This window comes from Pipistrellus hanaki, assembly GCF_964339955.1.
Source record: "Pipistrellus hanaki genome assembly, chromosome: 9".
Classification (NCBI taxonomy): Eukaryota; Metazoa; Chordata; class Mammalia; order Chiroptera; family Vespertilionidae; genus Pipistrellus; species Pipistrellus hanaki.
Genome location: NC_140511.1, coordinates 21,974,791 through 22,118,969, shown reverse-complemented (window position 1 = coordinate 22,118,969; position 144,179 = coordinate 21,974,791). Strand labels below are relative to the sequence as shown.

The window sequence follows — 144,179 nt, the reverse complement described above, 5'->3', positions numbered from 1 at the left end:
AAATCCCAAGGTCACCCTGGGCTAGAGAAAGGAAAATGATAACATCTCCCAATTCACATCAGAGATCTTAATATTCCCTGAGTCACCTATCCACAGACAAGCAGATTTTTCACAACATGAGCCTTCAGTTGCCTTGGCAACTTGCAAGCATTTTTGGAAAAACTGGCACAATCATTTCTGCAAACGAATTTTATCTGGAACCCAATATGTTAAATAAACGCAAGCCAAGCTCTATGTGTGTGTTTGGGAATTCCTTCTTTTCCTCCATCCAACCCCCAGCTTTTGTGGCAATTTTGTGGAAGTCTTAGGCTTTTAAGAGTAAGGATTGGAAATGACTGGTTGGTGACCTCTGGCTAAACCACTCATTCTGCTAACCAGGAAACTAAAGGTCATAGCAACATGTTTTCAGCAGAATAATGTACTTATCTCTGCTGTGATCTGACCACTAACTTTTTTAATGTATGGGGAGGGCAGACAACTTCTCATACACTTGGATCCTTGAAGAGTCTAACTGAATTTGGAAAGGATCTCCCCTGGTGGGTATACATGGAACAAGAAGGCAAAAGGCAAGAGTTAGTCATTCTTGACAATATATGTAAGTTTTGAAAATAGGTATAAAATATCTAGCCCAGTACCCAGTAGGAATTGCTGAGTAGCAGCTAGCAACTATTATTAAGACTTCAGGGGTTTTATAATCGACTTTGTAACATTCTGATACAAATGGCAGGAGAATTAGTGAAACCTTGAATCACAGCAATAGAAGTTAAATAATGGCCCCCAAATTTTTGGTACGTAGGCACAAATCTCATGTTCTCCTCTACCCTGTCACACAGTCAATCCTTTGATCCAACTATTAGATCAATAGTTGATCTAATAGTTTCACTGGATGTGAAAAGAAAACAGACTGAAAGTTTAATTTCTCTGACTTAATCCAAGGTCACCTAGTTGGTGGTGGCAGAGCGTGGGCTAATGCCCCGGTGTGCTACTTTGAAAGCCAGGACTCTTGACCATGAACCACCTTTTCCCCACACTAAGAGGAGGATGGTAAGGCTTTATGTACCACCACACTGGAAAGAGGCCTTGGGCAAACTCACCCTTTTACGGAAGGAAGAGGAAGGTGGTGAGGAGACTGGAAGTTTTATCCTGGGAAAAGGGTTTTGGATCAGAGTGTTGCTACTCCAGGTGTGACCTTTGCACCATCTTAGAGCTGACTGAAAATGTAGAATCTCTGCTTTTTAACAAGATTTCTGCTTTTTAACAAGATTTCAAGATGATTTGTATGAACAATGTAGGCTGAAGAGCACAGAGGCCTTTGGGGCTATCTAACAGGAAGAAAAGACAAGACTTACATCTTATTTCAAAGGCCAAAGATAAGACCTCCTTGGAGGAAATCTTACAAAAATTGAGATTTAGGTTTTTAAAAAGATAATTTATCACCAAGTCTGAAAATGTAACTCAGGAAACAGCTCTTCATCACAGGAAGTGTTGAGGTGTGTCTGCATGATCAATCATTTGTCAGGATTTCATAGCAGAAATAGAAAAATTCAATTGGTATTTAGACAAGTCTCAAGAGACAATTACTGAGCACCAGGACCTGTGCAAGTCATTGGAGAGCCTGAGTACATGAGATATCCTTTCTTTCAAGAGAAGCATGTTTATTGGAGTAACAGAAAATTAAAAGTCAAAGAAATGTAATATGATCATATGCTAAAAAGGATGAGTATTGGTGCTGCAGGAGTGCAGAGCAAGGGCACTGTTCTGAATTCAGGAAATGGCAGAGTGATGAAGAAGCTAGATTGGATGCAGAGAAAAATGTAGGAATGACTGTCTCTGGGTGAATGATGTCATCACCCAAGATTTGGCTGAAGTGAGAAGCTGACGGGAATCTACAATACATTGAAACTCCACCTTACACAGAGGAAGGGGCTTAAAGAGGGTTTGGGGAAAGGGGAGGAATAAAGTGGTGGTGAGGGAGGGCTTGATAAGCTGCATTTACTCTTTTTTTCTTTTTTTCTCATATTTTCATCCTCTCAACTAACTTATTGCCAAGCACTCTTCTAGCTGCTCATCTGTTAAAAAAAGAACTAGATTATGGTCTTTGCTCATAATGAATTCACAACTCTATGATGAAGGCAGACTTAAGGATTAAAAACCACAGGATAAATGAGGTGAGTGTGATAGAGGCAGATAGTGTGAAAGGACTAATGATAACCCCAGAGTTTAGAGAGAAGGGGAGGGTAGGAGGGGATCAGAGAAGGTTTTACATCTAAGAGGAAACATCTTAAGCAGACCTTAGAGGATAGAACATCAAGAGGAAATGAAGTTAGCAAAGACCCAGAGCCTAAACATTGAATGGTGTTTCCCATGGATTAAATCTATTTCTACGTAGCTGGAAAGTTGAGTGCTTGCACCGATGTATTGGCTGAGATTGAGGAAGGATAGAATAAGGTAAAAATGAGCAGGAATAATTGTGTGAGGGCCAGTCTGAGGAAGTAGAGAGGGTATAGGGAGAAGAATGATGTGATCAGCTTTACCTTTAGGAAGTCTGGAGTGGAGGAGTACATACATGTTCAAGGTTGAGTGTGTGTCAGGCAATGCAGGAATGGGCCAAGAGGCAATGTTGCATCAATTCTAGGAAAGACGAACAAAGGCCAGCAAGGTAATGACTCATTTCAGAGGTCAAAGTGACATGGCACGGCCACTGTTTTGAATGAGTCACATAGGGGAATCCAAAGTTTCTCAGATGTCGATAGGATTCCAAGGAAAGGATCAATAATAAAGAATGAGCATGCCCATGTCTTAACACATAAAATTATGAAAAGCAATAAATATTTTTACACCACCAAATGTAGGCGTAGTTTGTTATATAACAATAAATAATTGAAACAATAATCATGGGACCATGGCATGGGAAATCACTGAACTATTCTGGTTTATAGCTGAGAATAGTAAAGATTGCTGGTTATTTTCCCAATTTGCTCAATGTTCTCCTTTTTCTCATGGTAACAGGAACCCCAATTTTTAGCTAGTGACATAGCAGATTAGGATAATAGTGTTATATTTTCTAGCCTTCTTTGGTGTTATATGTGGCCATGTGGCTAAATTCCAAGCAATGGGAAAAGAAAATAAATACATAGATGCATTCTTGTTGGTTATTTTTTTTTTCTCAAGTTTTTAAAGATTCTTTTTTTAAAATTGATTTTTAAGAAGAAAGGAAGGAACAGGGAGTGAGAAACATCAATGTGAGAGTGAAACATCTATTGGCTACCTCCTGAACTCCCCTACCAGGGATTGAGCTCATAACCCAGACTTGTGCCCTGAGTCTAACTGTTTTGCATGGGACGACACCCAACCAGCTGAGCCACATTGGCCAGGGTCTTGTTGATTTTTAAAAATAGAAGGCCCCAGCTGGTGTAGCTCAATGGTTGAGCGTCGACCTATGATCCAGGAGGTCACAGTTTGATTCCCAGTTGGGACACATGCAGGCTCGATCACTGGTGGAGGTTGTGCTGGAGGCAGCCAATTGATGTTTCTCTCTCAAAGATGTTTCTATCTCTCTCCCTTCTTATGTCTCTCTCAAAAAAAAAAATAAATAAATAAATAAATAAAATATATATATATTTAAGATAGAAGGGAAACTCTTCTTTGCTTTACCCTTCTACTTAGAAGAGAGGTGCACACTCCAGGTTTGATAGAGTGACAAATTAGAAGCCTGGGTCCCTGCATGATTTCCTGGAGCAGAACTGTCATCCTCCTAGGACCTAGACAATCTGCTTATTACATGAAAGAGGAACTAATATTTTGTTTAAAATCTCTGTTCTCTGACACATGTGGCTGATTTTGTGTGGTTTCTGCAGATTTGCATATCTAGGAAACAGACAGTTCCAGGAGAAGGGATACAAGGGCTGAGTATATGCCTCCAGCCTTTTATCCACTACATTCCCCAACAAACTTGAGGAGACCAAAGATAGAAACGTCGGGTCTGTCCGGTGTGGCTCAGTGGTTGTCGACCAATAAACCTGGAGGTCACAGTTTGATTCCATGCCAGAACACATCCCCAGGCTGTGAACTCTTTCTAGTAGGAATGTGAAGGAGGCAGCCGATCAATGATACTCTCTTCTCATTGATTTTATCTCTCTCTACCTCTTCCTTCCTCTCTGAAGTGAATAAAAACATATAAAAGTCTATTTAAAAAAAAATAAAATAAAGCTAGAAACATTGGACAGGGGAGTATGGCCAAGACAGCATGAGTTAGCAGGGCTCTTGCATGCAAATGCCTCCTAGTCCAGGCAGTTAATATAAAGGTGTGAAGTGTGCCAAGTAAGGCAGTGATGAAAGGCAGATTGATGAACCTCCAACTGATTATTGCCATGTGAAAACCAGGCTGAGAATTCCTGATTTTTAGACAGATGCCAGAAATCTGGGTGTTTGTGTGTCATCCCTTGCTTTCAAAATGTTGGCAAATATTTCGGCATGCTAAATGATCCGTTGGCCCAAACACAGTATGTATCGAGTGGGGCTATAGGTTTGTGATCTTGGGTTCCAGTGAATTTTAGGAAACTCTCTTCTCTTCTGGCTCAAGAGTAGGTCCTCTTGGATGAGGAAACTTGGAAATGCCTGAGGCTCTTCTCACCAATACAGCTTCCTCATTTGCCTTACAAGAAACCAGACTCCATTTAAAAAGCAAACTCTGTCTTCCTGACAGAGTGTCAAAGGCAGACAGCTGCTAACAAACAGGAGCGCTCAGCACACTCTGAAGGTGTGTTGCATTATTTCATTGGAACAATGAGTGGGCTATGGAACTATTTGCTCCAAGTCTGAAGTAAGGATGATTGGATAAAGTCAGAAAGTGACTGAGAATGTGGACATTTAAAAGAGGTCATCTAAAATAGCCTCTCTGGGGCTTCAGAAAACAACAGGAATATTTTACCCAATGTCCAGCATCTTTTATCTGAAAGTTTGGGATCAGTGGTAGTCAATATCATGAGGTTGTTGTGAATATGAAGCACATTCATTGTAATTTTATTGCCTGGACACTATATTCCCGATCTCTATTTATGTTTTAATTTTAGGAACATCACCACAGGGGAGAGGTGAGTTTTCTCTCCTATTGCTTTGTTCTGACCAGGGAGACCACACGTTTATGCTGAGGTAGGATTTTGCAAATGCTTCTCAAATCATTGATTAAATGTATTAGAATCACCTCTTTGAAAATCCAGGTTCCTCATGGTGTGTGGAATTGCTTGTTTCTGAGCAGGACTGGAGCAGTGGTGGGGTGGGGAGTAGAGGGAGGAGCCATTGCAGAGGAAAGGAGGGCTAACTGTCCCAGGACCAGGGCTAGTCTAGCTCCTGTGAGAATTTCCCTCCTGGAATGTGGGTTTCTGGGATCCCTCCTGCTCAAGAGAAGAAACTCTGTAGGCTGCTTTTATCTTTCTTCATACAACCATAGGAGGGCACGATACTAAAAAAGGAAAAAAACACTCTCTTTTCTCTGGATGAGAATCCCTTAGTCTTCAGATTTTCATGGAATTCTCTTGCTTTTTTCTTTCTTCCTTCCTTCCTTCCTTCCTTCCTTCCTTCCTTCCTTCCTTCCTTCCTTCCTTTCTTTCTTTCTTTCCTTCTTTCTTTCTTTCTTTCGTCAAGAACCACCCTATATTGGCAATATTGGTGGTTTTACCCTATACCAGCATATTCTCTTATAGGGTCCACACAGAGTCAGAGTTAAACTCTGAAAATGCACTTTCTGGATTTCATTCTGCTTTTCTAAACATCTGGAAAAGGTTTCCTAGCTGTAATGTGGGGATACTAATAAGATATCTCATATGTTGTTATTACATAAAATATGAAATAGTCCTTAATGAAGAGTAAAAATTATTGTTATTATTATTTAGTTCCTTATATCAACCCTGGAAAATAGAGTCATCTAAATTTTACACATTTGGAAACAACTTAAGAAACTGCAATAACAAGAAACAGGGTTAATCTTAAACTTCATTTATTTTTTCTTCAGAACCAATGCCTCTCATGGGCATTTACTGATTTTTGTTGCTTCTTTTAGCCCCAGTTAATGAATAGAGTTTCCACTGAGACTGATGACAGTTTTCCTGTTCATGGGGATGTTAGAATTAGGTGAATGGTGTGCTGGGAGCTTGACTGTAGCAAATGATTTGCTTTAACAATGCAGTTCCACATATCATTTAATAGGTGTGTATGCTCAGGGGCAGGATCCGAAACACTACATGAGAACCTTCCGTGTGCTGGGTGAGACAGGAAAGATTAAGAAACATAATTTCAAATGCCAGAATTCCAAACTTAGATGTACCTGTTCAAAGGTTTTCTAGTCATTTGCTAAAACTTCTGGAAAACAATTTAACAGGTTAAATCTTTGTAGTTGGCAGCTTATGACTGGCAGCCAGTGTCTCTGTAACAGTTCAGAATAGAGAGTTCTTACTGTTTTTCAACTGCCCTGCTCTAAAAAGGAAGAGTCTAGTGCAGTGTTTCCCAACCTTCTCTCATGATGAGAATCACCTGGTGGAGTTGTTAAAACACAGATTCCTGAATCCCAACTAAGAAGTGCTAAACTAGAATTTTTGGGAACATATAGGTAAAATTGCATACCTAACTTAGTGCTCTGTATATAAAATCTGTCTTAGAGCACTAGTTAAGTATGCAATTTTACCTATATGTTCCCAAAAATTCTAGTTTAGCACTTCTTAGTTGGGATTCAGGAATCTGTGTTTTAACAACTCCACCAGGTGATTCTCATCATGAGAGAAGGTTGGGAAACACTGGTCTAGTGTAACCTCTGAGCAAACGTGGAGCTGACAGGAGAAGGGAAGTGGGCAAAGAGAGGGGCTGAGACCACATTTTCCCTCTCCTGCTTAGCTATTGCTTGTGATAAGGCCTGCTGCCTCTCGGAGCTTCCTTTGGGCGCTTAGAAAATGCAGCGGTAATAAATGCCTGCTTTCTCCCAAGGATGCTGCTCCAGATGAGATAATGGACCCGAGACAGTGGTTCTGGAAGCTTTACAAGTGGTAGAGGTCAATACAAATATGAGGAGGTTTTAATAGTTCAGCTGCAGCTTGAAAGAAAAAAAAAAGCAAAGAAGGCAAAGTAAGTTTATTTTTTATCCGAATGGTATGATCCCCAAAGACATTACTTAGGGGCATCATTTGTATTACTGTTACGGTTTCATTATAAGATTTAATACCTATTTTGTTTTTATTTCTGCTGCTTTACACCTCAAGGTATCTGAGCCTTGCTATGAACAAAACAGTAATCCTCTAGCGAATATAATTTTAACGGATAAATAAAAGGCATCATAGTATGAGGTAGGAAGGAACAGCTTTCAGTATTTAGATGATACATTTATTTAAATTTTTAAAATTCTTGCCCAAGCTAAGAATCATGTCTGCTAAAACATTTCCATGCTTAATAGACATTTCATGAGATATCTTAATAGAGCCGTGTTGTTTAGAAGCAAAACTGACCGAGGAGTTTGCCCTCTAGCTAGCTCTCAGCTAAGTCTCTCTAGAGTCCCTTCTTCTGTGTTAATTTTTCTGTGGCTGCCATATTTAAAGAGCTCTTCCTAGGAAGAGGAGATTATTTATTACTCTGAGGATTAAGAAAGCCATCATGGAGAAGGAAATTTTGATGTAATCCTTAAAGGATAAAGACAATTTAAAAAGCAAAGCAGAGCCGAAACCGGTTTGGTTCAGTGGATAGAGCATCGGCCTGCGGACTGAAGGGTCCCAGATTCGATTCTGGTCAAGGGCATGTACCTTGGTTGTGGGCTCATCCCCAGTGGGGGGCGGGGGAGGGGTGTGTATGCAGGAGGCAGCTGATTGTTGTTTCTAACTCTCTATTCCTATCCCTTCCTCTCTGTAAAAAATCAATTAAAAAAAAAAACAACAAAAAAAAAAACGCAATGTAGAGGAGGACACACTAAGTGCCAATGGTGAAGGGTGAGGTATGTAAGTATGGTATGCCGACATAGGAGATTTTTATCGTTGATGTCATTGTTCTTATTTCTCTTTGCCTGTTTTCAGCTTAAGAATTAATAGTATGTCTCATTGGTATAATTTGGCTGGTCACCTGGGCAACTGACGTATGTTAGAGCTTACTTTTGTGTAGCCAAATACAAGTATTACTTGAATTAAAGTACTTTTAAAAAAAGAATATTTCTAATTGAGGCACCTCTTTTTGACATTGAAGAGGAATTAGAAAACAAACCAAAGTAAAAAATAAAAGGAACACAGCTCACCAGAAGCTCCAGGGAGGCAGCAGATGATAGGTGTGGGTTGGCCACAGGGAGCTCTGAGCAGCATACTGATTCACTCTGGACTAAACCTGCTCCTTCAAAACACAATTCATTACACCCTCAAACCTCTCCAGAGTAAAAGACCAGGTTTGACGTTGGTTTCCTTTAAAACCTCCTAATGTTTTAAATTCCTTACAAAAAGGGCAAAGGAATGGTCTCAAATCTTTTTGCCCTAGGTCCTGTGATTAATAAGGTGTTTGGACACTTCAAAAAATAAACAGGAACTATGGCCTTTCAAACACATTTACTGCCTCATTTATCTCTCTGGATCTCAAACAGACCTCTCAGAAATCAATACAGATTTATGTGGAAGTGTCACCAGAGTCCTCTTGTGGATGTGAATGCACAGGTATGAGCAACAGTCTCGTTAGAAAATATTTGGGTCTTTTCTCATAGCTGCAATTGGAGAGAAATTAGACTTCAGTTATTCTCAAACAACTCCTAGCCATAGTTACTATCATCCACAAAAAACTATAATCCTTAAAAAAAAACAAAACACCTTTTTAATAACCTGAATTTCAAGACTTTACCACTCAAAAACTTCTCCAAGAGGCTCATGCCTGATAAGAGAAACACACCATTCTCTATAGATGGGTGCAGCATGTTTTCTCTTGAGAGTCAAATGCCCCCGGAAGATATACTCTTTCACTTCTTAGAGTATTAATGAGGCAGTTCACTGAGGGTGGGTTTGCAGGGATGAGTGTGGGCAGGTAAAGGTGTGCGGCAAATAGGGTGAGGGCCTGACTCAGTTCACAAGGACCCAGCACACATGGGGAAGGTGCCCCAAGGAAGAATTGGAGACAAGTAGGCAGCTATGGGTGAAAAATGAAATCTGCACTTTCACAGCTCTCTCTGATTCACTTCTGAGTCTTTGGGTGCCACTGATTCTTTAATTCTTTAGCAACAGTGTGAGATTAGCAAGTTTCCCATTGTATTTGCACCAGCAACCTGAAAAGCCCAGCTAACCCAGAGAAATCTAAAAATAAGTTATAATAGGAGCAACACATTTGAGAAAGAAATAGCTACTAAATAATTCCTAAATGAAATGCCCTTGCGGATGGTTGCAGGGACAAGTTATATTTACTGTGGCATTTTTAATGTCATATTCCCTGTTTAATTTTTTTCAAGTTCTAGGTTTTCTTTTCTCATTTGGTATTTCCTATTTTTCTTATTTAATTAACATATTTTAATGATATTATCAAACTATAGTCGTTTTCCTACTTAAGATGTCTTAAACCCCTTCTTTCTTGCTAAATTAACTTCACTGTAGTTTTTTTATAATATGAAGTTCTCAAACAGACATTTTCTATTTTTAAAAATTTTATTGATTGATTTAGAGAGAAGAATAGAGAGAGAAAGATAGCAATTTGCTCCACATATGTATGCATTCATTGGTTGATTGTTATATGTGTCCTGAACTGGGAACAAACCCGAAACCTTGGATGGCTCTCTAACCAGCTGAGCTACCCAACCCAGGCAACATGTTTTCTATTTTTATTGGCTCTTTCATTATTTTGAAGAAAGTTTGCATCTATAAGTCTTAGAACTTTATATCTTATCTACACATCCCATCACTAATTTGTACAAAACTCAGTGGGATGATGTCAAATATTGAATCCATGCTGTACCTTTGACTTGCTACTTCTAGTTTAGTCAACCTATCCAACCCAAAGAGACTCAGCCCCAGGCTAGGTTCCTTTAGTGGACACTAGCCTTTCTCCTCTCTGAACTCCAACACTAGAATTGAGCCTATGACTTAAGATGTATTTATGTTATTCTTACATTTCCTTGAATTACTCATGTGTGCAATATACTTCTTCTCCAATAAGACCATGATTTAATTCATGGGTGAGCATTGCCTTCTACTTATATAGATAACCCTGTAAATTTTCAGATGTAGGAGCCCAATGTATGTTAATTATAGCGTCTTAGAAAATGGTGAGGGACATTCCTATCATTTTTAGGACCTTATTTGGCCTGAAAAAAAATATTTTCTATTATCTCTCTCCCATCATTTTCACCTAATTTAGGTCTTCATTCATTAAAATAGGATTCGATTTTAATGATCATCAGATGAAGCATTTATATGATAACCTAGCCCGGCTGGTGTTGCTCAGTGATTGAGCATCGACTTATGAACCAGAAGGTCACAGTTCAATTCCTCATCAGGGTACATGCCTGGGTTGCAGGCTCGATCCCTGGTAGGAGGTGTGCAGGAGGCAGCCAATCAATGATTCTCTCTCATCATTGATGTTTCCCTCTCCCTTCTTTTCTTTTAAAAGACAATGCAGCTTCAGTCTGCTTCCAGGCCTACTAAACTATGCTTTGAAATATTTCAAAACAAAGTGGGTATTTTAGCAATCATTCCTCTCTTCACTGTATATTTGACATCATCCCACTGAGTTTTGTACAAATTAGTGATGAGATATGTACATAAGATGTAAAGTTCCAGAACTCATAAACTCTTCATTCTATTTTTTTAATCCCCACAGGAGGATATGTTGTTTTTTTAAATTGATTTTTAGAGAGAGAGAAAGAGAAAGAGAGAGAGAGAGAGAGAGAGAGAGAGAGAGAGAGAGAGAGAGAGAGAGAGAGAGATCTGAGAAAGAAACATTGATTAGTTACCTCCCGCACGCACGAGGGATTGAACCCACAACCAGGATATGTGCCCTGACCTGGAACCTTTCTGTGTATGGGGCCATGCTCCAACCAACTGAGTATCTGGCCAGGGCCTGACTTTTGTTTTTATTTTGTCTCTCCTGTAGCTCCAAAGAATAAGAAAGAAAAGATTACACACATTTCCTAGGTTAAAGAGCATAATCAGAGATGCAGAAATGCCTACTTCTATTATTTCTTTCGACTAAGAAAAAAGAATGATCAGAGTTTTATTGCACCCCCAAAGAGTTCCATGTATCTGCAGAAATATGACAGTTCATTTAAGTTTTTCCATAAATCCATATTTTAAGGTATAAAATATGGATAATAAATTACATTATAGTTGTAGTGTAATAGTGTGATGCTAACTGAAATGGGAGGTTAACTTCGCTACTTTAATTCTATGTGAACAAACTTAAGGGGAAACCACAATTAGTCGACCTCTATGTCAGCTGAAACACCAATTCTGTTGAGAGCTCTACCAGGTCAATAACATTCTGTGGTCAATTCAGTTTCTGGATCTAAGTCTTACATTCATATCCTTTATGATTTGGATGACTTGCATGGTCATTGAGTCTCAGATTCTTTATTAGTAAACAAGGTGGTGAGATTGACTTGTTTCTCAATGTGCTTTTTGTTACTGACCCTTCTGAGCAGTTAATGAAAGCAATGGATAACACATGTACTCACAGGCACTAAAAATATACAGAATATGTTGGGATTTAAGCTGCTTCAACGCCAGTCCTTGGACCACTGATAGAGAACCCATGGACCAGATGATTTTTTTAGGTCTGTGTAATTCTAATGTCATTATGAATGTATGCCCATATTTTATTTTAAATCAGCTTAAACAGTATACTGAGAGAGAAAAAACAACACCACCAAACAGACAAAGGAATAAACATAATATTTATAAGCAATTAGTTCTTTCAGCACAACACATAGCTGAGTAAGAGAAATCAGTTTAGACACTAGATTGTGGAGTTTGAAATTTGGTAAAAATAATGACTTCGTTACACAGAAATGAATAAAATATATCAGTATTAACTGCATTTTAATAGTAATGTTTTAAATGACAAATTGCTGCTTACTACAAGATGAATTAACACACATATCCTCTAGGAATGTGGCTTCTTCCGTGTCATTCAAAAATTTCATATAGATTCAAAGAATGAGTTAAAACATTATGACTTTCATATTAATACAGAAGACACTATTATTTGAAATGCATATTTTGAAGATGATTTTTAAATTACTAAATTTTACATTTAGCATGCACAATTGCCAAACTCTTCAGTTGAAATTATTTCCCAATTAATTTTAGTTTAATCAATAAAACAAACTTCCTTATTTTTCGTTTAAAGTTTTTTGCTTATTATTTTGAAAAGTTAAAACAATGGTATTGTCTTTTGTTTTTAATAATTAACATTATTTCACCACCGAGTTAAAACCTGTATCTGAAGTATCACCCGGAAGCATACTTTTGTGATTGAGTTGTTCTGAAAAGCCTTTGAAGCACAAAGTTGACCAAGGAAATAATAAAATATAGGAATTAAACAGCAAACAAGCAAACAATGGTATTGTCTGAATATAGCTGGGAAGAATTAAAAGTTAACATTTCAAATTGTACTGTCAAATTCAATTATATGAAAGTATAATAGAATACATGATTTGTTTTTCAGAATCAAAGGCACTACTTAAAGGAAATAGGTAGAGAGAAGATGGAAGACAAAGAAAATTTGTTTTTGAATATTAAACAAGAATTGCTTTTTAGAAGATAGTTAAAATTACTGAAAATAGAGTACAGAAAAAATAGGATTTAAAACAGGGAAAATACATTGATTTTGAAAGTACCACATGTAGAAGTATTAATATTTTCACAATAATTAATGTTATATACTAAAAGCTAATCATTTTTATAACTGAATGGGTAAAATCAGCATAAAGCATTTGGGAAATTTTATAAGTACCACAAATTACTTCAAATTATTAATAGATGTGTAAAAAATAAAAAAAGGATAAATGTTTCTTGCTTTTTCCCCCAGAAATTTAAATACTCAGGTTGAAATTGCATGAGGTTGAACAGATACAAGCATTTATGACATAAGTAAAATAAAAATCTGTTGAAGTTAGATTGAACCACTGCTCTCCAGTTCTCAGTATAAAGAAAGACGTGGTTAAGGAGTCTGAAAGGAAGTGACTAGAGTACAATTTCCCAAATTTTTGAGATATCACGTGCCCTCATTTTTCAGAGAGGGAAAGTCAATTTCGGAAAGGGTAGGTAACCCACACTCGCTCAATAGGAAGTGTCAGAGTACAGTTTAGAACCAAAGCTTTTTTCAAAAGTTTCCAAACTCCCTGTAATTTAGCCAGCTTGATGACTTCTGTTCTCTTGTAAAAGAGATGCTTACATTTCTCTAGGTTGCTGTGTGTGTAATCTTGCACTCATTCATTCACAAAGAATGAAGATTAGACATTGCCCATTCCAGGTTGATTTCAGTGTAAGCCCTATTTACATAGAGATAGCTTGGGATAGTAATGTTGAAGAACTATAGCTCCATGGGGTAAATGCAATTTAATTCTAGGCAAATATTTTTAAAAATTTGAAAATTATGTGAAGTGTGAGTAACTGTCAAATAAAAGTTCAGCATTTTCTCAGTCCTTGAAGAAATATATTTTGTAGTTGTACAGGTGAAGAAATATATTTTGTAGCTACACAGTTTAAGGACAAGAAATGGGGTGAATTCAGCCCCGTTTTGATAGCCAAATCAGATAATGTTGGAGCAAGCCACAACCTCTTCCTGCCCCCAGATCACCTCCTATGTGGGCCAGTTTCCTTCAGAAAATACTCTATTAACTGAGCTATTCCACAGGAAATTTTTGTTTTAAAGGCTATACCAACTTGAAATATAAAATGTTTTCTTTTCATAAAATTTGTTTAAAAGGAAGATCTCTTCATAGTCAAGACTATAAGTCTCTGTTTGGAAGGAGGAAAAATTAAAAATTCATGCGGATGTGCAAACCACCATCTGTGACCTCACATTTTTGAAGCCGCAGCTCCTAGGGATCTCCCATTGCAGGGCCCGGGCCTGCGGGGATAATGACCACGGAGCTGACCGAGAGTGAGCAGGCTGCAGGCCACAGGGGACCCGGGCACCCACCCCCCGATGGGCTTCCATACAGCTGCCTTCTCTCAGGTGCCATGGCTCCTCTGCCAGGTGGGCATTCTGATTTTAGGGGGGAAGGTATAGTGCTTTAGGGCTTTTAAACAGATAGCTGTAGCAGTACGGTTAGTGTTTTTGGATATTAAAAATCACATACATTGAGTGGCTACAATTAATTTATTAAATAACATTGCAGAATATATGTTTTAACTGTTAAGGATTGTTAGCACGTGCTTATGTATTAGAAAAAGTATGTTTGTGTATGGTGTCTTACTTTCAGGCACTACCTCACTTAAATGCAATGAGCTTTTTTGACATAGTCTCTGCTTGATAGGTAAAGATACAGAAGTTCAGAGAATTGAAGGTAGATTCCTAAAATTACAAAGTATTGCATTTCGTGGAAGTAACAAACCTATTTTGTAAAACTGAGTGGAGTACTGAGTGCTGTTTGCTTTACTACGTGTATTTGAGTGGTAACAACGCTTAGAATTGGTGCTTAGGCCAACTCTGGGCAATTCACAGTTGTGCATGGTCTGCTTCACTAGCCATCTCCATTCTCTTTTATTTTATTTTATTATTATTTTTTATTTCCAATTTTTTAATTAAGATATCATGTGTCCATATGTCCCCATTGCCCCCTACCCCACTCCAATCCATGACCTCACCCCCTCCCCAGTGTCTTGTACCTTAATCAGCCAGGTTATTGTTGTTTTATATGTTTTAGAAATTCTCAGTGAGAACTTATACATTTAAAGAATCAACACAACACTTCCACCAAAATTTGGAAATTTGACCAAGCTAATGTAAATTCCCATTGTCTAAACTAATATAGATATCACATAATGATTTTCCCATCAGTTTGAATTTTGTCACATAATTTATAGATTTTCACCTTAGTTGTTATATATTTTCTTGAGTTTTATAATAATTTATATGATGTTTCTTAACTATGCATAATTTCAACAAGTGAAATGTCATTTAGGAACTTAAATAACTTTATAATAATGGATTGCTTGTAAATCATAAACAATTTTATGAAAATCTAACCATTTTGTGACACTGATTCAAGTTCATAAAATTATCTTTGGTGAATTTTTCATAACTTTTGGTTTAGTAAGGGCACTACCCTTTTGAAGCATTGTGATCATTAGGATATATGTAAGGTGTGTAAAGATCAAATCTGACGAGTTAAAACATTTCCTCTGTTCTATAGCATCCATAGTGTTCAGATTTAAATCTTACTTAAGGAAAATATTTTTATCGTGCAGGTCTGCTAAAAATATTCTAATAAATTAAGGGATAATTATTTTCAAAACTTAAATATGAACTCTATGAATAATCTGATATGTACTGCATTTTTCTCCTGTGGCCCAACTTAAAGTATTTTTCAACATAAATACTTGCTGTCTACATTTGTCTTAGATGTAGTCTGAGATGATTGTTCATCAAACTACGGCCCGCGGGCCACATGCAGCCCCCAGGGGAGTCTGATCCTGCCCGCCAGGTTTTTTGGGCAGTGAGCCCAGCCAAGGTGTTACAGTAGGAATTAGTAGTTCATATAGTCTGGCCCTCCAGCTCTCTGAGGGACCGTGATCTGGCCCCCACTTAAAAAGTTTGAGGACCCCTGATTAACCTTCTGGTACATAGAATTAAAACATAAATAATGAAAGCTTTGAATGACAACAGGCATTAAAGCATCAATTTTATCAGAACTACTTAGTAAATATAATAGTGGCAATATTGACAGTATGAATTTGTCCTCAAATTTTTACCTCTTATAAAACACTTTTCTTGAGGCTTTTGTGGCTACCCGGAAGCTATAAGCAACAAATCAAATCAGAGAAACTTTGACTTCCTCATTTCTTTTTCTGATGTTTCACTCTTAGTATATGGGAAAGCAGTGGGTTGTTGTTGGTTTTTAAAAATCCTCACCGGATTTTTAAATATTTTACATATTTTTCCCATTGATTTTTTTTTTTTTTTTTTTTTTTTTTTTTTTTTTTTTTAGAGAGATTGAGAAACATTGATGTGAGAGAGACATATCAATTGGTTGCCTCTTGCGCATGCCCAACTGGAACCAGGGATTGAACCTCAACCAAGGTATATGCCCTTGACAGGAAATAGAACCTGAGACCCTTTGGTCCGCTGGCTGATGCTCAGGCTCTAACCATTGAGCATCTGGTCAGGGTGAAACTTTGACTTTCATGGATTATCTATCTATCTATCTATCTATCTATCTATCTATCTATCTCTCTATCAAAGCCTAATATGTTAAGTGTTTGATCGTTCGACCATTGGACCAGCGAATATGATGTGCACTGACCTCCAGGAGGCAGATGCTCTGACTGGTAGGTCCGGATTGGGTGAGACAGGCCAGACATGCCCTGGAGCCCTCCCGTGGTCCCTTCCTAGCCCTGATCATGCACCAGTGAGGTCCCTTTGGCTGGCCTGAGCCCTCTCACAATCTGGGACCCCTTGAAAGATGTCAGACTGCCAGTTTTGGCCCAGTCCCCGCAGGCCAGGCCAAGGGGCCCCCACCAGTGCATGAATCCGTGCACCAGGCCTCTAGTACATGTATATTCATCAAACTTTTACATAACATTCAAGCACAGTCTATGGTGTTGGGAACTACAAACTATTTATATTTGATTTCTGTGGAAAATTCACTTTTTTCCTCTAGAAAGCTTTTTATAGTTTTCTTAAGGATTCCAAAGCTGTTCATTTTAATGAGGCTTAAATAGGCAGTCTATTTATTATTATTGATTATTTTACATTTCTTAATTTTTCAAATAAAAACTATTATAAATGATTTAATAGGTATGCTAGGAAAAATAATTTAATTTGGAAAAATGTGACAGAAACTCCTTTTCTTTTTGGAAGAGCAATAGTGTAAGAAATTTTTTTTCAAGTGTAATTAATTACTCTGAACCTGTATCTCCTCTTCTTTAAAACGGAGGTTATAATATTTAGATGGAAAGATTATTGTAAGAGCTAGAGATAATATACAAAAAAACTTTTCCCTAGTATAAGACCTGGTGCTTAGCAGCTACTTAAATAACTGAAAAATCCCTAGTAATACCTCTCAGATGCATATTAATTACTGGTCTATCATAAATAGGAATTAATATTAACACAGATTAAAAGAAATAGAAGCAGTTAAATTTTGTGAATGGAAAATGAATATATTAGACACCCCATTTTTTTTTTATCCATACCTAGAGGTGTCAAGGGAAGTTTTTCACAGACTGGCTATGACTTTGGCTATGGCTGATGGCATTGCAATGTAACATGGGTTATAAGATGCATCCTAACTTTAGAGATCTTACAATGTGAAAAATCAATGGCAATACATTAAAGTTGCCTTCCACCATAGGAAGAAAATAAAATGTACTAGCCAAATCAAGAAATATGCTATACACACATTATTATACACAATGGTTAAAAATGGTTAATGTTAGATATTATTTTATTCTCCTTTAAACATATTTTATTCAGTTATCGGACTTAAATTCTGAAAAAAAAATTGAATATTTAAAAATTTTAGGCTGTTCAGCATGTGACAGAACAAAAACTACACAAAACATTCTCAAAATAAGGACATTATTTTTGGTCCCGTAGTAATTTTTGAGATATACTGTAAACAATATTAACGCCCTTTAATGCCAACAGAATAAAATTTTAAATTTATAATTTAAAATTAAAGTTAACTATTTCACAAAATAGATTTTCCAGAATTATTGTTTTATTAAGTATTGTAATAAATTCAAAAATATTTTCTTTCTTTTCCTACATACTTCTTTTTAAAGAAACATTATTTATTGGGAAGAGGGAGAAGGGTTGCTACGGATTTGGTGAGTTCAATCTACTTTAACTGGAAACTGTCTCAAACACAGAAATAGAAGAATTGTGGCTACACTAGTAGACAGTTTTATTGAATTATATGTGATTGTTTTTTATTCGTAACCACAGGCCATCCTTAATCTCATATGCTGAAAAAAATTTCCTTGATGAGTACCATGCTACTGAATTTCACAAGATGTCAAAAACTTAAAATTATCATTGTTTAAGAGCTTTATGAGGGATAACAATCTAAATGCCCTCTGAATCCTTAATCACCTATTAAAGAAAAAGTCATTGGAGTTGGACAAAATACTGAGCTAGTGTGTAGTATGTCAGGCAAGTTACTTATATGAATTTATTTAAACCTCTCAACAAACCTGTGAGAGAGGTTCTACTATTATGCCCATTTTACAAATAAGGAAACTGAGTCAGAGAGGGGAAGTTAGCAAATGGTGCAGCCTGTAAGCAGACTGAGACAGGCTCCGGAAGCTGAGGTGTTCGAAGCTGTGCTACACGGCTTCTCTACATCACAGGTGACTGTGTGCAGCTGATCCCACTCAGAGAGGAAAACAGTTTGCTTTTTCACAGAGTGCTTCAGTTCTTTCAAGCCAATGAATTCGAAAACTGCTCAAAATAACTGATCACAGACATCCGAATTTCATAAAGTCAAAATATCCCATTCACTTCATTTAGATCATTTATAGGCTGAAATTTCACCTCATCTGATTATTAGGATGTAAATATAACACTCTATTATTTAAATAAAATATTGCTTTTGAAAAGCAGGTAGAAGGATACGTATACTCATTAGCTTGTTAGAGTGACTGACACCAGGGAAGTGTCACGTGCATTTACACCCAGGGCTACTGAACACATTTTCTGTTTATTTATTATTTAACTTACATGTAAATTAGAAAACCATCAAAATCAGATGTTTAGAAGAAACATAGCATAATGTTTTACAGACCAACATACATTTCTCAACAGCATTTAAGTTTGTAAATATGAATATGAGGACATGTTTAATTTTAAAACTGAAAACAGCATTGAAGAATAAATGAAATAATTTTTAAAAAATATTATAGGAACATTCTCACGGTCAAATAATCTGATAAAACTTTCTGGTTTCTCCAGTCTACTACAAATTGAATAAGAAACATGTGGGTTTAAGTTTCAAACAGCATCTGACATCTTTATCACCTGGAACTTAAAAACAGGATTCTACTCGTTTATCTTTGTGTCACTAAATGCCAAGCATTTAAGGCCTTGTATAGGTTCCATTTACATTCTTATACATGAGTTTCCTTATACATTTTAGGCACTTATTTATTAACATTTGCATATTTTCAGTCTCATGTTGGAATATATATAAAATATATAAAAATTATATTATAGAAATGAAACCAATGCACAATAGCCTGAAATACTTTGCTACTAAATTAGATTACATTCTCTTTTACTTTTATGTTAAGTGCATTAAATTTCATAAGAAAATTTATATATTTGTATAAAAATATCAATCTTTTCACATTACCAATATGAAACCAAAACATTGCTTTATTGAAACTTACTAGATACCAGTTGAGTGTATTGTCTTCATGAACAATTAGTTGGATTTAATTTAATTGTCTGAGATTCATCTCTTGCTTCATTAAAATGTACCCACAGTCAAGGATATTGTCTACATAATGCCAAATTATACCACCTTATGCCATGTAAACTATTGTAAAAACTAAAATGTTAGTTAAAAACTTAAAGTGACTGGTAAAGAAATGTACTGATGATTCTTAAGTACCTTGTGTATAACTGTATTGAGGTTTGAGGCACTCTAGTACATTAATAAAGAGATATTTAGAAATGAGTTATTCTTTCTTATCACACAGAATAGTAATAAGAAGAATAAAAAGAATTAGTGGTAAACTATTTTAAAGAAAATATATTATTTGAAGATACTTGTCATGTGGAAAAAACTGACTCAGTTTTCTGATGTGACTCGCAAAATTATTTTTCCAAAATCCACCTTTCCTTTAAAAATAGAGATTAGTCTGAAAATAAGTACGGTATATGATGAAAATAAGTATACGTTAGGTGCTCACTATCACCTCATTTTTACAGCTTTCACTTGGCACCCAACCATTGCCTGCGAAACAGTGCCAGTTGCATATAGATGGAGGGAGAGTCTCACTTTCTTGACATTAGCCTCAGATGAATTTCCAGTGTGCTTTCAAACACTGCCCTGCCCTCTCAGAAACGAGGCAGTAGGTGTGTGAAAGTGGGCTCAGGAAGTGTATACAGGCTAAACATCTTTAAAAGTGTAAGTCTGGTGTATGTACTTACTGTCACACTATTATATATACTCAAAGTAGAGCAGTAGCAATGGGAACCAAAAGAGGTGTGGGTCATAAGAGAGGGAATGATGAATTTTCTGCATCACTTGCCAAATACTATTACATTACTTTTATTTTTTTGTTTTAATTTTTATTTTATTGATTTGAGAGAGAGATCAATTTGTTGTTTCACTTAATTATGTATTCATTGGTTGCTTCTTGAACCCTCAATCTTGGCATATTGGGACAATGCTCTAACCAACTGAGCTATCCAGCCAGGGCCATTACACTCATTTTATTTAAAAAAAACAGAGTGGATAACTTTGAATATTTCACCAAGTTCAACATAACAAAATGTAAAAATCTGCGTATGCAAAGAAGTCTGCTAAACATTTCAGGTTGGTTATAAAATATTCTATTGCAAATAAGTATGGGATAATGTTGCCATTGCGGGATCTCTTAGGCATACACATGGATTGATCGCAAGCCTCACAGTTTGACAGAAAATCTCATCTGGATTCCCAGAGCACATTCAAAAAGTGTATTTGTTGAAATATATCACTTCTTTGTGTTTTTCTCTTTGTCATCTGATCCTGTTCCTGCTCAGTTGGAAGCAGCCATGTTGCTCCAAGGAAAATGAGGACCGTTGTAGCAGAAATGCTGAAAGAAAGTCAATGTTGAGCTTCTAACTTCCACACTGGTCTTTGATATCAGAGCAAGACAAGTCTGGAGAATACTGCTTTCTTAAAAGGAAAAAATGGTCTTCTGAAATTCAAAGGTATCCTCAAGAGGTAGACTCAAAAGGAGAGTTACTAGGAGTGGGTGAATAGAACTCCTTGTAAGACCCAAGAGAAGACTCGGACAGGCAGGAAGAGGAAGTGAGAGGCTTGTTATTCAGAAGAAGGCAGGGGTAGGGTAAGGATGCCAGATAACAGTGCCCCAGTTTTGAAGGAGATGGGATGGTACACAACATCTGGACAAGTAAAGGGGAGTCCAAGAAAACTGTGGCTTTTGTGCATGGCTGTAAAATCCACAAACATCTCAGAGAAACTTGGAGTCAGCCTGGTGCCAGCTGGGAGAGGGCTAGGCAAGTAGTGAAGTGATGAGCCACGGCATGTCTCGAGGGGCAAAGTATCCCCAGCCAGAGGCCAGGTGGGGAAAGCAGCTGGGCCTAAGAAGGCCATGCTGAGCCAGCATAAAATGGAAGATATCAAGTAAGGTAAGCGACAGCTACCTGCAGTACTGAAGAAGAGAGAACAGATGAGTCCACAAGCCATAGACTTGACTCTGGGGTGACAGCCGTGGATTGCATGACCAGGCACAGCAAGGGACTGATGAGGCCCACGAGAAAGAAGCCGCTTCTCATTGCCACCATCTGCATATCATAAGTTTTTCCTCTACTTAGCTGCCAGTGGTTAGTGGAATAGGAAGAATGGTCCTTGATGGAAATTGAATGAGGTAATAAAAAATAAGGCTCTTTGAAACTAAAATGAATACTCTTAAAATGCCAGGTTTGCCCCCCATTCTACCAGCCACCAGACTCCCCACATGCTGTGAAGAATTCATGAAGTCAAGGTCCCTTACAGAGAATTAAGCATTTTGTGTGTGTACCATTTTGTAAGTATACTGGGAAATGGCATTTAACTAAGGAATCTATGTAAAGGATGTGTATATTTTTTTTATTAGCTTAACTCAGTCTTCCTTTCTTTCCCATTTGCTGAGTCTTGAGCTGTTCCAGTCTTGCCTTTGTGCACAGACTGGGCCCACGAGGTTCAGCAGACATGCAAAGGTGGGGATGTTAGGGAAGCCTACAGATTGTTTGGCTAGATAGGATTCATGCACTTAGTAAACTTTCTTAGTTTAGTCTTTCTTGATTAAAAAGATCTAAAATTTCAACACAGCAGCAGGATAGATAGCTGAACTTGTGTTTGAACATTTATATGGCACTTGTTACCATAACTTCTGTCAATACTTCTAAGTTATGTTTTTAAAACTTCTGGAAAATTAGGGAGGAGGTTTTGATCATCTCTGAATAATCATTGTTTAGGACCATAATTTTTCATCAAAATATTTCAACTTCCTAAAAAATAATTCTGCCTCCAGATTTAGCCATCACAAACTATTCTCCTGTTTGCAGTGAGAGTGAATACTCTTATACACCAATCAGAATTATTCTGCATTCCTGCTTACAACAGAATGAAGACTATACAACATGTTGTACAAAACCATTGATGATCTGGACCTTGTTTTCTTCTTCAGCTTCATCTTCTGTTAACATAAGTAGTTGAATATCTTATACTGATGTAAATTATTAACAGATATTTGAAGTTTCAGAGTTGAAAGCCTGCCTTTTTCTTTCTCTCTCCCTTCCTCCCTCCCTTCATTTTTCTTATTTCCTCCTCCCTTCTTTCTCTTTCTTAATTTCTTTCTTTCACCTCTCTCATTTCTCTTTATCTCCTTCTGTTAAGACATCCAATTGGCAACCAAACAGAATCTTAGAGATCATGTAGCCTTAAATTAGAAAATGAGGGACTTTCTTAAAAAGCAAAAAGCAAGTCTCTGAGCACATTAACATTTTAAGTTTGGATAGTGAATAATTTCCTTAACATTTAGCATTGTTATCACTGTAATCACCCATGTTTTGTGTCATCTGCTTGCTCAATAATCAAGAAGAAATATTTAAACTATTATTTAGAGGAGATCTTTTTTTCACTTTTGTAAGTACTGTAATATTTACTCCTTCCAAAATACAAAGAGATTTTCTTCTGTTTTCCCCAAAAAAACATTTAAATGAAAAGTTTTTGTGTTGTTGTTGTTTTTTTTAATCTCTTTACTCCAATTTTTCCTGTGGATATGCACATATCAGAAAAGTTTAAAGACACAAAATTCTCAGGTCGTAAGGAGATACTTTATTGGTTAAAGTGATAAATTCTAAAGACTTGAAAATCTCTTTTCACCCCTAGTTATCTCAAATATAGGGGTCACCATTTTCAGTAAATTTTGGATAGTATTTTGCCCTAATGGTGAACAAGCAGAGCTGCATATATTTATTTTGACAAGAATGCAGTATCTCACATTAACTCCCTATAACAGTTTTTGGTCTTTCTCATGAGTTTTAAAGCTTTTATAAGAACAAGACTTACTTTTAAATAATTTATTATTACCTCAGATCTCTGGCTCTAAACTTAGTTTAGGAGAGCTATATGATAGATGTCCATTGATTATTTTGCTATTATCTCCCTCTCCTCCCCCCATCTCAATTTTGTAACTACTAAGTTAAAACTGCATAAAATATATCAAATCAGTATGGAATTAATTGTTATACTGCTCAACAGCTTAAATTTATGTCGTTTAATAATAAAACAAGAAAACAAAACAACCATTTCTTAATAGCAATAGTTTTGTGGGGAGATACTATAAAATATAAGCTTTTCTGAGAGAAGGAGATAGTAAATGGTATTTGTGGTGGCAAAAAGTTTAAAAAGTTTTTTCTCCTGTTAATCCCCACACAAGGATTTTTCCTTCCATTGACTTTCCAGAGAAAGTGAGAGGGATAAAGGGAGGGAGAGAGAGAAATATTGATGTGAGATGTGAGAGACACACATCAATGGGCCACCTACTGCACACACTGAACTGAGGTGGGGATCCTGCAACCCAGGTTCGTGCCCTTGACCAGGAATAGAACCCAAGACACCTTAGTCCAGCGTTTTTCAACCGCTGTTCCGCGGCACACTAGTGTGCCGCGAGATGTTGCCTGGTGTGCCGTAGGTGCAGACAAGACAAGAATTTTATAATTTTTCACTATTTTGTTTACTTAATATTTCATAATAAAGTAATTATAAAATACTTTCTTTGTGTTTATTTGATTCCTATTCAAGAGAATTACTTTATATATAGTCAATATAGGCACAGAGTTAAATTTTTTAACATTTTCTAATGGTGGTGTGCCTCGTGATTTTTTTCATGAAACAAGTGTGCCTTTGCCCAAAAAAGGTTGAAAAACACTGCCTTAGTCCACAGGCTGAAGCTCTAACTGCTGAGCAAAACTGATCAGGGCTAAAACAACTGCCTTTTAGAAGTAATTCTTTAACAGTAAGAACACACAGGTAAGTAAAAATCTTAGAAGAAAAAATGTCAAGCTTTATATAAAGGAAATATGTCTAAGTGGGTTTTGTTTAGAATCATTTCTATGCTAACTTGGATATATCAGGATTTGATGTTTTAAGAGCAATTTCAAAATATTATAGAAATAATCTACCATATATGACTTGATACCTATGTACCTTACCATTTAAATATTTTGCTCATGTCTCTCTACATATTTGACCACGATGCTGACATCACACTGCAGGGCTAATAATACCATCCATTTTTGTTAAAGAAATAAACAGGATATGCTTCCTTAGCTGCTTACTTCACATTTCCTTCAGAGCGCTTTGTCAGTTAAAACTTTCAACTGGCTTAGAAGTAATGCTTTCCCCATTTCTCCATGAGTGGAAAAAAAGCAAACAAACTTGTGTTCAACAGTAAGGTCAGCCTGACACAAAGGAACAAGAGTCAGTAAATTGAAAATGAGGTTGACATTCTGGGGCTAATCCAGCAGTCCAGCAACAGTCTTCCAAACTCCACAGCTGCAGGAGGCGGCGGACACGCCAGGACGCAGCCCCCAGGCATGTGCCCGGAACTCTGCCTTGGAACCTGGCCAACTCCACGGAGAGGAACAGACCCATCCCTGAATGTTTTTCTTTGCTTTGACTACAGGACATTCAGGTAGAGTATGTATTAAGTCACGGCTGCTCTGAACTTCTGCTTTTTTAACTTACTACCAACACCTCCAAAATTCTTAGATATTCTGCAGTGACAGGGAGGACAAATTATTAACCTACTCTTGGCTTCTTATTTTCAATGTTTCTATGGCCACCTTATTTCAGGCTTAACTTTGAAGCTATAGGTTCTATTTAGCCCCTTAAATAAGGTAACATAAGCTCTACAGGGCCTTTTTTTTTTTCCTGAGTTTCAATAAGGATAGATGTGATACAGACTGAATGTCCTTCTCTGGGCTCCATCCAGGCTGGATCCAGATTATGGTTGAAAAACCAATCGAGGTTAGATCAGATCCATAATATTGGGTGCAGAGTCAATTATTTTACTGCTTTTGTTCAATTTTTGGATTTGATGAGGACCAGAGACTATGGAATAATGGTTCATCAAATAGAGGCCACATGCTAGGTAGAGATTGAGACTGTCCTTTTCACCAAAACCTAAGAAAAATACCTTCAAACCACAGACGCTGAGCAGTATTTCCATTATAATCATTACATGACTTAGTCTAGTGAGGATAAGCAATTCAGGGGTTGGCAAATTTACTAGATTATGTGGCTATGTATTCCCTGTAAAATTTAAGGGATGCCAAAATTCCCAATACCCAATGACTATTTAAAAGGCATACATTGGGCAAAAGAGTGTAATGTCATTCCATGGGCTGTCTGCATTTCCATTTCACTTTATAAGTGGAGACATGGTTGTTGAGTTCTTGAATATGAAAATGAGACAAATTTAAATTTGGGAAAAATTTCTTTGAGTGTTGAGGGATTATATACAATGCTTTGGAGAATGTCAAGGTAATTTTTAAAAATTCATATTCTATCCTGAAATCTGGTGTGCAAAAGACAGTATAGATGAGAGAAATCACCTAGGTATGTACAGCAAACAAAACAAAACAAAATAAAACAAAACTCCAGAATTTTAATAGCCAAAGAAATGCAAGATATCAGATCAAGGCAGACATGAAAATCTCTTGTGGATATTTTGTATTATAACTTTCTTAAGAACAGGAATATTATTTTTTGGGTTGATGACTATCATAATTTCTAGACTCATTATTCCCTTTTGTGGAATTAGTGCCACAGTAAAAATGGTCTGAGCATGTAATATATAACATTGAATTTTGGAGGGCCTGTGTTCTAGTCAAGCTCTCTATATTTTAAAGAGATACTTTAAAAATGTCAAAATCAGTATCATTATTCTTAATAGATTTATATGCAAAGGTGGTAGTCTCTTTAGGTTTTCAATGAAACAGATCCCAAAACTCAAAAAACAATGAAAAAATTAATTTAATACTTCTAGCTCTAATTTCAAATCAAATACATCAAATATTCATATGTACATAGAGATAACAAACTGAATTTTCTAGGTTCCTTGATTTCACTATAGAATATCCCAAATTAATCTGGTAAAATTATAGCTAGCTTACTGAAAACATAATAACAGTTACCATTTCTGAACACCTGTATACTTTTTTGTTTTCTATTTTTAAAAAAATATATTTTATTGATTTTTTTACAGAGAGGAAGAGAGAGGGATAGAGAGTTAGAAACGTCGATGAGAGAGAATCATCAATCAGCTGCCTCTTGCACACCCCCTACTGGGGATGTGCCCGCAATCAAGGTACATGCCCTTGACCGGAATCGAACCCGAGACCCTTCAGTCCGCAGGCCGACGCTCTATCCACTGAGTCAAACCGGTTTCAGCTTGTTTTCTATTTTCATAAAAAGATTCAGCAAAGGCAGGTTTAATCAGAGAGGTGAAGTGATTTGCTCAAGCTCATCCAGATAGTTAACCCAGAGAAGTGGGGCACAGGCCTAGGTCTGCTGTTTCCACAGTTTCCAGTATAATTATATCACTGCAGCTGTCAGTGGGTAATTTACAAGTTAGAGGTTGATATGCCCTAACTATAGAAAAGGCATTGTTTTGGCAGAAGCATATTGGGTATTATCTGTGTAGTAATAAATTATTTTAATGTTAAATAAATGAAAAATAGTACTGTTGGCTAATTATAAAGTACCATTTTAATGGAAACACAAAAATTGTTATATAAAAACTGATATTTAGAGGTACAATATCTTCAGACTCAAATGGCTACTCAAACCTTTTTAAGGGAAACATTTCATTAACTCAATAGTCTATTTGAGTAACCTTCAAGTATTTTCTGACAAATAACCTGTTTTTTATGATATAATTTCATTTTAGAGCTACAAGAAAGAATGTGGCCTATAAAATAAAGTTTATAATGACTTCATAAAAAGAGATATCAGTAGTCCGGAATTTGTAGAGCAAAAAGATTTAGAGACTAGATAACTTCCGTTTGGTGATGTCATGTTGTTTTTTCACAAACTTTTTTTTTTTAAGATTAGCACAAAATATTAAAATCCTAGTATTTAGACATTCACTGTATGAATTAAAAACAACATAAAAAATATCAAACATCCTGTGAGCTTGCAAAACAAGGAAACCCAGCCCTTCTGATCACCACATTCTATTCCCCCAAAGGTGAGTGAAATCAGGACAATAAAAATTATTTAAATTTTGTTTTGTAAATTATGTTGAAATTTAAATCTGTGTTGAGGTAAAAATATTGTTTTAATTCAAAGATAAAAGATCAGATAACAAAATGACCACATCATTAACTGTTCTCTTGGGTCCATTACTTGAGTGTGAAAGACTAATGACATTGTTTTTTATTTTTGGACACACCTACATTCATTTACTTATGTCACACATTTCATTCTGAGAGGTACCATTCCCACATTGGTAGGTTTTCTTTATTATACATGAAATTTAAAAATGCGTTTATTGGGATGAAAATGGAGAAAAGACATTGAAATCTTTTTCAACAAATATACACACAGATTTAATGCAAATGAATTTCTGATATGACAAAACTAAGGAGTTATTTGATATTTATTTTAAAATTAGTATTTTATTTTGTGCTGCATTTGCCTCAGTAAAGTTATACATAACAATCCTTTGAACTATCAAAAACCACACTGTATTTTTCATTTGTATATTCAACAAATATTTGAGTGCCTCCTATTTAAGGCACTGTGACTTAAACCTACTATCAAACTCTAACTTTCTTGAGATATAAGAAGCAATAACATAGAAGAATAATGCTTATAGCACTTTTTGTTTGGTGATAATAGCAGGTACTCAATAAATATTTGTTGAATGAAATCAGAAATAAGGAAAATTTACATATTGAGTTTTATAATACAAACAGTTTAGGGCTGCTTAACTATAAAGAAACAATTTTATTCTCTAAATTTTCCTTAGGGAAGGGAATGATATTCCATTCACTCAATTTAAAATTTAGAACAAGGAGCATTAAGTGTTCTTAATAAATATAAAATGTACTTACATTCTCCTATGTTATAGTCAGTACAAGGAGGGATCTCATAAAGTAGAAAGAAAATGTGGAACATTGAAAAAAGGTCAAGAGAAATTAAGAGATAGTGGGATCATGGAAAGAGGTGATAAAGTCATGTGTGCAAAGACATGGAGTGATATAACAAAAGAATGAGAGAGATCCACAGTAATACCAAAACTATAGAAAGAACAAATCATTAAACTTTCGGTCAAGAAATGTTATTGACTCACCCCAGGTGGCTCCTAGACTTGTAGGAGAGTTGGAATTATAGAACAACACACTATTGCAATTCAAATGTAAGACAAAATCCACTGTAAACCTTAGGGGGAAGCAAATAATTGCCTGGAAGATGCAGGGAAGACATAGAAATGATGTTTGGCTGAGTGTTAAAGGTTGAGATATATATGGGGCTGGTATCCAAGGGTGAAAACGTGGGTAGAAAATTGATTTACATGACTGGAACATAAGATGAATATATAACAGTGTTGGACAAAGAGAAGCAAGTTATAAGAATCGATGCTTTAACAACCATTTTAGACTCCTACTACTATGTGCTGCCATTAATAAGAAAAGTAGACCAAATAAAATATAATCTCTGAGAAAGGAGTCCAGTTAAAGGTGCTTTTGAAAAGCTTACTTGGAGATTCTAAAGTGCTGCTATCGTTGAGAATCACTATAATAAGTGATGGAAGTCAGTGAATATTTTCAGTGAGATCCTTTTAAAGAAGATAACTCTGGCCTGGATAGTGCAGAGAGAATGAGTGTGTGGGTGTTTAAATACTTTGAAGAACTGAATACCAGTAGAGTCTATTATAATACACATGCATTTACAGAAAAGACATGGCATAGACATACTAAGGAAGAGACCATTGTTATACTAGTGTTGAGACTATTTGGAATACTTAGGTTAAACTGTTATCAATGTTATAACCAAGAGTTATCTGATTTGCATATTATCTGTTTTATTTGCCAGATACATCTAGTGAACTCAAGGCAAAGGCCCTGGTTGGAGCTTGTTTTAATACCCACTTCAAATGCCTTCTGAGAATCCACTATTTATAGATACTTATAGCTAATTTTCTTTTGTAACCTAAAGAAATTATTAGTAAAAGATACCAATTATGCCAATTTTTAAATCAGATGAAACCGCTTTAACTTGTTTTGGAGGTCACACTAGCATTCATGAATATTATTCTATGCTTGTGTCCCTTGTTAAACTGTAAGTATTTATCAGTTGAATGGAATGAGTAATTAAAAACTCATTAAGAAATCAAACTTCAGTGCTTTCTATATTCTTTTAGAAGTTATTTTTATTTTTCTCATTAACAACTATTAATTTGCATAAGGTGGCATTTTTATTTGTCAGGTAATGTCTAACTTTAAAGACATTCCAAAAAAAAAAAGAATTGGGTGTACTAATTTCTCTGGGTTGTTAAAAATTATATATGTAGCTATACATGATCTATAATAGGCCTTTGGTATAAATTACTTTACCTAGAAAACAATGATTGATTTCAATTGAACTTTACCAGTGCTATGAATGAACTTAGTATTAGTTCTTTATATATATATATATATATATATATATATATATATATATATATATATCCTTTGAAAAAAAATAGATCTCCAGTGACTCATCTCAGGAAAGAACTCATCTAAAATAATATTTTCCATTCATGTGACAATAAAAATTGTGTTTTCTAGTTATTATAATTGGCTGCATTACTTTAAGACAGTATCTAGTATTCCCTGAATTATCTCTCTTAGAATTAGATCAAAGGCACTCAAAAAGTTTCAACATGTAGTTAGTCTATTATGCTTCACTGAGTAGAGTAAGAAAATAATACTTCTCTCTTTTTATCCCTTCCCTACCTCCCTTCTTCTCTCCCTCCCTCCCTCCTTCCCTCTCTCCCTCCATTTTTGGCTTCTTGGATTAGATAAGATGTTAATAAGAATCTCTAATCAAAAGGAACATTTTGCAGTAAAGATATTATTTCACCAGGGTTAAAGGTGAGGAAACTGAGAACCAGTAAAGTGACTTTCCACATGCTCTCAAGTAAAAAGTGGAATTAGGCCATCAACTCTTCTGACTTCCCATTTCGATTCATAATATCTTACTAGAGGACAATTTCCAAAAGTTAGTAAAAACAAAAAACAAAAAACTATAAACCCCACAATACTATTGTCATAATACTATGGCTCTACTTAATAACTTCTTTAGAGATTTATGTCCCCAGACTGGGAAACAGTCTTATATATGAGCTACTTTTCCTAGTTTGAGGAACATCAATCTATTTCAAAAATTTAAACTCCTTTTCTCTATGTATTTTCTGCATTTAAAAACTCTTGAAAATCTGTTAAAGGTTATAAATTTCCTTCTAACAAAAATGTATATACACTCATGTAGACAAAATTTTGCATACCATTTGAAATGCCCATTTAAAAAAAAATAATAAAAGAGACAAAAGGATCTGCCTAGAAGGAACATATATAATAGCTTTCTTAGTATTACATGTAAGATTTTTTTTCTCTCTAAAGCAGATATGGAATAATATGGATAAGATGACGTTTACCTAACCATAAATTTTAGTACTTTTTCAATCTTGTAAGCTCTTAAAGAAAATATGTGTACACAAAACACTTAAAATTCTAATTATACCATATAAATGAAAAAAGTTAAAATCTCACAATTTTCTTCTGGAATTTATACAGTATGACATGAATGTAAGGCTTTGAGAAGAACATTGTAAGAACTTGAGACCTCATAATCCTGATCCAAACAAAAACAGATATACCACAACACTTAATTTTTAAAGGTAAAAATGGAATTCACTTTTTATGAAAGAGAAGATGTTTCACCATCCCTGCCAAGATTTTGGGTAATTGTGCAGCAATAACTTCAGACATCATTTCTGGAAATTCAACACTCAGTGCCCGGGACTGGATAAATGTATTCAAGCAGTACAGATGAAGTTGTTTAACAAGCTGTTGGTTTAACAAATGGGAAAAAAAAATATGTAAGAAAAATAATAAGTTCATATACTATTCAAGCACGGCAACTTATTTTTCTAACAATATAAATACTCGCCACAATGTTTTCTTCTTACCAAAATGAAAATAACTAGCTCCACTCTTTAGAATATATAAAATGTCACACACTGTGTAATGTTATAATAGTAAAATAAAATTTAAAAAAATAAGCAGTGGAGGGGAAAATGTGCCCTGTCCCGGAGCAGATAGAAAGAGCAACTTAAATCGACCACAAGACCTCAAATAGCCAGAGAAATCCTGAGAAAGAACAAAGCAGGAGACTTACACTTCCTGATTTCAAGCTATACAACAAAGTTGTAGTGATAAAAACAGACAAACCAATGGGACAAAATCAAGAGCCCAGAAATAAACCAGAGTATGTATAATCAACTAAATTTAAAAAAATCCTCACTTGAGGATAGGTTTATTAATTTTAGAGAAAATGGAAGAGAGGAAGGGAGGATGGGAGAGAGGGAGAAACATTGATGTGAGAGAGAAACATTGATAGGTTGCTTCTCATATATGCCCTGACCAGGTATGGAAACCACAGCCTAGATATATGTGCCCTGACTGGGGACTGAACCTACAACCTTTTTTTTTTTTTTTTTTTTTTTTTGTATGTACAATGCTACAATCTACTGAGCCACCTGGCTGGGGCTCAACTAACATTTGACAAGAGGGCCAAGAATACTTAATGAAGTTTGACTCATCTTAAACCACTCATTGGAATTAATTAAAGATTTAAATGTCGGACCACCCAACTGGCATAGCTCAGTGGTTGAGCATTGACTTATGAACCAGGAGGTAATGGTTTAATTCCCAGTCAGGCACATGACTGGGTTTGGGTCTCAATTCCCCGGAGGGGGAATGCAGGAGGCAGCTGATCAATGATTCTCTCTCATCATTGATGCTTTTCTCTTTCTCCCTCTCCCTTCTTCTCTAAAAACAATAAAAATATATTTAAAAAATAAATAAATGTAGGACCTGAAAACATTAAATTCCTAGTAGGAAATAGAAAGAAAAAAAAAAGCTCCTTGACATGAGTCTTGGTAATGATTCTTTGGAAATCACACCTAAAACACAAGCAACAACAGCAACAAAAAGGGGGACTACATCAGACTAAAAAGCTTCTGCACAGCAAAAGAAACTATCAATGAAGTGAAAACACAACCAAAGGTATGGGAAAAAATATTTGCAAATCATATAACTGGTAAGAGATTATTATCTGAAATATATAAAGAACTCCTATAACTCAGTAGCAAAAAAAACCCCCACCAAAACAAAACACACACCCAAAACAAAAAACAAACACACAAGAAAAACCCAACCCAATTAAAAAATGATGAAATTAAAAAGTGGTAAAATTAGAAAATGGTGACATTAAAAATGGTGAAATTAAAAAAATGGTGAAAACCTGAATAGACATTTTTACAAAGAAGATATATACGAATGGCCAACAGGTACATGAAAAGATATCATAGAGAAATGCAAATAAGAACCACAATGAGATATCACCTTAAGCCTGTTAGAAGGGCCCTGAGTGAAAAGACAAGAGATAACAAGTGCTGGCCTGGAGGCAGAGAAAAAAGAACCCTTGCACACTGTTGGTGGAATTGTAAATTGGTACAGTCTCAATGGAAAGCAGTATGGAGGTTCCTCAAAAAATCTGTAGAACTACCATGTGATCCAGATATATTCACTTCTGGGAATACATCCAAAGAAAACAAAAACTCTAAAAAAGATATCTGCACCCCCATATTCATAGCTTCATTATTTACAATACACAAGATGTGGAAATAACCTACATGTTCATCAATGGATTAATAAAGAAGATGGCATGTGTATATAAAATATACACACAATGAAATATCATTCAGCCATAAAAAGAATTGAGAAATCTACCATTTGCAACAATGTGGATGGACCATAAAGGCACTAGGCCAAGTGAAATAAGTCAAACAAAGACTGTATGATCTCACTTACTAGTAGTATATGTGGAATCTAATAATAATAATAATAAAGAACCTACCAAACTCATAGAAAAAAGATCAGATTTCTGGTAACCAGACTGGAAAAATGGTGGACAGAAGAGGAGCAAGGTGGTAAAAAGGTACAAACTTTCAGTTACAGGATAAATACTAGTGATGTAATATACAACATGATGACTATAGTTAACAGTGCTGTATGATATATAGGAAAAGTTAAGATACTAAGTAGAAACTAAGAGTTCTCATTACAAGGAGAAATGCTTCCCCCCCCCTCTTTTATTATATATACCAATGCAAGAATTCATCCTTAACTGCCTAGAAGAATTTAAATTAGTGGTTTTTCCCACAATAAGAAATTATAGATATAACCTTTTTGGCCTATGTATATGGCAGCACAACTACTAATTACTAATCCTCTGCTATTCTAATTGTTCTTCAGTTACCTTCTTCTCCCCTCAAGCCCCAGGTACCTCACCTCATCATTGGCTCAGAGTGCCATCTACCCCTCATTTTAACTTCTTCTCCCTGGACCTCTACTGCATGTGGTGTCTCTGATTTTCTCATGCATGAGGGATTACTGTCCCTTGTTATCCATCTCATGTATATTTAATTATTAGACCAGCCAAAAGAATCTTGAAGGATAGAGGAACATTTTTTCCTCCTCAATTGTTATTAACTTATAATTCCATCAAAAGTGCTATGATATTATTTATTTTCCACATCCATACTTTTGTTTTCCACATAAAAATATTTTAGAACATATTCAGGAAAATCTATCACAATACCTATCTATCACTATCAGATTACCCTCAAATTATAGAAATACTAGTAAGAGGATATTTAGGTGATCTATATAAAAAATAAACAAAGCAAAATATAAATTCTGAGCAATAAGATGCAAATACTGTTTTAAAGCTTAAGTATTGGGTCGGCAACTAAGTAATTGCGGGTTTCACACATATATGGCTTCAGTTGAATTTTTAGGTTTGCAGACGTAGTACAAATGTAAAACACATTTTGTTATTTGATAGTTGGCTATTCAGCTGTTAATCAGTAAAAAAAGTTTTTTGATCTGTTTTGTAGTTTTCGTTTGGCGTTCGTTAAAAAATGGAAAATCAAAAGGAACATTTTCGTCATATTTCGCTTTTTTATTTCCTCAAAGGGAAAAACGCATCGCAAGCTCATAAAAAGTTATGTGCTGTTTATGGTGACGAAGCCTTAAAAGAACGGCAGTGTCAAAATTGGTTTGCCAAATTTCGTTCTGATGATTTTTCACTCAAAGATGAAAAACGCTCTGGTCGTCCAGTTGAAGTTGATGACGCCCTAATCAAAGCAATAATCAATTCGGACTGTCACAGTACAACACGTGAGATTGCAGAGAAGCTTCATGTATCACATACATGCATTGAAAATCACTTAAAACAACTTGGCTATGTTTAAAAACTCAATACATGGGTTCCTCACGAACTGAAAGAATCACAGTTAACGCAACGCATTAGCAGCTGCGATTTGCTAAAGAAACGTAATGAAAATGATCCATTTTTAAAACGACTGATAACTGGCGATGAAAAATGGGTTGTTTACAACAATATCAAGCGGAAAAGATCATGGAGCAGGCCAGGTGAACCAACTCAAACAACATCAAAAGCTGATATTCATCAAAAGAAGGTTTTGTTATCAGTTTGGTGGGATTACAAAGGAATTGTCTACTTTGAACTCTTACCACCCAACCGAACGATCAATTCTGATGTCTACATTGAACAACTAACGAAATTAAACAATGCAGTTGAAGAAAAGCGGCCCGAATTGACAAATCGAAAAGGTGTTGCATTCCATCATGACAATGCAAGGCCACACACAACTTTGGTCACTCGGCAAAAATTAATGGAGCTTGGTTGGGATGTTTTGCCACATCCACCATATAGTCCTGACCTTGCACCATCTGATTACTTTTTGTTTCGATCTTTACAAAACTCCTTGAATGGTAAAAATTTCAATAATGATGATGATGTCAAATCGTACCTGATTCAGTTTTATGCTAATAAAAACCAGAAGTTTTTTGAACGTGGGATTATGATGCTGCCTGAAAGATGGCAAAAGGTCATTGATCAAAATGGGCAATACATTACAGAATAAAGTTATTTAGTTCCATGAAAAAATTGTCTTTGATTTTCTTTAAAAAATCCGCAATTACTTAGCTGCCGACCCAATACAACTATAAATTTAAGGAAACCATATGAAGTAAAATTTAGATTTAATATTTAAAAAGTTATAAAAATTCAGAAAATATTCATTGATATTCTAGAGAATGAGATACTTACATCATGCAAGTTATCAAGAAACTTTGTAAGATGGTAGAAACGTTGTGAACTAGAGACAACTCCTTTTTGCCTCAAACCAATTGCCTTGATGAGCTCTCTAATGTAGCTTGCTCTCATTTCTTCAAACTGGTTTTGACTTCTTAGGCCTTCCAGAGGAACTGTAGAAAGGCAATTACAAGTGTCAATTATGTTTAAGAGGATGACAAAAGTGGTTTATAAAACAAATTTTGGGACTATGTGATGATTTTTTTTGATATGTAACTTTATACACAACATATTAAATAAGAAATAGTGTTACCAATACTTTTAGGACATATAAACTACCAGTTCTTGGAAGAATATAAGAACAAGTAGGTAAAAAACAAAAAACAAAAAAAACCCCACACACACTTCAGCTTACCTATTTTAGAGCTGCATCAATTGTATTTAAATTAGAATTTGCTTAAAAGAGCACCTGACAGTATTCTATTTTTTTTCTTAAATACTTGGTTTGATTACGTTTACAACAGCATGTAGTCTTTTTCTTTCTTTCCTTTTAACAAATACTTGGACTTCTCTGTGAAGTCTTGTGTTCTATGGATGAAGAAGGAGTGCTGTAATAAATCTAACAGAAGAACCTTACAGGGTGATCTGATCATAAATTCCTAACTGGGCAGGTCAGAGTGAGCAGTCACGTCCAAGTCCATGACTTCCTTGTTGAAAGGTTGTTAAGCCAGGCCTGTCCATTGTTCGTGGGCAACAACCTTAGCTCACCTTTGAAATGCCAGAATTAATCCTCTTTTTCAGACACTTGGAAGGTGTAACCACCCTCAAGACAGCACATAATCATAACTGTCCTGTGATCCAATCGCTGCCTTGCTTTCTCCCACCTTCATGCAGTCTTCCTTACCTTTCCTCCTTAACTCAAAAGAAACTGCAAACTGTCATTCTCGGGAGCACTGAAGATTTGCTTCCCGGCAATTGTCATTAGTTTGGCTCAAATAAACTCTCATACAGCTTTCTGTAGATTTGGATGTTTCTTATGTCAGTATCATATAAGTCTCAAGTATTTCTCATTAAGATTATTCCTGGATAGTTTATCTTTTTTGTTGCCATGTTAACATTGCCTCAGTAAAGTTTCTAACTCTTCCCTGGTAATACGGGAGAAAACCATTGCTATTTGAATATTTCCCTCATATCCTGCCACTTGATTATATTGTTTTTATATTTTTAACGTATATTTTAATTCTAATTTTGGGGTTTGATTACCTTTTGTTTTCTTGGTATACAACAATGCTATATTCAAATAATGCCTTCATCTTCCTCTTTCCAGTACAATCATGTACCACATAATGAGGTTTCTGTCAACAACAGAGGGCATGTACAATGGTAGACCCATCTATACTAATAAAAGGGTAATATACTAATTAGATCGAGAGACCTTCCGGATATCTTTCTGGACAAAGCCATGGTGGTGGGGCTGAGGCAGAGGAGATTAGGGGAGAGCAGGCCAGTGAGGGAGGGGTTGGGGAAGATGGGGGCTAGCAGGCCAGCAGGCAGAGTGGTTAGGGGCAATCAGGCTAGCAGGCAGACATCCCCTTAGGGGTCCCAGATTGGAGAGGGTGCAGGCCAGGCTGAGGGACACTGCGCCCCATGCACGAATTTCTTGCACTGGCCACTAGTAAGATTATAATAGAGCTGAGAAATTCCTATCACCTAGTGATGTTGTAATGCAATGCATTATACAAATACTTACCATTGTGCTATAATTACCTATATTATTTAGCACAGTAACAAGCTATATAGGTTTGTAGCCCAGGAGATATAGGGGAAGAATCTGTCACCCCAAATATGTCTATTTGGTATAAGAATTATTTTAGGCTGGTTAATTTTAAGAAACAGCAGACATAGGAGAAACTCTGAAAACCCAGTAGAAGTTACTCTTTGTAAAAGGTATTTACATTTCTAAGGGACATCTCCAAAGGGTGTCTTCTGCTCTGTATCAGGAAGAGGGGGGTGACATTATCTCTAGAAACTCTTATCAATGCAGAAGACAGTGACTTAAACCTTCCTAACAACCTTTCCCTTGTTGACTATACTTTTCCTGTTAACCTCCAATAACTACCTCCCTTCCACCACAAGCTTCTTTTGTCTGCAGCTGAAGGTGGAATTTAAGGTGTGACTTCAGCTATTTTGGCAAATTAAGTTTTCCTAGGTCTCTTCCATATATCCAGGAGGATACGGTACCCGTTATTACACTTCTGTTTTTCTCCTGTCATTTATCACAGGGATGTCTCAGCCAAGAACCAAGCTGAGTAGAGAGGAAATTATTTTTACTCCCCTACAGTAGGTTAGATCCCATATAGCCTAGGTGTGCAGTTTGGGGAAGTGCACTCTGTTTTCCCATACATGATGAAATCACCCAATGTCCTTATCAGTAGTGCATGACTGTAGTTGTAGCTCTTACTTCTGCTTCATGATTCAGTGCATTGTTCAGAACTTCCAGAATAGTAAATATAACAGTGATGACAAATGCTCCTATTTGTTGCTGATTTTAATGGAAATGGCTCTTATTATATGTTAGCTAGTAATTTAGATGTGTACCTCTGAAATCTTTAATTCATATATCTAGAGTCTAGGCACAACTTCCTGTTCTTATGGCTAAATCTCTTATTTCCATTGTCAATTTACCTACATATTTTTTCTTAAATCTCTAGGTCCTGTTGCCACTTGTCTGAGATGCCCTGGCTGATTTCTTCTTTTGTATTTTACTGTTTTCTCTTGCTAGATCTCCAACAATGTGGGTGTCAGGTCTCCTTGATTCCGATTTCCCACAAATTTTAGTATTTCGCCCTACTTTTAAGACATCTTTCAACTTTGTCTTCCAATGCCTATACTGACTTTTAAATTCTTCATATACACATAAATAATTTTAGTTTTCAACAGCTCTTTCCTTTTCGTGTTATTCTTTTTTCATAGTATTCAGTTCTTAATTTCATGGGTACAATATGTTCTTATCTTTCTAAGGAGGGCTTAACTTCTATTTTTCTGAAGTTTTTCTCCATGGTTTCTGTTTCCTTCAAGTTCTTTTTCCCCCTGTTTTTTCTATGTCTTTGATGTCAAAAGTATCCCTCATTGTTTATTTATATTCAAGAGTAGAAAACTAAAAAGCTGGTTGATAGTTATATTTGAATGGGTAGTGCTCACTGACTGTGAACTTCATTGCAGGGATATCTGGCTGAGGTATTTCAAAGAGAAATCTCTGCTATTATTTAGTTATTTTTCTTTCTGGCTAAACAATTTCTGCAGAGAAGAAATTTTCATTCTCCTTCTCTGGAGGATATAAATTTGGAAGGCAAGGTTCTGGGAGACAGGTAGGAGAAGTATGCTGTCTCAATATTTGGCATATAATCATAATCTGTTTCCAACATGGAAACTCTCACGATCAACAGTATGTGTGGTTTACCAATACAGTTTTTTCGTTTTTTTTGTTCTATCCTCTTCAGGGAATAATTTACAATCTCTGTTTGAGTTGGTAAGAAATACAATTGGCAGAACTCTGTTTTTAACTCTACCTTCACTCTCCTTTCAAAAATTCATAAATGCCACCAACTGAACAACATGCCAGAGGTTCAGTGATACAAATAAAGGTGCTTCTTGAATTTTCTTACTTCTGGCTTAGGTATGCTATAATAAATTGGTTGTGCTTGCTAACTTAAAAATTTTATTACTATTGATTCGTCTCTCATTCTCTTTTCATTTTTATTTTTAAAGATTCCAATGCCAATATTTTTGTGTAGTTTTAAAGGAACTGATGGAAAAATGTATGTGTTCAACCTGCCATATTTTCCTGAAGATCTGTATTTTAGTCTATAATGGAAAATGGGAGGCTTAAATTCTTATGCATCCAATTATCAAGCTTTCCTTTTGCCAACTTACTTATTGCATTTTTAAAAATGTTTTTAAAAACTGATTTTTAGAAAGAAAGGAAGGCAAAGGGAGAGAGAGAAACAGCGATTGGCTGCCTGCTGCACATGCACACACCCTGCCTAAGGATAGAGCCTGAAATCCAAGCATGTGCCCTGACCAGGAATCGAACAGACAACCTTTCAGTGCAATGCCCAGCCAACTGAGCGGATCATTGCATTTATTTTTAAAAAGATATTCCTTATTTAAGATTTCAAATTAATTTGGGAGATAATATAAGACCATCTACGGCAGAACTGATTCGTTCTGTCGAGAAGGGTAGAAGTTAACTGCTGTAATATTAAATTTATGCCATTTGACTCTCTTGGCCAGTCTCATATCAATGATTTTAGTCTACTTTATGCACTTTATCAAATTAGGCTTGAAAATCTTTGCTCCAATGGGTTTTTAAGGGGGGAAAATAAGGCTATAAATCCTTAGATCCTGAATTAAATAAACAAATCCAAAGTCCCTGTCTTTGCAATGATTTCATGAAGAAAACTTCCTTTTTAAGGGTTTAGCTTTTCTGCCTTTACTCTCTCTCTCTCTCTCTCTCTCTCTCTCTCTCTCTCTATATATATATATATATATATATATATATATATTTTTTTTTTTTTTTCACAGAGAGGAAGAGAGAGATAGAGAGCTAGAAACATCAATGAGAGAGAATCATCGACCTGCACACCTCCACCAGAGATGTGCCCGCAACCAAGGTACATGCCCTTGAACGGAATCAAACCTGGGACCTTTCAGTTTGCAGACCGATGCTCTATCCACTGAGCCAAACCGGTTTCAGCTCTGTTTTTACTCTTGATAGGTAACTCCTATTTGAAATTAGTGCACGAGAAAGAAGTTCCTGCAAAGATACTGCTGAGAAGACCTTTAGATCACCTTCTAACTAAGACCTTAGCTTCCTGTTGTTTTCTTTCAGATTGCTATGAATGAAGGATCAACTCAGGCATTCAAGTTGAGCTTACCTGTGCACAGAAAGAGCACAGGCAAGGGTAAAAGGTAAAAGCAGATTTAAAATTTTTCTCACCCAAACCCTTAAGGATCCACTGAGACAGAAATACATTGTTCTTGTGTACACATACACACACACACACACACACACACACACACACACACACACACACAAAGAATTAAATAAAGTTCCCTTATTTTCTGGTGACCAAAGCTGTGCTTCCTAATATACCATTTTCTTCTTCTTCCAAGTACATATAGCTCAGGTGCATTTCCCAGGCCCTCTCGCAGTTACGTGGGCCATGGGAAGTGGGTAGAGATGACATGTGGTACTTTCAGGTTTCCTCTCCAAACCTTTTCTTTCTCAGAGTTAATTTTCTAGTCAGACCCGGTGGCATACTCCACACTGCTACGAAAGGGGGGAGTCCTGTAGGAAAGGAGCCTCGGTTTTCTTGCTAACCTCCTGGACTATGGTTATGCGTGATACACTGCTATTGTATTATGCTGCTGTTCTTTGTAGTTATTTATTACAACAGCCTGTCCTATTATAGAGAATAATTCCAAACAAAATTGTGTAGTTTATATAGTAAATCCTTTGTGGGGTGGGGTAGAGAGAAGCATAGTTTGTTTCTATGTGGTATTAATTAGTTTATAATAACCTAAATGTGTGAACATTAAAAAAATCATTTAATGTTTTATAAAAAAAAAAAAGGAATTGGTTGAATTGATTGGTTATTTTAGTATTATGTGTTAAGTAAAACCTGAGAAATACGATGAAACTTTATTAATGTCTGTGACAGTAGAGTGGGTTTTTCTCTTTTGCAGTTACAATAGAAGATTCATACCTCCCGTATAATCATATGATCATACAGTTGTTTGAAACTCTCATAATGAATAAAAAAGTAAGTATTTTATATTACGTTACTTATACTCACTTGTATTAAGAAGTAGCAATACTTTCATACAGAGGAACTCTTCTTGGCTAATTTGAAGCTTCACAAACTCCTGTGGAATCTGCCACATGGTAAGGCATAATGAATAGAATGATAATTCCTTCATCCGCTGTCTTCCATCATACATAACACCCAGAAGAAAAAGCAACAGGGAAAAAATTCATACAGGTATATTAGCCAGTTTATGTAATTTATTACAGAATATGAGTAATTACCTTATTTATTATTAAAATAATAATATTTTTACAGAATATGAGTAATTACCTTATTTATTATTAAAATAACTTTTCATAAAGAAACTCAATACTATTTGGAATTTTAAACATCAAAATTTTTTCACAATGCTGAATTTTTGAGGTTAAGAAATTTTAAAGTTAGAAAATCATAGTAAATACACATTGAACGAGGTTAATATTTCTTCATCACAGTTTAGAAACCTAAACCAAGAAGTTGTAGGAGTTGAAAATGTGGAACTAAGGAATGCTTAGGAAATAATTTATTTACTGATGGATTCTTTCTGTGAAAAAACAAAACAAAACAAACAAAAACAAACATGAATTTTTGTGTGCAATCCAATAGGAGAAAGGATTTATGTCACAGAAAGTATAGAACAGTTTAGTGTGTGCAGTTCAGAGTATTCTGTATGCACTAGTTACACTGTGAGCTATTCTAGGGGAAATGTATGATGATACAGAAAAAAGAACATTAGGGAGAATTAAATAATTGACAAAGACAAATACAAATTCTGAAGGTTGAGGACATTTTTAAAAACTATTTTCTCAACCATGTACTGCTTTGTATTGTAATATTCACATTAGTTGCATGGTGCTAACAAGGATAGTGAGAACTAGATTTTGACTCAGAAGAGTGAAGATTAATTGAGACTGACACTCAGATCCTTAGGTATGTTAATGCAATTCTTCTGAGCCTCAGTTTCCTGAGCTGTAAAATAATGGATATCAATTCCTTATCAATTTCAAAGGATAATAGAATATAAAATGGATTACAATATACATAAGTTATTTATAAACTGTCAAGATTTATATGTTAATGTTATATAGTTCTGAGTCAACATTAAACATTAAAATAGTGAAATTATTTTCATGAAAAGATTCTTATTTAAAGGTTATATGTAGAATATTAATTACAGAAATTTAAATATAATCAAGCAATTTAGAATATTTATCTTTCAATTAAAACAAAACCCTCAGTGTTGTTTTTCTTCTAATGAGAGATGTCTTTACCTTTTAAAGGTAAATCAATACTTTCAAGCCAATTATTTATAATATACTTCATTATCTTCATTAGCACCAAAGAAATTTTAATTTGATAAACATTTAATTTTGTCTTTAAGTATATTTCTTAATGCATTCTTGAAGTTTACAAAAATTGCACTTCAAACAACTGCTATACATTGAAACAAAAGGAAAGCTTTCCAAATATCAAATTAACTGATAAAATGATATAATTATATTAATATTTTCAAGCTAAAACTGATATGCAATAATATCAATCAATATGAGGTAATTCTGAGAGATCTTTCAAGAAACTCTTAGCACACTAAATGTATGATTATCTACTGAAATGTAATTTTCAAGATTATCCTACATACATACTTATGTTAATAAGAACTACAAAAGTCAAGTTACTACTTACTCATTTATTATTAGATCAGGTGCAAAATACAACATCTTTCCACTGACATGTTTGTAGGATCTCCAACCTAGTGCAAACACCATTAAGCTCATCCAAGAATACTGGATGAGAGTTATCTGGTCATCAATATGTAAGTTTCTAAAACCTACAAAACAAATTAAAGAACAAAATGATCACAAAATCACTCGTGCTAAAAATGTTAAAATATATAGAAATTTTAAAATAAATGTGAGTAGAATAATAAAATATTCTCAATCTTAATACATTGTACATTAAAAATCAGCAATTTTGGAATGCATTAAAAATAGTCACTGTGACTTAGCATTCTGGGAATTAGCTAATTGAATCAATTGTCCACCACTCACTCATTTAAAACTCATTTATTGAGAACAATTTATGTATTGGTCATTAAAATGCTGAGGTTACATGGGTGGGTAATACAAAATCCTTGCCCTTAAAGGAATCTCATAAGTCAACAGGAGAAACAAGCTCACAGTACAATGATAGAAAAGATTAAGAGAGTACACCAGGCAACTGGAAGATCAGGAAAAATGCACTATAAGAAAAAGAGATGATTTCCAGGCAGAATATAATCAGTTTGTTGAGGAAGCTCAATTAGTTAAGACATAACCATAAACTGGTAGGAGTAGAGAGGACAGAGTGCATCAAAGAAATATTTAAAAAGTAAAATCAAAGAAATTTTGCAAATGATTATATGTAGGTAAGAGGAGAAAGTTGCAAATAGATTTTCCATTATTTTACATGAATAATAGATGATGGTAACAACATTAATATGATAAAATAAAGAAGGAGAAATAGGCTAGAGGATAAATAGTAAGTTTAGATATATTTGAGGGAACTCTGGAACATCCAGATAGTAGTTGGACATGTAAATTAGAATAATGGAGAAATATTGAGCTAGAAATATAAATTTAGTAATTATTTGTAAATCTAGTAATAATTTGGAGAGTCTTTCTTTTGTTTTAATGTATAGCAGTTGTTTGAATTGCAATTTTTTTAAACTTTAAGAATGCATTTTAATGCAGCTAAAACAATGAGAGTGGAGGAAATATTTTATTATAAGTACTGAGAAAAATTACTGTCTTAGAACATCAATCACTTTCCACCGAGCTATTTAATAACATCATATATTCCCCCATGAATCCATTAAGTACACCCACAAGTGACCAATTTAAAAAACAAAACCAGCCCTAACCGGTTTGGCTCAGTGGATAGAGCATTGGCCTGTGGACTCAAGGGTCCCAGGTTCGATTCTGGTCAGGGGCATGTATCTTAGGTGCAGGCACATACCTAGCAAGGAGTGTGCAGGAGGCAGCTGATCCATGTTTCTCTCTCATCGATGTTTCTAACTCTCTATCCTTCTCCCTTCCTCTCTGTAAAAAATCAAACCAAAACAAAAAACCAATACAAGCTTAATTTCTTAAATCTCAAGGGCCAAAGACATTTCCTGATTCTGTTAATCATCTCAAGGTCAGTGGCAGAAAAGGTTATCGTCTCTCCATATATTTCACATAGTCCCATCTTCATGTGAATGGTAGAAATGTATACATTTCATATATATGTTACATATCTACTAATATGTATTTGTCAAGTATATGTGTCCAGAATATATTTCACTTGTTATTAGAGATATATAAGATTATTATTTCACATATACAAAAAATGGCAGACTCATAGTAAATTAGGTTCAATTAATCAGATGTACTAAAGATTAGCATTTATCACCATCTTCCCTAATATATTTTTACTACCTGTACCTTTCTTAATCAATATTATAACTTTTTATAGAAACCATTATACAAAATTAAATATTTGACATACTATGCTTTATATTGTTTATCCTAGGGCTTATGTTAATTTATGAGCAGTTTTTAAAATGTGATGAAATTACGTAAGTTATTTCATTTGTTCTTTAAAAAAACAGATTTGATTTATACTTCCATATTTGTATTTATTTTATCCTTTTTTTTTACAATCTGTTTTGCATCCTGGGATTATTAAGGACTAGAAATTACGAAACACATAATATAAAAGACAAGTCTTGCTAAAATAACAACTTATGAAATTACCAGTATTTATAGCAGAAAGTATTCTCTTTCCATTTAACAAAATGAAATCCAACTCGAAAAATAGCTTTACTTATTCAATCTTTTAGGGAGCTTATCTGTGATAAACGTACAAGGTTAAATTGACTTGAACATGCCTGATTCAGAAGTGCAATTTTTCTCCAATTAACTGTAATATTCATTATTTCATACTGAAACAAAGAAGGAACACCGAGATCAAATTCCCATTGATGATAATGATCAGGTAAACTTAGTACATTTTAGATGCTGGTCAAAATGGAAACCTTCACAGAGAGAGTGATGGATGGCCCCTAATTGTGTTTAACAAGTAAAGAAAAATACCCTCTCTTTTTACGTGACTTGACCTGATAATTTTGACAAAAGCCCTGTTACAAACTGTGCAATCCTTACTGCTTAAAAAAATTAAAAAAGAGTGCAGTGAAGACACAGCTTGTATGACTGTCTAGGTTCTCCTATTTTTGAGAGTTCTCATAAAATATATAGGTTTTTTTATTTATGTTTCAATGAAACTGCCATGCATTGAAACATTAAATCTACAACAAAGGCAGAGCATTAAATACCTCAGCAGCTTCTGACACAAAGCATGAACTTTGAGGAGTACAACAAAACTTTAGCACAATAAGTACAATCACTAATATATATTTGATGATTTATTAAGATAAGAATAAAGACTTGATGTTTAGTGGTCTAAGGCAGCATAGTTCTTTTCATATCAAAGCCATCATTTAAATTTCTATATTTACCTATTTGGGATGAAGCATTATACTTGAAACTAGGCATAAAGATCAGAAAGATGCTGTCTCTGTCTTTAACACTGGGGAGACAGACAGAAAAGAGGGACATAATTATAACTCAGAGTAACAGTGGTGTGAATGACAATGGCAAGGGTGAAGCGGGAGAGCAAGGGGCCTTTGATTGAGTCTGGGAAGGCCTAGGGAAATTCTAGGGGAAACAACAGGTGACTAGAATCCTGAAGGCAAATGAGGGACCAGCCAGTGGAAGATGTAGAAGAGAAAGGCCTCCAGGTAGGGAGAACAATATGGACAAAGAAAGCAGGAAATTGAGCAAAGAGCATTGTGGGAACTGAATTTTAGGAGTTAGAAGAGGAAGAGTGGGAGATAACATTGCAAATTCAGAAGCCAGATCACAGAAGGCCTTGAATGACAAGGCAAAGAATTTTGGACTTTGTTCTGAAAAAGAAAGGGAATAACATAACTCATTGTAATTGTTTTAGAAAGATGATTTTGAAGGCAGAAGAGAGGGTTGTTTGGAGACAGTGTGAAACTGTCATCATAAGCTGCGTAGGGGGAAGGGAGGATACAGCAGAAATCTAGGAAAAAATTATGAGCACCTCCACTGCTAAATCAGGGCAGTAGAGCTTGTATAATGAATCATATATTTAATAAGTAGAGATAACAGGATCTGATAACTCATTGGACAGGAGGTGATGAAGAAAAGTGAGCAGAGGACTATACCCAAGAGTCCATCCCAGATGTTATTCCAAGATATATATAGAAAATGGTTTTGGTTTTATGGAATAGGTTTATGCTCTCTTGGAAGTTCATCCAGGTGGGAATGTGTAACAAGCAGTTGATATGCATGGTCCAATAAGTTCAGCAGAGGGTCTGGGTTGATACTATGTATTTAGGAGTCATCAGAATATAATGGCTGCTGAGGACAGGCTATGAATGAGTTCATTCAGACAGTAGAGAGTGAGAAACTAATGCCATATTTATGGCATGAACGGAAGAACAAATCTACAAAGGAAACAGAAAATATGTACATTGAGAGAAGCTTATCTACCTGGGAGGGAAGCAATGAATGAGAAGGGAAGAGTTTAAGCAAGAAATGGTTTTGTCAGTGGCCCCAGAGGCATGTGAAACATTGGAATGACTGATGGTATTTATTTGATTTGGTAAATAATTTCAGTGGAATAAGATGTTAGAAAAACCATTTTTGAAAGTATTATTAAAGCCTGACTTTACTCCTAGTAGGTTAATCTCATTTCTTTCCCAGCACTTTTTTGGGGAAGTAATTTGATTTATTTATAAAGAAAAAAAAAGATATTTTTTTACATAGGCAGCAGCTGTCACTGACTCAAAAGCTATTTTGGCATGCTTCAAAGGCAGAAAGTGATTCAGAGTTCTGCTACTGATGACTGCAAGAAGTCTGGCTGAGACCAAGAAGTATTTATTTAAAAATGCAATGTTTAAAAATGACAAATAATTGACCTAAGTAGATTGGTTTTTCCCCCACCAAATAAAAACAAGAATCAAGACAATATTTTCCCAAAACCTCTCTGTCACATCACCTTTGCTATAATAAATTGATATAGTGAGGGTGGGGAACTTTTCTGCCAAGGGCCATTAACATCATTCATGGGCCATATAAAATTATCAACTTAAAAATTAGCCTGCTATGTTTGGTCAAACCTTTAATTAACTCACCCCTAATGCCTTGGCAGGGCCAGACCAAATGATTTTGGGGGCCTTATATGGCTCTTAGGCCAATGTTCCCCACCCCTGATATAAAGGAGAAGAATATTGAAAGGTGAAACTGATTTGGGAATGAGGACTTATTAATTTAACTAATGGGTCGGTGCACAAAATTCTTGCACGAGGGTGTGTGTGTGTGGTGGGGGAGTCTCTCAGCCTGGCCTGCACCCTCTCTCAATTCGGGACCTCAGGGGATGTCCGACTGCTAGGTTAGGCCCAATCTCAGAGGCCTAAACTGGCAGTTGGACATTCCTCTCGCAATCCAAGACCTCTGGCTCCTAACTGATTGCCTGCCTGCCTGCCTGCCTGATTTACCCCTAACCCCTCTGCCTGTCTGCCTGATGCCACTAACTGCTCACCTGCCTGCCTGATTGCCTCAGCCACTTTGCCTGCCTGCCTGATCACCCCTAACTGCCTCTGCCTAGGTCCCTGCCGCTGTGGCTTCATCCAAAATGATGTCTGGAAATTGGTTTGGCTGTCTGTTCTAATAGCATATTATGCTTTTATTATTATAAATTTCCAAAGCCTACCCTGATTGTCAGACTCTACTTGATCAGCCCATAACTTATGGCTCTTAATTTTTTTTTTTTTTTTGCTACTCTCTCCAATATAAATTTATTTTCAGTGGTGTTTTTAATACTTGAGAGATGAAACCCCTCAGAGGCCAGTACTTAATGGGGCAGTATTTGACAAACCATTTGCATAAATATATTTTCTCAATCATCAGCTATTAAAAATTTATAATATATTTGACGAAACCAGTTTGGCTCAATAGATAGAGTGTCAGCTTGGGGACTGAAAGGTCCCGGGTTCGATTCCGGTCAAGGGCATATACCTTGGTTGCAGGCATATCCCCAGGGGGGGGTGTGCAGGAGGCAGGTAATCGATGACTCTCTCTCATCGATATTTCTAACTCTCTATCTCTCTCCCTTACTCTCTGTAAAAAATCAATAAAATATATATTTTTTAAATTTATAATATATTTTATGCTAGTAATGAATCCTCATACTTGAAAAAAATTGGGAACCATTCTTATGCTGGTCTAATTTTTTATTCTCGTTATATCATCAGTCACACTATTCTTTTTATCTGGAATGTTTTCTTATCATGAGTTATCAAAGTCTCAGTTCTAATTGAAGGTGCAATTAACTGACACCTTGTCTCAAGCCTTCTCTTGTCCCTGAAGCCAAAAATTTTCTTCTGTCCCCTTTTCTTTATGTCTGTATCTATGTCACTTTCACTATAGTTGTTTTGGTGTCTTATCTATCCCACTGGATTAAAAGTTCCTAAACAGAAAGAATATGTCTTGCTCATTTTTTAAATTTTGCAAATATTGTGTTGCTTCACTCATTGAAGTTACAGCAAAAAGTCTACGTAAAATCATTCACATGTAGATGCAATGTATCCTCACAGGTCATTTGTAAACGTGCTGTCATGAAAGGAAAGCATCTTTCAAGCATCCATGAAATAATGACAAAAGAAAAATTCTGAGATGGGCTACAGTAAATTACAGTGGACCAGAAAGTAAGAGAAAGAAGCAAGAATAATAAACTAATTAGTAGCTGTAGGCCAACTAACATACTACTCACATTCCTGAATATAGGTTGGTGCTTTGAATCAACTTCCAGGTGGCTATTTAAAAAGAAGTGGCCAGACATTACCTCATCCAGCTTATGCAATGAACTTTCAGGACTGTTGCAACAGCCAATCAAAAGTAGTAAATATCCCTCCTTTACGGACACCTATCCTAGAACTGACCCTGCTTCAAGTTTTCCCACCCTCCCCCTTATCTGTTTTCAATGTAAATTCTTCCAAAAACAACTTACATCTTTCTTGCTGAAAACGTAATGTATAAGAGCCATCAATTCTAGAAGAGTGGACATGTCTTCTCCATCAGCCCTACTACTTGTGGTTTAGACTTCTTGCCTGAGGGCCAGGTCCTTTTCTAGCTGACTCTGGCTAAATAAGCCCTTTTTTCAGGAATACTTTCAGCTGTGAACAGTTGTTGTTTTTTTGTTTGTTTTGTTTTGTTTTGTTTTTTGTTTAATAATAGAAAAAATATATCTCTGAAATAGTATGAAAGAGATGTTAGATAAACTGTAATTATTTTAACAGGTCCAAGAAAATAGAAGAGCTAGACAATAAAACAAAAAACAAAACCCACAAAAAACAAATAAGTAAGTCTTGACCTGGCTACAAGAATCCTCCCAGGCACCTCATATATGTGCCTTGAGGCCCTCAGGCATGCTGTCACCTTAGTCATGATTATCATTCTAAATCTGATCTTAATCTGACTTCCCAAATACATTTTCTTATTGTGAAAGAATGACCTGAATATGCACTGTGTTTTCCTGGCAGTGTTTTTTATGTGTGTACTTCAAATAAGTAAACTGGCATTCTCCTGTACTAGGAAACTTCATTTAACATGTGAATGAATGGAAATTCAGAGAAGAAGAAAAAGAAAAAAAAAGGGGGGGGGGAGGGGGCAGAGTAGCTAATATTGTTAAGTGCCCAGTCAGTCATCAGTGATTGACACTATACTTTCAGTCCGGAAGACAAAACAGGCTGGGCACTTAACGTGTTAAACTCTGAACTCACCACTTCTCACAATCATATCAAAGCTACAGCTAAATTATAGAATAACCATCACTAAGAACCTCCCAAAGATTAACTTAACAGTATTCCTATAAGTAAGGATATAAAGAAGAAGCCACATCAAGATGGACAGGAGGGGCAGAGACGTGGTCCAGACAGATCCCACACCCATGGTGTGACAATGAATAAATGGGAGGGATATCTTGACTATGTAGGTCCACCTAAGGAGCAAGGAGTCCAAGCCCCATTCTGGGTTTTTCTATGTCAAGAAGAGGAGTTATATAATATCTGGCTTTGAAAGCCATCAGGGATTATATTACAGAGAGACAAAAGGCTGCAGTAGATTGAGATGCTGCTATTAAAGGGCTCACACTCTTAGTTACTTTCTCCAAGTCCTAGGGCAGGGACAGCAGTTCAAGAAAAAATTAAATGGGCTAACTTTAAGGTGAGGGGCTGGAGGGGCAGAATTAGGAGAACTCTCAGGAGATGGAAGTACTGGCAGGCACCATTGTTCTCTTATTGAACTCTCTTCTCACCACCAGGCCCTGTGAAGGCCCACACCAAAATTGTCCCTGTCCATTAACATAACACCACTTGCCCAACCCACACCATTGGCCCAGATCTGGTGTCTCCCTGAGACACTGACGTACTCCACCTATTTGCCCACTCAAAGCCTCTTTTAGTGGCTCCAGACCCTCCATATGAGTGGTGCCTAGACTAGGCTCTTGCTGCAGACACTCGCAAAGGTTTACAAACCCCACACAGTGTCAGCCAGCCTCAGAAAGCACGTCAGATGCTCCCAAAGGCCCACAAACCTCATAGATGCAGTGGCTGCCCTCAACTTGCATTCTAGTTACCAACAAGTATCCCTAAGCCTGGCACAAGCAGCAGCCAGGCTCAGCTCACATCATAGTTTCTCTTCAGCCACTCCAAGCCTAACACAAGCAGTGACCAACTGCAGATCATGTTCTAGCTCCTACGAAACAGTCCCAAACTCAGGAAAAGCAGCAGCTGACCTTGGCCCCCCACAAGAGCCTGGTAAGAGACTCCAGGCCCTACATAATCAGCAACTGGCTTCAGATTGCACCAGCGCCCCACCCAAGCAGCTCCACAACTGAAACAGCATGGATGGCACTAGAGCCATGCTAACGTGACTCCCACTCCCTGGAGTCGGCCTCCACACAATAGCTTATCCAATGTAGTCATTGCTAGTCCTCACAGACAGTTGGCCTGATGATCAACTCCACCCACAGATGTGCCAGCAGAATTGGAGCCCAGCTGTAACAGGAGAGCACACACAACCCAGGAAACACACCTTGGGCATCTGGCTCAGGTGACCAGGGGCATTGTACTACTACTGGGACCGAGAGGACACCTTCTATGTTAGACAATTTTTTCAAGCCTGGGAGATGTAGTGCACTTACTACATAGAAATAACTACATGGAACAAGCCAAAACGAGGAGACACACATGTCCTAAATGAAAGAATAGGTCAAAACTCCACAAAAAGAAAAAGAAAAAAAATGGAGATGAGCAATATACTAGGTAAAGAGTTCAAAAGATTGGTAATAAAGATGTTCAAAGTATTCAAGAAAAGAGATGAACTCAACAAAGAGACAAATAATAGAAAAAATAATCAGAAATGAAAAAAAAAACACACACATACAAATTAAATTTAAAGATACAGTAGAGGGGATCAAAAGCATATTTGATGAAGTGGAAGATCAAATCAGTAATCTAGAAGAAAAGGTAGGGTATCCACCCAACTAAAAATAGTAAAAATAATAATAATAATAATAATAATAATAATAATAATAAAAGAAGAAGAATATTAAAGGGACCTCTAAGAATATTAAAGGATATAAAGTTACCAACACTCACACCATAGAGGTCCCAGAAGGAGAAGAGAAGAAAGGTATTGAACTTATTTGAAGCAACCGAAACTATTCCCCAACCTGGTGAAGGAAATAGACATACAAATACAGGAAGTTCAGAGTCCCAAACAATATGAACCAAAGAGGCCCATACCAATACATATTATAACTAAAATGCGGTGTTAAAAACAAAGAAAGAACTGTAAAAGTAACAAGAGAAAAGCAGCTAGTTACATACATGAGAGCTCCCATAAGACTATTGGCAGCTGATTTTCAACAGAAACTTTGAAGTCCAGAGGAGATTGTCATAATATGTCCAAATTCATGAGTGAGAAAAAGCTATAATCAAAAATACTCTATGCATCAATGTTATCATTTAGACTTTAAGGAGAGGTAGTTTCCCAGACACGCAAAAAGATAAAGGAGTACATCACAAGGAAATCAGCATTACAAGAAATGTTAAAGGGACTTCAAATATAAAATTAAAGGTCAAAACTAAAAATTAAAAATAAAAAACAAAAAACAGGAAAACAAAAATCTCACTGAAAAATGCAAACAGTGAAAGTAGTGGATCAACCAATTATAAAGGTAATGTGAAGCTTAAAAGATAAAAATAGTAAAATCATGTATGAATACAATAATAAATGAAGGGATACACACATATAAGATGTAAAAAAAAATGATGACAAATACATACTTGTGGGAGTGAGTAAAAATGTAGGGAGTTTAGAATGCATTAGAACCTAAGCAGACATGAACTTAAAATATACTGCTATAAACATAACCATCTGATAACCACATATATCAACCATAAACCAAAAAAAAAAAAACAAAAAAACCCCAAAAAACATTATAATGGATGTACAAAAAATAAAGGGAAAGAAATACAAGCATGAACTACAGAAACATCATCAAAATATAAGAGCATAAGAATAGAACCAAGAAGAACCACGATAAAAAAATTAAAAAAACCAACCAGAACACTATTAATAAAATGGCAATAACTACATACCTGTCTTATTATTAACTAACTAGAGGCCCAATTAAAATTTGTGCAAGGGACTTGGCCCTCACAGCCTCAGCTTCATCCAGAAGGATGTCTGGTCTAATTAGTATATTATGTTTTTATTATTATAGATAATTATTTTAAATCTAAATGGATTAAATGACATAGGGTGGCTTATTATATGAAAAAACAGCACCTCATATGCTGCCTATAAGAGACTCACTTCAGATAAAAAAATTCTCATGTAAGTAAAAACTAAACAAAACCTGGGTTAGCAATACTTAGACAAAATAGATTTTAAAACAAAGTCTGTAATAAGAGACAAAAAAAAAGGGCATTACAAAATGATAAAAAGATCAACCCAACAAATAATATAATTCTTGTAAACATCTATGTACTCAACATAGGACCACCTAAATACATAAAGTAAATATTAACAGACATAAAGAAAGAGATCAACATTAATACAATAGTAGAGTTCTTTAACACTTCATTTATATGCAAATTAACCATCACTCCAACACACAAGATGGCTGCCCCATGTCAAAGATGGCCACCCCCATGTGGACACAGGATGGATGCCACAGGAGGACAGATGGGGGGAGGGACAGGCCTGCAAGAAAAAACAGTTGGGGGAACCAGGCCTGCAGGGGAGGACAGTTGGAGGAGACCCAGGCCTGCAGGGGAGGGCAGCTGGGGGTGACTGGGCCAGCAGGGGAAGGCAGTTGTGGGCAACAAGGCTGGCAGGGAAGGGTAGTTAGGGGCAATCGGGCTAGCAGGCGAGCAGTTAGGCATCAATCAGGCTAGCAGGGGAGTGGTTAGGGTGTGATCAGGCTGGCAGGTAGAAGCAGTTAGGGGCAATCAGGAAGGCAGGCAAGGGAGCAGTTAGGGGTGATCAGGCAGGGAGGCAAGCAGTTAGGGGTAATCAGGAAGGCTGACAAGTTGTTAGGGGTGATCAGTCAGGCAAGCAGGCAGGTGAACAGTTAGAAGCCAGCTGTCCTAGATTGCAAGAGGGTGCAGGCCTGGCTGAGGGGCCCCTCCCCCCTCCACACACACACTCACCGTGCATGAATTTCATGCACCAGGCTTCTAGTACTTTGATAATCTTAATGCTTTCCTTATTGTGCAGTTAATGAAAAACAGTAACAGTACATGTAATAGTTGGTGATGCCATCCTTCCTACCTACTTTCATATTTTGCAGCATTAAAAATATTGCCACCAAATTCAATGTAAAAACTTCCCTCACTCTTACTGAGGGTGTGCAGAGATTAAAAATCTTGGGCAGATAATCGGGTTTCAACTTTAAAAATTCAGCTTATATCCAAGGTGAATAAAATTATCTTTTAAATTATAGCTGGTTATTTTCTTACCTTGCAGATAGCAGAATCTTTTTAAACAATAAAGAACTTACAAAATACAAACAAAAAAATATGAGCTATATTAACAAAAATAAAATCGCATTTTCTAAATAACAAAAAAACTGGTAAAAGTTAAACATGCATTTAAACACTCATTTTTAAACAGAAAAAGTTAATGCTATTGTAATATTTTTATTTACTAAAGGTCTATCAAATTTGGTAACTATTTTACTGTCAGTTTTAAACATTTAGAACATTCTAATAAAAAAAAAAATTGTATGTCCAAGGCCTTTCAGCAAGATTGAAGCTAATAAAAACCCAGGCATTTTGATTTTCCTGTAAAAATTACTTTATCTTGATTAGAAGTGGATTTTATTAACTTTTCTCAACATATATATTTTAAAAGATATTCAACAACCAGAAATCTATGTTTCATGAAACCTTGAATTTTCAATAACAATTCATCTATTGCATTTCAACCTTTTCAGGTAGACCAATGACAGAATATATTAAGGCAGATTGGGAAGAAAATATATTTTTAAAAGGTTATTGAATTTACTTGGAGACTAAAATAACATAATATGTTTAATTCTTAATCAGGTATTAGAAAAATAAATTAGTCTAACGGAGTAGAAGGATATTATTGGTGTAAAGGGAATGTAATTGAAAAAGAGTTCTACTTCTACGTACGGTATTAACACCTCCACAAAGCAATTGCTACCCACATATTCTCTTGGCTCTGCAGTCTAAGATTTAGCCAAGGGAGCACTGTGCCCTTGTAACTCTTTCAACCTCTCAGCTCCTGTAAAGTGGTGCTGTGGGAGCAAAAATAGCTTACATAACTGAAATCCTTTCGTGATGACATGATTTAAATTCAGATTGTCACCTCCTTGGTTTGGTATAAATCAGAAAAAATAGTGACTGGAGATTCATGTCTCTCTGTGAAAATTATTTATTTATGTTTAGAAGTTTTGTTTCTCAGTTGCCTATAGATACCCTGCTGAACTCTGAATACTATTTTTGATGTGTTATATAATAGACTCTTCTAGTTCTATTTTCAACCAACTGAGCTTGATCAACACAGGGTTGAGAATGAATTAGACGCAGTAATAAAAGAAGATGGTCAATGTGTCTTTCTTTGAACTACTATCATGTCTATGTTGAACATAAACGTGTGCTGCTTTTTAACGGCTTGATATATGTAATTCTTGACTCATGAATAAGAATCAGAGTGTTAGCTACATATCTTGTTTCTCCAATGGCACACAATAGAACATAATCTAGGATCCTAACTACTTGGAGCTGCTGAAACACATACTATAAGTTGCTTTTTACATTCTAGGTAATTTACTGCACAGACTTTTATTTAACAATTGACTAGTATAACACACATAGCAATATTTGTGTTACTTGCTACTATTTGCAAATGATTTTTACCTGGCAGTGCTTTAGACCACTTGACCACTGAAAGAAGCTGTCTCTCGCCTAGTTGGTTAAGACTCGTCAGCAAAGCACTGGAGGTATCAGGTTTGGAGTTGTCATGTCCTGCATAGACCATGTCTGGTTCAATGTTCAGTAGCACGTTGATCAGCGAGGGGACCAACTGTAAGTCTTGACTTGGCGAAAAACTGATCCTCTGGCTTAGGGCTTGGCTTTCGTTTGGAATGGCCACAGTCTGCGGGAGCGCGACCGCATCTAGTGCCCTCATCACTCTGACTTTATTGAACTTTTTAAACTTTCGACCTACAGAGGAGGGGAAAAAAAGTTAATGTAAATAACATGTCAATTGTATCTTCCAGCAGAGTATTATTTTTTCTTAAGTCTTAAAATCGTAACATTATAGGTTTTAGCACCACTTTTAACAAAATAAAATGGAATAATCCGCCAACAGTGCTTGAGGGCTTTCTCCACTTCCTTTGCCAACACCTCGGCAATAAATCAACAAACGGGTATTGGCAAACTTAAAAATGAAACTGCCATGTTCCCTGCAGTTCCACTTCCGGATATATTTATTGGGGGAAATCCAATACACTGATTTGCAAAGATGCATGTGTCCATATGTTCACTGCAGCATTATTTACAACTAGAGGCCCAGTGCACAAATTTCATATATAGGGGTGTGTGTGAGAGTGTGTGTGTGTGTGTGTGTGTGTGTGTGTGTGTGTGTGTGGTGTCCCTCAGCCCAGCCTGCACCCTCTCCAATCTGGGACCCCTCAAGTCATGTCCAACTGCCCGTTTAGGCCCGATCCGATGGGATCGAGCCTAAACCGGCAGTCAATCATCCCTGTCACAATCCAGGACTGCTGGCCCTCAACTGCTCGCCTGCCTGCCAAATATATTTTTAGAAAGATAAAAGCAAAAATCAGATGAGTACAAGTTGGAGGAAGAATGCTTATAGGAAATGGACTTAAGCAATCCTTTTCACTGTGTTTCAAAGATAAAGTGGCATCTAAGTTTCAAGAAAGCAAAGAGAAACACAAAGTCAAATGAAAGTTGAAATAAATTTTAAAATGTAAGAAAAAATGAGAGATGGTAGAGAAAAAAATAAATAGAGCCATTATAGATTAAAAAACCTTATTTGAAGAGGGAAAAAAAGATAACTACAAGTGTAAAAAAATAAACCAGTTATGTGAAGTTCATATTGAAAACAAAAAACAAAAACCAAAAACCAAAAACCACCCAACGGAGTATAAAAGAATTAAAATGAAAATGAGTAGAGAAAAGAAGGCAGGTATGGAAGACAGAGAGGCAACATACAGAGGTTATTATTGGGGGTGAAAATGGGAAGAAAACATGAAATAAAAAAATCTTTGATGGTAATATTAAGGATTACTCTGGTTCAAGAAAAGTTAGTAGATTAATATAGAGCTAAATCTTGAGGAAGTTACTTAATTTTGAGGATTAAGAAACACATATTGAGGCAGAAAAAGCATGTCATAAACAAAGAAAAAATAAAAATCTCAGTTTCTCTCCAGTTAGATTATATGCCTAAAGACAATGCTGTTGTATATGGATTTGTGGGAAAGGGGCTCGTGCCACACATTTTCCACATTTTCACAGAGTTTTAATGAATATTTGGGAGGCCAAGAGACAGTATACACATTAAAAATCTTACTCTCATCACCTTTTCCTCCTCCTCACTTTTCCTGCCTCCCATCCTAAGCAACACATATTCTCCTTTTTTGCCTTTGGTAGATCAAATTAACAACTTCAGCATGTTCTTGGGGTCATAGCTTCTATCCCAAACAGTTTACCAAAGCACTTCTAGAAATAAAAACAAGTAAGACATTTCCCTCTAAGAGAAACAAAACATCAATTGAGTCATAGTTTCAATTATTTGGAAAATTTTCTACTATGTGAAAATACACACATTTTCTTTCATATTATGTTCCCATGCGAAACATTGTTTGAAAATATAAATATATACAATAACAATATTCAACAACTAATATGTTAGTTGATTTAATTTAACATATTAAATGATTATTTAAATTAATTGCAATTCTAAAATATATGCATTTACTTTGCATTGGTTCCTACAAATAATGAAAAAATTTTAGAAGATACAAGAATAATTTGTGCATTAAAATTAAACCTTTATTTTTCCAATGATACTGTTTGCATAAATGATGGCAAGACATAAAAAATATTTTAAGTCACCACTTACTAAACTATAGGGCCGCACTGTGCTATATACTTTAGATGTATTATTCCTTTTATCCTTATACTAGTAATAGCTTTCATTATATTGTCTTAATAGAAAATAAAGTAGAGATATGTAAAGGTTAAGATGTGTGTGTGAAGTCCTATGGATATTAGTGGGAAAACTGAAATCAAATCCCCTTTGTTCTGACTTTGTACCCTTACTTATTATTACAATGCTATACCATCTCCTACAGAGGTGTTTTAATCTTTTTCTAATGTATTTATAAGATTCAATTTAAAAACAAAAACAAAAACACATGTTTTTATTGATTTTAAACAGAGAGGAAGGGAGAGGGAGAGAAACATCAATGTGAGAAAGAACCACTGATCCATTGCTTCCCATATGTGTCCCAACCAGAGATTGAACCTGCAACCTGGACTTGTGCTTTGTCTGGGAATTAAACCAAGGACCCTTCAGTTCCCTGGACAACAACCAAGTGAACCACGCTGGCCAGGGCAACATTTAAATTTTTAAGGTGGAGTTAATGTATTTGATTAAAATTGACAATTTTTTTTTTATAAACTTCTATTGGCAATGTACAAGATTAGGTAATTTATAAATTTCCTCCTCCAGAACACCTAAAAATTATGGGTAAAGCATAAGCAGCATCATTTTAAATACATATCTAAGCTCCTCAAAAGGTCATCAAAATACGCAGGAATCCAAAATGAAGAACAATTCTAACCAGGACAAAGGGACACAAGTAGGTATCATGTCTGTTTTATCCTTGGATCAATATGGAAAAAAGTCTTCTCTGATTATTTTTAATTATAGGCCTCCATCACCCATATTGATAGTTTGAAATTATTCTGCCAGCAAGGTATGGGAAATCTAGACTTAAAGTAAATATGAGAAATGGTCCTTCACTGATGAAATCCCTAAGGTGTCTGGAAAAATAAAATAAAAATTATCTTTGGAGAAACTCCCTCAATTAGTCAGGTTTCAAAAAATTAAACTTTGCCAAACATGAGTTTATAATCCAATATTATAAAGGACGCAATGAGTGAGAAGTAGCAGAAACAATAAACTGTGTGCTGGATTTGGTTCATATTGACTTGTAAAAAGTTATTAAGTATTCAGAATTATATATATACACTTTTTTTATTAAGAAAATTTTAAAACCAGTTGTTACAAACTATTGGTAGCCTGAAATTTATATAAGGAAATATTTATACCACAATCATTGGGAAACCCTATAAACAATGCCCTTTTTAAAAATCTTATTCTATACCTACCACATCACAATGGTACACCTAGATCCTCAATTATGGGACTTTGGAATTACTGAATACAAATATTTATAATAAGTATGTTTATAATCATTAATGATGTATGATAAAGAATTAAAAACAAGAAAGGGAATGGCTAGTAAAAAGAAATAAACAAATTTATAAAAGAACCAAGTAGGATGTCTTTTAAAAATACCATCACTAGCCAAAACCGGTTTGGCTCAGTGGATAGATCATCGGCCTGCGGACTGAAAGGTCCCAGGTTTGATTCCGGTCAAGGGCATGTACATTGGCATATCCCTGGTGGGGACTGTGCAGGAGGCAGCTGGTTGATGTTTCTCTCATCATCGATGTTTCTGGCTCTCTATCCTTCTCCCTTCCTCTCTGTAAAAAAATCAATAAAATATTTATTTAAAAAAAATACCATCATTAGGGTGAACTGGAAGAAAGAACTGACAAAACTATACTGGATACAGCACAGACAGATAATATGAGTAATATTAAGTAGGACAAAGAGTTATGGAAGATAAATGGGCTAATCTAATACTCTCATTAGTCTTCTGGAGGTAGAAAGAGGCAATGAGAGGGAAACAATATTTGAAGACTACCGGGATGGTTTTAATCCTCCTGGTATCTATGAAAAATATAATCTCAGATTTAGGAATCATGATTTCCAAGTAGAAATAAAACTAAATGTATTGTATAATCAGTTACATTTAGTGAAATTGGAGAACTAAGTCTATAAACATTTTATACAAATATAAAATGTTTTATATTTGTATAAAATATAAATTAAAAATTTGTATAAAATAGAAATTAAATTAAAAAAAACAACCCAGCTATTAGATCTACAGAGAGTTCTTAAAAAAAAAAAAAAAAAAAAAAAAAAAAAAACAGAAAAAAGAAAAAAAGGAAAAAGGAAAAGAATACAGGCCAGAAGATAGATATGGAGGGGGAAAAAAAGTCTATCTGAAATTTTATGCTCAGCAAAATCATGATTGAAAAATTAGGTTGAAATAAAGGTATTTTCAGTGGGAAAAAATGAGTTTATCATTAAAAAAATATCCATAGAGGGAACTTATAAAACAATTTATTTTTTAAAAAAGGAAATGAAATAAAGGGTTGAGATGAAAAAAATTGAGCAAACATATAAGTAAACATGTAGATGAAGCTATTAGACAGAATAAAAGAATAATGATTACTAATTCTGGATCGTGTTCTGAAATGAGTGCTATTTACTTTGCCAAGGCCTTTCTGCTGTTTATTTTTACTTCTGGAAAAATGTGTTTATGTTGTATGACATAAGGTGTTCATGTGACCTGTTGTGCAGAAGCAAAGAGACAATATTATGTTAGATATTAAAATGTAAGTTTTACGGCAGCCAGAAGGCTTTCTGGGAATCAGATGAGGAAACAGCGGGCAGAGATCAGCAGGTAATTAAGGAATGGGGCAAATCTTTTGACATGAGGGTCATAATAAGAATCACTGCAGTTCGGGAAGATAATTACAGGCAATTATCCCAACATTAGCTGTCAGAAACTGTGTCCAGTTACTGTTTTACTTTGATTTAGCAAAAGGAAGATGTTCCATTTGGAACCTTGCTCTGACAAACCCAGAGCAATAGCTTTAAGCAACAACGAATGACTGTTCTAAAGATTATCCCTATTCCAGTTGTGTGGGATGGCAGTTAGGGTGGACAATCAGACAGTGACCAGAAGACAATATTTGTCTGGCTGGAGGCTTCAATGCAGTGAACTGAGGGGGGGTGGCGGAGGGCAGTGTGAGGAGTACTGTCTCTGGGGGTGGGGGTGCTGATTCAAAGGAGGCATTGGGTAGAAAAGGAGATGCTCATGAGAGGAGGACTGTGAGAAGTCTAAAGAGGTAGGTGGCAGGCAACACTCACAGCAATTCCCACATTAAAGAGAGAGCAGATAGTTCCTGTTTTTATAATAATTAAAGGCAGAGGCTAAGCTTGTACTCCCCCAAAAAGTACTGTTGAGTGTCCCAAATTCAAGAGTTTTTGAATCCTTCAGAAAAGAAATTGAAGCTTTATTCGCTTCAAATAAAAGAGAAAGAAATACACAAAGCTTTACTATATAACCATACTCTGCAGCCCCAAAAGTTATTCTCTTTGCTAAGAGCATTGGGGGTGAATCTAGATGTAGGAGGAGGAAGGAGGGAAACTGGATTTCTAACATAACCTTTTACAATTGGAGGATAACGCTCTGTATCAAAATAAAATAAACAACTCTATAAAAATAGTCTCCGGCTTAAAAAAAAAAGTCAGCAAACATAACTATGCACTTAATCATTCCTTTATATAGAAAGCTACTTAATTTTGAAAGAGCTAGCTACCTTTATAATAGTTCGGCATTTCTACTACAAATGCAAAACACAGAGCTGCATTCATTAAACAAAATGTGAATCATTACACAAAAAATGTTTTTAAAGGAAAGAAGTTAGAAGCGAGGCATCTAAACTAGAAGATATATTGCCATCTTTCAGGGTGTAACTATCTTTCCTGCTCAAGTATTATACAGCCATAAAGAAAATGCAAAAGTTCACTGTGACCTGGTGAAGGTAAGGGAAGTGATTCATTAACAACAAGAATCATATGCAACTAAGAGACCAAACAACTCAAACATAATTCTTATAATAAGAACGTAGTTGTTGAAGTCCATGAAGAGCAAACTGCAAAATCTACTTTATGACATCAAAAAAAACAATGATATTTTGACCTCTGATATTCTACCATAGTTTTTTTATTATTAAATCTTTAAAATGATTTTTAGTGTTTTCCCTTCTTTCATCTTTTGCTATTCAAATGATTTCTATATCAGAAATGAGAAATCTCAAAAAGGAGTGATAAACAGGAAGGGAGGTGAGGGAGGGATGGGGGGAGGGAATAGGATGTGGGCTCCATTTTCAGTAGTAAGCAATTATTATTTCAGAGAAACTCTTCTAATTATGAGAGAGCCCAACCATGAGAAACCCTGATGATCATTTCCAGAAAGGCTTTCATTCTCAGTAGACCACAAATACACCCCCACACACCCCCCTCCAGAAATTTAGTACAGGACAAGCAACCAGAATCTAATGCTATGAACGGACTACCTTCTTCCTGGTTTACCAGAACGGGGTCCCCCAGACCAGTCTTTTGCCACTGACTCTCCCAGGCAGAACAATAGCAGGACCATGGCATAGCAGAGTGTTTTGATCAGCTTCTTTGTAATAAACCTCTGTGAACATCTACTTATGAAATAAATGCACCATATTTATATTTCTCAGTGTGTGATGCTGACCACAAGATGACACTAGAATTGAATCCATTTCTCTTTTATATAAGCCTGAAATAGAGTAAGGGCTTTTATTATTATTTTTTTATCCCAGAACTATCCCTCAAAAGATACTGCATTATATACTAGTCCTTATGAGCTATCTATATTTTGAATGCCCTAAATTATTTTCAATGACAATGTGTTGTTTGGAGAAGACAAGTTAACCTGAAATAAGTTCAATCAGCAGTAGTTTGTCAAGTTTGTACAGATTATCTGATGGGGGGGGGGGGGGGGGCGGGGGTGCGGGGAGAAGAGGCAAAGAAATTTGTTATACATCCAATCCTAGGGTAAGAACTTGTGTTTTTATGTGTTAGATGCTATTATGAATAATCCTTTTAAGCATTACTTTATTTTTTTTCTTTATTGATTAAGGTATTACATATGTGTTCTTATCCCTCCATTATCCCCCCCACACTCCCTCAATCATGCCCTCACCCCCCTGGTGGCTATGTCCATTGGTTAGGCTTATATGTATACAAATCCTTTGCATGTATACAAGTCCTTTGATCTCTCTCTCTTACCCCTCCCATCCCCTACCTTTCCTCTGAGGTTTGACTGTTTGATTGATGCTTCTCTGTCTCTGGAATTAAGCATTACTTTAAAAGAATAATTCAGAGAGAGAATTTTAAAGAAATATAATTTAGGGAGCATTATTGAACCAGCTTTCAAGATGAATAAATTTATGTTATTTCAGATAGTGTGGTAGTGTCGTAGAGGTATACAACGGAGAAGAAAACCACAACCTCATTACACAACCCATACTCTGTTCTCCAAAATGTTACAGAAAATAGAGAAACCATGAAGGGAAGCAAACAATATGGAAATCTGACATATAACAGAAGTGGCACTACAAATTCCAGTGTAATTTGTAATTAATATATTGTTAGAGAAATACTACAGTGACTATTTATATTTTTAGTAAAAAAGTAAAAAGAATTTAAGCATCGCAACAAGTAATATAATTTGATAGTAGTTGACTATGCCTCATTTACTTGTAAACAGACTTATGTTGGGGACAGAGACTGAACATTTTACTTACCTAGGAGTGCACTATAAAGATTTTAAGACCATTGTGTCAATAAATGTATTGTGGCAACTAGTTATTCATATGTAAAATAAAATAAAGTTATATTCCTGCCTCTCTACATCAAAAACAACAACACTTGTAGACAGGTTAAGGACATTGATGTGAAAAAATTAAGCCTTTAGATGATTTTTTATAGATTATCTATATGACATCACGGTAGAAAAGGATATAAAGGGATACTATTGACATGTGTGATTATATGAAAATTAGAAAAAGACATCATAAGCAAGGTAAAAAGTCAAGACATAGACTACCTGTAACTGACAAAGAATCAGTATGGAGTATATAGTAAGTTGTATGAATCACAAGAAAAAGGACAACCCAGTTGAAAATAGCTAATGAATAAAATAAATAAATAAATAAATAAACAAACAAACAAACAATTAATGGAAGAGGAAATATAAATGGCCAATAAATAGATGAAGCAATGTTTGCCCTCACCACTCACTCATCAAGGACATACAAATTAAACTATAATTAGATACCAAATTTATGACCGTTAAATTAGAAAGAGTTAAAGGTGTGAAAATACCAAGCACAGGTGAGGATGCATGGTAACAAAAAATCCATACAGTGGAGGAAACACACACTTTGGAGAGTGACTTGTTGGTTAGGAAACATTTAGTGAGGTTGAAAATACATAATATCTTAATAGACCAGAAATTCCCTTTTTAGATATACGACCTTGAAAACTTCTCAACTACATGCTCAAAGATTTGCAGCAGTTATTTAATTATGAAAAATTAAAAATAGCCATTAAGAAAGAAAAGCACTGTAGAATATTCATGAAATTTATCCCAGAAGTTAAAAATGAAACACTAGCTATCCTATCTAATAAAAGATTAATATGCAAATTGACCATCACTCCAAGACACAAGATGGCTGCCCCCATGTGGACACAAGATGGCCACCACAAGATGACCTTCAGGGGAGGGCAGTTGGAAGAGACCAGACCAGCAAGAGAGGACAGTTGGAGGCAATCAGGCAAGCAGGGAGGGCAGGTAGGGGTGACTGAGCTGGCAGAGGAGGGCAGTTGGGGGAGACCAGGTCAGCAGGGGAGGGCAGCTGGGGGGAATCAGGACTGCAGGGGAGGGCAGTTGGGGGGAACCAGGACTGCAGGGGAGAGGACAGTCAGGGAAGACCAGACTGGCAGGGGAAGGCAGTTAGGGGTGACCAGACCAGCCATGGAGCAGTTAGGCATGGATCAGGCTGGCAGGGGAGTGGTTAAAAGGTGATCAGGCTGGCAGGCAGAAGCAGTTAGGGGCAATCAGGCAGAGGCAGGCAAGCAATTGGGAGCCAGCAGACCTGCACCAGGATTGGGCCTAAACGGGCAGTCAGACATCCCTCAAGGGATCCCAGATTAGAATGGGTGCAGGCTGGGCTAAGGGACACCCCTCCTCCCCATGCATGAATTTAGTGCACTGAGCCTCTAGTATGTATACATATGTGAACAAAACAAAAACACAATGTGTGAGAAAAGCAAATTGAAAAGGTATAAAATAATACCATTATATAACTATCCTATATGATTAAGAACTAATATACTAATTAGACTGAACAGCAGAACAACCGTCCAGAGGAAGCGAGGGCCAAGCCCCTTGCACAAAATTCATGCATCGGGGCCTCTAGTTAAAAATAACACCATGTTACCTAAAGGTTCATACATATGAATTACAAGTATGAAGATATCAAACAATAATTTAGTAAAGTGACTTGTGAGGAAAAAATGAATCTAATGGGTTCAGAAAAAAACATATCAGAAGCTTCAAAATATTTGTAATATCTTATTCTTTATAAAATATAACAAATTTTAAACATATAAAACATAATCTGATGTTAAAAATTGAGTGACAGAGACATCAATGTTTATTTTAAAAAATATTTGTAGTGGGCTTAATATATTTTCTAATTAATAATGCAGCAAATTGTTATATTATGGGGAATAAAAAATAGTACCTATTATAGGGCAAATAATAAAACTTTTACATTATGTGAATGGATATTTTTGGCTCATTGAGATTTATATTAACTCAAAAACATATATCAAACATCTTAGACAAAATTATGAGCTCTAACGAATGATTAGCAGCTCTTCTGAAGCAAGGACCCTGCTGCCAATAGGTTGTAAAATTAGTTTGAAAGAAATGTGAAAGTAGAAACACAAGACTTCTAAATAAAGAGATCTTTATATTTGTGTCTAATGAAAATAACATGTTAATATGTTAAATACCGTATAAATAGACATTTGACTATTTCAGCTACACCCCCAGAAATTTAGGTAGTCATTTTGGCTGGAACATATTTGCATCTTTTAATGGGAAAAATGGGGGTTTTCCCTATGGTCCAATTAGTCTGGGAAAGTCTGGGTTTGCATCTGTTATACTAATTTTAATTATTGATAGTGTTCCATCTCATCCTCGGCAGTGTCCTGGTTGGGATAAATAATTTTATGGTCTAACCCATAAAAGGTGGTTCATTGACTGAAGTAAATTATGCAAAAGGGGGAAATAGTCATGAGATTTCAGAACTGGGCTTCAGGATGGCAACACAGGACCTTGGGAAAGTGATAGGAAAACAACAAAACTAAGGACAGTATGACTGGACAGAGATAACCAACTGCTCATACCAGTATTTCTGACTACTTCCCACTCTGATCTCTGAGGATGGGGCTGTTTAGCTCTGAGTAAAACTCAGCCCTACAATGGAACCCGTTCCGCCCTTATGAGGAAGAAGAAAACTGGAGTCAATGAACACAGCTTTGCACTAACGAGGGCTTGCTGGTGATTCTGCTCTGATGTTACTTTGGTTCCTTTCATCCCAGTTCTGAGTTTTCTCTGAGGCTCTCTTCTTCTTATAACTCTATTTCTTTGCACTTTGTCTTGTTTCTAACTGGAACTGAGTCTCCCTTCTAAATGAACCCCAGTTTATCCGTGGCCATGTGTTTCATCATATTATTTTGCTCATTTTTAATCACTTTTCCATTATAATAATAGGATGATTAGAACAAATGCAATCACGGAATGGAAGCTACCTCAAGAGAGGGCACCCTTCCTCAAAGTGGAAATCACTATTTCAGACCACGTCCCTTTTCCTTCTCCAAATACTCTTTCTGTGTCCTGGAAATGACAACTTTATATTCAAGAATGCACAGAAAGCCACAGCGCTGCTTTGGCTGAGCTCCCTCCTGAATACACTGCCAGCAGGGACCCTGGTGGAGAGGATGGAGCAGGAGGAAACGAGACTTAAGGTAGGTGGCACCTGCCCACCTCCTGCAGCTCTCCTGACTTTGGAAGCCACAGGGGCCTAGGCAGCCTGAGGAGCCTCAGCTATTTGAATGGTTCTGTTTTCATCTCCTCCTGGTTGTGTTACCTCCAGCCATTCAGAGAGGGAAGAGAGGAGACTATGAAGTGAGCAGAGCCCCAGATGAACCACAGTCAGCATGGGGAAAGCCAGAGAGCCTCCCCTTCGCAAGTCATTGACAATGGATTCATGTGTCTTAAGCACAAAATTAGAAACAAAGAGAAAAAGAAGCTCAAATTGGAAGATTACAAGGAACACCTGAAAAATGGAGAGCAACTTAATCCAGACAAATTGGAAGCAGTAGAGAAATGTGCTTCAGTAGAGAAGTGCTACATAACCTAGAATTTGCCAAGGAGCTGCAGAAAACCATTTTGGGACTTAGCCAAGATCTACTTAAAGCTCAGAAGAAGGCCCAGAGAAGGGGCACACGCTAAAACTAAGGCTGCAAAGAAAAAGTTTTGCACCATGAAAACACTGAAATGAAATCCTGCTTTCAAACAGCTCAATGTTGGATAAGGAGAAAGTCCTTGAATCAAGTACTGGTAAACAGTCATAAAACAGGAAGGCAGCCAAAACCAGTTTTGCTTAGTGGTTAGAGCTTCGGCCTGCGGACTGAAGGGTCCCCAGTTCGATTCAGGTCAAGGGCATGTACCTTGGTTGTGGGCACATCCCCAGTGGGGCATGTGCAGGAGGCAGCTGATCGATGATTCTCTCTCATCGATGTTTCTAACTCTCTATCCCTCTCTCTTCCTCTCTGTAAAGAATCAATAAAATATATTTAAAAAACAAACAAACAAGTATTATAATGAAGATGATTAATAAACTATGGCGGGGGGGGGAAAGGGGGAAAGAGAGAGAGAGAGAGAGAGAGAGAGAGAGAGAGAGAGAGAGAGAGAGAGAGAGAGAGAGAGAGAAAGAGAATAGGAATGAATTCCCAATGTCTCATTCTGGGATTGGGTAGCATAGCTGGTTCTCATCACTTCCACTCAGTCAATTTGGTCAATATTCCATTTTTGGAGGCGGGATGCTGAAGTAAGTCCATTCAGGGCAGTTCAATCCAGGCTGACTCCAAGGGCTTTCAACCTCCCCAAATATGTCCCCACAAAACCCCTGCCCCTGCAGTGACTGGAGAGATGGGAAGATTCCTCTCCTCTCCTCTCCTCTCCTCTCCTCTCCTCTCCTCTCCTCTCCTCTCCTCTCCTCTGCTCTCTTCTCCTCTCTCTCTCTCTCTCTCTCTCTCTCTCTCTCTCTCTCTCTCTCTCTCTCACACACACACACACACACACACACACACACTATGCTAAGTAAGAGTTGACAAGGAGTGAAGGGAGAATGGTGCAGGCAAAAGTAACACACATGCAAGGACAGTGAACGTTCAGTAGAGTTCCCAAAGGATTGGTGGGAGAAGGGCTTAGAGCAGTGGCTCTCCACCTTCCTAATGCCACAACCCTTTAACACAGCTCCTCACGTTGTGGTGGCTCCCAACCATAAAATTATTTTTGTTGCTACTTAATAACTGTAATCTTGCTACTGTTAATGAATCGTAATGTAAATATCTGTGTTTTCTGATAGTCTTAGGCTCTACAGCAGCGGTTCTCAACCTGTGGGTCACAAGGTCCATTTGGTTTTGTGCTCTACTCCAGAACTTAAAACAGTACCTGGTAAGTATAAGGGCTCAACATACAGTTATATAAAGAGAATGGGGAGGGGTTGATGGAAAGTGAGAGGGATGGAGATTAATGTTCTTATTCACAGAATCAGCTTTTGGTCTGGAAGGGTCTTTAGTGCTCTCATTTTATAGACAAGGAGGCTGATGCCCAGAACAGGTTGGTGGCTTATTCAAGGTCATGCAGGCAATAAATGCAGTTTCAAGACTCCAACTCATGTCATTTAATGAAAGGTTGGTGAACACCCATAACATATATATATATATATATATATATATATATATATATATATATATATATATAAAATATTTTATTGATTTCTTTCCAGAGAGTAGAGGAGAGGGATAGAGCCATAGAATCATCCATAATGAGAGGAACATCTTCTATCTGCTGCTTCACGCATGCCCTCCCACAGGGGATCAAGCCCTCAACCTGGGCACATGCCCTGACCAGGAATCTAACCAGTGGCCTCTTGGTTCCTGGCTTAATGCCCAACCTCTGAGCCATACCAACCAGGCCATAACATAAGCAATATAGAAAAATGGAGATTTATTACCTCTCATAACAGACCTTATATGCTGGGAGGAATCTATACAGATAATGAGATAGCATTGGTTGCTTCATTCAGACAACAATAACCAAGATAGAAAAAGCAAAGAAAGAACAAAGGTGAATAAGAAAATTTGAATTTTCTGACCCACAGTTGTACAGGGTAAATATCCATATACTGCTGATGAAAACATCAACATTACCTCCAAGGACCATGCCGGCCTGACAGCACTTCCTAAGGCGACATGCTGGGCAGTTTTTCCTGCGGATTTTATCAACGATGCAGTCATTCCTTCCAGCACATAAGTAATTATGCTGTCCTAAAATAGAAAAAGGTAAAAGTTACTTACAATGTCCAAAGAGCAATGGAAACTTTCTGCAATGACAAATGAAAAGGAAGACAAGTACACATCAGCAAGTGCACGGCTGTCTCGGCCAGCCTCTTGCTTAGCACAGCTGGACATGGGTAATGCTCCATGCCTGCTCAGGACCTTACCTGTGCCTTCAGGAGCCTCGTGGAGATGAACACAGCTTAGAAATACATTCCATGGCTCTTTCAAAACCTTTTGTTCAAGATGTGTGTATCTTTTTAATGGTGCCATCATCAGAATGCCCTTAGACCTTTCTGGCATTTCAAGTTGCTGAGAAGCATTAGTTATATAAAATAATCAAACTCTATTGAACTCCCCTCCTCCCTTTTATTTTCTCTAAAATCTAAACATTCAAGGAAACAGATTCAGACAGAAAAATGAAATAAGTCTTTAGACTAACTTTGTATAAACCTATGTTTAATTTTACTAAAAAATCCTGGAGTTAGCTCACTTTTAAAGGGTCTAATGATTATGAATAGTGTGTAAAGAATGTCACTAATTGTAATGACTTGGTCACCTGGTTTATTTTGGCCAAAATTTAGAAAACAAGATGAATAGAAATAATGATAAAGGGAGAACAATTTAAAACAATAAGAAATACTCAATGAAGGAGAGGACAAAACAAATTACAAATATATATATATAGATGATATAGATATAGATATAGATATAGATATGTGACCCTGGGATCATTTTATGTCGAGGAAACTATTTTAACCTCCAAAAGGTCCACAATATGAATGTAATATCCAACAAGGATGATTTTATAAATAAAAAACGTGTGTTTTGTTTAATGAGGCATGGAACAATCTAATTTACATTGAACAAAAATGAAAAAAAACACAAACACAACTTGTTAGCTTAGACATTTAAATATTAACTAAGTGGAAAATTTACTTCTTTGGCACTCCTATTTTCCAACAAATTCCTATAAAACAGACATGAGTATTTCAACATCATCGGCTTATTTAGACTTCTTCAATGTGAAAAATTTAATATGGGCGTTTTTGGCAAAGAATAAGTGGTCTTTTCTTAAAAAGATATTCTTCCACAAAATTATGTTCACATACTGCACACATACTATTTTATTCTCTTTATTAGGAATCCTGAGCTGTGCTGAAAGAGAGACTAAAGAGGCTGACAACTCCAGAATTACAAATTTTTAAGAGAACGGACGGACAGAAGCAGTTCTGGGCAACAGCAAGATGGTACATCTGCTCACTGAAAGGCCCAGGGGGCTTGTTACTAAGAGCCAAGTGGCATGCGCTAACACAGGTGGCCTGAGCCACGTATTACGTGAGCGCTGAATAACTAAAGCAGTAAAGAACTTAATAGCCTCACTTACCAAGGTAAGAATCATCCCTTTAGGTGATACAGGCCCACCCCTTCCAGGGTGAACTGCCAATCGGCTTGCTTTATAAGATGGCTTGGGTCATGCTAAGAACAAGAATTCTTTCTCCCCTTCCTTCTTTCCTCCCTCCCTCCCTCTGGCTCGCTCTCCCTCCCTTCCTTCCTTCCTTCCTTCCTTCCTTCCTTCCTTCCTTCCTTCCTTCATTCCTTCCTTCCTTCCTTCCTTCCTCCCTCCCTCCCTCCCTCTCTCCCTCCCTCCCTCCCTCCCTCCCTCCCTCCCTCCCTCCCTCCCTCCTTCTTTCTTTCCTTCTTTTATCTATCTATCTATCTATCTATCTATCTATCTATCTATCTATCTATCTATCTATCATTCATCTAAATAGGTTTCTCACCAGAGGAAAGAACAGAAAATAGGAAACAAGATTTTCCATAACATATAAAGAATAAACTTAAACAGTGCTCATGGGTGTAATTGTTGTTTGAAAGCATGCTGTCCTATTCTCTGCTCCTAGGTCACAAACACCCAGAAAAAGAGCGTGAAATCTTGACAGCTGGAATGCTGCAGACCTGTCTCCTTCCTGCTTCTTAAATGATTTATAACAGTACCCCCTTCTTCAATGCCTTGGAGAAAGAGTGCCCCTTACCAGGACTCTCAGTCTCTGTACTTGAATCCATTCCTTCCTGCCTGCTTTCAAATCTTTCCCACCCATTTCCCCCTTTCTCTTCTAAATTATTTAGTCTCCCCTGTCCAGTGATATCCTCAAGTTTTTCATTCCAAAAATTCCAGCGTCGAGAGAGAGACAGAGAAACAGTGAGAGACAGAGAAAGGAGTTCTGTCTTGTTCTAAATTCTCCCTGACTCCATCCCTCTTTTTGTCATCTAAGGTGTTGAAAAAGTCATCTTCATTTGACTTTCTAATTAGCTAACTTCTTTACTCCTCAGCATACTGTTATTTGGTTTATAAAGTGGCCACGCTTCACTGTCCTCATAATGTGGCTTAACATCATCAAAGATTTCTTCATTTCTAGATACTATGGATTTTTTTCTTGACATTCCATATAAATAACTTGCCACTGGCAGTTTCTCTCCCCACCTGCCCCCTTCCTTTTTGGGGGGTGGGAAGGAGAGGGCAGGACTCTTAGGAATCTTCATCTGTCTTTCCAATAGTCCCTTCCTAGTTCCCTTTGCCAATCTCTCTTCCTTTGCCTCTCCTTTACATGCTGTGTTTCACTCTGTACACTATGTGGGTAGTTTCACCATCTTCTCATGGTTCTAAAGTCTCATCCTGAGCTCTGACCATCACTCTGCAGGTAGCTCAAACTCAGTGTATACAAAAAAAGAATACAGCAATTATCTACATTTTTTATTTAATAAATTGTATTAGAAACATTTTGCAGCCAATTAAGGAAATTCAAAACAGAAAATTATCTACAATCTCATCAGCATGTCATCATTTTCATTTTCTTGTTTCCTTCCAACCTATCTGTACAGGGTACATAATATCTTTTTTTTTTTTTTAATATTTGTTAAGTGAATGTATAGTTTCACAAAATCCCATTCATTCAACAAGTATTTATTGTTTGTCAGATATATCCCAATACTATTTTTTTTCTTTTAAATAATCCCTTTTATCTTCTTGAAATGCTATTATCATTGCAGATACTGTCTACTGAAAATGCCCAGAAGTAAAGAGTACCATAGCAGCAATCAATGCTGCATCCGGACTGTCGTGTCTAATATTTTCATCTAAAAGGAGCAGGGTGTATGGTAACTGGAAACATGAGCCCCTTCCCACACCCACCTCCCCCTTCGCCCTGTGGAAACAGAGTGAAGGCCACCTGTAAGCGGACTGGGAGACGGCGGCAGCAACCGGGCCTAAGAAAGGCCAAAGAGGAGCTGCTTCTGGAGGTGAACCTTGGTGTACATGGCCAGTGTTTTGATAGAACACAGCTTGCTCATGGGCGGTCTGCCTCCCCCTCACCCACCCCCTACCCCCGCTGGCCCTGTTTTACTGTTTTCTGTATTCTATAAAACCTTGTCTTGGGAAAGTCTGGCTGGCAGCAAAACAATAGCGCTGGCCAGCGGCCCTAATGTCGCCCATCCGCAGACCAGATGGGACTTAGCCAGACAACCTCACTGAGAGCAGCCAGTGCGGCATTAAACTTCACTGGTCCTGGTCGGCCACCACCAGCTGGCACCTAGGTCCTGATCACGAGGTTTTCAGCACTTTGCATAACACAGGGTTTCTTGGGGACATGGCTGGCACTGGAAATGGACAAGTTGAGCTTGGGTTATTTTGTTGTGATATAATTTGGAGTTATTGAGAGCTAATAAAATTGTCTGAGACACACTGACCGAAGATAAGACCATTTGAACATTAAAAATAATTTAGTTTAAATGATTAAAGTGCATTGAGTATATAAAAAGCCATGAGTACATATAATATGTAAGAAGAAAAAAAAAGGAAAGAAAGAAACAAAATGAATTCACTAGAAACTACTGGAGGCTGCTAAGGAACAAACTCATTACTTTAAAAATTGATAAATAAAGGGAGATAATTGAACATCTAATAAGCTTTCCAGCAAAAAATATATTTTAAGATTACTAAATTACTTTTGGAAGGGAGAAAGAACTATTAAAAGAAGATTTATAGCCAATAAAATTAGAAAGAATAACAGTAGAAAATCATCCTTTTGCAATCCTTAATGAAATGACCTCCACTTGTCAAACCTGAAAAGACAATTAAAACACTCCTCCATTTTCCAAACAGACATCTGTGTGACACATTTTCTTCATATGCTTCAACCAAAACAAAATATTGCAAAAGATGAATGTAGACGAAGGTATGAGACCCAGCTGCATTCTATTACGGCAGACATTAAATGACCTATAAACATGTCACAATCTAATAAGTTTGCTTGTTTTAAATGAGTTAATAAAAGATTTCAAAAATTTTGTTTTAATCTCTCATATGATAAATATTGATCTATAGTAATCCAAATAACAACTCATTAGGATCCCAATAATTTTTAAACATATAAAGGGTACATGAAACCAGATTTTTAGAACTATTAGCTTGTGTAAGATTCTTATCAAAATGTTTAAAGTCAGACATCCAGATTGTGGGTAATTTCTACATAACAACTGGCCTAGACTCCTCATAAAAATGTCAATATCAAAAGACAAAAAATGGTAAGAGATCTTGTTAGATTAAAGAAAACTAAAGACCAAATGAAATACATAGTTCTTAATTGGCTCCAGCATGAAAAAATAACTTATACAATATATTTTGGGAACAAGTGGTTAAATTTGAATTCTGGCTATAATAATTGATAAAATTATTGTATCAATGTTGAATTTGGGGGTATGATGATATATTGTGATTATATTATGGAATGTTCTTGACTTTAGAAGATACATTTTGAAATCTTGAGAGGTGAAATTTGATGTCTACAATTTTCACAGTTAAATATAGATACTCATCTTACTATTTGTTCAAATTTTGTGTATGTTTTTTAGAAGCCAAAGTATTCTAAAGACAGAATAACATAAAGGTTTGGACCAATATCAGTCAAATTCTAGTTCCATCACTAACTCAACCATGAGAAAATTATCTAAGTCTTAGTTTATTCACTTATAAAATGGGAATAAAGATAAAAATTATAGTATAATTAAATGAGTCTAAATTAGATAAAATATTCAGCACACTGGATATTGTAAAAACAATAAATCATAGCTTGAAATTGCCATCAATTTGCCCGTTTTCTTTCATTGTATGGTAACTCCTTAAATCTGAACTCTACAGAACTGATTTTATGTTCTGCTCTTTATGGTTTCCCATATAGATTTTAACTCTGCTACTGCATTTTTTTAAATCTTATTTTAGTATTTTCTCATCTCACCCTTCTACATTTTTATCTCATCTAGCTGTTTCCTATGACACTCATTCTTGTTTCTCAGACAATGTCATCTTTTGTTTTCATACCTCAAAGTAGATTATCACCTAAAGTTTTCTTTTGTTTCTTTTAGAAAATCAAATTTAAGTATAATTTTCCCTGAAATCACATCTCCATATTACAGACAGAGTTGTTAAATCAAACAACTGTACAATATCTGGGGGGGGGGGGGGGGGGGGCTATCTCTGTTAAATGAGAGACTGGCAGTGTGGTATGTTTCCAGACATTCACCAAAGCCGGAACTTAGAATGAGCTGAGTGGGTGTGGAGTGTCAGAAATGGAATGAGAAAAATGGAAGGAGAGAGGAAAGAGCCAATTTTCAAGACCATGAGAGGTGGCCTGGATTGTCTGAGAGAACTACTAGTAAGGTTAGAGCTGACAAAGCCAGGGAGAACAGCAGTGGAAAGGAAGTTCAGAGAGGAACAGAGCTCAGATCCTGAAAGGGCTTTGGAGACCACTGTGAACACTTTGATTTTTCTCTGAAAATAACCCAGTGTCATTGCAGAGTTTTAAGCAGAGAAGTGAGATGATCTGGCGTATACTTTAACACATCCCTTTGTCCTAATAGGACAGAGGTGGAAATGAGACCCATTAGGAGGCTGTTGCAGTAAATCCAAAGGAGAATAATTGTGTTTTGAATCAGAGTGGTCAGCGGAGGTGGTGATAAGAGGTCAGATTCTGGATATATTCCATAAGAGGAACCAGGTAGTTTGTAGAATCATACCATGTGACATTCCAATATTTAATCCTTCTTTTAAGTCCTCCTCAAAGTTACTATTCAAAATTGTTTCCTCTTCTTTCTTCCTTTCATCTCTGTTGAATTTAACTTCTTTTTGGCTGGGGAGCAGTTTCTCGTCTGTCCTTCCTAAAGCCAGTCCGACTGCTGTCTTTATAGACAAAACAATGCGCTGGAGATCTCTTCTGAACTCTCTCCTAATTAGTTACATATCTTTTAAGTTGTAAAACACCAAATTGCATGCAGCATCTAACTAGTTACACCTGTACTTTCAATTATATATTTAGCTAAAGAGTAGGCATTTAAGGGAGATAAGGGACTGCATACAAAAATTAAAAAAACCCACATCACTATTTGACCTTAAGAAAATTTCACATACTATTGAGTAAGGAGGCATGTAAGACATCTGTATGAAACATGGAAACATTACAAAAGTATATCAATAACACTATTTAAAGCACTGTGCTACTCTGAAGCAAGGTGATTATGACGTTTTACACATATGTACATGTTCCCCCCTCATATTTATGCAATTTATTTTTTCTTTTTAGTAAAGCAATCTGACCTTAAGTCCAGAGGAGGAGACTGGACCCAGTGCATGTGGGAAAAGGCTGGCCTTGAAGAGGAGCCCAGATCTCTAGACACAGGAGGAAAAGTCAAGGATGGGTCATCTGCCACATGAGAGCATGTGGTGGTAGCAGTGTCATGAAGTTTTCTCAGAAAATTAGGGAGGAAAACGATCAGCTGGAAGTGGGGGTGGGCGAGTACTGGAAGGCTGAGAGGGAGGAGAAGATGGGAGATTGTCACCCAGAAGCCATGGACAATGACCAAGGGGCCTGTCTGTGGCACAGATTACTTAGTCACCGTAATTATTTTTCAGTTCCACCTTTCCCCTCAAAATTCAGCTATTTCCAACCCTCCCTGATAAAAATCAGCTTTTATTACAAAGAAATAGAACAAAGAGACACCCGATAATAAATAAGGTGCACTGTAATGAATAAGAGAGAAACTTTGTACATGGATTTTTATTTAGGACCCTCAAAGAAGGCTTCAAAACTCTTCTCCTTAGGTTAAGTGGAATTTGTGAACGACTAAATTGAGGACCACATGACCTTACACATTGCTGAAAAAATTTAGAGGTTTGCCTTCAGGTTTTAAGTATCACGTTTTTAAAAGTGTTTACAATAATGGTTTCATATAATTATTAGCCAATATTTTTAGCAAAACATATTCTTAGAGCAAGGCTCATCTTTTAGGATAATGAATATAAATCCATATTTCAAAATGACCCTGATAATTTCTAAGTTTTTTCCATTTCCTGATGATCTGATTACCTTGTTTAGAGCTCTACATCTGGCTAATGAGTAACTATTAGTAGAGAAAGGAGATATATCCGCTCTTCTCTTTTTCTTGTTTACTATGCTTAATTTAATTGATATTATCTTCCACCTGAGGTTCTCTTCGGGTCCAGATAATCTGCAGTGCTTGGCCCTATGTAAGGGAGGCCTTTCCAATCATCAGTGCCTCTGCTATGGAACCTGGCCACTGCCCTTCGGAGGCCTTGCACTCCATAAGCAATACATGCTCTGATGCACTGGGAAACTGTTCTAGGACAGATATCATTGACATCAATGATTCCTTCCTTACTTTTGAATAAACATAAATGTAAACATCACCTTCTTCATGTCCCCAAAGCAACAATAACACAAACTGCATGTAAAGTGAAAGTTCACTTAAGGCCCTAACTGTTTGGCTCAGTGGATAGAGCATCGGCCTGCTAACTGAAAGGTCCCAGGTTAGATCCTGGTCCAGGGCATGTACCTTGGTTGTGGCACATTCCCAGTAGGAAGTGTGCAAGAGGCAGCTGATCGATGTTTCTCTCTCATCAATGTTTCTAACTCTCTATCTCTCTCTCTCTTCCTCTCTGTGAAAAATCAATAAATATATTTTAAAGAAGAAGAAGAAGAAGAAGAAGAAGAAGGAGAAGGAGAAGGAGAAGGAGAAGGAGAAGGAGAAGGAGAAGGAGAAGGAGAAGGAGAAGGAGAAGGAGAAGGAGAAGGAGAAGGAGAAGGAGAAGGAGAAGGAGAAGGAGAAGGAGAAGGAGAAGGAGAAGGAGAAGGAGAAGGAGAAGGAGAAGGAGAAGGAGAAGGAGAAGGAGAAGGAGAAGGAGAAGGAGAAGGAGAAGGAGAAGAAGGAGGGGAGGGGGAGGAGGAGGAGAAGGAGGAGGGAGAGGAGGAAGAAGAAGAAGAAGAATCCTAGCTCAGGGCTCATTAAACAAACAAACAAACAAACAAACAACAACAAAGAAAATTCACTTAAGGTTTGGGAGTAGCTGGAGGTAATGAAAACAGGCAGTAACGCTGCTGTCAGATGTTACCATTCCTAGAGATTTACCCTTCAGTCCCTGCAATAGGGGATTGCTCACAGGCATGTATTTCCCCTGGAGCCTTTGCCCCTTACTTTGTTGTTAGACTGTCTATGTCCAACTCTGCTTCAGCTGACAACCCTCTGGTTTATGTTACAGTTGTACAGAGAGGTTCAGTTCTGCACACACACTTACAACCCGTAGTGAGCTCTGGACTGACTGTGAATAAAGAAACATCCACTAAAATGCTCTGCTTAACAAAAGACCAGCCATTGTGGTCTTCACTGTTAACAACACAAACACTGCCACAGACTGAAGTTATAAGGGTTTTAAACATTTAATACTTTTAATCTAATATTTATACAAGATTCATATTCCCCCTCCACCCTCCAGTAAATAAACACTAGAGTTGACTGCTCCCTAGTCTATGTGTCCAATATATATTTCATTCCTTCTATGAATATTAATAGACTATATTTTAATATTGTGCTTACATTACTTTCTCTTTAAGTTATTCTTTAGACTTATTCACATGACTTATTAATTTCTGAGTCCTAACATTTAACACAAATCTGTGGATAAAGAATTCACTGAATATATGTTTTTGGTTTTGTTTTATGAATAAACTAGAGCCTGGTGCACAAAATTCGTGCAGTTGGGGGTGGGGGTGGGGGGTTCCCTCAGCCCAGCCTGCGCCCTCATGCAGTCTGGAAGCATTGGGCCATGTCTGACTGACAGCTTAGACCCTCTCCTCACCACCACCTCTGCTCGCCAGTTGTGCAGTTGGGAGCCCGGCTTCTGGCAGAGCAGCGCTCCCCCTGTGGGTGCACACTGACCACCAGGGGGCAGTTCCTGTGTTGAGTGTCTGTCCCCTGGTGGTCAGCGCACATCATAGCAACCAATTGTTCCACGGTCTGGCCAATTTGCATATTAGCCTTTTATTATATCGGCTAAATGAACAAATAAAGGAGTGGACTAAGAGACCAGGACTTCTCCCAGAAGTTTTATTGTGCATGAAAGATTATATTATTTCAATATCCTGGAGAGTACATTAGGTAGACTATAATATATATAACTTAAAATTAAACTATATCTCATAAGCCATGGGTCAGCTCTAGAGGTGTTCTCTCTGATTCATTTAATTGTTCAAATCCATGATGCATGGTGTTCTGAGAATAATCCTCTGTAAATACTACTTACATCAATCCTGTTGATAAAATAAAAGTAAAAGAATGATGTGCTTCCTACTTCTTTAGGTCAAAGAAGTAGAAAATACACTATCTACATTCGCCACTCCCCAACATTTGCTTGTGGTACTTCCACTACCCTTCACAACTTGGTTTGATCCACCCACTGAACCCATTTCTCTTGGCTACCACCCGGGCTCAATTCCTTAGTGCTCTGTCCCCATACTAGTCTCATGACCCCCTAGTTTCCCTGCCTTAATCCTCCCTCTACACTACTGATATATTAATTTTCCTAAAGTACATATTAAATATGTCATCAAAGCACTCAAAAATCTTTAGGGGCTTCTCACTCTTTTTTTTTTTTTTTTAGTTAATTGTTAAATACCACATTGTTTCATTTCGCATTTTTTTTCAATATTCTATTAATAATAATTCTCACTATTCCTTTATAGCAAGGGTAACTTTTTATTGGAAAGTGTTAATGACCCCTTTGGAAATCTTATGAGAGTTATCACCCCCAAAAATAACACACAAAAACTTTATATACAATTACAAGGGGTTCTCAGATTCCTGACCACACTCTATGCTTTAGCTAAATTGTACTTCAGCTCATTCTATATTTTTTGTTTATAACAGCCATTATTACAACTCTTGCTATTAAAATCATCGCCTCATTCTCAGCAGTCCGTTTAACTTGTTACTTTCCCACAAAAACATTTTTTTGGCCTCCTTAATTAAATATGAACTTCCTTTCCCTCAAAATCCAAACCACATTCAGTTTATATTACCTATGTTATGTTTACTTATGGGGTTGTATTACTTCCCTGATAAAATTTAAAAGTCTATGAGATTAGGTGTTATGGCTTATTTGTCTTTTGTAGCCCTCTGCAGAACCCAGCATGCTAGTAAAAGCATAGTAAGAATAAATGACAATAACTGTTTAATAAACATTTATTGTAGTGTTCTGGGCTGCTACATTGCAAAACTCCAGCAGACACCATGTTTACACAGTCTATGAATTTATTTCTTAATACATGTCAAAAATTTCTTAGCTAAAACCTTTTGGACCAGATATGTTTCAGAATTGTTTAGATTTTAGAAAGATGATACAAAACAAAACTTCACAATGCAATACATTAATACTTATGTAGCCAAGTATGTGATTATTTTCAAGGCCAAAAAAAAAAAAAAAAAAAAAAAAAAAAGTGAGTTCCGGTCAGTTTCTGCTGCCAAATGAATTTTGGTCAGGTATTACTGACAAGTGTCTACAACAAAACTATTGTTTGTAGGGCTTATGGGATATTGAGGTTACAAATAAGAAAGACTGTCAGTTCTGGGGTCCATCTAGTCAGGTTGGATACCTTGACTTATGATACAAGACAACCTCAAATTTTTACTTGTATGTTTCTGCCATAACTGTCTTTCTTTGTTGGTCTCTCTCAACTTCTGACATACCTGAAGGACAAAAGTGGTGTACAGAATTGGACAGCACTAGGGAGCTGAGGCTAGCTCAGACCATGCAGAGCAAGTACAGAGGGGTCTCAGGCACCAAGATGATGAGGAATAATAGCCTCCTTAGGAAATTCTTGCTTAAAGAACAAAGCATATTAATATGTCATAACCCAACAGTTGGTGTATTTTCTTTTTCAGATCATTCCCTACACGTAGTCATTCAAATGGGTAATATTATTATTACCCAAAATTACATCACTGCTTGCTTTTCTATAAAATCGCATATTTTAGCTACCTTTCACATCTAGAATATAGATAGCTAGCTCACTCTTTTTAATGACACAGATGATTTCATTGCAAGGATTCAATATCAAATTTTATTAATCTCCTATTAAGAGACATATAGGCTGTTTTTGATTTCTCTTTATTTCAAATAATGTAGTAATAAACGTCCACCTACAGGTATTTCTACACATTACAAGTTTTTAAAGAACCAGTTTCTAAAAAAACTTGTTGGGTCAAAATAATGAATAGTTCCAATAGATATACCAAATTGCCCTCAGACACTCAATTAGTCATTTATTTTTTCAGTCTGATTGCTAGAATGCCCATTGTTATTTTAATTATAATAATTATTAGTGAGTTGAACACTTTTCACATTTCTACAAAACATATTATCTTCATATCTTTTGTTCATTTTTTCTTTTTGGCTGTTTGTCTTTTTTTGTGGTTAATTAGAATATTTTGCATATTAGTAATAACATTCTTTTGCTTTTATACATATGTTTCAAATAGTTTCCCAATTTGTCTTTTGATTTTTAATTTTTTGACTTATAGAAGAAGTTTTAAATTTATTTTTGTAGCAAAATTGAACAAATTTAATTTTGAATTCTGGATTTCATCTCAATGTTGAAAAGATTTGCCACTCTAAGATTATTCTATGTAATAAAGAGGGAATATGCTAATTGGTCCTAAAGGTGTGCACACAGGAGCTGGGGTGGGGACGGAAGCGGGAACTTGAGCCACCAGGATGTGAGGCTGCCTCTAGGGGCAGCCCCTCAGCAGAAGCGTGTGCAGGCCCACAGTGCCACCCAGTTCGGAGCGGGGCATCAGAACGGGGGCAGGCCTCAGTGGAGAGCTCTCAGCACTCCTGCGCTAGGATCTGAAGGTGCAGAGAAGGGAGAGCACATAGGCAGTTAGGGGGTTTAGGCCAGGAGGAGAGTGCAGATAGGCAGTTAAGGGGATCAGACCAGGAGAGGAGAGCAGATAGGCAGTTAGGGGCTCAGACAAGGAGGGGAGAGAAGTTAGGGATATCAGACTGGCAGGGGAGCAGTTAGGGGCATTAGGCAGGCGGGCAGATGAGTGCTTAGGAGCCAGTGATTCTGGATTGCAAGAGGGATCCCAGATTAGAGAGGGTGCAGGCCAGGTTGAGGGACTCCTCCTCGCCTCTCACCGTCCCCTCCCCCCGCCATGCATGAATTTTGTGCCCTGTCAGGGCAATCGATCACAGGTGTGGGCTCAAACCCTAGTGGGGCCATGCAGGAGGCAGCCAATCAGAGAATCTCTCTCATCACTGATGTTTCTATCTCTTGCCCTCTTTCTCCCTTCTCTAAAATCAATAAAAACATTAAAAACTTTTTAAAGAATGTTTAAAAACACACACATAGAGTTTCAAGTCTTTGTTCCATAAAAATAAGATAAAAAATGAAACACAACGTATAATATGTGATAGTATTTATGTACTAATAGATCCAAAACAACATATTTCACATGTGTACACCCATATACATGCTCATGCATGACAAACTGAGATAGATGTACAAAGGGATGATAGAGAAGTCAACAGATTAGAAGTATTGATCAAAGACTAAGTCTTTGGTAATACTTTAATTTTTAAAAGGAGAATGTATTGTGTGTTAATTGAGTACTAATTAAAGTACAACAGTTCAAAGGCTGGGGTTAGCATTAGCATGTATGCTCTGACACTAATGCTTCCCCCTCAGGTTCTTGCAATGGTAGAAGATGCAGTTCTGAAGGAGCATTAATAATGGGGAAGCCCTACATGACCAAATATTGAGCAGATTACAACAGATGCTATCTTTCTCACCATTTCTTTTTTTTTAGCAAAGTGAAGGTTTATTTTAATAAGTCATAATGCAAAATTGTGTTTAAAACCAGCTTACTACTTATACTACATATTACACTGAGAGACCTGAAGCTTGGGAATAAATTATCAAATTTATTATTTACTAATAACTGGAGGCCCCATGCACGAAGATTCATGAAAGAACGGGCCTTCCTTCCCCTGGCTGCCAGCACCGCCTTCACCCTGGCCTGAGCCACCTTATTGTTGTGGCCTGGAGCTGCCTTTCTGCCTTCCCATGCTGCCCAGAGGCCCGGAGCTTCTGGGTAGTGCAGAATGCTTGCGTCAGTCATCACCATGGTGACGACACAAGCATACAAGCATCCCACCCTGCCCCCGGCTGCTCAGCACCTGTGTATGCAAATTAACCCTCCATCTTTGTTGGGTTAACTTGCATACTCACTCCTGATTGGCATGTTACTCTTTTACTAGTATAGATGTTTATAACTTTTTAAATAGAGTTTAAAAGTGAAGTCCAGTGAATTACTACATGTTTGTTTTTAAGATAACAGGGAAACTGCTTATAGGATAGACTCCATTGGAGAGAAAATTAGGTAAGATTATTGGCAAAATATCTTCTCACGGGCCTAAATATTAATCACAGAAATCATGATGGGAGGGATTGTTGGATAATTCTGTAGATTACAAAAGATGGAAAAAGCCTTTTAGAGTTCTAAATACAGAAAAAATAATTCACAAATTTTTCAGTGGAAATCTGCATGTTCAAACAGAGTGTACTTCCAAGCAAGGAAATTTAAAGAGGAATAAACATAATGATAAAGGAGTTGATTCTCCAAGAAGAACTAATAATCCTTAATATGTATGTGTCTAAGGACGGAGCATTGGAATTTTGTGAGGCAAAATCTTATATGACTTTGAGGAGAAATAGATCAATTCCCTATTATAGTAAGAGATCTCAACACCTCTGCATCAGAAATGTACAGGTCTACCAGGCAGAAAATCAATAAGAACTAGTTGAACTCAAAAATACCATCAATCATCTGGATTTAATTAACATCTTTATACTGCTTCATCAAACAGCAGCTCAATATACATTTTTCTCAAGCACATATGCAATATTCACCAAAAAAGACCACATTGTAGATCACAGAACATACTAAACTTATTTAAAAAATAAAAATTATAGTCTTCTCTCAGACTATAATGGAATTAAACTAGAAATCAATAGTAGAAAGTCAACTAAAAATCTTTTTAAAATATGTGGAGATTTAACACCTTATTTTTAAATAACACATGGGTTAAAGATGCAATATATCAGGAGAAACTGAAGCATATTTTGAATGAAATAAAAATTAAAAGACAAATTATCAAAATTTGTGCTATACAGCAAAAACAGTACTAAGTGAGAAATTTACTGTACCAAATGCATATATTAGAAAAAATTCTTAATTTAATCAACTTAGGGAACTGGAAAAAAGAAAGAGCAAATTAAGCCAAATAAAATAGAAGAAAATAAATAATAAAAATTGGATCAGAAATCAATGGAATAACCAGGATTATCAATAAAGAAAATAAAAAAGCAAAAGCTGGTTCTTTGAAAGATTAATAAAATCCATTAGTCTCTATCCAGGCTAATTATGGGGGGGGGGGAGTGGGAAGACACAAATTACTACTATCAGAAATGAAAGAGGAGATATCACTATAGATTCTATGAACATAAAAAAGGATAATATGGTCAAAGGAGATTAAAAATGGCAGCAGAGGAAGTGGAAGCTACTGACACTTTCCTAGGACCAAACTGTAAATACAACTAAAAACCAGAAAAATCACCCTGAAAAAAAACAACTGAAGCCTCGCTGGAGAGAACCCTGATAACCAAGGATGGAAAGCGGAGACCACATAGCAACTTGTGGGAAAGATGGAGGTGCAAAAGGGTTGGCCTGGCTCCCACAGGCAGCAACTGGAAGTCTGGAAGGATATCCCAGCTATGGGGGGTTCCCACTAAGAGTTCTTGGGTTAAACCCCAAGCTGGGCTCCCAAACCCTGAGAACCAGAACTGAGAAAGGAGCCCACAGAACATCTGGCTGTGGAAAGTAGCCGGGTTGCTATCTGCCCAGCCAGAAACAGCTAGAAATGCAGGCAACCTTATAGGACCAACTCACAAAGTTTCATGTACAGCCAATCACCTTGGCCTCTAGCAGAGGGAGGGCAGAATGGAGTGGGGCTGTGTGAGAAGAGTCCAGGGTTTGGGACTCTGGAGTTGGAGCTTGGAGGTGCCCTCCATTTCCTGTGTTGAGTCATTCCCTCACAATGCTGAGGATATTTTTCTTCACTGACCTTTGCTATCCAGGTGGTTTTTGCCTGGAGGAAAGGCAATTAACCCAACCTGTTGGAATACTTCTCACCCCACCCTGTGGTCTATAGCCTAAGGCAAATTAAGACTCAGAATAACAATCTGACTGCGAGCAGAGGTGGATCTCTGGAGGTTTTTGAGTTTTTGCCTGATCATCTGGGCCTAGGGCTAGGAAAAAAACACATCATGGTGGACAGCTTGGTTCTTCCTAAAGGCACCCAGCCCCAGCAGAGGGAGGCACAACCTGTGGATTGCTCATAGTTCCAAACAGGGAACTCAAGGCCAACCAGAAACAGCATCTGACATTTTCCTGCACTAGAGATTGGGAAGTGTAGTAGATCTACCTAATATATAGACCCAAACACAAACAGGCAGCCAAAATGGGGAGACAAAAAAAAAAAAAAAAAAAAAAAAAAAAATCTCAAAATGAGAAAAGAAGATAATTCTCCAGAAGAGCTAAATGAAATAGAGATGAGAACACATTGGAAGGAATACACAGCAGATTAGGGGAAGCTGAGGATTGGATGAGTGAATAAGAAGACAGGGTAGAAAATACCATTCAATCAGAGAAACAAAAACAAACAAAAACAATAGGTGTAAAAGAAGAAGAAAGTGAGCAAGGGATAGAAAATCAAGAAGTAATGGCAGAAATCTTCCCTAACTTGGTGAAGATAAAAGCCACACAAGTTCAGGAGGCATAGAGCAAGAAGTACCCAAACAGGCCATTGAGACACATGAATGGGTAGCTAAATCTCTGATAACTCTAGCAATATGTTTACAGATACATCTCCTAGAGCAAAGGAAACAAAGGAGAAAATAAACAAATTGAACAACATACCGTATTTTCCAGCGTATAAGACTACCCCCCTAATTTTTACAGTTAAAACATAGGTTTAGGCCTATATTCGCTGTATAAGACTACCCCCCTCCCCCCACTTCTGAGGCAACACCAATTCTTTTCTTAATAGACTGCCTCTCTGACTCTGGCCAATCTGAGCAGGCTTTTTACTAGAACACAGTATAGCTTCGGGTACAGAACATGTATAATTTGCATGCATAAAAAGCCTGCTTGTATTGGCTGAGTTAGAGAGGCGGTCCGAGCAGCCTTGCAGTGATTGGTGCGGGATCGAGTTGGAAAATTCGTTTAGCGGCACATCGAGACGTTTTTCGGGATATACTCGGCGTATAAGACGACCCCCGATTTTCAGTTGATTTTTTTCGTTTCAAAAGTCGTCTTATATGCCGGAAAATACGGTAAAAATAAAAAGCTTCTGCACAGCAAAAGAAACCATCAACAAAATGAAAAAGGAGCCCACTGTATGAGAGAATATATTTGGCAATGATACATCTGATAAAGGTATAATATCTAAAATATATAAAGATCTCACACAATTTATCAATTGGGAGACAGACAATCCAAATGAAAAATGGGGAAAGGACCTTCTCCAAAGGGCATAGATAGATGGCCATGAGACAAATGAAAAATGCTCAAAGTCACTGATCATCAGAGAGATGCAAATTATAATAACAATGAGGCATCACCTCATTACCTGCCAGAATGGCTACCACCAACAATTCAATAAATGACAAGTGCTGGTAAGGATTTGTAGAAAAGAGAACTCTCATAGATTGCTGGTGAGAATGCATACTGGTGCAGCTATTATGGAAAACAGTATGGAGTTTCCTCAAAAAATAAATATGGAAGTGCCATTTGACCCAGTGATCCCACTTCTAGGAATACTAATATATTATACTAAGAGACCTGAAACACCAATCAGAAAGAATGTATGAACTCCTATGTTTATAGCAGCAGTTTATAATAGCTAAGATCTGGAAATAGCCCAAATGCCCATCAATAGGTGAGTGGATAAAAATGCTGTGGCATGCCGGGACCGGTTTGGCTCAGTGGATAGAGCGTCAGCCTGCAGACTGAAAGGTCCTGGGTTCGATTCCGGTCAAGGGCATGTACCTCGGTTGCGGGCACATCCCCAGTAAAGGGTGTGCAAGAGGCAGCTGATCGATGATTCTCTCTCATCGATGTTTCTAACTCTCTATCCCTCTCTCTTCCTCTCTGTGAAAAATCAATAAAATATATTTTTTTAAAAAATGCTGTGGCACATTTATACCATGGAATACTATGCAGCAGTAGAAAAGAAGGATCTCTTCCCCTTTGAGACAGCATGGAGGGACCTGGAGAATATTATGCTGAGATAAGACACTCAGAGAAAGAAAAGGATCACATAATTTCACTCATATGCAGAATCTAATGAACAAAATAAGCTGATGAACAAAACAGATCCAGAGACATAGAAGTATGGAACAGACTGTGGAGTCTCATATGGAAGGCAGGGGAGGGTGAGTGGAAGGGAAAAGATCAAACTAAAGACCCTTTATTAATATATGCATAACCCATGGACACAGACAATAGAATGGTAAAGGCCTGAGGTAGGAGGCAGAGGCTGGCTAGAACGGGTCAGTGGGGGGAAAAGAGGGGAATATATGTGATACTTCCAACAATAACAATAATTTAAAAAAAAAAAAAAAGGATATATGGTAATAGTATGGACACTTCTATGTTCAATATTTGATAACTGGATAAAAGGGACCAATGCCTGGAAAGGCATGACTTGCCAAAACTCATAAAGGAGAAATAGAAAAATCTAAAGATGCCCGTATCTATTAAGTTGAATCAATAACTTTACACAATCATTTTCAAAAGATAGAATCAGAGGGAATATTTCTGAACTCATCCTATGAGACCAGCATTACCCAATACAAAACCAGATAAAGACTTTATAAGAAAATTCCAAACCAATACCCTATAATAAAGAGGGAATATGCTGATTGATCTTCACACCATTGCAAAGATGGTGGTGCTCACAGCCAATGAGGAGGGAATATATTAATTGACTGCCATGCCCTCAAAGATGGCAGTGCCCCCAGCCACAAGATGGCAGCGCCCAGTCCCCTCATCAGCCAGGGGGGCCCAGCTGCTCCATGTGCCTGCCTCCAGAGTTCCCCAGTAAGAATGTCCCTTCTCACCACTCATTTCAACATTATACTGGAAGTCCTACTAATATGATTTGTCAAGAAAAGGATGTAAAAGATATATTCACTGGGGGAAGAAAATAAAAAACATAAAACTATCTTTATTTGCAGAGGACATAATTGTCTATGTAGAAAATATGAAGGAACTGACAAAAACAAAACAAAACACCCCACCTTCTGGAATGAATAAGTTAGGTTGCAGAATATAATGCTATTATGTAAAAGTAAGTCACTTTCTATATACTAGCAACAAGCAAGTGGAATTTGAAATTAAAAACACAATATCAATTACTGTACATTAGTACCCACAAATATAATAGGCATAAATGTAACGAAATTTGTACAAAATCTATATATAGAAAAACCAAAATTCTTGTGAATAAAATAAAATAAATAAATAAATGGAGAGATAGTCCATGTTCATAGATAGGAAGAATCAATACTGTGAAAGTGTCAGTTCTTCCCAATATGATTTACAGACTCAATGCAATCCCCCCAAAAATCCCAGAAAATTACCTTATGGATATTAACAAGCTGATGTAAAGTTTATATAGGGAGGCAAAAGATTCAAAATAGCCAACACAAATACTGAAGAAGGAGAATAAAATTGGAGGACTGACACTACCTGACTTCCAGACTTACTGTAAAGCTACAGGAACCAAGACAGTGTGGTATTGGTGAAAGAGCAAACAAATATATAATTTCTGTACAGTTTCCTCTATGGTCTATAGATAATGGAATCTCTCTAAATTTTGAAAGGCTTTTACCATCGTCCCCAGATTCTGACAGAAGAGTCAATTCTCTGGTTGTCCCGGCAATGACATGTACATCCTAGCTGAGAGAATGTCACTTTCCTCCACTATATTATAAACTCCACGGAAACCGCAGCTCACCAGGTCTGTGCTGGTTTACTGCTATTTCAACCTGCATTCAGCATAGTGTCTGGCATATGGCAGGTGCTCCAAAAATGTTTGATTAATGAATACATGAACAAAAAACAACAAAAAGATGAACCGAGAGGACATTATACTAAGTGAGATAAGGCAGAAAGAGAAAGACAAATACTAGATGGTATCACATATATGTGAAATAAAGTCAAATTCGCAGAAATAGAGAGTAGAAAAGGGGCTGCCAGGGTCTAGAGGATAGGGGAATTGGGGAGAGGTTGGCAAAACCTTCAGTTACAAGATAAATAAGGTCTTAGAAACTGATGTATAACATGGTGGCTATAGTCAATTATACTGTTCTGTATAATTAAAATTTGCTAAGAGAATAGAGCTTTAATGTTCTTGCCAGAAAGAAGAAGAAAAAGGAAATATGTGAGGTGATAGATGTGTTAATTAATGTGATGGGGCATGGTTTTCAGTATATATATATATATATATATATATATATATATATATATATAACTTAAACTATCATGTTTTCACTTTAAATACACTTTTGTTAATTATACCTAAGTAAAACTAGAAAAAATGAGAATAATAAGATGATATAATTTGAAATCCATCAATACTTACTTAGCTTAGTATTGTCTAAATAATATCTTTCAACTACATTACAATATTTGTCCAACAATATTCCATGAAATGTATTTACTACAAATGCTGTTATAGAGTCCAAGAATTAAGTGCTTGGCATCAGTTATGATGCTTGGTTTATTTAGCAAACAATTATTTATTGAATATTTAGTGTGTTTCTAGCATGGCACCAGTCACAGTACATAGGCAGGTAATTCAATGAGAAATTATCCTTTCCTTCTTAATGCCAGGTCACACTAGCCTGCATTTGTAGGACCAACAGGTCAGTTTGACTTATCTCCTTGAAAGGTCTCAAGGCAATTCTTAACCACTTACTTCCTGATCTTATACGTAGTAAAGGAATGCTAAGAGCAATTCAACCTACTGCTTTTTGACTAACCCTTTTTTCTTTTTTAGCTTAGAACAAGTCATCACTCCCTGCCCCATATTCCGATTATTTGAGTGGTTTCCTTTTTGCTCTGCCCCTTCCCTCTTTTATCGCATACTAAGGAAAGCCACCCTGTTTTCCTGGGTGACTTTTTCATGAGCTTTATCATCTCCTACTCCTAACGTGGAGGACAGGTGGGGATACAGCCTCTTGGCCCCTGACCACGTCTTCTCATTGCTGCCTTACAAGTGAGGTTAGTATCACCCACCCATTTATATGACTTACTTCTAATCACTCCTGGTTTCAGATTATTCTTTAGTATTCACTTTTACCTTCCTGGATGGATCGCCTGGCTCACGTATTTTCTTCCAACCATTTATTGTTGTTGTTTTTTTTTCTTTGAAATGTAAACTACCTTTGCTAGTATGGGAAAGAAAGTACAGTGGTTAAGAGCACAGACTCTGGGGTCACACCACTTGGGTTTGAATCCTGACTAACACTTTAACTGTAATTAAGGCAATTGAACATCTCTGCGCCTTAGTTTTCTCATTTGTAAAGTGAGTAATAATAACACCTACATTATAAGGATTACATGAGTTAAGACCCATAAAACACTTAAATCATTACTAGCACATTAGAAAGCACTCTAAAATGCCATTATCATGATGACCCTTGATGACATGAATATCTAAATTTTAACTATTGACTTTCAACTTCTGGACATATTGGCATCCACATATGGTTCTACCTTGCAACAACTAATTTACTCCAAGCTTTCAAATGTTGCATTTCTCTCTAACTATAAAAAATCCTTCCTTAGCCTTCTCACTTTTGAGAACTCCCAGAACATTTTCTCTTGCCTTAGATCACTAATTCTCTCCAGATTATTCCAAACATTAGCAACCTAACTTGGCAAGCCTTAGCTCTCAAAATTTCCTAATATGAGTCCTGATTAAATAGTCTAATCTTAATCTCTTCTCTTTTCTTCAAAGACAGGCTCATAAAATCTTTCAATGCCCAGAGACTGATAATCTTACTTGTCCTTTAATAACTAAATTTACATATCCCAGGAAGCCCTTTCCTACCATTTTAGAACATACACATTCCATCCTACGACCACCTTTCCCCCTGCCCAGACCCACAAACTCACAAATCCTATATACTTTACAGAATTGCTTACCTGGCCATTTAGTGAGAATCTCTATTTTATATGCATATATGTTACCTCGTCCACTCTATTATTAGCTACTTGAAGGTAAAAACACCACCAGTTGAAGCTGACAATGTGATAGGCATTCTTTTTAAAACTTCATGTTGATTGCCTTGTTGAATCCTTATACCAACCTTAAGAAGCAGCTACCTTTGTCCTCATTTTATGTCTAAGGCAGAGGAGGTGAAGGCAAGAAAATACTTTTGGCCCAGATCTAAACATAAGATGTATGTAATTGCTGAGGGAATGAACTTACTCATACAGTTTTATAATCTTGCTCTAGTTTTATGAAGGCGGTATCAACATTTATCTTGAGTTCCTCTTTGTAAATATTGCCAAATAAAGGTGCTTCATTTCTACTACTCAAGACTATAACAGGACATGCCAAAATTAGGCCTCCAACAAATGCTTTCTAAGAGTAAATTTAGGAAGGCATTTTTTTTTTTTTTTTTTTTTTTATGGTTTTGGATGCTAGTCTGATAATACGGTGTGAAAGCATTTGTAACTTAGTTAGGGAGCACTTGGTTCTATAAGTACTTTTTGAAGTAACTTCCAAAGATTAAGTATCATTTATCATATAGCTACCTGTGCACGCCATCTCTGAAAAAGAAGAATGTCTGTGTTGACTAACAATCAGCTGTTAACTATTTGTGTGCCCTTTGGAAACTCAGATTTATGTGGAATTTCTTATCTGTAAAAAGAGGAAGCTGAGCTAAAATAAACTGACCTTTAGGGAATTGTAAGCAGTCATTCACTTATAAAATTAGTATTTTCTAGAGTGACTGTAAGAATGAAGGAAAATATATTAATGCAGAAGAAAACCAGAACCAAAGTAGGATGGGAACAGTAACTTCAAATATGCATTGGAGAACTGACTCTTGCACACAAAGGACTTCCATCTGTAACTAGGATTAAAGATGGCAATGGGAAAGTTAAGGCCACTCTAGGTGCCCCATTTTCTCATGTGCTCTTTTTCCCTGTCCCTCAATTAATTTTATAATGCAATCAAACACCCCTGAATCTGAATGCATAATGTTCAACATCAGTTAAATACATTCATCCTTTGTGGGGGGGAAAATTCCAGTAATATACAAAGCAAATACTTTTATGAAGAACTAATTTCAGTAGGAGGAGTAAAAATCTCTGAATAAATAGTTGAGAATCATTTTCATCAAAAAGGCATAATAGGTGCAAAGGATCACCTGTTAGGCTTCTATAGGGAACTGTGTTGTTGTGGTTAAATGTCACTTAGGTTAGTATTACTTTGGTGTAAATAATAGCCTCTTTCAGATAAAAATTCCCCACTCCTTCCTTTCCTACTTATAAATACAAGGTTCTTGAAATTCAAAAACTCAATAGAAAGCAGACATTTACATCTTTGGTTTCTTGTCTAAGTGTGACCTCAGAACTCCAGAGGTAACCCTAAACTCATTTCAGCTCCTTATTGTTAGAATTCAAATGTAAAATGCTCTTTAAATGTAGTTTTTTCTTCAAATATAAATGTGAGTGGCTGTTTAGCGCTTAGTATAGCTAGAAAAACAAACTAAACAACATCTTCTATGAAAGCACAAATTGGAAATACACTGTGCAAGCCAGTTCAAAATCATTAGATACACATGTAATATGGATGACATTAAAATATGAAAATATGACTTAAAGCAAAATACTTCTTTAAAAACTATATTATTGTGGTATCCAAATCTTTCATTTTCTTTAAACTGTTTACTCCTCTTTTCTCACACACTTACAAAAATATCCTAAACAAAAATGTTTTTAAATTGTTTAGAATTACCATTCTTCAACTATTACATAAATATTCATGTAGGGAAAAGACAAAATCATGTAGAAAATTTGTAACTGCATCATATATATGTATATATATATATATATATATATATATATATATACACATATACAATTTCATTATATAATTTTGATTTTTACCATTTTTCTTTTCACCAAAAATTTAATATATACTACATGTAATATAAATATATAATTAGAACAAAACTGTTTCTCTAAAGCAAAATGGTTAATGAACAAAAACAGCATTGTTCCCAAGATTAATATGATTTGTGCTTAATATTGAAAATGCTAGTCAAATATAGTATGCAATAATAATATCCAACTACATTCAACTTTGAGTACTATAAAGAAAAACAATATGGAAAACATATTTTAAATTAATGGAAATGTCTCCATTTCTTAGAAGGAAGTGATACCGGACATCTATAAAATATTAGATCGTCTCCATTTACAGTTGGACCAACCATAAAGGGTCAGGGGAAAGGAGCCTACCTTCCATGGCCCTTTTAAAGAAGACCTTACAGCTGCCACAGGTGAGGACACCATAATGACATCCCGATGCTTCGTCCCCACAGATTAAGCAGATCTTCTGGGGTAAGGACTCGAAGCTGTACTGTGGGCTCTGGCTGGCTTCGGCATCTGGCCTTGAAACGCAAAACAAAGCACTCCAGTTATTTTTAGGTGCAACTTTATCGAATACCAAAGTTTTCTTAACCCTAGGATGGACAGAATGAAAGGGGATTTTAAGAAACAGAACTATCATGTACACCCTTAAAAGACATGCAAGTTAAATTTGCAAAGTAAACCCCTTATTTGATTCATCAGAATTACAGATGATTAGCTTTTCATCAGTAGTACTAAGGCACAAGAACAACAGGTAACATACATTTTTTGTTGTTGCTGTTGTTGAGGAAAGCTCAATAGTGCTTACCAGTGCTTTTAATTTGAGATTTAGAACTCAACCTGTGTTGATTGTTTACTCAAACAAGCTTCTGTGTCATTTTAAGGTATTGTTCAACACATTATCACCGTTTTGACTATTCACAGCACTTGAGATTCTCTCTCTCTTTAAAATCCCATTCCCTCAGTATGTAAGTTACATTTTTTTTTAAAAAAACCTGTGTGAAAAAGTTAAAGTGAATCCAAACCAATATCGGAACACACCGCACTGCAGCGATGGATACTAAACTCCCTGATTTAAGCATCTTACACACATTAACTTTAATCTGGAGATTCCTCTGAATACCGAACGGTTCTGGCTGCTACCCTCCATCAGGTGCTACTGTGCAGGGGGAAAGGTGCCCCCGGGACCGTCCTGAGGACCCTCTCTAACCCAAGACGGGCATTTCCAGGAAAAAGTCCTAAGAGGAGAACCCCATCACACAGCCCCACCCCCCCACCCCCCACCCCCCAACTCGGGGCACCCTTTCCTCCCCATGCGGCTCCCGCAGAGCCAGTGTGACGCTGCACATCTTACATCAGGGCTGGTGCTATTTGGAATTTAAAAAAAAATAATGTTTTCGGGAGGCACGCTCCCCAAATGGCACCCTTTGTGCCTCCCCACCCCCCGCCCAAAAAGTGAGCTGAGGACGGAAGAGAAAGGACGAAGCCTCTTTGCGGCGGCGCCCCGCCCCGGCCCCCCAGCTTCCCGCGGCCACTCGGGGGGAGCGGTGCCCGGAGCGCGGGGCCGGGGCGCGGGCCGCTCCCCCGGACCCGGGACCCGCGGGCGCCCCCCGGCGGGCCCTCACCTCAGGTAGTTGAGATAGGGCGGGTAGACGGGCGCCAGCCCCTCCTTGAGCACGGCGGCGGGGTAGCCGAGCGGCGGGATGCCGTTGATGGCGAGCGGCGGGTAGAGCGCGGGGCCCGCCCCGGCGGCGGCGGCGGCGGCGGCGGCGGGCGGCTTGCAGGGCTGCGGCGCGAACGGGCCGGGCAGCGGCGGCGCGGCCTCCGCCTTGTACAGCATGCACTCCAGCGCCGACCCCGAGCCCGACGGGGACGCGGACGCCGAGGACGAGGCGGAGGCTCCGGCGGCTTCCCCGGGCCTGGAGGACGGCGCCCGCGGAGGAGGAGGCAGCGGCGGCGGCGCCAGCGGGAAATCCGGGAAGACGGCGGGGCCGGCGCCGGCCCCCAGGTAAGGGCGCGGGGAGCGCGCGGCGGCCTCGGCGCCCTCCTCCTCCTCCTTGATCTTCAGGGCTGGCGGCTGGAAGTCGCCGTAGAGCTCGGGCTCTGGCGGGTACGCGCAGTCGGGGAAGTCGCCCGCGGCGCCCGGCGGGGACGAGGCCGAAGGGGAGCCCCGCGGCTGGGCGAAGGCGCTGACCCCGCCGCCGTCCGAGCCGTCCGCCCCCTCCAGCAGCTGCCGGGTGCGCGCGGCCAGCAGGGCCGGGTTGATGGGTAGGATGGGCAAGTGGATGAAATCCATCACCATGGTGGTCACCGGGGGGCGCCCGGGCCCCGCCGGCAGCGGCGGCGGCTCTTGCTCCGCCAGGGCGACCCGGGGGGGCGCCGCCGAATAGCGGGGATCCTCCTTGGGGACCAGGGCGCCGCCTCCTTCGGCCGCCCCGGGCGCGCTGGCCCCGGCGGCGGCTCCTCCCTCGGCTCGGGGTTTGCCCTTCAGGAGCGCAGCCACTGCGCCCGGGGACCCGGAGCCCCCCTCCTCCACCTCCACCTCCAGCGTGGCGGGCTTCCCCGGGACCCCGGGCCAGGGCTGGTGGCCGGAGGAGGAGGCCGGGGGCAGCAGCAGCTGCCGGTTCGGGGACAGCCCCCGGGGCAGCGCTCTGTAGGCGCCGTCGCCGCCCGCCTTGCTCTCCGGGCGGCTCATGAGCGCGGGCAGCGCGCCGGCCGGGGCGGCGGGCACCGCCGGGGGCCCCTCGGGGAGCTCGGGGCCAAACAGGCACCAGGGGCCGCCGGCCTCGTAGGCGGGAGGGCTGGCGTGGCTCTGCCCGGGGCCCGAGGGCGAGGGCGCCAGCAGCGTGTCCAGGACGCTGTCCAGCAGCCCGCTGTCCTTCTCGGGGGCTCTCCCGGCGCCTCCTGTGGCTCCGACTCTGGGGTATGCACCCTCCGCGTGGGACAGCGCCTTGCCGTCGGGGTCGGGGTCGGGGTCGGGCCCCCGGCAGAGCCGAGGGAAGGGCAGCCCGCCCAGGCAGCCGGGCGCGGCGGCGGCGTCCGGGGTCTGGCCCGCGGCCGGGAAGGGGCCGGCGTCCGGGCGCCCCAACAGCGCAGAGCCGGCCTGGCCGGGGGAGGGCGCGCCGCCCACCACGTGGGGAGCCCGGGACGCCTTTGCCTTCAGCTCTGTCATGCTGACCTGAGTCCACTTTTCTCCTCCCCTGACTCTAGGGAGGGAGGAGGGAGAGCGGAAGGAGGTGGGGGGAAGGGTGCCCGGGGCTATAGGAGCAGCTGGAGGAGGAGAAATAGGTGTTGAGTTGGTTGGTGGGGGTGGGGATGGCCACCTCCTGGGTCAGCAGGGGGCGGTGCTGGTCAGCGACTGCCCTTGGCTTCCATGCAGCCGGCAGGGGAAGGGGATGGTGGTTCGGTCCCTAGGCGGGTGGAAGAGCAGGACAGGTCTGGCAGGGAGCTCCTGCGCCCACCGGGAGACTTCTCCAGGAGAGTTCTCCAAATGCAGCCTGAGGGCGGGAGGCGCAGAGTACTCACAAGTCCCGGCTGCAGCTTCCAAAGCAATTGGATGCGGCTCTATCTCCCGACTTTTTCTCCAGCTTCAAACCGGTGCTTTGCCGCGTCGCTCCCCAATCCACGTCCCTTCTCGCTGACCCCCCTGAGGCTGCTGGGACTCCTCAGGTGCAGCCCGGGGTCCGGAAGAGCAGCCTTCCTGCGTGCTCCCTGTAGTTGGCGACAGTGCTCTCTTGCAGCTCACTTTCCTGGGCAGCCCCAGCAGCTCCTGAGGTTCGCAGATTCCACCCCAGTGCCCGGCGAAGCGTTGTCATTGAGGAGGCTGCGCTCACACACACCTGATCCTCGCTCACCCTAATGGTCCAAGGCTTACCTCGAGAGAGTTAGTGACAGCTCTGAGCTGGCCCCACAGCTTTCTAGTAACGGCTCCTCCCCTTCTGGAAGCCCCGCCCAAAGCCCCTCCCTCGCCCAGTTATGGATCCAATCTGAAATTCTGGACTTGGTCATTCCCAAAGGCTCCTCTGAATTCCACTCTGAATAGCAGGTGCTGTGAGATGGCACTTCCTCAGTGGATTAGATTTTGTACTACCAATTAAGAATTATGCCCAGTCTATCGGGGGGGAAACAAATGGATTCCATTCACAGCTGAATTTTCAGGATTTCAGTTTTAGGACAATTTAACATAGAGGGAGATATTTGGCTATATTATCTTTTAGAATAAATGTATCAAGGGTGATGCTAAATAATATATGAGGTTCTCCCTCTCTCTTATGACTTCCATAAAAGTGAGTACTTCCCAATTTCTCTTACCACAGTCAACATGTCCTGTTCCTCTTGGACAGTTTGGCAGAGGTCTGGGGGTGGAAGACAGCTGACATCACCTCTCTACCTACAAGGAAAGTTTGGGTATTGTTTGTCATTAATTTGTTCTGAGGAATTCATTCCAATTTTCAATAAGTAGCACTTTAAGGGAAGTTTCCTTTCCAGTGTTTCCCAAAGTGTGGTACGCGTACCCCCAGGGGTACGGGAAGAGTTTGGTGGGGGTACGCCTTGCACCGGAGTTTGGTGGGGATATGCACTGCACCGTGCTTAGCTGCGCCTAATTCTACATTCTCATGAGTACGAGGGGTACTCAGCGTTACGAAAATTATAGAAGAGGTACACATATGTCAAAAGTTTGGGAAACACTGGGGTGGGCAAAAGTGGGTTTACAATTGTGAGCATGGGAAAACCAGTTTATTCTTGTACCATTATTTATTAATTATTGTGTTACTAGTGGCCAAGTGCACGGATTTGTGCACATTGAAAGGAAATTAATTAGAAGAAATATTTTAATATCCCTATTCGACCTTTCTCTATAATAGAAATGTCAACAAAATCAACCAAATTCACAATTGACAGTGACAGATCAAAACACAAGCCTGTGATTGGCACCAGGGAGAGCTTTATATGTATCATGCATGCACTTCTTTTATGTTTTAAAATAAATTTTATTGATTTTTAAAGATAGGAAGGGAGAGGGACAGAGAGTTAGAAACATCGATGAGAGAAAAACATCAATCAGCTGCCTCCTGCACACGCCCCACTGGGGATGTGCCTGCAACCAAGGTACATGCCCTTGACCACAATCAAATCCGGGACCCTTCAATCCGCAGGCTGATGCTCTATCCACTGAGCCAAACTGATTAGGGCAACGTTTACTTTTTAATTGTCAGTGAGCATCATATGTACCTGCCAGTTGGTCAGGCAATTGGATGGACGGATGGTCAGTCAATTAGCCTCTTACATATATAGATTTTCCATACAAACAACTGTAAACCTACTTTTATCCACCCCTGTATCCTGGTGCTAAATTATAAGTTTCTTAAAAAAGATGCTGAACAGTATTTTCTCTCTTCAACATTGTTATTCTTGAAAAGAATTATCTTTGAGTTTTCATAGCACCTTGTAATTTATAAAGATGGAGAGAGAGAGGGGAGATTATTGCAACATATTTGAGATACAGAGTTAAACTAACAGTCTCTGTACTGTACTTAAGACCATTGGGTATCTTGACATCATATGAAATATACCATGTTCAAAACTGAGTAAATCACTTGGAAAGTTCCTCAAGGTCCTCTCTCTGCCGATGGCCCACAGGTTCTCTTGGCCAGGTGTACAGAGCACAGAGGAAGACACAGAGACTCCAGGATGGGCAAAGCCCGTTGAGGTAAAGAGCCTGGATCCCGGAATCACCTGAGGGGTGTCTATATGAGTGAGAAAGCTACCACCTATATGATGTTAGGTGACTGGATTTTGGAATTGATTCCAGCAATTAGCTTACTCTGACTAATTTTAGATATAAAGTGTAGAGGGCCGCCTGAGAAGGCACATGAACATTCTTTAAATTGTTAGCTGAGCTCGAGGCACTGGCAGAATACCTCTGTCCAGGTGTCAGCAGGGGCAGGTCTAGATATGTAAATCCAGTAATGCTAGAGCCTAGTTAAGAATGCAAATAGGCTCCTTTGACCTTAAAAATAAACCTGCTGCGTGGCTTGGGGGGTTGCCTTGCTGCCTCTCCATCAGAGAGATGGCGCCCACCTAGATGAATCTATTTCTGCCTCTTGTCTCTTTCTTTCTCTCATTTCTTTTTTTTTTTTAATATATTTTATTGATTTTGTACAGAGAGGAAGGGAGAGAGATAGAGAGTTAGAAACATCGATGAGAGAGAGTCATCGATCAGCTGCCTCTTGCACACCCCCTTCTGGGGATATGCCCTCAATCAAGGTACATGCCCTTGACCGGAATCGAACCCGGGTCCCTTCAGTCCCCAAGCCGACGCTCTATCCATTGAGCCAAACCGGTTTCGGCTCTTTCTCTCATTTCTTAATCCCCAGCTCCTCCATTCAGGAACCTGTCGTTTTCCGTGATGGACACGGAAAACAGAGAAACATCTCCCCGCAATAAAGAATTAGGCACATAGAGGAGGGGTGAAGAGAATTCCAAGAAGCAGATATAATATGTTCACAGGACCTTAAATAGGAAGATATGACCTGCAATGAGGCCATTATTGATAGGGGATGAGGCTAGAGAGGTGAACTAGTTTATTATTATTAACTAGTGGCCCTGTGCACTCATAGCTCACTGCCCCACCCTCCTAATGATCGGTTGTTACTGTCATGGTGTAATGACCGTTTACATGTTATCTCTTTATTATATAGGATGCTGTTATTGCTGTTTTTAAGCTTTCATCTTTCCAATCCATTCAAGATGCTTTAATGAGTATAATCCACATAACAAATAGCTCACTCGCTTTAAAATGGAATAAAACCCAGGAAGCTTTAATCCGCAGGCCCAAGCTCTATCCACTGAACAAACCCAGCTAGGGCTATTTTATTTTTTTAAATTATTCTTAAAAATAATTTTTTATTGATTTCAGAGAAGAAGGCAAAGGGAGAGAGAGAGTAAGAAACAATCAAGGATGAGAGAATCATTGATTGGCTGTCTCCTACATGCCCTACAGTAGGGATTGTATCTGCAACTGGGCATGTGCCCTAACCAGGAATCAAACAGTGACCACCTGTTCATTGGTCGATGCTCAACCACTGAGGCCCGCCATCTGGGCTATTTTATTTTTAAAAATACATTTTTATTGATTTCAGAGAGGAAAGAAGAGGGAAAGAGAATTAGAAACATCAATGATGAGAGAGAATCATAGATCAGCTGTCTCCTGCATGCCCCACACTGGGGATCAAGCCCACAACCCAGGCATATGTGCTGAACTGGAATCAAACCAGTGACCTCTTGGTGCATGGGATGATGCTCAAGCAACTGAGCCATACTAGCCAGGGCATTTTTTTTTTTTTAATTTTCTTGGATTATAAGATACTCTGGACACATCTTGTGTATTTCCTGCCTTAGTTGAAGAATCACCCATTTATTGGAAAACAATATATGTGAAGATCTGGGTGCTAAATTTATTTACATTCATTTTTATTTCTTAGAATTTTATATAATTCAGCATATGCCTTTTTATCTAGTTTATTTCACTCATCATAATTATTTTAAGATTTATCTATATTGTAGTATGTGTCATTCATTTGTTCTTTTTATTGCTGAGTAGTAATAGTAATATATTGTATGGATATACCACTGTTTATCCATTTACCTGCTGATGAACATTTGGATTGTTTCCAGTTTCTTGATATTATAAATAAAGCTACTATCAACATGTGTGCACAAGTTTTGTATCAACATATGTTTTAGTTTGTCCTGGGTAAATACCTACAAATGAAATGCCTGGAAAATTAGTAGAAGTATATTTAACTATTAAGCAATTTTCCAAAGTGGTTGTATCACCTTACATTCTCACCAAGTAGTTTATTTCAGTTCTAATTCTCCTATATTTTGGATAAAATTTGCATGATCAGTATTTTTAATTTTAGCAATTTTAATGTGTATGTAGTGGTATCTCATTGTGGTTTTAATTGCATTTCCCTAGTGACTGACACTGATTATCTTTTCATGTGCGTATTTGCTCTCTCCCTATCTTTGGAATGTTTGATTTTTTAAAATTGAATTTTTATTTCCTTATTATTGGAAAGGAAATTTGTAAAGTTCATTATGAATTCTGAAGCAAGACCATTGTCACATATGTGATATTTTTTTCATAGTCCATGCCTTAACTTTACATTCTCAACATTGTCCTTTGAAGAGCAGATATTTTAATATTGATCATCTAATCTAGGGGTGTCGAACTCAATCAGAGAAGGGGCCAAAATCTAAAATCCAGCCAAAATCGCGGGCCGAATGGTTTACTGAACAGTCATAAACTGACAATGTCATAAACTGACAGCGGAGTGCAGTGATGACAGCGCGGTGCGGGCCACATTGCAAGGCCTGGCGGGCTGGATTTGGCCCGAGGGCCTTGTGTTTGACACATGTGGTCTAATCTATCAATTTATACTTTTATGAATTGTGATTTTGGTGTCATAATTAAAAGTCTTTGCCAAATCCAAGGTCACAAAAGTTTTCTACTGTTTTCCTCTGGTTTTATAATTTTAGGTTTTACATTTATATGTGTGTGTGTGTGTGTGTGTGTGTGTGTATGTGTGTGTGTGTGTGTGTGTGTGTGTCCTATATAATGGAAGCCTATTATGCAAATTGACCAAACAGTGGAAAGACCGAAGGGCAGGGCTGGTGAGTGGGCAGTGCCACACCAGCCAAGGGGTGTGCCAGTAGGAAGAGGGAAGGGACAGTAATGGGGGATGGCAACTGGTAGTGGGGGTAGGGCAATGGGGGGGAACCAGCTGCTCAATGGCGGGCACCATCCCCCTATCAGCCCACCACTAAGGATGTCTGACTGATGGCTTAGGCCAGCTCCCCTCTAAGCCATCAGTTAGACATCCCCCGAGAGGTCCTGGACTGCCAGAGGGCACAGGCTGGGCTGAGATACCCTCCCCACCACCGAGTCCACAAATTTTTGTGCACGGAACCTCGTGTGTGTGTGTGTGTGTGTATGAATGATATATACAAATCATGTTAAATTACTTTTGTTGAAGTTGTTAATCCTCACCTGAGGATATTTTCCCTTTGACTTTTAGAGAGAGTGGAAGGGAGGGGAAGAGGCAGAGAGAGAGAAACATCAATATGACAGAGACACATTGATTGATTACCTCCCCCATCCAGGGCCCCAGCCTGTATGTGACCTTGACCAGAATGGAAGCCAGGACCCTTCAGTTCAAGGGCCCATGCTCTATCCACTAAGCCAGACTGATTAGGGCTAAGTTATTTTTAAATATAGTGTGAGGGGTAAATCAAAGTTCTCTTTTTGCCTATGGATATCCACTTGTTCTGGCACCATTTGCTGAAAAGAATACCCTTCTTCCATTTAATTGCTTTGTATCTTTGTTGAAAATCAGTTATTTATATATGTGGGTGTTTTTCTAGACTTTGCATTTTGTCTTATTGTCTATTTGACTATATTTATGTATAATTGCTATAGCTGTGTAGGTCTTGGATACTTGAAGTGTTACTGTTCAACCTATTCTTCTTTCTCAAGGTTGCTTTGTTTATTCTAGGTCCTTTGCATTTCCACATGAATTTTAGAATGCTGCAATATGGATTGGGATTGAATTGAAATAGATTGATTTGAAGAGGAATTGATGTCTTATCAACAGTAAGTTTTCCATCTTCCCATGAAGATGATATACTAGTATATCTCCATTTCTTTAGGCTTATTTTTTCTTAGCAATAGTTTGAACCTTTCACACTATAGGGCTTTCATATCTTTTGTCAGATATATCTCCAATTATTTCATATTTTCGATGCTATTATAAATGGTGTCTAGATTAGTTTTCTATTGCTGAGAAATAATATCACAAACTTAATGGCTTAAATATCACACAGTGATTACCTCACAGTTTACATGGGTCAAGGCGGGTCTAGAAATGGGTTAGTTGGATCCACTGCTCAGGACTCACGTGATGACAGTCACTGGGTCAGCAAAGGCTGCACTCCCCTCTGAGGCTCAGGTGCTTCTCCAGCTCATTCCGGTGGGCTGCAGATTGCAGGTCCTTGCAGCTTTTGAACTCCTGCTTGCTTCCATCTTCTTTGAGGCCAGTGAGAGAAATGTATTCATGCTTTTTGAAGGTTTCATTTGATTAAGTCAAACCCAACCAGATAAGCTCCATTTTGATGAACTCAAAATAAACTGATTTGGGAGATCTTAATGACTTCTGCAAATATATATATCTGGAAAAAAATATATATATATATATTTTCTTTCTAAAATATATATATTTTAGAAATATATATATCTGAAAAAATATATATATTTTCTTTCTAAAATATATATATTTTATTTTTTTACTTATTAAAAACATGTTTATAATCTTAAAATCTTCCTTCATGAAGAATATTGGATATTGGTCTGTTCTCTTTTCTTATAATGACTGTCAGATTTTTGTATAATAAATTCCAACAAATAAATGGCATACTTTTATATTAATAGAATAAAATAAAAATTAAATTTAAGGTCTCCACAAATACAAGTATTCTGGCATATGCTGTTCTTTGGTTTTATGTCTCCACTATGGCAGTTGGCATAGTTTGCAAAGAAGGCTTCCTCAAACTTGAAAAGATGATTGACTTTTGTCAAGTCTAGTCTAGTTTTTGTAGGATCATTCACTCATGTTACAAATAACTGCTTACAGTATGTCGTTACACAGTTTGCTCTGTATGTTACTTTATAATATATATACATTTTTACACTGTAACATTCAATGCTAATAAAACTTCATGATATAAGTATTATTATCTCAATTTTGCAAATGAGAAAATTGAAACCTAGAATTTTAGACCTAGTAATTAGTAGAGCCAGAAATCACTACTAGAGCTTCTGATTTCAAATCTAGTGCTGTTTCCACTTTACTCGTTGTGTTTCTGTTTTATCTAGTTCAAGGTGTTGGGTAGTTGACAAGGTACATGGAATAGTGTAGAAACATTTACTTGATCTGAGGCCACAGAAATATGTGCACATTCAGAAAGGCATGTTGGGTCACACAGACTGGTGATTTGGTTAGGTTTGGAATTTTTATTGTTTATACAACTTTGAGAACGAGAGTTCTTCTGTATTTACAAAGAGATGATTGTAGTTGAAAGTTGGCACTTGATGTGAGTACATTAAGGTCACTTCCCTGACTTACCTATTTGACACACTCCCTGGATTAGTAATCCAGTGCCCCAAACAGCTCTTGGCTTATTCAGGTTCCTTCAAAATGTAGTGACCACCCACAAATGTAAATTTTTTATTTCTATATCAGGTAGGATATATTTTGGCTCTAAGTGACAGGGTACTCAACAAAAAATGATTTATATTACAGTCATTTATATTACAGACATCTCACATGACAAGAAATTTGGAGGAAAGTAGTTCTTGCATTGGTTAATGAGTTGCTCAATAATATACTCAAGGTCCCAAACCCTCCATCTTTCCAGCCAGCTAGTGTCAGAGGCGTGGTTTTCTTTCTTTCTTTTTTGTTCTCTAGTGCCCAAAGATGGATATGGAAGCTACAGGCATCAAAGTCTCATGGAAGTGCATCCAAAATTAGGCATAAGGAGAGTTTTCCTGGAATGTTTTGTCTTCTCTTTTTTAATAAATCAATGAAGAAAACCTTATCCAGAAGGTGACCCCGCAGATATGCTATCAAGATATTGTCTAGAACTGGGTCATCTGCCTACCACTAAACCGGTTACTCAAAGGAGAAGTTGATGTGAGTAATTGTGATTCATCTTCTACCGCTGAGTGTATAGCTCTGCCTACTTTGCTACCAATATGTGAACAAAATTGGGGTTCTGTTTAAAAGCAATGCAAGTAGGGATACGGCTAATGGGAATTACAAGAAGCAGTATCTGATTTTATGCCAAAGTCTAATTTCCCACAGAATCCTAAATGACTTCTGATTTAAACGGAGAAAGAAATTTACTCTAATATTTGAATGAATTTAATAGCCCTCATGTAATAAAGCAAGTCATAATCATTTTGTTGATGGAGGGTCTTCCCTTCAATTTGTAAGAAACACAACACCTGGGTGGGGCCCCTGGCACTGAGTTACTGCAAGAATGAGTTGGGAAGCCTCTCCAATGGCATGTGGGCACATCCCATGACAGTGCAGGACTACCAGGACCTGATATACCGATGTGGGAGATACGTGTATAAGCCTGTGATGAATCAAACCTGTTGTCCTCAGTGCATGATAAGGTGCCGATCTTTACAGTTCCAGCCATCAAAGTCTCACAAGAAGGTTTTTAAAAATGTTGAAATTTCTGGCTGAAGGGGAAATTTCCAAAGGAAAATTTGAGGATGAGCCTTTGGAGCCCACCATGGAGGATCCTGCCCCCAGTGACATGGCATTAATAAATAAATTGGGTATACAGTGTGACCTCAGAAAGCTCAGTGATAACCTCAAATAGAGATTAGAGAGGGAAGCAAAGAAGGAAGGAAAAAGTGCAAAGGAAGAGGAATCTAACGAATTTATTCAGTCACAAGACAAAAAAAGAGGAGTTGGACTCTGGGGAACTGTCCTACGCAGTGCACAAGGAAGGGCACACGGTTCCTCAGCCAGGCAAAAGGGTAGATTTGAATAAGCCTCCATGTGGAAAAGCAAAGGAAATCCTGAAGGAGAGAAAGAGGTTAAAGCTCATGCAGCAGAGCCTGGGAGCCAAAGGCCAAACCCAGCCAGCCCAAATCGCTGGAATAGTTGATATTTGAACTTTACCAGAGGAAGCATCACATGAGTTAGAGCTGAGGGTGGTGAGATCATCTCCACCAAGTTCTCAGCTCAAAGTCACAATGCTGGAGTCGTTCCAGGTATATACACATTACCAGGTATATAAGCATTCACAGCCACTTACCTGAGGAGCCCACTCTCAGCCAGTTCACAGGATTCCTTTGCACCTCACCTTTGGAGCCAGAAAATCCCCCGAAAGGACCAGATTGTGGGCTATGGCTCATTTTACCAGCAGTACTGGCTGGACCAAAAGATCATCGCTGTGGGGGTGATTGACATCCTTCCATACTGTGTGTCCTCTGTATTTGTAGGATGATCCTGATTATTCATTTCTGTCCCTGGGTGTCTACCATGTACTATGAGCAATTGCTTTCACTAGACAACTTCATGAAAACACATCTCAACTCAGCTATTATTATATGGGTTTCTACATTCATTCGTGTCCCAGCATGACCTATAAGGGTCATTATAGATCTTCCGACTGGCTGTGTCCTGAGACTTACATTTGGGTGCCCATCCAGCAGTGTCTGCCTTCCCTTGAGAGCTCCAAGTACTGTGGTTTCAATCAGGACCCCAAAGCAGGGATGAAGGTCACAGCAGGGACCCCGATCAGCTGCAGGTGTTGTACAAGAAAGTCATAACGCCTTATGGTGCTTTTAAGGAGCAGCATTGGGAAGGGGGCGAGGATACTGCCAAACTGCAGTATGCCAACCTCAGGGGCTAGGCATGTTCCCAGCAGATGCTGCTCTTCAGAAATCCCTGCCTGCCCGCAAATCTTTCTTCTTTGACTATATGGCTTTTCTAAACTATTTTGTGGCAATGTACCTGTGAGAATCTCATGGCTAATGTAAAGATTTAAAAATATGTTATGACTTAGCTCCATAATTGGGGGATAATCACTTCAGAAGTTTGTTTTTGTTTGTTTGTTTGTTTATGCACTGGGGTGGGAGTGGGTGTTCCTGGGAGCCCTCTGAGGATGTCTGACTGATGGCTTAGGCCCATTCCCCATGGGAAGCTTGCCTAAGCCGTCAGTCAGACATCCTTAGTGCTGCCGTGGAAACAGGAGAGGCTCCCGCCACTGCAGCTGTGCTTGCCAGCTGTGAGCCCAGCTTCTGGCTGAGCAGTGCTCCCCCTGTGGGAGAGCACTGACTATCAGGGGGCAGCTCCTGCATAGAGCATCTGCCCCCTGGAGGTCAATGTGCATCATAGTGACTGGTCGTTCTGCTGTTAGGTTGATTTGCCTTTTATTATATAGGATTACAGATGTCTCCCATTTCCCCACTTTGCCCACCGCCCAGCTCCCACTCTACCCAAGTCCTTCACCATGCTATTGACTCTATGGGCTGTGCATATCTATACACTATATACACACACACACACACACACACACACACACACACACACACACATATATATATATATATATGTATATATATATGTATATATAGTGTATAGACAAATTCTCCATATGTATATATATATATATGGCTAAAAGGCTAAGTGACAGTCTGACTGGCTGGTAGGTATGACACGCATTGACCTCCAGGGGACAGACACTCAATGCAGGAGCTTCCGAGCTTCAGTAACTTGGCAGCATAGGTTCTCGGGTGATGCACTCTGAACCAGAGAGGAGGGAGCTGGATTCCTCATGGGGCCACATGATTCAACCTTCGGCCATGGGTTATGTTGTTGCTGGGGCACTGTTGGCCCCGAATCTGGTTTACTGGACACTTGTGTTTATGTTCCACACCCTGTATGACAGCCACTTTGCAGAGTGCCCCCTCACACTCCGGGACCCCTCAGGGGATGTCAGAGAGCTGGTTTTGGCCTGATCCCCACCTGCTGGAGGGACCCTGCTCACTCTACAGATGCCTTTCAAACCACGGCACCGCCCGAAGTGTAGCCACCGGTAGGGACTGCTGGAGGTTGGCTCCAGGGCATGTCTGACCCATCTCACCCAGTCCTGCGCCATTGGCCACCTTCTAATTGATTTTCTTTCAATGTGTGTGGGTTACCAGGTCACTAGTATTGGTATAAGTTCTTTGGTTAATCTCTTCATGTCCCCCTTTCCTCTATGGGATTCCTCAGTCTGTTCAATACTTCTGTGTCTCTGGATCTATTTTGTTCATCAGTTTATTTTTTTTCATTAGATTCCACGTAAGAGGGAGATCATGTGATATTTGTCATTCTTTGGCAGGCTTATTTCACTTAACATACTATTTTTAGGTTCCTCCATGCTATCTCAAAGGGTAGGAGCTCCTTGTTTTTTTGTTTGTTTGTTTGTTTGTTTTTACAGCTGTATAGTATTCCATTGTGTAAATATACCACATCTTTTTTTATCCATCCATCTACTTGGGCTGTTTCCAGATCCTAGCTATTGTATATATTATCATATATAATAAAAGCATAGAATGTAAATTGTCCCCTCGATTGATTGGGATGTGTCTGGGAATTCATTGGGGAGGGGGGGGGGGAGCCTGGCTGAGGGAAGGGAGAGAGGCCCTAGCTGGTAGCCAGCAGCAGCCAGCAGCCGGCAGCCATCAGTTTGCAGCCACTAGGGACCCTACCAGTGCACAAATTTCATGCATTGGGCTTCTGGTTGTAATGTTGCTATGAACATAGGGGTACTAGAATTTAGTTAATGAATTAATTAATTAACTGATTAGCTAATCTTTATTTTTTAAGGTATTACATATGTCTCCTTTGTCTTCCATCGACCCCTTCCCTAGTCACTCCCACCCCCTAGGACATGCCTCCTCTACCCCATTGTTTGGGTCCATTGATTATGCTTATATGCATGCATACAAGTCCTTTGGTTGATCTTTAATTTCCCTCCCCCTTCCCTCTGAGGTTGCACAGTCTGTTTGATGCTTCTCTGTCTCTGGATCTATTTTTGTTCATCTGTTTATGTTGTTCATTATATTCCATAAATGAGTGAGATCATGTGATATTTATTTTTCTCCCACTGGCTTATTTCACTTAGCATAATGCTTTTCTTGTTTATCCATGCAGTTGCAAATAGTAAGAATAACTTCTTTTTTATAGCAGGGTAGTATTTCATTGTATAGTTGTACCACTGTTTTTTAATCCACTCATATGCTGATGGTTACTTAGGCTGTTTCCAAATCTTAGCTATTGTAAATTATGCTGCTATGAACTTAAGGGTGCACATATCCTTTCTGATTCTTTTTCTGTTTTCTTGGGATATATTCCTAGAAGTGGGATTACTAGGTCAAATGGGAGTTCTGGTTTTAATTTTTAAAAAATATATTTTATTGATTTTTTTACAGAGAGGGAGAGGGATAGAGAGCTAGAAACATTGATGAGAGAGAAACATTGACCAGTTGCCTCCTGCACACCCCCAACTGGGGATGTGCCTGCAACCAATGTACATGCCCTTGACCGGAATCGAACCTGGTGACTCTCTATCAACTGAGCCAAACCGGTTTGGGCTCCATTTTTAATTTTTTTAAGGAAACTCCATAGTATTTTCCACAGTGGCTGCACCAGTCTGCATTCCCAATAGCAGTGTATGAGGGTTCCTGAGAACCCAGAAATTGACCCAAGCATATGTTCAATTAATATTTGACAAAGGAGGCAACAGTATACAACGTAGTCAAGACAGTCTCTTCAAAAATGGTGATGGGAAAATTGGTCAGATACATAAAACTAGACCACCAACTTACACCACACACACACACACACACACACACACACACACACACCTCAAAATGGATAAAGGACTTAAACAAACATAAACAGGAAACCATAAAAATCTTAGAAGAATCCACAGGCAGCAAAATATCAGACATATGTCATAGCACTATCTTTACTGATACAGCTCTTAGCGCAATAGAAACTAAGGAGAAAATAAACAAATGGGACTACATCAAAACAAAAAGCTTCTGCACAGCAAAAGAAACCATCAACAAAACAACAAGAAAGCCTACTGCATGAACGAACATATTTGCCAGTGTTATATAGGATAAGGGTTTAACCTCCAGAATTTACAGAGAACTCATACAACTTAACAAAAGGAAAATAAACAATCCAATAAAAAAAAATGGGCAAAGGACCTAAATAGACACTTTTTGAAAGAGGACAAACAGGAAGCCAAGAGACATATGAAAACATGCTCAAAGTCACTAATCATCTGAGAGATGCAAATCAAAACACAATGAGCTACCATCTCACACCTGTCTGAATGGCTATCATCACCAAATCAACCAATGACAAGTGCTGGCAAGGATGTGGAAGTTTGTTTTATGAACAAGACTTGGTAAACTTGTCTTAATGTCAATATTTTAGAAAGTAAAATCAATTCATGAATCATAAATAAAGTTACAGCTGTGCTTTTTCTTTCTGTAAGAAATCAAGGCAGACCCTTTCCTCGGATCCATTTAAAACATTTGTTTATGCTAAAAAAGAACATACAAAAACCCGTAAGTGTGGGGAGTGTATTTTTTTGCTTCGAAAGCATCTCAGGAGAACAGAACTACTGTTAGTTTCCAGTGTTCAGTCACTTCACTGCTAAGGTCACATTATGTGGTTTAATAGGGCGCTCAAGAAGGCAGGTGGAAGAATTTAACAGACAAGCATTGTCTTGACATCAGGTGTGTACATCCCGCGTGGTCCTGCTCAGATCTGCTGTCTGGCATGATTTCTTTCTGGAAAAATTACTAGTACTCCCTTTTACTTTCATAGCATCCCAGTTTGGACAGTAAAATACATGTTTGCCCTAGTTATATAATTTGCTCTATTTCTAAAAATCTAAGAAAAGGAGTTTCTAAAGAAGAATGTTGGTTCCTGTCTTCACTATCTGTTCGTTCCTTAGAACTGAGGACACTCGTCTTTGGTTTTTGATTAACAATTAGTTCATATCCGACTTTTTTTTTTTTTTTTTGATCCTCACCCAAGGATATTTTCCCATTGATTTTCAGAGAGCATGGGAGAAGGAAAGACAGAGAGAAACATTGATGAGAGAGAAACACATTGATTGGTTGCTTCCTATACATGCCCCCACCAGGCCAGGCTGTGGAAGAGCCTGCAACCTAGGCTTGTGCCCCTGACCTTAATGGGACCCGGGATCCTTCAGTCCACAGGCTGATGCTCTATATTCCCTGAGCCAAACCAGCCAGGGCATATCCAACTGCTTTCATAGTAATGTCAACTCAAAGTATTTCTTATAGACCTTGAAGCATTTTTCAACTTGATGCACTAATTATGCGGGCTGTACTCCTTATTCTTTGGGTCTACAGTTTAGTATCAAGTCCTCCACAGAGCTTATACATAGGGGCATTTTTGTATCCTTGGAGCTATATACACTTAAATAGATGGCCAACATTAAAATTTTGAAATATTTAAATTTTCACTTTATAGTCTAGCTTTCTCTCTTTAATGTAATGATTTTTAGAAACTTTTTCATATATATAATGTTATAGGATAAGTAATGATTGGCAAATATAAGTACTAAATATTGTTATGTCACAGTTAATCTATAGTTGATACTGTTTAATATGAATATGCATTCATACATATTTAAAATGAATATTCATTAATGTTATTCTATTAAGGAGAAAGCTACTATGATATTGGGAAGAAGCATGAAGTTCAAGAACCAGAAGGTAATTCTTTTACCACATTCTGAAATCAGATCTTTTGGAGCATGGATTAAAAATACCAGCTATTTATCTTAATGTTTTATTATGTAAACTTAAAGTTTATCTCTCTTCGAAAGGGTAAAGGAATATGATGCTGTTCTGGCTAATTTTGATAAAATGTGCAACAATAAATGTTACAAATGTATAAAATAGATATATCTTTTATTGATTAATCACCAGAAATAATACTTTCCTCATGATGTTTATAAGAAAATCAATAGTAATTATATAGTTGAGGTTAAAATAAGCAACTATGATAATTTTAAAACTATACTACATAAGACATAAAGGAAGGCTTTCTATATTAGTTTTGCAGTTATTCTCTATTTAAGTATTATTAATATTTAAAAAGATATTGGAATGGAATCTCCATCCCTCCAAAAGAATATAAAATATAACCTATATAACTTGCAAAATATCTATAATAATAAAAGCATAATATGTTAATTAGGCCAGACAGCAGAATGACCTTCCAGACATCATTGTGGACATCCTTCTGGACGAAGCCACCACAGCAGGGGCTGAGGCAGAGGTGGTTAAGGGTAATCAGGCAGGCAGGCATAGTGTTTAGGGGTGATCAGGCTGGCAGGCAGAGGGGTTAGAGGCAATCAAGCAGGCAGGCAGGTAAGTGGTGAGGGGCAATCAGGCAGTCAGGAGAGCAGTTAGGGGCATCACACAGGAAGGCAGAATGTTTAGGGGTGATTAGGCAAGCAGACAGAGTGGTTAGGGGCAATCAGGCAGGCAGGCAGGTGAGCAGTTGGGAGCCAGCAGTCCGGATTGGGGGAGAAATGTCTGCCAGTTTGTTCCATTATTTTCTTTTCATTATTGTTATTCATTTAAAATACAGTTGTAAAAAAAAAAAAAATACAGCCGAAACTGGTTTGGCTCAGTGGATAGAGCGTCGGCCTGTGGACTGAAAGGTCCCAGGTTTGATTCCAGTCAAGGGCATGTACCTTGGTTGCGGGTACATCCCCGGTGGGGGGTGTGCAAGAGGCAGCTGGTCTATGTTTCTCTCTCATCAACGTTTCTAGCTCTCTATCCCTCTCTCCTCCTCTCTGTAAAAAATCAACAAAATATATTTAAAAAAAAATACAGTTGTATACATTGATTTAAGTTTGCTATCAGTTTTAGTTTCAATTTTTTGTTCTCTATTCTTTGATAGTTTATTTTTATTTTTGAAATATATAGAACATTAATATGCTTCTAGAAGTCATACCTACAAAAAAATTATCCTTACTCAGAGAAATGCCATGCCCACCTCTGTTCCTTTCATCTTCATCCCACTTCAAATAGGAAATCAATTTGTTGTTTTCCAGTTTATCCTTCTTGTATTTTCTGGAAGCATAAGCAGATAGGTTTGCTTTCTAAATTTCTCCTTACTTACCATAAAAAAAGGTAGCAGTCTTCACTTAATAATATATCCAGGAAATCACTTAATGTATGTTCATAGAGTTCTTTCTTATTAATATTTACAGTTGCATAGTATTCACTGTTTGTACATACACTATAGTTTATTTAACAATATCCTATTGTTATTCTGGCTTTCTTAAGAGTTTTTAATTGAGAATGAGTCTGAATTTTGTCAAAAGCTTTTTAGCATCTATTTTTCTTCAAATTTAGTCTTGATTTCTGAAAGTTTTTGGACTTTTTCTTTTTTTCCCTGAGTTTTTCAAGTTCTTAATTCATTAATTCATCTTTCATCTCATGATCACCTACTGTTTTCTGGCCATTTCTTCCCTGAGTTTTTTTTCTTTTTCTTTTTTTTTCTGCTTTGTGATCTTCCTTCTGAATAGTAATTACTTCATTATATCTCCAAGAAATTTTGGCCTAAACAATTTTCATCTGATTGATATCAATATTCTGGTGATTTTTTTTCCTATAGGGATGTTTTGTTGTTCTTTCCCCACTTTAGAAACATGGTGTTGTGTGAATGTGGTGTTTCTTCCTTTTCTGCTTCTCGTATTTGATAAGTTGCATATGTTATGAGCTGTCTTTTCACAAAAAGCTCATGTTGGAGAAAGAGGAAGACTAGAGTAATCTGGGACTTCTACAGCTCAAAGGCTCCCAGTTCGTGTTTTCCTGACACCATCAGGTCTATGCTACTTCTTGAACTTGACCTGTTCAGGGAAGTTTCTATTGCTATAGCTAAACTTCTACAGGTTCTACTCCACCCTTGCCACCATGAGTTCTCCTCTGCCCTTGCCATAGGCCTTTTGGGGGATCCTTCCTAAATGTAGAAAACATATGTTTGATGATTCATCTCTCTGGGTAACTTCAGAGCCTTTGCTCCTCAACCCTGCTCATAGCAGTTCCCATTCTGAGCGGGTCTTCAGGGTTTGTGTATGTGCTGATGACTTTTGAGATGTGCTATTTATTTTTCTACTGCTCTCCTTACTCTTCCCTGACATTTAATCCCCATCACAGTTTTCTGCTCGGTTCTGCTCCCAGTTCTGTGTAGAGAAGCACTCATACACAAAATTTATAGTTTGGAGGTGTTTTTTGACTTCTGCCTTTGCTGAAGGTTGAATTTGCATTTCTCTCATTGTCCTTGATTACTTATGGCCTTCTGGAGGAGTGGAATGATTCATCCCTGAGCTGCCACCAAGGTCTTACTGGAAATTAAAACTCATTTTACAATGTTTCCTGTGTTTTACTTATCATATCACTCTAGTCCAGTTATTTCAATTCTTTGTTGCCTCATTTCCAAAGTGGATTAGACAATATCTAGTAAGTTTCATGTAGGGATACATTGACATAATAAAGTTGGTCTGATATCTGATATGTGATGTGTTCATTATATTGTAATTTTGATGATGATGATGATGATGACGATGATAAGATCCTGGAAGTCTGAGTCTATGGTTACTTACTGATAGAGGAGTGGAGCGCCTGGTTTGAATTAATATGGAGTTTTTAGGAGGGATATTATAAACTTCCTGCTTTCCTCTTCTCCACTTCCCTTTCATTAGCTGCATCTAGAAACACTTGGTTTGATTGGGTAAGTGTAATACTCAAATCATCATATATATGACTATATAATATTTGTGGCATTTAATGGCTATGCAGAAATACATAATTGAGCATGTTATTAGGGATGCCCTTAATTTTATTATTTATTTGATTATAGCACTGAGCAAGTTTAATGGCACTTCATTTGGCTTAATTTTAATTAAAATATATGCCTTTTTAGAATTAAAAAACAATGAAATATCTGTGCTTACATTTATGATGATTTTTTTTTAAATCCACAATTCATGATTACTTGGATATATGAACCAAGAAAATTACTTTCTTCCCTACTGGGATGTCTTCTAATCTCCTTCTACCCCACAAAAATAATTTATTTACCCAAACTTGTTTTCAGTATTTCATTTCTCTCCTGCTAACTACCTCTAAAGAGATTTGGAAGTGAGTTTGTATTGGAAATGAATGTGAATATTGTCTATATTTATATGAACTTTAATTTAAATATCAGAAATTCCCCATAATGTCATTTGAATCTCATCTTAAATAAAAGTGTTATTCCTTTGTTCGAAGCCTAAATCAAGTATCACTTTCTCTGTGAAGCCTTTCTTGACTTGCCCAATGCAATTAGAGAACATTTTTCTTTATTGCAGCACTTTCCACAGTGTTGTGTTTTGTACACAGCACATGGCTTCTAGTGCAGAATTAAATGAGATACATTTATATCTTCAGATTTTATATATTTATTGGGAATTAGAAGCCAGTCCATTGGCCTGGCTGGTGATGATAGATGATTGGGGGGGAGGGGGGTTGGTAAGCAGTGGGGAGGGGCCCTGGGAGCTTGGCCAGCTGGCCAGGGGGAGGGATTGCAGCAGGTTGGCCAGCTGGGGATAGGAACCACATGGGGTTGGCTGGCCTCTGGGAGGGACTGAGGAAGGTTGGGCAGATGTGGGAGCACACTGACCACCAAAGGGAAACTCCTGCATTGAGTATCTGCCCCCTGGTGGTCAGTGAACATCATAGTGACCAGTCAATCAGTTGTATGGCCCTTTAGGCTTTTATATATATAGATGTGGTTTGTGTCTTTCACATCCTCAGAACTTAGCATAGTGCTTGGCATTGAGAGACACTCAATAAATGGAAGATATCCTTAAAAAGTAATTTTTGATTCATTAAAATTTCTTCCCGGTAAATGTCACAATAACATTAAAGACGTGATTCTCAACTCTAAAATGTTATATAAGTGTCATAATACATGACTCAGACAAAGCAGTGCATTCTCTGTGGCCTTCATGTACACATTTATAAAATGAAGGGTTTGGATAATATGATATTTAAAGGTCTTTATAGCTCCAAAATTCTATAACTGTGACATCTAAGAATTGAATAAATGGGAGAGAGTGATATGAACACATGTTTTCAGCCCTACTTTCTCTATCACCTCTTTCCGGAGTAACAACAATTAAAACTAGCCCACATGTGTTGACTGAAAAGATCAATGAATTCTAGGGGGGAAAAGTGTAAGTAGAAAGGGTAAGTCAAGGATCTACTACAGGATAATTTGAATTAATTGTGAAACTGCTGAATTCTGGAATATTATGCACTATTAAAATTTATATAGAGACCATAATGCAATGTCATTTCATACCCATTCCAATGACTAACATTAAAAAGACTGATAATACCAAATTTTGCTGAGAGTGCATAACTGAAATTTCCATTTATTGTTGATAAAAATACAATGTGCAAAAATCTAACTACTTTAGAGAAAGGTGTGGAAATTTTAAGAAACTGAACGTATACCTCCCCCGTGATCCAGCAATTTCTCTCCTAGGTATTTTAAACTACAGGCCTAATGCACGAAATTTGTACAAGGGGCTTGGCCCGCGCAGCCCTGGCTGTCTTGCGGCCCCAACTGCCTCCTAGCCCTCATGGCCCTGTGGCCCCGCCCACTGGTCATTTCTGAAGGTCTTTCAGCCATCTGGTCTAATTAGCATATTAGCTCTTTATTATATATGATTTTATTTACTTAATTAGCATACAGTAAAATTGACTTTATTTTTGCTAAAGAGCTTTAACATCAATTAACACATAAATCGACCATGTAATCAATCCACAATCAGGATAGAGTTCTGTCACCCCCAAATTTCTCTAGTGCTGCTTCTTTGTAGTCATTCCCTCCTCCTAACTCTACCCTTGGCAACCACTAATCTGTTTTCTATTGTTATCATTGGTGTTTTGGTGTGTGTTTTTTCCCCCCATAAATTGAAGCATATAGTATGATTCAATTTAAGCCTCTGAGGTAGGCTTTTTTCATTCAGTATAATGCCTTCAAGGTGTATCCAAGTTATTGCATGTAACAATAATTCTTCCTTAATTTTTTTTCCTCAGTAGTATTTCATTTTATGTACGTGCCACAGTTTGCTTATCCATTAACCCATGAAGTATATTTGGGTTGTTTCCAAGCTTGGGTGATTATGACTAGAATAGCTGTAAACAGGTTTTTTTGTGCAACAGTGAATTTTTTTAAATGATCATGCGTTAATTATTTTACTTAAGTCATTATTTTTCTATTTATTTTTCCCCCCATCACCATTTATCCTCTGTAGGCCCTCTTCCATCTCTACCCCTGGCTCCTGCTCCCCAGCAAATCACTGTTATCCATGTCCATGAGTTCTCTCTCTAGGGACTGAGCAAAAAAGATGAATTTTCTTATAGCTATTTCTCTAGAGTAAATACCTAGGTGTGGGATTACTGGGCAGTATGGTAACTTTATAAGAAATGGCCATTCTCTTTTCCGGAGTGCCTATGCCATTTTGCATAACCACCAACAATGCATGGGAGTTCCAGTTGTTCCACACGCTTGGTTTTGTAAGTACTTTCTTATTTTAGTCATTGTAATAGGTCTGGAGTGGTCTCTCACTCTGGATTTAATTTCTGTTTCCTTAGCTAATAATATTGAACATTTTAAAAATGTATCTATTTATAATCTACAAAATAATGAAATATCTGTTCAAGCCTTTGTCAGGTTTCTTAACTGGGTCCTTTCTTCTTCCCTTCCTTCCTTCTTTCCTTCCTTCCTTTCTTCCTTCCTTTCTTCCTTCCTTCCTTCATTTTTCTTTTTTTTTTGCTGTGGTTTGAGAGTTATTTATATATTCCCTTCTTTGTTGGATATGTGTTTGTGAAAAGTTTCTCTTAATCTGTCACTTGTATTTTCATTCTCTTAAAAATGTCTTTTGCAGAACAAATGCTTTTATTTTGAACAAGTGAAACTTATTTAAATTTTATCTTTTTATTGTTTTGATGATATATCTAAGACATCTTTAACCCCAAATAAAACACTTTCTTACGCAAGTTTTATAGTTTTAAGTTTTTGTATAGAGCTATGGTTAATTTTGAATTAATTATAACATAATGTGTGAGTTTTCAGTCCAACTTGATTTTGTTGTTTTGGAATGTGCAATTGTCCCAACACCCATTATTAAAAAACTACCCTTTCTCCTTTCTGTTGTCTTTGAATCTTTGTAAAAAATTAATGGCTATATAAGTCAGAGTCTAATTCTGAACTCTATTTTGTTTCATTGTTATATATATGTGTGTGTATATATATATATATATATATATATATATATATATATATATATATAAAATCTGTTTCTTTAGCAATCCCACACTATTTGATTATTATAGATTACAATAATTCTGAAAGTCAGAAAGTATGGTTTCTCCAGCTTTATTTTTCCCCAAAAAAATTATTTTGACCATTCTAGATTCTTTGTCTTTTCATATAAATTTTAGAATCAGCTCATCTATATGTACAAAAAAATAATAATAATAATTTAATTTAAAAAATATATTTAAAAAATAATAAAAGCTACTAACATCTTCCATTAAAAAAAAAATCTTTCTGGGATTTTGAATAGAGTTTCATCAAATCTATAAACTAATTTGCAGACAATTATCATCTTTATGATATTGAGTGTCCAAACACAATATGTTTATCTTGGTATAGGTTTTCTTTAATTTCTTTTATCCAATTTGTAACTTGCAGCGTATACATTCTGTACATGTTTATTATAACAACAAATATTATAGCTAAATATTTGTTAGTATAAATGGCATTTTTAAAAATTTGGTTTCCAGTTATTCACTACGAATATATAGAAATGCTGCTGACCTTTGTGTGTTGATCTTGTATTTTATGTTATTTCTAAGCTCATTTAATACTTCAAATAACTTCCATTAGATTTTATATGTAGATAGCTATCTGTTTTGTGGATAGAGGCAATTTTATACTATTTTAACAATCTTTATACTTTTTTCCTCTTTTCTTTTCCTTCTTTCCTTCTCTCTTCCTCATTCCGTCTTTGTCTTTTCTTTTGCCCTGTTGCACTGCACTGGGTAGGACTTTCAGTATGATGTTGAATAGGAGTGGTATGAGTAAACATACAAGAAGATAAAAATAAACCCAAAGCAGCCAAAACCGATTTGGCTCAGTGGGAGAGCGTGGGTCTGTGGACTGAAAGGTCCCGGGTTCAATTCCGGTCAAGGGCATGTACCTTGGTTGCGAGCACATTCCTGGTAGCAGGTGTGCAAGAGGCAGCTGGTCGATGTTTCTCTCTCATCGATGTTTCTAGCTCTCTATCTCTCTCCCTTCCTCTCTGTAAAAAATCAATAAAAAATATATTAAAAATAAATAAATAAATAAACCCAAAACAAAAACAAGGAAGGAAATAAAAAAGATAAGAGCAAAAATTAATAAACTGAAAAGTGAAGAGAAAATTATTGTACTTTGACTAGTGGCCTCTTAGAGAACAGCTTTTTCTTTTACCATTAAGTACAGTGTTAGCTGTATGTTTTAGTACATGTTCTGTATCATATTGAGAAAGTACCCATCTATTCCTAGTTTTCTGAGAGTGTCATGAATGAATGTTAAACTTTACTACATAAATTTTCAATATTGATTGATATAATCATGTGACTTTATTCTTCTTTAGACTTTATTGTGGTAGAAGACACTGATTGATTTTCAAATCCTATATAATAAAGAGGGAATATACAAATTGACCATCACTTCATCACAAATATGGTGGAGCACATAGCCCACAAAATGATGGCTCCCAGTCCTCTCAGCCCCCCAAATCCTGGGGGGGGGGGGGGGGACAGCTGCTGAGAGCAGGCAGCGTGAGTGGCCTGGCATAATGCTTGCTTCATTGCTGTGGCAACAAGGCAAGTGTTCCACCCCAGCCATGCAGGGCCTCTGGACAGAGAGGGCAGTTGTGGGCCATGAGGTCAACTGGGGAGGGCAGTTGTGGGCCATGAGGCCAGCAGGGGAGGGTTGTTGGTGGCCATGAGGCTGGCAGGGGATGGCAATTGGGGGCCATGAGGCTGGCAGGGGAAGGCATTTGGGGGTAATCAGCCAGCCACATGGGGGGAGTTGGGAGTGAGCAGACCAGTGGGGGGAGGGAGTTGGGGGAGAGCAGGCCAGCAAGCAGAGTGGTTAGGAGCAATCAGGCAGGCAGGCAGATGAGCAGTTAGGAGCCAGCAGTACCAAATTGTGAGAGGGTTGTCTGAATGCTGGTTTAAGCCTGATCCCACAGGGACATCATCTGGCAGTAGAACATCCCCTGAGGAGTCCCAGATTGGAGTGGGTGTAGACTGGGCTGAGGGACACTCCTCCATGCACAAATTTCATGCACCAGGCCTACTAGTATTACATAATCTTCTTTTTCCCTGAATAAACCTCACCAAATTATGGTGTATAATTATTATTATTAAATACTGTTGGATTTGAAATGCCAGTATTTTATATATGATTTTGGTATATAGGTAATTTTCCTTTCTCGTACCATCTTTGTTTGGTTTCAGAGTAATGCTGGCCCAATATAATGAGTTTGTAAGTGTTCCCTCTTCTATATTTTGTGGAGAATTGTATAGATTTGATGTTATTCCTTATGTATTCATCTGGGTCCAGTGATTTCTTTTTCACAATATTTTTAACTATTTAATTTATTTAATCAGATATAATCCAAAACATAGTTGGTAAGTAAAAATGAAATGCTAAAATATTCAAATAATTTAAAATAAGTCAGAAAAGGGAAACAGGAACAAAAATGAAATGGGAACAATAAGAAATCAAACTTAAAGAATGGTATATGTATACCCAAACCTAAACACAAATTGTCTGAAAACACCAACGCAAATTCAGAAACTGTTAGAATAAAAAAACAAAAATGAAAGATATGCTATCTATAAGAGACACTTCAAAAATAATGATATGCCTAGAATAATATCAAAAGGACAGGAAAACATGTACTATGCAATCACTACTCAAGAGCCCAAAGTGATTATATTAATATTGGACAGACCAGGTTTCAGAGCAAATATAATTACCAGAATAAGGAGAAAATTACATCATAAAAAAGGGTCATTTAAGCAAGAAGACATAATATTATCTAAATGGGTATGAACATAAGAGTGCTTGCAAAAACAAATAACTATAAGAGAAATAACAAACCAACACTATAGCTGGAGATTTGAACACTCCTTCCTCACTAATGTGTATAGTATAGACAGAAAATTTGTAAGGATGTAGAACTCATCAAATAATTGAAATATTGTAGAGCCTTGCATCAAAAATAGCAGAATATGCATTCTTTTCAATTGTACATGGATTATAGACTATGTCAGAAAACTTAAATTTAAAAGAATTGAAATCATACAAAGTATGACCTCTGACAGTAATGAAATCAATCTAGAAATCATAACACAAAGATAATAGGAAAATATTCAAATACTTGGAATTAAAAGAAACTATTTCTAAAGTATCCACAGGTCAAAGAGGAAGTCTCATGGTAAATTAGGAAATATTTTGAACATAATGAAAAAAAGAACATATTAAAATTTATGTTATCCAGCAAACAACAGTGGTTAGAGGAAAATTTATAATATTAAAAGCTAATATGGGAAAAAGAAGAAAGGTTACAAACAAATAATTTAAGCTTCTATTTTAAGAAAATAACACAAGAAGATAAAAATAAACCCATCTTAAGGACAAGGAAGGAAATAAAAAAGATAAGAGCAGAAATAAATGAAACTAGAAACTGAAAAGCAAAACAGAAAGTCACCGAAACCAAAGGCTGGTTCTTTAAAATATCCATTAAATTAATAAACCTTCAGCAAGATTGAGGAGGAAAAGAGAGCTGAGATGCTAACTACCAGTATCAGGAATGAAATTAAAGATGTTCATATAGAGCCAACAGATATTGAAGGACAAGGGAGTATTATGAGCAACTACAGAAGTTCAACAGTTTAAATAAATTAAACCAATTTCTCAGAAACCATACACTACCATAAATCACCCAAAACAAAAATAGATAACCTGAGGCAGGAAAAGTAATTCCTAGAAGAAATGGGTTTAGGAAATAAGTTATAGAGATAAAGGACGGGCCCTGGGAGTTTGGGAGTGAGGAAGTTAATGGTAACTATTTTTTCTATCTCTGTAATTTGCCCAATAAATGCTCCCTTACAGTTTGAATTCTTTCCTAGCCAGAACCCAAATAACAAGGTTGCTGAACCCAGGTTTGGTCTTACCCACCCGTCATATACCTGTTGCAGCTCCCACCACCACCAGTTATATTATGCTTTTTAAAAAATTAAATCAATAGTCTGTGATTATAATTATCATTAAAATCTGTAAGTTTGGTTATGATGATTAAGTTTATTTTCTTGGCAAAAACCCGGTTTGGCTCAGTGATAGAGTGTCGGTCTGCGGACTGAAAGGTCCCAGGTTCAATTCTGGTCAAGGGCATGTACATTGGCTGTGGGCACATCCCCGGTAGGGGGTGTGCAAGAGGCAGCTGGTCGATGTTTCTCTCTCATTGACGTTTCTAGCTTTCTATCTCTCTCCCTTCCTCTCTGTAATAAATAAATAAATAAATAAATAGAAAGCAGCTGATTGATGTTTCTAACTTTCTATCCCTCTCTTTTTCTCTCTGTAAAAAAATAAATAAAATTAGAAAATTTGCTCTCTTGAAAAAAATAAAAATGAAAGCAAACAAATAAATTAGATAACCTGAGTATTGTTATCCTCAATTTCATTGGTATTTTCAGACCACTTATATTTCTGTTTGGGTCTCTATATATACACCATCTTTTAAATTTGATTTCTGGTTGTTCTGTCTTCATTTTTGTTCCTATTTCCCCTTCCCTTTATTTATTTGAAAAAATTTAGCATTTTATTCTTACTGACTTGCTATTTTTTGAACAATTTCTGTTTGTCTTCTTTTAAATAGATTCTCTAGGGCAAAAATAAAATTAGTTAACTTTTGTCAGTATATTTAGTATCCATATTTTACTGCATCAAGTGGAATGTAGAAGTCTTATTAATTTGTAGTTTCCTTTACCCTCTGCCTCAATTTATAATTTTCTTATATATTAAATATATATGAATTACAAATCAAAAGAAAATGTTATAATTTTTGTTTTTATTTTTAATTTTTACTTATTTATTTTTTTAAATATATTTTATTGATTTTTTACAGAGAGGAAGGGAGAGAGAGATAGAGAGCTTGAAACATCGATGAGAGAGAAAAACATCGATTAGCCGACTTCTGCACACTCCTTACTGGGGATTTGCCCACAACCAAGGTATATGCCCTTGACTGGAATCGAGCATGGGAACCTTCAGTCCACAGGCTGACTCTCTATCCACTGAGCCAAACCAGTTTTGGCTAATTTTTGTTTTTAAATGTCAAACATTTTAAAGAACTTCAGAGGATGAGAATAATCTATTGTACTTAACCAGATATTTATAATTTCTATTGTCAGTCTGAGCATAAAACCTGATGTTCAAATCTCCCCCAGTGCCATTTCCCTTCTATCCTGAAGAACTTCCTCTAGCATTTTTTAAAGACCAGATTTGTTTGCAGAAATTCTCTTAGATGTTTTTTTCCCCCTAAGAATATTTTTATTTCAATATTAATCAGTTATTGCATTCTTCAGTCCTAATTTTTTATTTGGATCTTGTTTATATCTTATATTTATTTGATGATACTTTATACCTTCTATTAATTTATGAAGTATATGGCTCTACATCTTTGAGCAATTTTTAAAAATTTTAAATATATTTTTTATTATTTATAGTATTATAGTATTACAGTTATCTCCCATCCCCCTTTTTAGTTCCCGTCTCCCAAAACCTCACCCCTCCCCCCACCCAGGTTTTCACTACCCTATTGCCCATGTGCATGGGCTATGCATATAAGTACATAAGTTCTTTGGTTTATCTCTTTTCATCCTTTCCCTCTGTCCCCCTTGAGGTATGACAGTCCGTTCTATGCCTCTATGCTTTGGGTATTATTTTGTTGGTTAATTCATTTTATTCATTAGAGACTATTGTTTACAGGAAGTTTTGAATTTCTTGCCTGATCTCATTGATAACACATCATTGTTTAATAACATGCTATTTAGCCTGTGTGTAGTGTGTATTTGAGTGCTTTGAGGTGTTTTTTATTTTTTTATTGTAGTTGACTTCCTTTACCCTCTGCCTCAATTTATAACTTCATGCCACTGTGATCTGAGAAGATGCTTAGTATTATATCAATCTTCTTGCATTTGTATAGACATGTTTTGTGCCCTAACATGTGGTCTATCTTTGCTAATGTTCCATGTGCACTTGAGAAGAATGTATATTGTGTGGCTTTGGGGTGAAATGTTCTGTAAATATTCGTTAGATTCATCTGGTTTAGTGTGTCATTAAGGCTTTTCTTTCCTTGTTAATTTTTTTTGTCTGGAAGATCTATCCCATGAAGTCAATAGGGTGTTAAAGTCCCCTACTATGACTATAGTGCTGTCAATCTCTCCCTTAAAGTCCATCAAGAGTTTTTTTTTTAATGTATTTGGGTGCTTCTGTATTGGGTGCAAATATGTTTACAAGGGTTGTATTATTTTGTTGAATCATTCTTGTTAGTATCGTGGAGTGGCATTATTTGTCTCTTATTAATGGACTTTGTTGTGAAGTCTGTTTTGTCTAATATGAGTATTGCTACCCCATCTATTTTTCCTTTCCATTTGCATGGAATATATTTTTCTATTCCTTCACTCTCAGTGTGTACTTATCTTTTGTTCTGAGGTGGGTCTCTTGTAGACAGCATATATATGGGCCATGTTTTCTTATCCATTCAGTCACCCTATGTATTTTACTGGAGCATTTAATCCATTTACATTTAAGGTTATTATTGATAAGTATTTATTTATTGCCATATTTATTTTCTTTATGACTATGATCCTTTCTCCTTTTCTTTTTCTTAGAGTAATCTCTAACATTTCTTGCATTACTGATTTGATGGTAATGTACTCCTTTAACCCTTATTTTTTTTTGTCTGGAAAACTTTTTATTTCACCTTCAACTTTAAATAATAGCCTTGCTGGATACAGTAGTCTTGGATTTAGGCTCTAACTTTTCATTACTTTGAATACTTCATGCCATTCCCCTCTTGCCTGAAGTGTTTCTGTTGAGAAGTCAGCTGACTTTCTAATGGGAACTGCTTTGCAGGTAATTTTCTCTCTCTCCCTTGCTGCCGTTAAGATTCTTTCTTTGTTTTTAACCTTTGCCATTTTAGTTATGATGTGTCTAGGTATATAGGTCTCTTTGGGTTCATCTTGATTAGGATTATCTCTGTCTCCTGAACTTGTGTGACATTTCCCTTCACCAAGTTGGGGAGGTTTTCATTATTTCTTTAATTAGGTTCTGTGTTCTTTGCTTACCCTGTCCACTTTCTGGTATTCCTACAATGCGGATGTTGTTAAATTTCATGTTGTCCTAGAGCTCCCTAAGCTATCTTCCTGCTTTTTATTTTTTTTTTTTTAATCTTTACTGCTCTACTGAGGTATTTATTTCTACCTTGTCTTCTAAATCAGTGATTAAATCCTCTGCTTCATCCAATATACTGTTAATACCTTCCAGTGTTCTTCCTGTCACATATATTTTTTTAAGTTTCTGTCTGGTTATTGTTCCTGACCTCATTTTCCCTCTTCATGCTGTTTTAATTTGCACTAAGTTCCTTAAGCATCTTTATAATCATTGATTTTCAAACTCTATGTCTGATAGGTTGCTTGCCTCCAGTTCATATAGTTCTTTTGCTGCAGATTCCTTCTCATCTCTCACTTGGGAGTTGCTTCTTTGTCTCCCCATTTTAGCTGATCTTTTATTTGCTTCTATGTATTAGATAAAACTGTTATGCCTCCATTCTTTGTGGGATAGCCTTATGTAGAAAGTGTCTTGAGGGGTCCAGTGGTACAGTGCCTTTGTTAACCTGAGCTGGATGCTCTCGGAATGCCCCATCTGGGGTGGTGTCTGTGGTGGGAACCCAAATGCTGTTTCAGGCAAAACCTCCAGACACCCGCATCTGTCTGCAGACTGATTGGATTCAGACTGAGTATCCTCTATCCTCAGGCAATTGTCCACAGGTGGGGTGAGAGGTTTTCCAACAGGGTGTGGCAATTGTTTCTGCCTAGAGACTAATTGTTATTCTCAGTCTCTTAATGGGCCTCAGAAACTGCACACTGTGGGGCAAGGGGTTTTCCAGTATGGTGGGTCAACTGCCCCACCCCCCTCGGCAAAAAACATCTGGATAGCAAAGGTCTGCCTGAGAAAGATGACCTCCATGGCATGAGGGAATAACTCAGCTCAGGAAACCAGTGTGTCCACCTTCTGAGCTCTAACCCCAGAAGCCCAACCCAAGCTGATGCTTACACTGCTCAGTCCACTCTGCCCTCTCTCTGCTGGAGCCCAACATGAGTGGTACACACATTTTGTGCATTGGCTCTTTAAGAAGGTGCCTGTATTTTCAGGCATCTCTCCCTGGTAGACAGCAATCCTGTGGCTTTTTACAGCCAGATGTAATGTGGATACCTTTCTCAGTTCTGGTGCTCTCTGCTTGTTGGCCCAGCTTGGGGATTAGACCCTAGAGTTCTCAGTGGCAATCCCCCACAGCTGAAATAGCCCTCAGGAACTTCAGCTGCTATCTGTGAGAGCCTGGCCAACCATTTGTGCCTTTCTATGTGGTCTCAACTTTCTATCCTTGGTTATCAGGATTCTCTCCAGTTAGTCTTTAGTTGATTATTTGGAGTGTTTTTTTGTATTTCAGTTGTAATTCCGGTTTGGCCCTGGGAGTTTGTCTGTGTAGCATCCACTTACTCCACCACTATTTTTAATCTCCCCCAAATTTAGTATTTTGAACTGTGAAAAAAAAAATTTAAAAATGTAACTTTACAGTTTAGGATCAACCTCCCATCTTATCTTTGGGAATTTTTATAATGGCTGCTTTCATGTTTTTGTCTATTAATCCCAATATCTGTGTTATCTTAGTATTGGCACTCCTGCTTATATTTGACATTTTCCTAGTTATTCAAATAAGTATGGATTATATTCTGAACATCTTGAGTATTATATGATGAGCCTTGGGGATGTACATCCTGTGCAAAATTTTGACTTTTTTGTTTAGTAAGTAATTGAACCACCTTATTTCAGATTATAAATTATGAATAGCCTATTTTCTATTGTATTTCAATGTTATTTCTATATACAAAGCTTTTTCTTTCTTTTTTTTTTTTTTATCTATCCTTGTACTAAAAGCTGATAATACACCATGGTAGCTTCTCTCATGGAGCTTTTCTTTGATTAGGGAAAGTAAGCACAATGAATCAAGTAAAATTAAATGCATTACAAGGGAGGTACAGAGAGCTGTGGGAACACATTTCCCACACATTCTTACCTGCCATTCATTCCTCAACCTACTGCTATTAGAACCTTGTGGCTTACACTTGATAAAATGATGTCACCAAAGCCACAAAACTTTCCTTCAATACTAATAAATTCAAGGACATTTTAAAGCCTAGCTCAGAAGATTTCTCTGACATTATTACATTAAAACCATCTATAAAAGCTTATTTAAATTAGTTGTATAAGTTCAGAACTACCTTAAAATAGTATTTGAAGACTTGCTCTGATATATATCATCTATCACAGGACCAAGCACATTGAATTTAACATGTGCTCTGAAAGAAAAGAAAGATTAAACAGATCACTCAAGAATTTTTACTGTTGATCTAAGATGGTGGCACTGTAGGTATAAGATACCCTCACCTCCTCCCAGGACCAAACTAGAATTACAACTAAAATACAGCACAATTAACCTGAATAACTGACAACAAGCTGGAAAAAAAAAAAGTTTTATAACCCAGTATTTATAGAAGAAGTCCCATGGAGACCATCAGGAGGGAAGAAGCACAAAATGCTGGCCCCAGTCCCGCAGGCTGAGATTCCAGAGAGCTATCTCAACTGCAAAGGTTCCTCCTGACGAACGTGGTATCTCAATCCATTTCCCCACCTCAGAGCACAAGAGCTGGGAGGAAGTGCTTACATAACATTTGGCTGTGAGACTCAGCAGGGATTGTGTCTGCCATGGAGAGATGGGAGTCTGCTAGAGACGCAGTGCCCTCTTAAAGGACCAACGCACAAAATCCTGCTCACAGCCACTCACCCTGGTCTCCAACAGATGGCAGGCAGAGCAGAGGAGTCATGAGAGGAGGGACTGGGGTTTGTAGCCCTGGAGAGAGAGTTGAGGAGACAGAGTCTCTGTGCTGAGTTCCTCTCTCACACGGAAGAGGCCATCTTTCTTGGGTGAAGCACTTGCCCCAATATGACATCAGCTAGAGAAATGCAATAGCCCCACGCTCCACATTCCCTGTCATCCCACCCTGTGTAGCTTGCTGAGGAATCAGCTGCCTGGGTTGAGGAGTCCTGGCAGAATTAGGGATTGCCAGTGACTTAGTTGTGTGGCTTTGGGGCAGAGTCAGTACACCTACATTTCTGTGACCATGACAGGTGTGTCCCCATCATGGGAGACCTGCTAGCCCCACGCCTGGCTCCCAGGCTCTGCCCTGCTGAGCTCTGGCTTCCGGCAGAGTCTGGAATAGACTGAGTTGTGTGGCTCTAACACAGGGGCCATTTTTTCCCTCACCCATGGGACTGGTGCAGAGCCCTCCCTTTACATGGCCAAATCTTAGTCTGTTTGGGCCTGATAAATTCTAGTAGCTTCATTCTGATGACCCCCTGAGGCCCCACTCACCAGAGAGGTCTGCATATACTCAGAGGCTGCCAGGTAGATTTGGTATGCCCTGGGACTTTTGCTGAATGGCCTCAGACCCAGGACTGTCACTGAGATTGAGCCGGTATCAACCTGGCAAATACTTCTTAACCCTGTGGTGACTCACTGGTAACCTACCCCAAGCAACTTGATTACCATGAGAAACTCTTTCAGTGACTGAGCTTACTAGGCAGCCAGCAGGCAGGGGCAGGTGGAGGCAGATCTTGTGATGCCCTGGGCCATTCCTGACCTGCCCTCAGTCTCCGTTTTGGTCCTTCTCATGCAATTCAGGCTCAGCAGAGGCAGCCATGAACTTTGGATCACTTTGTATACCCAAACACGTTTCCCAGGGCCATTCACAGGCAGCATCTGACATTGACTTGCACCAGAGTCCCTCCCAAGAAGCCCCAGAATCAACACACACAGTGTTAAGCTTCAGACAACATCAGAGTAGGGTCCAATTAGTTTGACAAGTGACACATCCAAAGGGAGATCTCCCCGGGCTGCGGCGAATTTTGCTTGGTGTAATCAGCACCAGTACAGCATCCCATATACTATGACCAGTATATACTGATTGATCCTTTATATACTGATTGATCCTTTCAATCAGTCTGAGGGTTCACACACACACACACACACACACACACACACACACACCAATGCCAATCAAGACTCAGTTACAACAGGAGGGCTCACACATAACCAACACATGGAACGTTCCCAGAGCACAAGCTAAAGGTGATCAAGGAGACTGTACCGCTGGGTCCCACAGGGCACCCAGAGCATAAGGCCACCCAACTAAGACTAGGAGACATGGTAGATCTATCTAATACATAGAAACGTAACACAAGAGACAACGCAAACGAACAAACAAACAAACAAACATGTCTTAAATGAAAGAACAGGAGAAATTTTCAGGAAAAGAAGTAAATGAAACAGAGGCAAACAATTTACTGGAATCCGAGTTTAAGAAAAAATGGTTGTAAGGATGCTCAAGGAATTTAGTGAGAACTTCAACACGAAAAAGGACATAGAAACTATAAAAAAAAAAAAACATTCAGAAATGAAAAAAATCAAAATCTGAAATTAAGAATACACAAGAAGGAATAAAGAGTAGGGTAGAGGAAGCAGAGGATTTAATCGGCAATTTGGAAAACAGTGTAGCAGAAAACATCCAATCAAAGCTGCAAAAAGAAAACATGATTTTTAAAAAGGAGGACAGTTTAAGGGACCTTTGGGACAACATGAAATGTAACAACATCCCCATCGTAAGGCTTCCATAAGGAAAGAAAGAGGGCAAGAAATCGAGAACCTTTTTGAAGAAATTCCTCTAACCTGGTGAAGGAAAAAGACAAACAAATCCAGGAAGTGCAAAGAATTCCAAACCAGATTAACACACAGAGACCCACACCAAGGCACATACTGTAATTAAAATGGCAAAGATTAAAGACAAAGAAAGAATGCTAAAAAGCAGCAAGAGATACACTTACTTACCTACAAGGGAGCTCTCATAATACTGTTGCTGATTTCCCAACAGAAACATTTCAGGTCAGAAGGAATTGTCATGAAATTTTTCAAGTGATGAAAAGATATGACCTATAATCAAGACTATTTTACCTAGCAAGGCTATCGTTTCAATTGAAGGGACATAAAGAGCTTTCTAGACAAGACAAAGTTAAATGAATTCATTACCATAAAGCCAGTATTACAAAAAAATGATAAAAGGTCTTTGTTAAGAAGAAGAAGAAAAAACAAACAAGCGAAGGAACACACTTAAAAGAATAAAATGGCTATACATACATATTTATCAATAATCATTTTGAATGTAAGTGGCTTCAGTGCTCCTATCAGAAGCCATAGGGTAGTGGAATGGATATGAAAACAAGACCCATATATACAGTATGCTCTCCACAAGAGAGCCACCTCAGAATGAGAGATACATGCAGACTAAAAGTAAAGGGATGGGAAAAGATATTTAATGCAAATTAAATTTGGACAAAAAAAGTTGGGATAACAAAACTTTATTAGAGAAAATAGACTTTAAAACAAAGGCTACAATAAGATACAAAGAAGGACAATACATAATGACGAAGAGAGCAGTTTAACAACTGAATATAGTGGAACCTCATTCCTCAACTGTCTCCCATCTCAATCAATTCACTTCTCAACCTGACAATCCTTTTATGCAGATATCTATATGATCAGTCACATATTTCTCAAGTGACAACAGAGAGAATGCATGAATATGAGTCAGTTTACCACTGTTAATATCTCAGGATATCGTGCTGTGAATATTTTAGTAATTTTTTTTTTGCTTTTGTTGCTGCTTACAATTAGTGTTAAATTTTCATTTTTTACTGTACATTTCCTTTCCTTTTTGTTAAATTTTCATTTATATTTTATATCCTTTTTGTTTTTAAAGTGTTTATTTATAGACTAAACAGTACAATAGACATGTACTGTATATAAGAAAGGGTAAAACAAAGATTCATTTGGCAGTCTGGAATGGATTAATTCAATTACATTATTTCTAATGAAAAAAAAATAGGATTTTTGAACAGCCTTCAGAATGAACTAAGTTTAAGAAATGAGTTTCCACTGTATAACTCTTGTAAGCATTTTTTTTCTCCTGATATATGAGCACATAAATATATACAGAAAATCTTGATGGACATAAAGGTAGAGATAGTAATACAGTCATAATAGGGGATTTTCACACTCTGTTGACATCCATGGATAGGTATTTGAGGTGGAAAATCAACAAGGAAAAGGCAGCCTTAAATGATACAACATATTAGATAGATTTAGTTAATATCTTCACAGCATTTCACCCTAAACAAGCAGAATATATATTATTTTTAAGTGCAGATGGGATATCTTCTAAAATATGTTACATGTTAGGACACAAAACAGTCTCAATAAATTTAAGAAGATTGAATGCATATCTTCTCTGACCATAACACAATAAAACCAGAAATCAATAACAAGAAAAAAGAAAGCACACAAAGACATGGTCACTAAATAGCATGCAACTAAACAATGAATGGGTTAATAATGAAATCAAGGAAGAAATGAAAAGATAGTTGAAAGAAATGAAAATGAGACTACTACAGCCCAAAATCTATGGGACACAGAGAAAGCAATCTTAAAGAGGCAAAATCAGCATTACAGGACTACCTCAAAAAACAAAAACAAAAAATAAACAACAAGAAAAAATAAATAAACAAGAAAAAACTCAAATAAACATTGTAATTTGACACTTAAAGGAACTAGAAAAACAACAAGCAAAGACCAAAGAGAACAAAAGAAAGGAAATAATAAAAATTGAGTAGATGTAAATTAAATAGAGTCAAAAACTGCAATACAAAAATCTATGAAATCTAAAGCTGGTTCTTTGACAAAAGTAAATAATATTTAACCAGATTTACAAGAGAGAAAAAAGTGAGGACCCAAATAAATAAATCAGAAACAAAAAGAAACATTGTCCCATACATCAGAAGATTGTGGATTTGATTCCCACTCAGCACACATACCTAGGTTGTGTATTTGATCCTTGGTTGGGATGCTTATGGGAGGCAACCCTCTCCCTCTCTCTTTCTTCCTCCTCCCTCCCTCCCTCCCTCTCTTCCTTCCTCACTCTCTATAAAAAATCAATAAACATATACTTGGGTGAGGATTTAAAAAAACTTAAAAGAAAAACAGACATAGAGATCAATGGAACAGAATAGAGTCCAGAAATAAACCTATGACTTTATGGTCAATTAACATTTGACAAAGAAGGCAAGAACAAACAATAGAGTAAAGATAATCTATTCAATAAATGGAGTTTGGAAAATTGGACAGATAACGCAAAATAAAAACAAAACATCCCACAAATGAGCCTAGACCACAATCTTATCCCATACATAAGAATAAACTCAAAAATGTATCGAAGACCTAAATGTTAGACTCAAAACCATGAAAATCTTAGAGGAAAACTTAGGCAGTAAAGTCTCAGACTTTTCTCTTAGTAATATTTTTTTTCTGATACATTACCTCAGGCACAGGAAACAAAACAAAAAATAAACAAATGGGACAACATCAGAATAAAATATTTTTTGCCCAGCAAAGAATTCATTAACAAAATGGAAAGGAGAATATATTTTCCAATGATACATTTGTAAAGGATTAATATTCAAAATTTATGAAGAATTCACACAATTCAATACCAAAAAAGAAACAGTCCAAAAAGAGCAAAGGATCTGAATAGACACTTCTCCAAAGAGGACAAATGGCCAATAGACAGGTGAAGAGATGGTCATTGTCAATCATCAGAATGCACGTTACATCTACAATGAGATGTCACCTCACACCTGGCTATAATGCAATGAAACCATATACTATGATCAATAAATCAAGTGTTGGTGAGAATGTGTAGAAAAGGAAACCCTTGGTGCACTGTTAGTGGGAATGCTCATTGATGCAACCACTGTGGAAAATAGTATGAAGTGTCTTCAAAAAATTAAAAATCAAACTGCCTTATGATCCAGTGATTCCACTATATATAGGAAGAAACTTTAAACACTAATTTGGAAGAATATATGCACACTTTTGTCCATAGCAGCATTATTTACTAGTACAATAGCCAAGGTTTGGAAGCAGCCCTAGTATCCATCAGTGGATGAGTGGATAAAAAAGCTGTGGTATATTACACAATGAAATACTACTTGGCCCTAAAAATGTTACCTTTTGTGACAGCATGAATGGACCTGGAGAGTAGTATTATGCAAAGTGAAATGAGCTAGTCAGAGGAGGACAGATACCATGTGATTCCACTTACTTGTGGAATATAATGAACAAAATAAACAAACCGATAAAATAGCATCAGACTCATAGATACAGGAACAGACTGACGTGTGTCAGAGGGGAGGGAGTTTTGGGTACTGGCTATTTAAAGTAAAGGAATTAGGGGGAAAAATATAAGCTCACAGAAACAGACAACAGTATGGTGATTACCAGAGGGGAAATGGGTTTAGGGGATGTAGAGTGAGTAAAGGGGGGTAAATGATGGAAGGAGGCTTGACTTTGAGTGGTGAACATAATACAACATACAGATGATGTATTTTAGAATTGTACATCTGAAACCTATGTGATTTGATTAACCAATGTCCTCCCCAGTAAATTCAATAAAAATGAATTTTGATTGAAAGGGGGAGAAAGTGATAAAAGTTACAAGATTAAGGAAATATTTTATTTTATTTTTCTTGTAAGAAGAGAGCAACTTGAAAATATATAGAGAGTGAGAAAAAGGCTCCTGTGGAAATGGGAGAAATTGAAAATATAGGGGGAAGAGGAAGTAAGTTCCTGGAGGATATTGAAAGGGGGCAGAATGGAAATCACAGGTGAGCAGATGGCTTTGATCACTTTTACTCTGGTGCACATACTCAGTTCCAGCCATTTTTGTTTTCTGCCTGGCCTTTTAAGTCATTAAACAATTGGACTAGAAAATCCATATGGTCTTTCTAGCTTCGGATGTCATGACTCTCAGCCAGCTTCTCTAGGGAAAAGATTTGCTATCAGAGAACTCTCTCACCAGGGGTAACTGGACACAAGTGGTAAAATTTAGGAAGGGAAACAAATGAGAGCTTTTTTCTTTCCTGCTGAACTCAACTAACAGTACCTTTGTAAACATCATCTATTAAATTCTTTTGTTTCCCTGAACAATGAAATCTCTCTCGCTAGACATCTGTTTTCCTCTTCCATCAAATTTTGAAATAAAAGTGAATGACTGCCAGAAAAAAGTAAGAAAAATTGTTTCGTACTAATCTTATTCAGTCTAAATTATATGTGTTGCTAAACTATATATGAAAAGCTTCCCATTTATAGGTAGATATTTTCAACTATAGGTATTAGAAATTATGTATGAAGCTTATAGAGGATAGTGATATGATTAAAAAGGATTATTTTTTAGTATCAAGAAAATAGGACTATTTAAAATATATTAGTATTGTGACATTATGTATCAGTGTTTCTAACTCTCTGAATGAGCTATGTTGATTTCTGAAATTTAAGCTTTAAGAGAATGATACAACTATTCACTTACCTTAAGCCCAAGAAAGATGCTTTCCCACTTCAGAAGGACATCCTCATGACGGTAAAGAAGAAGAGCAACATTCCTGGGCAATCAGATCAGCTAGATCAAGATAATTTGCCAGGCAGACTCGTACATGGAGAGCAGGCAGACAGCTCTGAGATGGGGGTGCGGGTATTAAGCAAAAAAGAAAAAAAGAACTCATGGACATGGACAGCAGTGTGGTGATTGCAGTGGGGGTGGAGGTGTTTCACCCAATTATAAGACAAGTATGCAAATATTGCATATTAGATCTTACTATTATTTACTTAGATAATATGCCAGAGTTTTGGATAATTGACAATGTTTTAAAAATAGTATATTCCATCTTTACAACTATTTCCCAACAATTTCATTGCCCTTGGTAGGAACATAGGTCTTTCCATTTTAAATTTGAATTTTACCTGTAATGTCATGAAGAATTAGTTTAATTGCATTCACAGCCATTTCAGGATTATTTAAAGATTTTAATCTCAAACGTATTTTTGCTTCAGTTACTAGTATCATATTTTTTAAGTAATTGCACTATCTGCTTACCTGCTAATTAACTTTTCCCCTCGCTCTTTCATTCTTTCCACTTCTTTATTAAGCTGGTTTTCATCTTCACCAACAATGCTTGACTTTGGAGAGGACTATGTGTGGGTAGAATGCTACCTGATTTAATACTCAGAGTGAAGCTGTCAATTGCAGGTTCCAGCTGCCTGTGAGAGTAGAGTAGAAAACCTGCCTTAGTGTGGAACCACAAAAATGCAGCCACCGGATTGAGGAGTAAATGGGAAAGGGAAAATAAAAGATCAAGAAGAGGAAGGCTTGTATGGATTCCTCTATAGCTTGGAGCTATTTCTTCTTCTGTGACTTTCATTTCTCTTGTGAGAATTGGTGTATGTGGGGAGCTATTTATAATGAGGATTATATTCTGTTTCCCATTTTTAAATGTTTGTTGCATTGGTCGAATTGAGTTTTTGTAATAATTGATATGGTGAGAGATAATGATTCCATCTCAATTCAGATGTTGTAATTTTAAAGAAATGTCTAGTTTTATGAAGAAACTAGAGGCCCGATGCATGAAATCCGTAAAGGGACTCAACCCTTGAAGCACTGGCTGCCTCGGCCGGCCCTCGCAGCCCAGGGTTCATGCAGAAGGTTGTCTGGATGGTCACCCGAAAGGATGTCTGGATGTTTGCTCTGCTGTTCAGTCTAAATAGCATATCAGCTCTACATTACATAGGATAAAGTAATAGACCAATGGAAAACATCTTTGTAAATAATGGATTTGGCAATAGAGACAGAAGATTTTGCAATCAAATTTATTTGATGAGCCAAAACTGGTTTGGCTCAGAGAATAGAGCGTCAGTCTGTGGACTGAAGGGTGCCAGGTTCGATTCTGGTCAAGGGCATGTACATGGTTGCAGGCACATCCCCAGTAGGGGGTGTGCAGGAGGCAGCTGGTCGATGATTCTCTCTCATCGATGTTTCTAGCTATCTATCCCTCTCCCTTCCTCTCTGTGAAAAATGAATAAAATATATTTTTAAAAATTTATTTGATGAATCTGAAATTGTATTTTCTTTATTTTATCATACAATTTGCTGTAAATATGAGTTTATTCTTTGTTTTCCAACAATAAATATGTTCATTTATATATTTATAAATTAATAGAAACAGGCTTTGAGAATCTCATGCATTATAGAAAAGTTCAATGAATGTATTGAACATGAAATACATTTAAAGTTCTCAAACCTTCGAATTAAATGAAATATAAATAGTTACTTATAGGTACAATCTATTTTGGGTTTTATTCAATTGGGTTCTCCATTTTCACTCTTTCTCCTTTTGTTTCAAAAAAAATGTTACATTAAAAATAAGTTTTGCCAAATAAGTTTTCAACCCCTATTGGATTTTCTTACTGTATTTCATTAGCAACCTTTAATCAAGTGAAAGCAATTTCAATGGATTCATTTTACTTTAAAGAATTTTTCCTTGCCTATTTCAAGTAAACTGACTTGTATGTGGCTCATTTCTATTTTTGAGATATTGTGTCTTTTTTTTTTCCTTCTAATTCTTCCCTGTTATATTCCTTCACTTATTAGATTCCACTGAAGTAGACGTTTCCAGTGTGGGTGACCTTCAAACCATCAGGAAAGTGCTATTAGTAGCTGCAAACAAACCCTAGATATCAGTGACTTTCCAGATGTCAATTTCTCACTCACAGGAAGTCCAATAAAGGTGGTTCTGATGTGGACAACATTCATCATGGTCTTTCAGGTACAGAGGCTCCTTGTAACTTGTGACTCAATGCCATCCTCTAGAATCTCTGAAAGTCATAGATTTAGCCTCCCAAAGATGAAAGAAAATGGAGAATTTACACTGGGTTTGTGTAAGCAGGCTTATAAGAAGTGTTCATCACTTATGTTCACATGTCCTTGTTCAGAACTTAGTCCCATGGCCACACCTAGCTGCAGGGCAGGCTGGGAAATGTGGTCTAGATAAATGCCCCCCCCCTCCCCCCAAAATAGGTTATAGGTTTGGTGAACAACTTTCAGGTTTCTGCCTCATCATGTTTTTCCTTAACTTTCTTTTATTTTTTGAAAATTGATTTCATTTTCTTTAATTTAATTTAATAATTTATTTACTCAACAGATACTCACTGAATGCATGCTATGATCTAAGCACATGTTATTGTTCTAAGCACTTAGGATATCTCAGTGAACTTTACAGACAAAAAGCTCTGATCAGCCGGGACCGGTTTGGCTCAATGGATAGAGCGTCGGCTTGGGGACTGAGGGGTCCCGGGTTCGATTCCAGTCAAGGGCATGTATCTTGGTTGCGGGCATACCCCCAGTAGGGGGTGTGCAAGAGGCAGCTGATCGATGACTCTCTCTCATCGATGTTTCTAACTCCCTATCTCTCTCCCTTTCTTTCTGTACAAAATCAATAAAATATATTTAAAAAAAAAAAAAAAAAAAAAGCTCTGATCATGTAGAGCTTACATTCTAATAAATGGGTCTAAATAATTTTTAAAAATTAGCATAATATATAACTAAAACATTATAGGATTTTAAAAGATAACAAGTTTAACAGAAAGAAGTGGAGTGGGGGATGGAGAGAGCAGGTTCCAGTTTTAAGTAGAATGGCCAGAATAGGCTTCATAAAAAAAGTGACATGTGACTAAAAAAAAAAAATACAAAAAATCAATGAAACCAAAGCTGGTTCTTTGCAAAGAGAAACAAGATTGACAAACCTTTAACCAGATTCATGAAGAAAAAAAGAGAGAGTACCCAAATACAATCAGAAATGAAAGAGGAAAAGTAATAACTGCCATCAAAGAAATACAAAGGATTGTAAGAAAATATTATGAGCAACTATATGCCAACAAATTGGTCAAATTATATGAAATTGACAAATTCTGAGAAACATCCAATCTTCCAAAACTGAATCAGGAAGAATCAGAAAATCTGAATAGACAGATTACAAATAATAAAATTGAAGCAGTAATCAAAAACCTCTCAGCAAGCAAAAGTCCTAGACCAGATGGCTTCACAGGTGAATCTTACCAAATTCAAAGAAGAGCTGACTCCTATTATTCTCAAACTATTCCAAAAAATTTAAGAGGAGGGAAAACCCACCCATTTTATGAGCTCAGCATTATCTTAATTCCAAAATGAGATAAAGACATTGCCAAAAAAAAGAATTATGGGCCAGTATCCTTGATGAATATAAATGCTAAAATCCTCAACAAAATATTATCAAAGGGGATCCCTCAATACATTAAAAAAAATCATACATCATGATCAAATGGTATTTATTTCAGGAATGCAAGGTTAATACAATATCCACAAATTAAGAAATGCGATATAGCACATAAACAAAACGATGAATAATGAAAGCCACTTGATCATTTCAATAGATGCGGAAAAATATTTGATAAAGTTCAGCACCCATTTATGATAAAAACTAGAGGCCCAGTGCATGAAATTCATGCATGGGGGTTTATGTCCCTCAGCCCAGTCTGCACCCTCTCTAATCTGGGACCTCTCAAGGGATGCCCGTTTAGGCCCGATCCCAGTAGGCAGTCGGACATCTCTCTCACAATCAGGACTGCTGGCTCCCAACTGCTCACCTGCCTGCCTTCCTGATTGCCCCCAACTGCTTCTGCCTGCCAGCCTGATTACCCCCTAACCACTCCCCTGCCAGCCTGATTGATGCCTAACTGCTCCTCTGCCAGCCTGTTTGCCCCTAGCTACCCTCCCTTGCAATCCTGGTCCCTCCCAACTGCCCTCCCCTGCTGCCCATCTTGTGGCAGCCATCTTGTGTCCTCATGGGGCAGGCATCTTGTGTACTGGAGTAATGGTCAATTTGCATATTCTTCTTTTTTTAAAAAAAAATTATATTTTATTGATTTTTCACAGAGAGGAAAGGAGAAGGATAGAGAGCTAGTAACATTGATGAGAGAGATAAATAAACCAGCTGCCTCCTGCACACCCCCCACCAGGGATGTGCCCACAACCAATGTTCATGCCCTTGACCGGAATCAAACCTGGGACCTTTCAGTCCACAGACCAGAGCTCTATCCACTGAGCAAAACCAGTTTCAGCGCATATTACTCTTTTATTAGATAGGATTCCTAGCAAAGTGGGGCATCATATGTCAACATAATATAATAAAAGCCATATATATGACAAACCTACAGTCAATATCATACTCAATGGGCAAAAACTAAAACCATTTTCTTTAAGATCAGGAACAAAACAGGGATGTCCACTTTCACCACTCTTATTCGACATTGTACTGGAATTTCTAGCCACAGTGATCAGACAAGAAGAAGAAACAAAAGGCATTGTAATTGGAAAGGAGGAAGTAAAACTCTTATTCTCAGATGACATGATTTCACTTATATGTGGAATCTAATGATCAAAATAAACTAACAAAATAGAAACAGACTCATAACGAACAGACTAACAGCTGTCAGGGGTGTATGTGTGGGGGTGGATGAAAAAATTGTAGGGATTAAGGGGGAAAAAATGATATTTGAGAAACAATTTGAAAGAAGCTAGAGGATTAGCCGAGCAGACAGTAAGTGAAGAGTGTCTAGGCAGAGTAAACAGCCTGTGTAAAGGCCTGAGGCAGAAGCATGCTTGGTGAGTTTGAGGAACAAGGAGGAGGCCAATGAGACTGGAGTAGAATAAGAAGGAGAAAGTAGTATAAAATGGAGCCAGAGTGGTAATTGCAGAGTAAGTTGCGTAGGGCAGAGGTTCCCAATCTTTCTTTTCTCACAAGGCCCTTATTGTCTATGCAGATTTTCACATATCCTCTAGGTTAGGGGTGTTGAACTCAATCAGAGAAGGGGCCAAAATCTAAAATCCAGCCTAAATCGCGGGCCGAATGGTTTACTGAACAGTCATAAACTGACAATGTTAACCAGAAATGTGAATTTAAAATGAGTGGAACAATCTTTTCCTTAACAGTGCTGTTAACCAACTCACATGCTATCAAGCAAAACAGTAATATTGGTATCAAGCAAAACAGTAATATTGGAATGTACCTAAAATGCTCATTGTTTTGTTTTCTGGCTAGATGTCTGACACCGTTTTCCCCGGATCAATGAGTCAATGTTCGGTTTTATTTCTTGGGCTGTAGCAACCCGCAAAACAGCATGGAGGTTGTCATCGGTAATGCATGATCTGTGCTTGTTTTTGTTCAGATTCATTATTGAAAACATCTGTTCACAAAGATAGGTGCTCCCGAACATGGATAGAATATGGGCAGCATGAAGTCGGAGCTCTGGCATTGAGTCAGGGGGCAGTAGAGGGTAGAAGTCCTCAATTTCAACATCCTGAAACCTTGATTTCAGGCCACTGTCAGACTGAAGCTCGATTATCTCCATCTGAAGGTGATGGGGCACATTGTTGACATCAACTGTAAAAGGATTGGCAAAGATGTCAAAGCCTGAGTGCTGTGTTCTAAAGTCAGAGAAGCGCCGCTCAAATTCACTTAGTAAACGGCTAACTTTGGTAGCCAGCCGACTGCAAGGAAAAGTACCAGAAATAGTGGTTGAGATACTCAAACAAACGGGAAAGTGGGCAAGATTGTCCTGTTCCAGTTGGGATTTCCATAGTTGAAGTTTACGCTGGAATGCTGTGATCATGTCAGACATCTTCGTGATGACTTGTTTGCGTCCCTGCAGCTTCAGATTCAGTTGGGCGAGATGCTCGCATATGTCACACATCATAGCAAAATCACATAGCCAGGCGGGATCCGACAGTTCAGGCAAGGGCTTTCCTTTACTTTCCATGAAAAGAGCAATTTGTTCTCTGAGCTCAAAAAATCTTTTGAGGACTGCGCTCTTGCTCAGCCATCTTACTTCTGTGTGGTAAGGCACGTCTCCATGCTCTGCACCCACCTCCTGTAAAAACTGCTGGATCTGGCGATGATTCAGGCCACGTGCCCGTATAAAGTTAATAGTTTTAATGACTGTGGTCATTATGTCATTCATGTCCAGAACTTTTCCACACATAGCCTCTTGGTGGATAATGCAATGATAAGTAATCAAGGGTGTGTGGCAGTGACTTTTTTGCATTCTTTCCTTCATTAGTCCAACCAAGCCTATCTTTTCTTCTCCGCACATTGAAGGTGCTCCATCGGTAGTTAGCCCCACCAACTTTTCCCAGGGTAATTTAAAATTATTTATAGATTTCTCCACAGCCTCAAATATCAATATATCTCTACCAGTCGTCGTCCCATGCATGGCAGCTAAATCCAAAAGTTCCTCAGTGACAGAGAGGTCGGTCTTCGTAGCACGTATAAAGATGGACAGCTGCGCTGTATCAGTGTTGTCTGTGCTTTCATCGATAGCAAGTGAAAAAGCGAGATAACTGCATGCCTGTTCGGCCAGCTGTGATGATAGATTTCCTGAGAGTTCTTGAACTCTATCTGCAATGGTGTTTCTTGACAAACTGACATTTTGAAAACTCTGTATCTGGTCTGGGCATACTTGCTCACACACTTTTAGCATGCATTGCTTCAAAAAGGCACCCTCTGAAAAACACCTTGAAGTACGGGCAATTTCTTCAGCCACTATAAAGCTTGCTTTCACTGCAGCATCATTTTTCGCTGTAGCCTTTGTAAATATTTGCTGCTGTGATTGTAGTTTGCCTTTTAGTTCTTTAACAATTTTATGCTTTTCTTCCGAAGTATATTTGCCATACTTAACATTATGTTTGGTGTCAAAATGACGACGTATATTGTACTCTTTCATCACCGACACTGTCTCATAACACAATATACACACTGGTTTGCCCTCTGTAAGCACAAACATGTATTCATTTTCCCATTGTCATTAAATTGTCTGCCTTCACCGTCAACTTTTCTTTTCCTGGACATTTTGGGATCAATATTGGCAGTAAAAGATGTAGTTTATTGGAAATCTGCGTTAGAAGGAAAAAGTTGAAAACTGCACAGGGATAGCTTGATTTGGCAGATGGAGTGGAGAAAAAAAAAGTCAGTCAATAAATGCCTGGCTGGGTACAGATAGCAGATTCTGTTGCGATTTTTATGCCTGCACTTTATGCCAGGAACTGGCAGCTTCTGCTGTGTATTTTTTATGCCCGCACACTCACTCTGTCCTCTGCTCTGCCACCCGCACAACCACATCGGATGCCAGACTATAGGTCACGCCTCCTGAATCTCGCGTGACTTGTTATCTATGCACATGCGTAATAGATAGCAAGTACGGCAGCCGGCGAGGCGGCCAGCGAGATCACAAGCCTCCTATGTCACCGCGCGTCATTGTGATGGAACGCAGCGGAGTGCAGTGATGACAGCGCGGTGCGGGCCACATTGCAAGGCCTGGCGGGCCGGATTTGGCCCGCGGGCCTTGTGTTTGACATGTGTGCTCTAGGTGAAAAGAAGTATCTTATCATTGCATTTATTAAGTACTTAAGTTTAAACAGCTTAATGAGTGTTTATGCCCTAATAATTTAGTGCTGAAAAATAATATACAGATATCAAAAGGACAAAATTATATTTTTATTATTAAATAACCATAATTGCTAAAAGTTTGCATACACCTGTTGGATGTTGAACAGCTTATCAAATCTTGAAGTCACATTAGATACTGCATTGTCATTTCCTGTTCTTGTGGATTTTTAAAAAAATATATTTTATTGATTTTTCAGAGAGGAAGAGAGAGGGATAGAGAGTTAGAAACATCGATGAGAGAGAATCATCGATCAGCTGCCTCTTGCACACCCCCCACTGGGGATGTGCCCGCAACCAAGGTACATGCCCTTGACCAGAATCGAACCAGGGACCTTTCAGTCTGCAAGCTGATGCTCTATCCACTGAGCCAAAGCGGTTTCGGCTCTTGTGGATTTTTATGGCTCTAGCTTTTACTTACAACAACTTCTGAAAACCCAGTTTTACAAAGATGTCTTGGGAAGGAATGTGGAGTAGTCTAACACTGAAACTATGAATTGTCTCAAGTTAGAGGTTTTCATGTTGTCTAACAGGTGCTGCTGTGTAGCCCCTGAAGGCTTAAAATACCCTGCAACTTCCCAGGCTACCCTGTGAGTTTGGTGTTACACCTTAGAGCATCTATGTATACAGATTGGGAACCATGGTAACTGGTCCTGAAACCATATCCCTATACCAAGTTAATATCACTAAAACATAATTAAATGATTCCTTATGTAGCACTCAATCATTGTCACGAATACCAGCTGTTATTATGAGTTTTAAATTTAGTGACATATTACCCAGCCTGTGTGGCTCAGTGGAATTTATGTCATAAAGGATGAGTCAGACCATAAACACTAATAATGAACAAGTGCATGATAGAATGTTAGAAGTTGACAGTATTGAGTCAAAAGGGAAAATT

The 144,179-nt window shown here is 37.7% G+C and overlaps 1 protein-coding gene and 1 pseudogene across 2 annotated transcripts; one reads left to right on the top strand and one right to left on the bottom strand.

Moving 5' to 3' along the window:
* Positions 1-31,047: 31,047 nt before the first annotated feature.
* Positions 31,048-96,825, bottom strand: PGR (progesterone receptor; the record flags this gene model as incomplete). Its single annotated transcript, XM_084894675.1, has 8 exons — positions 31,048-31,500; positions 35,855-36,012; positions 41,698-41,828; positions 43,372-43,516; positions 56,246-56,551; positions 69,888-70,004; positions 94,023-94,174; positions 95,279-96,825. The coding sequence occupies 8 exons, from the start codon at positions 96,823-96,825 to the stop codon at positions 31,345-31,347; spliced, it is 2,712 nt and encodes a 903-aa protein (XP_084750801.1). The 3' UTR covers positions 31,048-31,344.
* An 8,956-nt stretch (positions 96,826-105,781) lies between these two features.
* On the top strand, positions 105,782-107,228 carry LOC311627619 (arginyl-tRNA--protein transferase 1-like; annotated as a pseudogene). Its single transcript has one exon. The product of its transcript is annotated as an arginyl-tRNA--protein transferase 1-like (transcript).
* Positions 107,229-144,179: the final 36,951 nt, after the last annotated feature.